The 143,534-nt window shown below is 42.2% G+C and overlaps 2 protein-coding genes and 2 long non-coding RNA genes across 11 annotated transcripts in view; 3 read left to right on the top strand and 1 right to left on the bottom strand.

Moving 5' to 3' along the window:
- Positions 1 to 33,713: 33,713 nt before the first annotated feature.
- Positions 33,714 to 54,609, top strand: SYNM (synemin). Its single transcript, XM_086849572.1, has 4 exons — positions 33,714 to 34,583; positions 39,889 to 40,013; positions 45,773 to 45,843; positions 47,346 to 54,609. The coding sequence occupies exons 1-4, from the start codon at positions 33,798 to 33,800 to the stop codon at positions 50,984 to 50,986; spliced, it is 4,623 nt and encodes a 1,540-aa protein (XP_086705698.1). The 5' UTR covers positions 33,714 to 33,797; the 3' UTR covers positions 50,987 to 54,609.
- Positions 54,610 to 62,366: 7,757 nt separating this feature from the next.
- LOC111934008 (uncharacterized) lies at positions 62,367 to 72,814 on the bottom strand. Its single transcript, XR_015275966.1, has 3 exons — positions 66,832 to 72,814; positions 65,302 to 65,501; positions 62,367 to 63,988 (listed from the first exon to the last, which is right to left on the bottom strand). It is a non-coding gene; the product is annotated as an uncharacterized LOC111934008 (long non-coding RNA).
- Positions 72,815 to 72,907: 93 nt separating this feature from the next.
- LRRC28 (leucine rich repeat containing 28) lies at positions 72,908 to 128,121 on the top strand. Of its 8 annotated transcripts, none has more exons than XR_015275962.1 (13): positions 72,933 to 73,056; positions 75,356 to 75,573; positions 79,316 to 79,356; positions 81,883 to 81,920; positions 82,683 to 82,820; positions 104,729 to 104,935; positions 111,136 to 111,238; positions 114,671 to 114,846; positions 117,024 to 117,183; positions 120,085 to 120,911; positions 121,118 to 121,194; positions 126,850 to 126,981; positions 127,712 to 128,121. XR_015275962.1 is itself a non-coding variant. In XM_086849587.1 (10 exons), the coding sequence occupies exons 2-10, from the start codon at positions 75,391 to 75,393 to the stop codon at positions 120,155 to 120,157; spliced, it is 1,119 nt and encodes a 372-aa protein (XP_086705713.1). In that variant the 5' UTR covers positions 72,908 to 73,056; positions 75,356 to 75,390; the 3' UTR covers positions 120,158 to 122,664. The 8 variants fall into 8 exon arrangements, 3 of the variants coding, with proteins under 3 accessions (XP_086705713.1, XP_086705714.1, XP_023789623.1); XR_015275964.1 differs by having other exon boundaries at positions 72,935 to 73,056; positions 120,085 to 120,222; XR_015275961.1 differs by lacking the exons at positions 126,850 to 126,981; positions 127,712 to 128,121 and having other exon boundaries at positions 72,918 to 73,056; positions 120,085 to 120,222; positions 120,787 to 120,911; positions 121,118 to 122,664.
- A 5,159-nt stretch (positions 128,122 to 133,280) lies between these two features.
- LOC147650654 (uncharacterized) overlaps positions 133,281 to 143,534 on the top strand; it is a 15,827-nt gene continuing 5,573 nt past the window's right edge. Inside the window, exons 1-2 of the long non-coding RNA XR_015275968.1 lie at positions 133,281 to 133,718; positions 134,342 to 134,506. This is a non-coding gene — a long non-coding RNA (uncharacterized LOC147650654). The remainder of the gene's footprint in view (positions 133,719 to 134,341; positions 134,507 to 143,534) is intronic.

Raw genomic sequence — 143,534 nt, 5'->3', positions numbered from 1 at the left:
ATGAAAAGGAGAGTATTGCAGGCAGCCACAGCAGAGCCTCATCCATCACACCCTGAGCCTCCCAGAACAGCATTTTCCTGTCTCCCCATCCCTCACCAACTCCTCCTTGCCGGGATGTGCAGCGACAGGAGCACTCCCAGTGTCCCTCAAGCAGCCCAGACATCCCATCTTCAGTTTAGTTTCTGCCCCAGCTCAGCAGAACACACTTCCAAAAGCAAGGAAAGCCGATGCATCATGGCTATAGAGGAAACATGGGTGAGGGTGGCTGTGCTTTCCCATCCTCCTTCATGCAGCCTTACAACCAAGCAGCCAAGGTAGGAAGGGACTGGTGGCACAGGGACACAAAATCCTCTGTCCCACCAGAGAATATTCACTGGGAATATGGCCTGGGCATGTTCAGGCTTCAGGGCAGCTCTCCCCATGATGGGATCCTGTTTTATTTCTGACAGCCTCTGCTAGAGAGCGTTCACTGACGCATCCAAAACCTTCTCCCGACAAACCTGCTGCTTCCCAAGGAAGGCAGAAACTCATTGTCTTTTGTTTTCATCCGTTTTCACAGTGTGCTTGTGCTGAGCTGACTGACATGTGAATAAGCCCCAGGAGAGTTATACCTAGGATGCTTCTACTAAATATTGCTGGTGTGGTAGGAGGGTGCAAACGCAAGGGAGGCATTTGGAACTGACTTGTAAACAGTTGCCTTGGTACTAATTAGAGTGTTACATTGTCTGGTGGGATCCACTCCCAGGAATGTGCACAGCCTGGATTAACTTTTCCAGAGCCAGGGTGGCAGACTGTAAGCAGGCAAGATCAGGAAATCGCTTGTAAGAGGAGCTGGGTTACTTTTGAATCTCTTTTCTTGAGGGGTTTTTTGCTGGTTGGCAGAAAAGATGTAGTTTTGCCCAATATCCCAACAGCTGCACCTGCATTATCATGGGGTCCAGGTTCTTTATATGAAAAATTGTCATTTATCCTCTGTATGTGGGGCTGCTCACATGAAAGCAGCGTGGTCCAAGGAACCATCTCCAGAGGAGGATTTCCAAGTCCTGGGGTTTGCTGCTAAGCTCCTTTTGGCAATCTCAGCCAAGACACTTCTCCTGTCCTTGCCCATACTCTCTAAACTTTATTTTCCTGCTGCTGGGGCTCTGCAGGTGCACTCACCTGTGGGGAGCCAGGCACACCGAGGTGCTGCTGCAGCTCAGGGAGTACAAGCACACGGAATCAAGCCTGAGGAGGTTTCAGGACCGTCTCATCTGGGAACAGTTTGAAGCATTCTCTTAACACTGCCATGAATTCTTCCACAGAACTTATGGTCAAAAGCATCTTGTGCATTTCATCTTTTTTTTTTTTTTAATATTCCTTTATTCACCTAATCTATCACACCTGCTTACTGTCAGCACCTGCTATTCCTGTGAATTTTCCAACATTTGGCTGTGGAAGAGCCATCAAGGGAGTGAGGATGTTCTGTTTCTTCAGTACCAGTCACTGGCTCGGGACTTGAACACAGAAATCACCTGCCCACCATTTATTCCATCAGGGAGTGTGGTAGTGCTTCATCCCTGAATGCTCTCAGGAATAAAAGGATCCAGATTTTCTCCTCAGTCAGAATTTGCAGGAACATTCTGGAAGTCTCTCCTAGAAAAAGGACTGCTGAGAATACAAATGCTGGCACTTGAGGCTGGATAGAAGATGTTGTGCACGTAGGAGATAGCCTGGAAAAGGAAAGGAAATGCTCTCATCCCTCAACAGAGAATCAACACACGAGGTGATCTTTCCTGTGCAAAGGATCAGACCCGATTTAGGATATATGGGAGATCTCATTAGCACAGTCTGGCCATTTATTGCACACACTAATCACTTACTTAATGGTATTGCTATTTGATTATTTAATGGCTGTAGCATCCCTTTTGATCCCTCCTTTGTACACGCTTAAGTGTAACAATTTCCAATTAATTAAATGGCTTTGGATCTCATATTACTCTTTTAAATAAAAAGAAGCGAGGTTAAAGATAGCTGCGTGAATTAATTCTGGGATTCCTGAGACTTTTTTCAGTCTGTTTGCTCAGTTACAGAGGATTATTTCCAGGTTCTGAATTTGGAATTCTTGAGTGTACAAAGGGGAAAAGTGCAGGGAACCAGCACAGCCCACAAAATCAAGAGATGAATTTCTGTAGGGTTTCTGGTAACCATCTTTGTGAAAAATTCTAGATGATGTGATTTCAGCAATTTTCCCTGTCGTGATTTTTTTCTTTTATAAGGACAGCTGAACTGCATGTATTTAAAGTGATTTAAAAAATTCAAAACGACTACCCCCCCCCCAAAAAAAAAAAAGTAGTCTAAATGTCATGCAAACCCGACACCACAGATCTGACCGTGAGCTCATCTAGCATAATGTCCACTGGAAATTTAATCAATTCCACAATAAATTCTTCTTTTATTAATGAGTAGCTGATTGGATTTGGTTTCTGTGACTTGACATGTGTGAGTCCACCTGCCGGTTTTTGTGGCTTTAACCACCAGGTTTAAAAGGCTTTTCCCTCTCTCTCCCTTTACATTACTATGAAGAAATAAAAAAAAAAAAAAAAGCAACCCAGACGAAGAACAAAAGGAAACTCCCCGAGTGACCGCACAGTGGAAACACTGAAACCAAACACCCTCTCCGCAAAGTGATACCGAATGAACCAAGTAAACAACCTGCAAAGAAAGAGATAAACCCATTCGTCTTATCTCTTCCAATTTTTGTAAACTTAGACACCAGTTTTGACCACAGCAAAAAATCAGGCAGAAAGGCGGTTTTAAGAAACTCTTCAAGAAATGGGAGAGGATCCGGAGGAGCCCGGGAGAGCCGGGTCGGGCTGGACCGGCCGGGGCTGTGTCCCTCGTCCCGCGGAGCCCCGGATGGCAAAACTGGGGATGTTGGCTTGCTCCGACTGAAACGGTGCCTTTCTATTGGTGTTGAGTGAGTCACTAGCCAGGAACTGCATCTCATGCGAACCATATGCAGGGAGCTGCAGAGATCTGACTCAGAGATGTAAATCTGTGTCGTGGGGAGGCACCGGGGGGGTTTCGCCACGCTTTATTCTTTCCGTCTTTTTTGTTGGTGTGGGGGAGGAAAAAAAAAATGAAGAAAAAAGAAAAAGAAAAGAAAAGAACCCCAGAAAACCCCTAAACACCTCTCTTTAGTGATTTTAGCGATGTTTACTTTGGGAGAATGAATTTGATCAGAAGCGCGTGGAAAGCCGGAGCCGGGATGCTCGGGGGTCAGCCTCCTCCAGAAGGATCCCAGCGCGGTGTCCCGCGAATCCCAGCGCTCGCATTCCCGGCCCCGGGACCACCCACATCCGATGGGAGCCGTGGAAGCATGGAAATCATTTTGCTCGCATGTGCGTGTGTGTGCCCGAGCGTGGCAGCCCAGCGCTGCGAGCCCTGCGGCACCACCAGCCCGGGCCGAGCCGCTGCTCGGGGGCTGCGAGAGGCGCCCGCAGCCGGCCGGGGAGGGGTCGCTGGGTGCCGGGGTGCTCCTGGGTGGCTCCCCCCGGTCCCTGCCCCAGGAGTGCCCCCGGCTGCTCCCGCCGGGTCCCGATCCCGCGGGCGAGATCCGCTCCGGGTTTTGGGGCGCCGCATACTTTGTCCATGACATAGGGCGGGGGCTCGCACCAAGACGCGGGGTGGATTCCATGGGAGAACCTGGAGCCTCACAGGGAAACCCATTCATCCCGAGCGGGGAGAAGGAAAAAACCCCAAGAACCCAGGCTCTGCTCCGCTGCAAAGAGGGGGTGCTTATCCTACACCCATTTATTGCAGCCGAGTCCCCTGGGGCGGGAGAGCTCTGCCCTGGGTGCTGATGCCATCGGGCTCTGCCTTGGTCCCTTTGTTTCACTTTGATTATTCATAAAATCTTCCAAGCTGGGATGCTGAGGGGGAATGAAATGAAAGGTGCGTGGTGTGAATTGTTTGGAGTTGTAAAGTCTTGAGACAGGACCACAGGCGAGCATCCTCTTGACAACATCTTCCTCAGCGTGAGCACAACTTTCTCCAGCGCCTTTCCCACACAAATCACCCTTGTGATCAGATGGAGAAGCTGCCACAGATTTCATCTGGACAGAAGGAACCTAAAGTATTGACAGCCTTTAAACAATTAAAATGGGCCTAGGGAGCAAAGAATTTTAAAAAGAAAATGGCATTTCTTTCCCTCTGTCTCCCCTCTGGGAGCTGGCAGAGAGGCTTGAGGCCGCTCACGCTGCCCAAGGTTGGGTCCCTGGGATTGCAGCCACTGCACAAACCTGGGCAAGAGCCGCTCGAGGCTGCACTGTTGCATCACAGCCCTGAACTGCAGAAGGATTTTGCATAACTCTCCACTTTTATTTCTGTCAGACCTCGCTCTGGGTGTCTGAGATGGCTCCTCCAAGGAGTGCATGAGCAGAAGCTTTCCAGAGGCTGGGGCAGACAGAAGATCCTAATCTGGGTGGTGAAGGGTTTGTGCTCTGGGGCTGTGCAGAAACTTGCTCGGGACCAACTGTGAGCTCAGAATTTCAGGACTGTCCTAATTAATTTTCTGCTTCTCCCTGATCCCCAAAAGCTGAGCAGACCCCAATGCAGGGAGGAGAGGCTGTGTGCTCTGCCAGGGGAGCCCTTTAGTGGGGAATACACTCCAGTGGCCTCATTCCATAAGTCATGGCAAGGAGGTGCCACTGCAAGGCTGAAAATCCAGTGGTGACTGCCAGCTCCAGAGGGTGAGAGGAGCAGGTACACCACGAGCAGGGCAACAGGAGCTTGCAAAGCCTGTGCACCTCCTTCCTCCCATCTCCTGCTGCTGGTCCTGCCAGGGAAATTTGGATTTCGTTGTGCCACTCTTGAGAAAAACAACTGGAGGCTGGGGGAGCTGGCAGGCAGTGAGGGCTGGGTGAGGCAGGAACGATGCGATGGCAGAAAGAGAGAGGATGGGGGGAAGAGCAGGAGCCACAGGTCTGGGCACAGTCATGCCTTCAGTAGGAATTTTGCAAGTCCCTGTCTGCAGAGTGTTGTTGTTGATTTTGCCATCTTTGATCCAGGTAAACAGGACTTGTGTGCACAATGAAAACAAACAAGCCAGGCTGGAAAATATCATGAGTCAATGAGGCTCTTTGGGTGCCTCCACCTTCCCTAACCCCAAGTCAGCAAATGCTCAAGTGCTTGGCAAATCCAGGGAAGAGCCTGGGACTCAGAGCCCGGGGCAGCCCAGCCTCCACACCGGGCTCCAGCACCCTCTCCTGCTTAATTAAAAGACCATCAATGAAATATTTAAATACTGGGCCATCAGCTGTGCCTGTGAATACTGTACTGGCAGCTCTGGGAAGCAGGTTCCCTCTGCATCTGAGCCTCCCAAATTAAACGTGGGGATCAGCAAGCCACCATTTATCACTGATTATCACTTGCTGCAGGTAGCAGCTGACTCCCTGTGCTCCTCCTCACCTCTTCCCTACTGATACCATCAGCCAGAGCTTGGGTACAGCCCAGATCTCCTTTCATCTGCAGCCATCTCTCGGGGTGACTCAAAGTTTGGTTCTTTCTTAAAGTTTTCTGCGCCAGGCTGAGGGGAAAAAAAAAAAAATCTAAAAACCATTCTCTCTTTTTGCATTTTACTTTGGCTGGATCCCTTCCTACATCAGACTGAAGGCTGGAATTGATGATTTGGAGGTCTTTTCCGACCCTAATGATTCAAAGATTCTGCTATTTTTATCATGTAGCACTCACATGTTCTGACATCAAGACAAATGCTGGCAAATTTCCAGGAGCCCCGGAGGTGCAGGGCATGTTCAAAGCCACCCTGGAAGTCTTCTGGTGTGAATGAGAGGAGGTTGGGGTGGAGGCAGCTTTGCCTGAACACCATCTCTGAGCTCTCTTAGCTGCTCTCTCAACTCCTCCCCTCGGTACATCACTCAACCCTGCAGCCTGAGATGCTCAGAAAATTAAATTTATGTTTTTAACAGACCACAGACCAGTCACACACCATGGGGTTGCTTTAAATTTTGCCCTTGCAGTCTTCACCCCCTTCTCAAAACGTGCTCACCCTCTCCCTGGTTTAGCCAGGGGGACCTGATATCTCTGAGCAGCATTTCTTCGTTGGACTTGATGAAATAAAGATCTTTTCTAAGCTACATAATTCTGTGATTCTGTAATTGCTCATAAACATTTTTTTTTTTTACTTTTCAATATATTTTTTAGCTCTGAGGACAGGAAGATCAGGCACACACTTCTCGTAATTAACTCTTTTCTGTCTGTCTGAACAGAAAATTGTGAATTGTGCTGCCCTTCCCCACTCCCTGGAGGGGCAGCAGGGAATTCTTGGTCCTGCTGAGAGGCACCGTAGGGGAGATCCAGGAAAAATGGGACTGCTGGGATGGGCATTCAAGATCCCAAGAGGAAAAAGAGACTGGAGATTGCCCCAGGGAATCAGGGGTGGTGTCACCCCAAAAGCTGCACCTTCCCTACAGGTGTGAAGAATTATTTCCCTCATAGGATGATTCTGAAATCCAAATGGCTTAATGGCAATTATTTATTATTATTATTGTTGTTGTTGTTGTTGTTGTTGTTATTGTTATTATTATTATTATTATTATTATTATTATTATTATTATTATTTACTTCAAAGTAATCATGGGTATTGGGTATTTGGGAACCTACAAAGAGAGCTCAGCCCCTGCATATATTTTAAATTATATTCTGTGTGAAATGAACACAAGACACTGAGCGATTTCTCATCTCTGGGTGGTTTTAAATAGACAATAAAAAACCCCAAGATAGTAGATAACATTTTATTGCAGAATATAAATTTATCTCTGTTTAGCTAAGCAGCGAGTATACCACTCGAAAATTAAATATTGGGCACCTAAAAAGCAATAGAATTATTAAATAGCATAACTAATAATAAGGATGTCCCACAGAATTATCTCTGTTTTCATCATATGTAGCTCTTTGATTATTCAACTGTTTTATTTTCTTGCTTGAAAAAAACCTAATATAATTTTATTTAGTTATTTCCATATTAAAACACCTTGCCCTCAAGTGAAATTAGGGGGTTTTTAATGAATTGCTGAAATTAAATTACACTGTTTCTACCCTAAAAGTACCATATGTAAGAGTAGAAAACTCCAGTGGAAAGAGACCAGTATAATTGGTATTTTATTTATGCTTCAGAACAGTTTTGCCATTTTCAATGGCAATATTTATCTGTTCATTTCATGAAGAGGCATTAATTGCAACTATTTCAACATTTATAATAATAGTAACTAATTTTAGTATTTTCTTTTTTAAATTAAATTGTTTTAAGCGAAGATTTAACATAAAACTTACAAAGACTACAATCAATTTCTATAGTGAAACCACTTTACAAAGGATGTACCAGTCAATTGACCAGAGAACTGTACTGATCATTCTTTTTTTTTTTACATTTTTCAGACTAACAGGATATTTTTGTTTTCTTTGTTTCCTTTAGAAAAATCCCGGGGTTTTCCAATTTAGGATTTTTCAGGGAACATCCAGTAAGCGGAATTAAACCTATTACATTTTCCAATAGGCTTCTGCAGAGGCTTTGTGAAAATCATGTACATGGATTGTTCACAAAGTTAATTTTCCTCTGAGTGTAACAGGGATTTAGCTGAAAACGGGCATCAGGCTTTGCCTTGAGAGAGATCCAATTTCCACCTCACGCTATGGGAGTAAATCAGGTGCAGCTGCTGGAGCTGTGTTTGTGTAAAGTCACTGTGAGTGCGTCAGAAATGCAGCTTTTCTTAACAGCAATCCAACTGGAAAACTGATTTTCTCTGATTTGCTCCCTGGAATTTGCACCCCTTTATTTTTAAAACCTCCCTGCTATTTGTAGCCTTCAAATTTTCAACCAGCTCCCACTCCTGGGATGTTCCCCATGGTGGCGCTGGGGTTGGTTTTAAAGGAAAAATTCTGACCCTCTGTGTCCTTCCCATGGGTAACCAGGGCCAGAGTAAAAAGCCCAGAGTGATTTGGGACATGTGGCACGAGGAAGAACCAAAACATGAGTTGTGCAGGAGCAGTGGTGGCAGGGTCTGTCCTATGCCCAGAGGAGCTGGTCCTGTGATCTGTGCCTGTTCCACTTAAAGAAAATTAAAGGAATATTTAAAAGAGGCAGACTTTGTATAGTTTTGTTAACCTACCTTATTTTTTCCCCCAGTTGCATAAATTGATTTGCAGATGGAAGTGAGGAGTCTGAAAATTTTTTTTAAGGTTTAAAGAGTGTCAAAAATTAAAAATACTTATTCAAAACTTCCCTTCTTTCCTCCTGATACCTGAGTACTGTCCTTACACAGCATTATCAGCCTTGATTAGGATTATGATATTTGGGATTAAAGATCTTAGAGGTCTTTTCCAACCTAAACCAGGCCCTGATTCGATGATTCTTAGAATAATGTCTGGAAAACCCAGCTATGAAATGTGATGCCAGTGTCCCAGGAGCTGGAGAGATTCAGAGCCAAAAAGATAATCCTTGAATTCCCCAACCTGATTAAGTCACAGTGGTTTTCAGGAACTGTTTGCAGGATTGGTAAGATATGCTTAAATTATTATTTTGATTTTAAATTTATAATGTCAAAACTACTGGCTCAAATAAAAGGAAAACAAAACCATACTTTTCTGTAGGATCAGGCAGCATTTTCCCATCAGAGTTTTATTTTATGTCTTTTATATATTGTCTGTATTCACAGAGTCACAGAATACCCTGAGTTGGGAGTGACCCACATTCAACTTAATATGGTATATTTCTTAGGTTCAGTATATCATATGGTAAATAAATATTTATATAATATAATAATAAATATATTACTTAGGGTTGCATCAAAAAAGGAAATACGAATTCCAACACTCTGCATTACAGAAATTTTCAATCACCTGAAAAAAATAAAAGTGTAAACATAATGGCTTTTAATTTGTTTTTTGTTTTGTTCTGGTTTGTTTGGGGTTTTTTGTTTTATTTTTGTAAGCAAATTGGTAACTTTTCAACCTGTTATATATTTTTCCCATTGACTCTTGTGTTTCCTGATTGCAGCCATGACCAGGGTCAGAAACAATAAAATTCAACGAGAAAGGACAATTCCCAGAGCTTTCTGAGCCAATGTTCTATGCCTCAGAGGTTGGGATCACTCAAATAAAGATCAGAACGATAACAGAACTTTCAGTTCTTTATCCAAACAGACGAGGCTTTTCCAGCTGCCCCATCACAGCTCCATAATCATATGGAGTTCTATCAGTGATGCTCATTCCTATTTCACAGGCTATAATAAACACAGCAAAAATTAGATGAGGTTCCATTTGAGGTTAAATGTTTCCATGAGAGAATATTTTCTGTTTATAACAAGAAAGAAGGAAAAAAAAAAAAAAAAAAAAAAGACCACTGCTCTATTTTTAAAACCTAATTTAGAGCTGATATCCAAAATATCAGCCAGAGCAGAACATGAATGAGGCAGGATTATGCTCCTTTCTCCATGGTTTTTCATGGAAATGAGGGCACCGGGAGCCCCACTGAGCAGGGCTGAGCAGAGGGAGCCACATTGCAGGTGGTTCCATTGTGTCATCCCACGGCAACAGATTCCCTGCCCAGGGACAGCCAGCCCTGCCTTCTGCTTTGGCCCAAAAAACTGCAGCTGGCCCACGGAACAGGCAGAGAGCATCCCTTCTGCTCCCTCCCAGGGGCCTTGGGCTCCAGCCCCAGCAGCTCCTGGCAGTGACAGGGGACGGTGAGGTGTCACTGCTGGGTGACACTGCTGGGTGACACTGCTGGGTGACACTGCTGGGTGACACTGCTGGGATTTCACTGCTGGGTGACACTGCTGGGTGTCACTGCTGGGTGTCACTGCTGGGTGACACTGCTGGGTGACACTGCTGGGATGTCACTGCTGGGTGACACTGCTGGGTGACACTGCTGGGTGACACTGCTGGGTGTCACTGCTGGGTGTCACTGCTGGGTGACACTGCTGGGTGACACTGCTGGGTGACACTGCTGGGATTTCACTGCTGGGTGACACTGCTGGGTGACACTGCTGGGTGCCACTGTTGGGTGACACTGCTGGGTGACACTGCTGGGTGTCACTGCTGGGTGTCACTGCACACAAGGGGAGGAGAGGAAGGACAGGGGAGGAAATGATAACACAAATGTTGGAAGGGATGAGTCTGCACTGCCAGGGACCTTCCCCAGGGCTGTGGGCACATGGGAATGAGCAACACCTGCCAAGGGCTGAAGGCTCCAACCCTAGGACTGCCTTGTGCAGCAGCGAATTTGGCCATTTGTCAGCTCAAACAAGTGCTCAGACACACATCCCACCAAGCTTGTGGCTGCTGGAGCAGGTCAGCAGGGCCCTGATGGGGAAAGCAGGGCCCAAGAGCTGTCATTAACTGTCCCTCACAGTGTGGCTGAGGCTTGGCCAGAGCCTGGGCTGGGAGATGAACAAAGGCAGCAGCCCACACCAGCCCTGCTGCACTCACCCTCCCAGGGACCCCGAAGGGTCCAAGGGAAATGCATTAGTCCTGTTCTGCAGCAGCAGCAGCAGCACATTGGCAGGTGATTCTCCCCAGGGTCCTACTAAAAGTCCAAGATAAAGGCTGAACAAACCTCTGGGGCCGTTCAGCACCGTGATCACCTGCTCTTCTCCCTGCCTTGAGCTGGCGGCTGCATTTCCTGCCCTCTCCATGACTTCAGTGGATTTTTAGGGCACTCAGGGAAGAAAACTTCCATAATTACAGGCACTGATGTGTTAAGAGCACTCCAAATGCTTTCCTCTGGTTTTGCATCAGAGCAAGCAGGCATGCTTAGTTTCTTTTTTTCCTAAATCATGTGGTTATTTGGAATTTAAGTATCTCTGCCTACGGAGCTGCTCATCCTGATTTTGTGCTGTGTTGTTTTCCAGCCATAGGCTGCAGTCTCTTGTCAGTAAGAAAACAATGGAATGACTTGCTTTTGTTTTTTTCAGACACAGAGCAAGATACTAGTGCACTACAAAGTGCCTTTTAGAAACATGGCTTTGCTTGTGGAAGAGGGTCACTAACAAATTTCAAGGCCAGGCTGGATGAGGCTTTAAACACCCTGGTCTAGGGGAAGGTGTCCCTGTGATAGGGGATTAGAGATGAGCTTTGGGGTCCCCTTCTAACACAAACCATTCTGGGATGCTCTGACTCTGTGGCTTAGACAAATCAAGCAAGACAGCGAGAGCTGATTTTAACATTCCTGGGATGGACAGAGAAGTGTCCTGGGCAACCCAGCAGGTCCCATCACAACGAGGGAGATCTGCTGCTGCCAGCACTTGCAGGACAGAGCCCAGGCCACAGCACAGACTCCCTTGCTGCTCTGCAGACAGCTCAGACACGAGGCTTAAATTCATCCTCTGCCCACATAAGTGCAGCTGGAAACCACCTTTTCATTGAGGAATGAAGAAATCTCAGACAACTCCAGCAACCTGCCCCTGCAAGAAGCTGCAGCAGAGGGTCCCGAGGGGGAGGTGGGGAGGAGGCCCCATCCCTCAAGCTGTGGCTCCTGGTCCCACGTGGTTTTGCCGATGGTTTTTGGGGAAAGCGCAGCGCCGGTTATCGAGCGCTCGCATTAAAGTCTCCAGTTCCGGAACTTTTGCTGTCGTGGAGCCAGATAAGCTCAGAAACATGAAGCCAAGGAGGCAGAATCAGCCAGCCAGTAAGTGCCTTTGAGAGCTGGCAACCTGGAAACCCTGGGGACAAGTGCTGAAGCTCCTTTCTGCTGAAGGGGAACTCGGGATTTTTCAGCCCAAAGGTAGCGCCACCAAGAAAATGAGTAAATTTAATATTCCCTGCAGTGTGTTGCCATTCCTCCTTCCAGAGAGATGTAGCTGGAAGAGACTAATTTATGTCAAAGCCTAAAAAAAAAATCAGGAATTACAGGTGTTAAGGCCTCCTTCTAGGAAAATAAAAGCCCATTTGGTACCCAGAAAGTTTCCAGACAGGATGTTGCTGCTAGTTCAAACAGGCTGAGGGAGGCAGGGAGGGATTTGGGACTTCTGAGCAGAATTTAAATGTCATTAGATGTGGCTTTGTTTTAAACAAGACAGGTAACTGGGAAAGTTACACCCAACCCAGTCTGGGACTGGAGAGATCCCATCTGTTCTGCAAAGCACTCCCACACTCTTCTGTGTTAGCTGAGGGCTCAGGCTCATTCCCCCCCCTAAAAAATTCCCATACACAAGCTCTTTCCCCTCTCACCTCCCAGTGCCCACCAGTACGTGCTGGGGCTGGAACCTGGTCCCACCAGGCCTGGCAGAACGGGAATCTTCTATGGACAGATTTTACACTTCCAGGTGAAAATGCTTGAAGAGGTGGGAAACAGAAAGATCCCCAGCAATTTCCTCAGTTTCACAACTTTTTAATTGGATGGCATTGATTATTTCAGTGATGAAGTGTATTTGGAATATGGAGACAACACAAAGGCATGAATGAAGATTAAGTCTTGCTTCCAACCCCAGAAAATGTTAAAAAGAGTTACCAGAGTATTTGAAAATATTTTTAATAGTTTGGAACAACTAAATTTAGCTAAGCTGCAGATAGGCCTCTCTTTATTACAGCCAGAGTTACTATGGCAACATGCTACAATTATTTATCGCCATGACGATCCACTGGAGATTTTTTAAATGCATTATCTATTTTTGTTTGCATTGTCATTCCTGCCAGGGGAGGGAAGACACCAATTTGGTGCTCTGTGAAATGGTCAACATTTCACCCCAGCCATGGCGGGGTGGAGGCTGGGGCAGATTTTAAATTGAGCGGCAGGAAAAGCCAAGGAACAACCTCTCTCAGGATTATTTTTTCCCCCTTTTTTAGTCTAAAATAGGTTACTGTTTCTAACTGACAAGTGAATAAGAGCTTGTTCTTTGCCAGTCTTCCTCCTGACTGCTCTTTGATAATCTGAGATACCAGAAACAAATGGGAATGAATGAGTTCTGCAACACCCAGGAACTGCTATTATCTCTGCCACGGAGAGAGGGAAATGCGGACGAGCTATATTAGGCAACTTCTCTAAGGTCACATCAGCAGGCAGCGATAAGGACGTGATTAGGACCTGCTTCCCTGGCCACATCCTCCAGTGTGGCGGCAGCATCACGATTCCAGCGCCGCTGTCACAAGTGCTCTGCATCTTTATTATATACACCGGGTCAGGGGAAATTGGAAAAGCCTGTCAATCGCTGGGTTGCAGGAACTAGGGAGGGATATCTGCAAAGTGCTGCCACTGCATTTGTTTGTGACAGCAGAGGAGCTCCACCAGCTCACCAATGCTTGGGGGGCGCTTTTTTGGTACAGGATGGGTTTTGCTGCCCTCACTCAGCTCATACCAGTGTTCCAGGTGCTCCAAGCTGGAGATGCCTTACCCTGGCAGAGGCACAGCAGGCCTCCCTCCATCCCAGGACACGGTGTGTGGGTAGCCCTGTCTCAAAGCACACCACCACGTCCCTGTACCCTCTGCGGGATGATGCTAGAGCGGAGCGGACGTGCTTGAGGAAAGGTTGGTGGATATTGTTCTGACACATCTGAATAACGCTCTGCTGGTCTTGTCCAGAGTGATGGTTAAGTAATCCTAAGGAGGACGTGGAAAGAGCTCCCTTTGTGACTCTCTGACTAATGAAAAGCCCTTTATATAATCCTGCAATCAACTGCATGGGGCTGCTGGGACGGGTAATTGGGCTACGAACGGCCTCCATTTATGGGACATTATGTAATTTACCGTTCTGTCATCGTCCGCTCCCAAAACTGTGACTCTTTCTCCAAGGCTCACATTTCCAGGGATCCAAGTAATCATCCAGACCTGGCCCTTCACATCTTAGATCATGAGCAGGATCTTTACAGGTGCAGCTGGTTTGGATTAAACTTGACTCTCCTGTGCACTACGGAGAGCAAGAGGCAGCTCCTGGTGGGACAGTCCAGATTTTGGCTCCTGTACAGCACAGGTAGATGCAAGATCCTTCTTCTTAGAGGGGGTTGTTGGTCCAAGCAACACATCCCATAAAAACAGCCATGGGACTTGCTGTGCCTGAGGGGAACCAAGTGGACATTCCCAGAAGGTACAGCTCTATTTATGAGATTATTTCCAACAGCCTTCAAGGGCTTTTGCTGTAGGTCAGCACTGCAAGACCAAAACCAGAACATAAAAAACAAGGGAGGCTTCCTTGCCAGACCTGCTCCTGAGGTGACAGATGCCCACCCTGGGCTGTGGCACAGACACTCTGCTCTGTCAGAGCCCTGCCTGGTCCTGCCTGCAGATCCCCACGTCACATCCCAAGGCAAATCAAGAGAGCTGCATGAGCTGGAGCAAACCCCAGAGCACTCCTGCTGTCATGTCAATAGTCCCTGAGCAAAGTGAGTTTGGGAACTGCTGCTTTAGACCAGAGACATTGACAGTCATTGATTTAATACTTTTCCTCCACCTTCCAAGGCTGAGCCGGTGCCGTGTAGATCCACTCTGTTGTTTCTTTCCCTTGACTAAATGAAGCACAGGTCCAAGTACAAAATCTCTGGTGTCTGCTGATAAAAGCCTCAGAGGTGTTTGCATAAAGCCTGAGCACAACCAGCAGGAATGGTTGGTGGGTAATGGCTGGGTTACACTGAAAACCAATCTGTTCTCCATCTGGCAGTGGGAATATCACTGGAAGGAAAAGGAGGCAGGACCAGAACTGTTAAGACCTCCAGAGTTCATTGCTGCTGCAAGAGTCCATGAACAGAGAGAACAGGAGCATCTGTCATTGAAGCCTGAGGATATGAGAGGTGAGCTGGAGAAATTGGGTTTTCCCTGATTCTGCAGGTTTGTAACCAGCATGGGGACAGGGTGAGCACCATCCCTCTGATGTTGATGCCCAGGGTGGCTTGAGGGCCCTTTTGTGATGCACATCACAAGCTGACAGCAGCAGCACAGCCCCGTGGAAATGGGGACTCAGCAAGTCCCTTGGCCCCCCAAGTTCCTGTGCTCCTCTATGGCAGCTGAAGATACAGGGAAATAATATTTGATGTGTTTTTTAGGACAAGAGAAAAGCTTTGAGGAATTAGACCCTTGTACTAAGCACTGCAAATATGCAAAGTAAAGGGCAATTTCTCTCCCCAGCTACAAAAATGGGTGGAATTGCAACAGGGAGGTGGAAACACGCATATATTCAGTGATTTTTCACAGGTCACACAGAGTGATTTCGTTGCTTAGACTATTTACTGACATGAAAAACAAAATCCTGATTGTCAAATCAGACACACACAGTGTGGAGAGGTGTTTTCTGAGAATTAAATCTGGCTGACATCCTGAGCCAGTCCTTGCAGAGACTACTGTATGGAATGCAGGAGGACAGATCTGGTTTTAGGCCAGGTCTGTGGGATTACAATGAGCTTCTGATGTTTCCCAAGTGATGAATTATTTCAAGGAAAACCTGGGCTATAGCAGCCCCTGTGTCATGGTGGCAGGGTGAGAGAGGAAGACTTTTAAATGTTAATTAGCAGGGAAGAGCTGTCTTGCCGACTAACCACAAAGATCTCCGGTGATGGCAGGAGGCAAAGGAGAGCAGCAGAGCATTTCATTTGTAATGCATGGTTTTATTTCACCTTGGAGATCCTCTCATTGATGGGTTTGGCAGGCAGATAATGAGACTGCATTGCTGTAGGGTCTCTGACTGCAAGGTGCTTAAGCACAAAAGGAAACCCCTAGGAAGCCTCCTGGCAGGGGGCAGAAAGCCTGGCACTGGGCAGGGATCATGCAGCAGGGAAAAGTTGTACCTGCAAGCAGGTGAGAAAGAGCAGAGGCTGAAGGTGCCCAGTCCCAGCTGGGCAAGGGGAGGATGAAGTGGCAGAGGGAGGATGAGGTGATCCTATAAAGGTAAGAAAAAGGTTGAGCTGGGTGATGGGGCCAGTTTGAGCTCAAGTGTTCCTTTCCATTCCTTCCTTGTGAACGTCTCCTAAGCAAATCCCACTCCTGTGCCAATGCCATCAAGCTGTGAGCGCTTTCCAGTCCTCCAGCCCTTCCCATCACCTTTTTTAAGTGGTCAGAGGTGTTGTGGCTCTCCCACACGGAAAAGGGATTTGGAAACGTGGCCAAACCAGGGGCACAGTTCCCCTCTGCCCAGCCCCAGCATCACACTGTGCTCTGAGAATGGATAGGGGCTTTAACTGGAATGGTGATGTGCCAAGTGCCACTGGCAACTGCTTGGAGCAGAGCTCCATCCCCTTGCTCTGATTTGGGTTCCTCCACTGGGTCGAGGGGGTCACCTCTGCCCAGGCTGCCCCATGAAAAACATCAGTGGGCTGTGGGATAGAGCCATCCTCCCTCCTGAGCCAGAGGAAACATCTCTGCTATTGCTTGGGTTGCAAAAAAACACCCATCTCCAGGCCCTCCTAAACTGGAGGAGTGACTCCACTCCATCACGAATTACTTCATTGACATTAGAAGGGCAAAACACAGTGTCAGACAAGAGTGAAGCCAAATGTTGATGCCTGAATCTTTCCCTCTAATTAATCTTAAATTAAAAAAAAAAAATAAAGTAAACCACAGGCAGAGGCACTGGCTGAAGGTGTATGCTGGTGCTGCAGAGACAGGTGACTGCAGCAGCTGAATTTTGCTCAGTTACACAGAGTTCTTTAAGTGTTTTTGATCCCAGGATGAAAAGTGCTGTATAACAGTAAGATTGCTTTGTACATTTGTCTGTCTGTCCATCTCCAGAGCACGGTCTGAGTGTGCTCATTCCTGCAGTTAAGGGGAGCTGCAGTTACAGCACTCCTGCGCATTTAACACTATTTCCAAGTCCTTCTTGACTTCCTTTTTCGTCCTTCTTCAGAGCTATGTTTAGATTCCAATTTCCAATCTCCTGGACTGAGATTGTTATTAAAATGCAGCACTGGTAATGCTCCATGCATCCCAGCCACAACAAACCACTGCAGGCGGGCGCAGCACTGGGGAGAGGAGGGCTCGGAGTGACCACAGAGTCCTTAGCCTTTAAAGACAGCCAGTTTTGCTTTGTACAGATCTAAAGGCTATTCCCATGTATTATAGACAAATATGGCAATGGGGAAGGGAAGGATAAGAGTGTGATCTGCAGAACCAAACAGAAGGGCTATAATTAATCAGGTAATTGCAGTATTTGCATGGAGTGTCTGTAAATATTACCTCTAGTTCTAAGTACGGTACTTTGGACCACGTATCTTATCGTGGAACAACCCGTCAAATAGCAAACACATCCACTTGACTGGAATATAATGAATATTAGGTCAGCCAAATGCAAACTGACTAAATTAATTTGTAGTTGTGTACCAAGTGATGTTGTGCGATAATTTAATGAAACCCTTCAAATAAATATCCGCTGGGGAACAATGCCGAGGAGCAAGCGGAGTGTGCAGGGAAGGATAGCTGGGGATGGAGTGGGTAGAGAGGAATGTCCTGGAGAGCAAAAAGGACTGAGGGGGGATCTCACAGAGCACAGGGGAGGATGTGAGGGCTGAGCAGGGACCATGATGATGGCTCTGCAGAGAGCTTTGGACCTCAGAGCTGCTCCTGAAGGAGCTTTGATGGGACACCCAGGGCTGGGCTCAGCCCTCTGGAGCCAGCCTGTGGCAGGCAGAGCTCTGTGGGTGGCCTTGGCCCCAGTGGGGTTGCCCCCACCCCGCTGCCTTGTGCTGCTCCCTGGGAGAGCTGCTGGCTGATGGGAGAGTGATTTGGAGCACTGTGACAAACCATGCCTCAGTCCTGTGAGAAATGCAGAGCCAAGCCAATGGGTTTGAGTCCTCCTTTAAATGTTTTGGTTCCTCCATCAGATCATCTGGGGACTCTGAAAAACAAAACGCTGTTTCTGCCTTTTTCATATCCCTCTGGTTCCTTTTTTGTCTGAGCAAGAGCAGAATAATCACTGAAATAGCTCATTTGAGGAGCCACAGTGTGTTGATCCCAATGGGAATGTGGGGGCAGAATGAGCCCCTTTTGAAGGGGCGTGTGTCTGATGTCTGGCACGGGAGGGATGCTGCCCACTGCTCCAGCACACACGGGCTTGGATGTTATTTCCACAGAAAAGCACAACTGAGGGACAGGGAGCTCAGAGTAGACCCTGAGCAGTGCAGTGGGGCTGGGGTCACCCTCTTGCAGCAGCAGAGCCCAGGCCATGCAGGGATCCTCCTGGGGAACCCCCAGAGCTCTTGAGGTCCCTGGGGGCTCAGCCACCTCAATGGCAGCACGGGAGCTCTGCAGGATGGAACCTCAGCAGTGGGGATGAGAAACCAGTGGGAAATGCTGGTCCCAACGGTGCCATTCCCCTGAACTGGCAGGTGGGGACCCTGGTGTCCCACGTGCTGCTGGGGTCTCAGCCTGGAGCCCTGCAGAAACCAGAACCCTGGGCTGGGACTGCTTTGTCCCTGAACTGTCCAATCTCCTAGCACAAACCTGACTCCCACAGCAGTCAGAGCTGCTGTTCTGTGGTCACAGCAGCAAGAGGGGGAATTCCTCTGACCAGAACAGTCCCAGTGCTGCATTCCCAGGGGAGCAGAGTAGCTAGCTTAGTGGTGTTGACATAAGAGATGTCCTTGAACTAGGATTATAGGACATATGCTGAATTTATTGGGAAGGGGTTTATTAATTTTCCCACATGATGTGTCACAGGACTGTCTGCTAAGTTTACATCAGCTATTCACAGTGATATCAGGTGCCCTTTATCAAATTCTGCATCAGTCACCTCAGAGTGAGACCACAGAGGAGCAACTGCTGAGGGCTAATAAAGACAGAGCTCCAGTGATAATGGCTGCCAGTAAATGAGAGTCGAGTTTGGGCTGTTCCATGTCAGCCCAAATCCAGGCAGAGAGGAGTCAGAGACACAAGTGGTGGAAAGGCCAGGCAGGGTCATGCCAGCGCAGATGGAGCAGGAGCTGCTCGGGGGATGCAGGTGACCACTCTGATGACCCAGAACGTGTCCCACCAGGACAGGCTGGAGCAGAGGCCACAGAGGGCCCTTGCTCCCACTGAGGAGGCTCCACGTCTCCTCTCCTCCTCTGGGATGTGGAGGATGTTTGTGCACAGGGATGCCAGAGGGGTTGTGTGGGTCCTTCCTGCAGCTCCAGGACTTGTTGCTAGAGCAGCCAGGGGGTGGCAGAGCAGGAGGCTGTGGGCAGAGGTGGGCTGAAGGTCGAGGAGGAATGGGCTCATCCCAGGTATGGGGATCCTGGCAGGATGGGCTGCAGCAGGGGCCAAGGGGTGGAGGGGAATGGCAAACACAAATACAGGGGCAGGCATTGCTGGAAGGCTGCACTAAATGCACCTTCTGTCATAAAGGAGGACCCAGTATTAATTCTCAAACTCATTTTGGAGAGAAACACCCTCCCGTATCACTTTGGGATGAGATAAGCATCAGCACAGGATGAAAGAAAAAAATAGAAATTAAGCACATAAGGATAGAGAAGGAACTGAGGAGCTTTTTCAGCATGAATGCACTCACCCCACGCAATGGGGGTGTCCCTGTCCCCACACAACCCAAGGCTCCACCATCACCAGAGCTGCTGCATTTTGGCTGGTGGCTGTGGATATCCTTGGCAGCTCCAGCCTCTACATTTACCCACTTGGCAGGAGGATTTGTCGGGTAAGGCTGTAGCCACGTTCCTGGGGTGGCCCTGGGAGGCTCTCCTCCTCCTCCCCTCCACCTCCTCCTCCTTGCCTTGCTGCTCAACTGCTGTGGAAGGCTCTCCAAAAAGTGCCCTGGGGGCAGAGAGAACCACCTCTGTGCAAAGCCTGCCCGTGCCAGTCTGGGCAGAGCCCTCATGACATCAGCTCTCAACCAGCTGCACAACACTCTGAGGAGATCCTGCTGTGCCATGGACGGAACCTGCTCCTCTCTGCTGGATCCTCACTGCAAAACAGACAGCCTGGAACCTCAGAGGAACCCTCTGCTCTGTCCTCAGAGCCTCTGGGACCTTGCCTGACGCCCAGATCCCTGCCAGGGCACAGGAGATGCTGCTCTACACATGAAGGTGATCCTCACCTCAAGCAGTACTGGCCTAACAAAGACTAAGATCACCCCAGGATGGCACTTTTGATAACTGGGAATTTTTTACCAATTTAACCATTCCCTCATCCCCTGATGAACCTGCCCTTCTGTGTGCACCTGATTTACACCACAGCATCCATGACCAGAGCTGGTCCCCACCCTGGGAACCAGTTTAGTACCAGGTCTGCTGTGCTGATGCTGATCTGGGGCAGCCCCAAGGCTCTCAGGAGCACTGCTGGGGTTCACACCTGCGCTGTTCCTCAGGCTTGCTCGGGAAGGAGCAATCCCAGGAAAGTTGTTTTGATTCCCTTGCTTCCATAAATCCTCCAAACCTTGTGTTTAAGCCTGCCACCAAGCTGACTATGAAATGGCATCGAATGAACCTGGCTGTGAGCACCTGTTTGCAAACGTGACCGTGCTGACTCTGCTTTGGGGTGTTTCCTAAAGGCAGGTGGGAGAGTCCAGACTCCCAGCCCATCACCCCAGTGTGGCAGCAGGCTTTGCTGGGAGCCTCCTGCCACGGAGCAAGCCCTGCCTGGCTATGGGCAAGGACCTGCAAGCCCACAGGAGCCCAGGACAGGTGTTCCTGCTGCTCCCGCTTGTGAAGGCATTGCAAAATGTGGGAGGGTGCTGGAGACTCTGTAATTATAGCCTGTGAATTTAAATCCCACAGTTTGCAGGAGTTCTGGGATATTTCATGCAGCTTAAGCTCAGCAACACCTTCATGACAACATGAAGACTCATAAGTTTTTGCCTCACTGTAGCAAGGTGTGAGCATTCATTAACCCTCACACCACCGATGATGCTTTCTGTAAATGATGGGCAAAAGGCCAGGAAAAAATGAGGAAAAGGCGAAGGAAAACACTCAGAGGTGCCTTTGGTAGCTGCAGAGCTCAAGGGAGGCCTTTGAATCATGGAATTCTAGACTGGTTTGGGATGGGAGGGACCTTAAGGATTATCTCCTTCCACACCCCTGCCATGGGCAGGATCACATTCCACTGGACCAAAGTGCCCCAAGTCCCGTCCAACCTGGCCTTGGCTTGGCTGTTCCTGATTCCCTGCTTGGGTTTGTTTCTGCCTCTAAGCATGAAAGCGGTAAATAAAGGGAAAGATTCATGTTATCACTTCAAAATGTCTTCATACAAATTAATCCCTGCTGCAAATACAGAGACACAGCTCCTGTCACCCTGTATTAACCCCTCATTCTCATCTCCCTTGTTCAAAGCATTCCCTTTACTTTAGAGGGGCTCATATTGGGCTCCCAAACTGAGGGACATCATCAGGGAATGGAATCCTTCACCCTCTGGATCTCAGTTTGCCTCCCACTGGGGAGGGCAGCAGTGCTCCACAGGTAGCTCACTAATATGTGCCAAGTGCTTGGAGAGGTTGATGATTTTCAAGACATGAGTATTAGTTATGCACATCGTTTCAGCATTGCCTGTTACCTCAGCATATTCATTTAATAAATATATCATTCCGCACTGCTTCAGAGGCCACACTGCCCTGTTTACCCCCCTGCAGCCTCAGCAATGCTTTCCTTCCCCCTCCTGCCTGGGACACAGGCACAGCCTCACCACCCCTCCACACCCCTGGGTGATGCTCATCACCAGCAGTGTTCCTGGGCTCTTTGGAATGTAATGGGACCCTTGCTGGAGTTAATTCCCACTGCCTTGTGTCAGGTACTACTGAATTCTGCCTTCAGCCACCTGAGATTTCCTTGCTGAACCTGAAACAGGCTGAGACTCAGGCTGACCCAAGTTTGATAGTCCTTCCTTCACTCTCTTATCATAACTCATAGAGCCAACAGGCTGTTTCCTCTGGAATAATAAATACGCCTTGAAACAGAGGTTAAAATAGGGCCAGAGAGTGCTGGGAGCACTGGGGCAGGCAGTGACACGTTCATGTTGCTCCTTCTCCACTCTGTATCAGAGGCAGCTCTTCCTGCTCGAGTGCTGCCCCAGGCCTCGGATGGGGATGTGGGGACTGGCATTTTTGGCCCCTCCTGGGTGAGGGAAGCAGGAGGTAGGGCAGGAACACCTTGGTGAGGTCTTTCCCAAACTCATAAAGAAACAAAGACTATAACTAAGTAACAGCATTGCACAACGCTTTGTCTTAAGCATTTTGCTCTCCCTGTCCTCAAAGGATGGGGGTGACCAGCAGATGGAAAGCCTCACTGAGGAGGGACCCTTCCCCATTCCCAAAACTGCCTGTGACTGGGTTTTAGATTCCTAAGTGACAGTGGAAAATGTTTGTGAATAAGATACCCAAGTGACAGTGATAATTTACATGTACCAAAGCATCAGATTCTCACATAGCTATGGGTTTTCTAAGAACTGGAAAAATTTAGTGTCCTCACATCTCTGTCCATCTGTCAAAAATCACTGTGAAGTTCAAGAATGACTGTGGGGTATAGACAAACTTTCCATCCATGACCACAGAAAGAAGCAACAGCCTACAAGAGGCAGGTGAAATGCTGGGTGAGTGATGCCTTTGTGTGAGCACATCCTTCTGTGAGAGTTGTTATTACACCCAGGAGACGCCAAAAAAATAACATTTGAGCTTGAACTTCTCCTCAGCCCAGACACAAGCACTTCAGACTGGTTAGTCTTTAGAAATAGCAGGAAAGTTGGGAGACATTGGGAGGTTTTCTAGTGTAGCTTGATTTTACTCAGAACTTAGACAAGGTTGTGTCATAGATAAACTGATGTTTTTTCCCCATCATGGCTTTGCCTTTCACTGCATTCATGAGAGCAGAATAGCAGGTCTGAGCCTCCTGCCTGGGTGAAACTCCACTGACAGCAGTTGTGAGACTTGCACAAATGAGAGCAGAGTTCGACCTCTGGCTTTGAAGTATCCTTGTCCCAACAGATTTATCACCAGGGCCACACGAAGGCCTTGAAAGAGAGGAAGCAGTTCTGTTTCGCAGCCCTTTCTTCTCGAAAGTTTGTTTGCAGTTGTCCTTTTATTATTATCTTAGCTCCAGTGATTACACATGTGGGGCCCCTCATGCTTTGAGGGCTTTTTGCTCTGACAGAATCCCAGGGCTGTTAATGAAAAGATTATTTTAAAATAAAAATCACTTGTTTAGGGGGTTTAGCTGGTTGTGGCCCTGGTATCAGATTTTAGTTGACGATTCATAATTAGTCACTGCAGAAGGATGGGTGAGTGGGAGGCAAAGGGTTAGGAGGGAAGGCTGGAGAAAGGAAAGATACGTATCATTAAATAAAAATGTGACCACCCATGATTACAAGTGTTTTAGTCCTCCTTTTAACAAGCACACACCGTTCTTTCATTAACCCGGGCCTGCCTGAATACCAGCCTGTCTGGCCGGGCAGTGATTTTGTAAAAGCTGGCCCTAATGACAAAGACAGGCCACCTACCCTGAACTTTTCTCTATGACTTTATTCTTCAGCAGTGCTCAAGTGTAAATAAACTTGTTTACTCCCATCAGGATGGTAATGAGAATGAAGCCTTATTTGTTTCACCACAATGACAAAGTAATTTGTGCGTGGCCCGAGAGGGGAAAGGGGGGCTGGGGGGCAGCTCTGCTCCGTGGTCCCTCCATAGGCAAAGTTGCTGCAGTCAGTGCTTTCCTTTGCTCTCCATTGTTTGCCACGGGTCAGAGAGGGAGAACTTCCCTTCCTCAAGCTCACATAGAGCATGGGCTGAGGAGGGAAGAGCAAAGAAAACAGAGCAGTAAGTGAAGTGAGGAGTCAGACCAGCCTATCCGGGAGGGAGAGAGTGACTAAGTGAGAGGGAAGGGGAGTTACCTGGTCAGGCTTGTGAGTCACTATAGAAAATGTACAGAGCGGCACAACCTGGTGCTCGGTTGGGTTTTTTCCACTCAGACTGGTGTCTCTGAAGCGTTAATGAATCACAGCAACAGCGCAGAGAGGACGTATGGAAGGGGGAAGGGGAACTGAGGCAGGTCAGGCAGAGGGAGCAGCTGGCACCACTAGGGCCAGGAGCAAGGAGAGAGGCTGGAAGAGGCCAGGGCCTTTCCAGGAAAGATGAGAATGAAGTGAGGGTGTACTTGTGGGTGGCTGAAGCTGACTAAAGCTTGGTGTGACAGAAAGGGCCCCTTCTGGCTGCACTCACTCTCTGTGTGTCCCATGGCCTCTCCCTTCTGAGGGTTTGGGCAGCCTGGCAGGTGAGGACCTGGCAGATGGAAATCAATCCCTTCATTTTATGGTTCCATTTGTTTTCAGCTGATCACACTGAACTGGAAAGAGCAAGCATGGGAAAAGATTTGTTTTAAATGCTAAATGTTTTTTTTTAATGGTTGCTGGAACTAAGAGCAGAGATGGGGTAATGTGGGCCCAGATCACTATATCCTTAACAAGGCAGGCAGCGCAGATTCAGCTGGTGTTTCTTAATAATGTTGTTTTTCAGGAAGTTACAAATAATAAGTTTAGAAAAATAATTTAGGAAAACGCAAACAACCATCAATCCCACCCTAAAATATTACAAAACCAAACTAAAACAGAGTTGAAGGAGGGGATGAAAAAAGCAGCCCAGATACTCATTGGCAGGATCCTCAGGAACCCTTGTCATCAGCTCCAGGCTCCTCTTCCAGAGTTGGGAAGACCATTGTGCCTAGAAACTGGACAGGATTTTGCAGGTGATCCACCCTGTGGGCAGCAGATAGAGGAATGAGGGATGGGGAAAGTGGAGCCAAATTCATAGATGCAGAAGTAGCCAGAGCTGAGCAGTGATTCCCAAGTACAGATGTGTTTAGCAGAGTTTTGGTGTGTCTGGAGCCCAGCAGGTACTTGGAAGGTGCTGAGGCATTCGGTAGGGAATTGAAATGTAAAATCCCTTAGGCCCTAGCATGTTACATTCCTGAGTTCCAGACAAGTATGTGGTTTTACCCCACCGCAGCATCGGGGTGCAGCCTGCTCAGAGCGCTCTGGGAGTGCTCTGCACTCACAGACAGAGCAGGAACTGGCCTAACTCAGCTGCCTGGAGTGGATAAACACCCCTGACATGGGTATTTGAGCAGCATAAATAGTGTCTGCTAACAGAGCTTTGGGGGAGGCCTCACATCCAAGCCAGCACTGGATCCCCAGTTCCCCCTGCCGTGAGCTCCGGCCTGGCCTGCACTCCTGTTGCACCTGAAAGGTGTGGAGCCATTCCTTGTGGTGAATTCCCTCCATTTTGCCGGTGTAAATCAGGCCATTGAGCTTTCCAGCATGTATTCCCTGCCCAGCTGCAGCTGTGGAAGTTCTGCTCAGCCTTCCATTGGTGTCGAGGTGACTCTGCAGAAGAGCTGTTCTGAAGGCCATGGGTACACGGCAGCCTCACCCCCTTACCCTGCTTCCAGGGGCACAGCAACACTCACAGCTGTGACTCCAGGGCAAAGCAGAAACAGTTAATCCGGGTAATAACACTTTGCTTCTCTCTAGCACCTTCTTCAAGCACCTCAAAGTGCTTTTCAAACGTGAATGCGTTAAAGCTTTGCCACCCTCCTGATGGAAGTGAAAAGGAAGGCAAAACACAGCTCAGCGATGCTACACAAGCTGGAAAACTCTCCAAATTGTTTCCATGGGGACTGAAGCGCAGCCCTCTCCGCGAACAGCAGCAGGGATCAGCCCACCCCTCCGAAATGCCAAGGGAGCAGGAGCACAGCCTTGACTGCTGGGAGATGGAAACCAGCAAGAGCGTGAGGAAGTCTGGCTGTGGAAAGACCTCCCTTCAGAAAAACAGATTTGTATAACTCTCTGGTGAGAGATGTCTAAAAACCGAATCACTGAATCCTCCTGAGCAAGCACCTGATCCGACTCCTCTGGTAAATGAGGGTTTGCATGAAGCTCCTTAATCTGTAAGAACCAGAAAGCCCAGGCGAGGCTGTGGAGCTGTAAAACTTTCCCGGTGCTGCACAACAACCCCAGCCAGCACCACACGATGCCCTTCCCAACACCACCTCTGCTCTCTCAGAAATAACAAATGTCACCTATGAAACCTCTGGCACCACCTCACACGTTTGTCCCAGGGTTTCTACCCTATGCCTGTCTCGTTTGGATGTTGTCTAGCGAGGAAAACCTGACAGAACCCCAGCACAGGGAAATACAGGAACCACATTCCCTGCACAAGCCACCTCTGCTGCATGACTAAGGATGCAGATGCCCTCAGGCTGTAGAGGAACTGCATCAATGCCCAAAAATCACAGTATCTTTGTGCCTCTTTCCTGTCTGCTTATCCTCACACCTGCTGTTCACAGGGCTGAATTTTTGGGTTTCCAGTTCTGCACCCTCCAACCACAGAGCTGGAGCTTTCACCTGAGAGCTGAGGCTGTGTCCAGGGCACAGGAATGTTGAGAGCTTTGGTGTTATAAAAGATCTCAGAGCAGGAACCAGATCATTGTTTTGGTTCTGAATGTACCAAAAAAAGTGCTGCTTCAGAGGTGCTGGCAAAGGTGAGGTAAGGACCAGGTGAATTTTCTCTCTGAGACAGACTTAATAAGGAGCAAAATGGGGGAAAAAAAATAATGGGGACTGAAACACTGAACCCTGAAAAGACAAAATAACTGCATGTATTTGTTCCTCTGAATGACAGGAATTCATCACACTGACATGGCTAAATGTTACTTCCTAATTCAGATTTGTTTCATCCAGTGAATTGGAAAGATTAAAATGGTAGATCCAGCCTGGCTCACAGGCTCTCCAATACCAAACCAGAGCTAAATCTGACAAGCACCAGCAGGCAAATGAAAAGGCCAGAGAGATTATTAAAAATCAGTGTAACACCATAATAAGCACTGAGATAAATGAAAATAGCACGGTACAATTTAATGGTGGGGGTCTGTTATAAATTATTGAGTTATTTGTATTTTGGGATTGATTGCCACAATAACTGCCTTGCAGATGTTCCTGTTGTTAACCCTCAAGGCCTTCAGCAGGACAAATGGCTCAGACTATCATTTATAAAAATTACTCCTTTCAAGGCTTTTTGAGCTTGTGATTAAATATTGTCCTAAATTAGGATGGGTTAATGGTCAGTATGACTGGAATAACAAATTAAATTCATCCCCCTTAGCTGACCGTCAAAATGGGCAAGGGCATGGGAGGAGGAGCGTTAAGATTTGTCCTGTCAATCCAATTGCTTGAAGTTTAGACAAGTCTGAGGTAAAACTGGGATAAATTTGAAATGGTCTGTCCCACCACTGCTTTACAGAATGATTTACAGATTTTACACTGAAAATCATTGCATGGCTTGAAAAATTCATTTGTTTGTGCATGAAGAACCTTAAAATGTATCCCCTATGTGGAAACAGCCAGTGTGTTCCCAACCAGAGTGACAGGGAGGGTGGAATGGGGTGTGGAAAATTTGGGGAAGATGTTGTATCAGCACATGGGCTGGAAACTCCCATTTTGAAGATTTAACCCAAGCTACCAAGGCTAAGAGGAGATGAGAGACCAGCCTGGATCTTGTGAGCTGCCCTTTGCAGGCTCTCCTGTCCCTGTGCCACTGAAGCCACCTCAGAGCTACCACCCTTTCCCAAGAGTACAAGGGCTTTTAACCTTAAATAACAATTACAGCTAATGGTCAGGCATGGCCAAAAGATTGTGGGGACACAGGAAAACAGGATGATACAGCTGAAGTCAGAGGTGGTGCATCTGTGTGAGCAGATCTGCCACTTCTCCCTGCACAGACGCTCGGCTGACAGACAGCAGAAGAGCAGAGCTGTTGCTGAGGCTCCTCTGAATATTTTGGGACTGATTAAATTCCGAGTGCAAATGCTCTCAGCAGTTTCCTTGCAAACAACCTGCTGCTAAAAAAATGTGATCAACAGCCTCTCAGGTGTGTTTTCCAGAATCTAAAATAGCCCAGATGCGGTGCTGCCCTTCACCAACCCCCAAACTGGGGCAGCCAAAACATGGGTGGGAGGACAGGAGGAGGAGGCTGGAGGCCAAAACAGTGTAGAAGGCTAAAAAGGGGTGAGAGGATGAAAAACAGCTGAAAAAGGGTGCGAGGCTAAAAACAGGGTTGCAGGCAGAAAAAAAAAAAAAAAAAAAAAAAAAAAAAAAAAAAAAAAGGCCAGCAAAAGGAAAATAGGACTGCAGTCCCAGAAGGAAAGGGGAGGGAGGTTCAGAATGATGGGAGGTTCAAAAAGGGGTGTAAGAAGAGTGTCCAGCTATAAATGTCTGGCCAAAAATGAGGGTGTGAGGCCAAAAAGAGGAGTGGGAGTTTAGGAAGGGTTGTGATGCAGAAAAGGGGTTGGAGGCTGGTGGTGGGTGGGAGGCTGAACAGTGGGATGGGAGGCCAGAAAGGGACACCAGGGGACCAAAGATGGGTGGGAGGTCAAGAAACAGTGGGAGGCAGTGGAAGCTTGCAGAAGAACTGGAGACCAGGAGGGGTTGGGGTTCCAAGGACAGCGAATGGGAGACCCAAAAGAGGGGCAGGCTAGGAGGAGTGAGGCACTTGCAGAGAAGAAGACCAGAAGTCCAAGAAGAAGTGGGATGGGGACAGAGGTGTCCTCCAAGAAGGCTCCAAGTGCCATCTTTTCCCAATGGCTCCTCTGTTGTAGCAAAGGAATATCTGTCATCCATTCTGAAACTGGGGGATATAAATCAGAAAAATAAAAAACTCAAATGATGTAAGAATGCATCTCAACTCCCACCTCCAGCATCCAAAACCAGTGAAGGAGAGCATCACATCAGATCAGGACCCAACAACAGCCACGAGGCTGCTCAGCCCCGGTGACATCAAACAAAACCGGAGAGGGGCTGGCGGGAGAGGTGCTTCTGATGGCATTTATGGGCCTCCCGGCTATCGGGAGGAACAATCTCCTCGTAAAAGCCCAGCGAAACCCTGTAACAACACCCTGCGATAACCACATGAAAGCCCGGGTCCTGCCCGCTGGCCTTTTGTCGGGAGCTGCCGGGGCAGCGTGGAATGTCGCACGCAGCAGCCAAGCAGCCCAGGTTGTGTCCTCGCTCCTCCCCGGGCTGCTCCTGCAGAAAACAGGGTATTTAAGCAGGCGGAACAAAACTATTTATATCCTAAAGTGTTCTTTTACGCTTGGGAGCTGAGACTGTAGCCTCGGCATCAAAGATAACTTCATAATAGCCTTTTAGTGGAAATAACCCTTATTTACAAGAAAGTTCTGTCGCTAGGCTGAGATGTAAAATAGGAGCAGTAGATATTACTCGTAATGCACTGGAAGAGTTTATTCCATACATGGCCTTTCCATAAGCTTCTAAAAGCAGCGATTTCAGGTTAGAAATCACACGGAAAATCTTTGACCCATTGAAGAAGCACAAGCAATTTCCTTACCTGTGTTATGAAGAACATCTCAGCTTATGAAAGCCCAGCAGATTTTTTGATCTAATTTATTTTTTATCATTTATTCCATTCTTATTGCTGTCTGTAGAGCTGGACAGTGCAAGCAGGTTAGTGTGTTTTCTGCTTCTGGATAATTTAACTGTACCATTTCTATGCCTAAGAACACTGAAGACAACTACATGTTCTGTCAAATTCTTAAAAACAAAATAAAATAACCCACAAAAAAAGCAGCAAAACCAAATGCCCTTTATCCTCAGCCCCAAACTAGTGATATTAATTCTCTATGTCCTCCTCATGGCTTTTCTAAAGTGACCAAAACTGGAGCAATTAAATTATCTTGTGTTGCTCCTTCAAGCAGGGAAATGCTGTCCAGAGAAAAGAAGTATAAATACCATAGATAAAGTTATTGCAACATCACCATCATTTTATCTCTGTGTTATTACCCATCTTCATTCCTTCTCTCTTTCTTTGCATCCAAGTACAAGAGCAGAGTTTTGTATTTAAAAAAGAAAAAATTATATTCTGTTTTAATTTAATTAGCACAGGAATGAACCCAGAAGACAGTGAATGCCAGCAGTTATGTAGCTGATATGCCACATGGTAGCTACCTCACAGGTCCAACCAAATGTGCCACATAATACACCTTTTTGAAGTATCTAAGGCATATATTTTTATCATTTGTACACTACTGCAGCCAGGTTCTCAAGTTAAGAAAACAAGGAAATACTAATATCTGTGTGGTTTGGTTGGAGAGTGTTTGCAACCTCAGACAAGGGAGCAAAAGTTATATAAAGGGCCGGGCACAAAGTTCTCCTGGGTAAAACACACCATCTAGAGGTGGCCACCGCTTCTGCAAGTGCTCCTCAGCAAAATGCAGGCAGAAGCGACTAAACCACTCACCGAGAAGGAGAATCACCTTGATACAGGCAACAAAGTGCCTTAATCACAGCCTTTGCATTCTTTGAAATGAATATTTCCGAGGGAGTTTCTAAAAAAAGGCCCTTCTGCACCAAGTCAAATAAGGCTCCTATTTTCAAAGGCCTTTCAAAAAGAGAACCAGGTCACTGCTCGTGCCTCGAACATCTGAAGGTCACAGGAGGATGTGCTTTGCTCTGGGGGCTGTGGCAGGTAGGGATGCACAAATGACTCTGCCGACACGCTTTCAGGTTATAGTTCTGCAAAGATTTATCCAAAAGGGTGCAAACATGATAGAGTGGCATACAGGGAATTGATCTTCTTTAAAATAAAGAATAAACCCATAAACTGTGAAACTCCCAGCGAAGTCAGAAAGGACGGTGTAGGTGCTGCAGGGATTGTAGGAGTGGAAAAGCATTCCCCTGGCCTGGAAGCAGAGAGGAGCCTCAGTTCTGGCCCATGGAGAAGCATTCCCTGCCCCAGCGACATTTTAGCCAGTTTTTGAGGGTCTCCAGGCGTTGTCGAGCCCCAGAAAGGCAATGCAGAGAGCTGAAACCTACGTTTTCCTGGTACTGGGGACATATCTGATATTCATTTAACAGAAAATGGCTGGTGTTTACTTTATGTTCTCTGTTAGAAAGCAGGGTAGCCATGAAAGCCAAAAGGTGAGGATGGGAAATACTGCACTTCACACTCCCTCCCACCCACCAAAGGGGAGTATTCTTCCACTGATCTAATTGCAGGGACTGACTGTAAACAAAAACCTGTTTTGAAACTCCCATATAAATAGCAATCACAACATCTTGCACCATTTTAATGAACCCTGTTTTCTTCGCATCAATCTATCTCAGGAACGTCGGAATCAGAACATTTCCCCAGTGACAGCTTCATCCTTTAAACTCTGCAGATGAGAGAGCACGCGGAACAAGCTGTGCTGAGGCAGGATTAAGAGTTACCAGGGTGACACTTTGTAGTTTGGAGGATGCTGACAAGGAGCCTCTCAAAAGCACAAGACCTTCACTGGAGCTGAAGCAACACAGAGACCCAATTTGCCTCAGCTGTCACTGCAGTGGCAAAGAAGATTGTAAATCCCCCCTCCCTGGGTCTTTGATTCTATTACCTGTGCATTACAGCTGAATTCCTAGGGGCAGGATGTGGCCTCTGGCAGCAGGGATTTACCTTGGGAAGAAGGATGCTCCACGCCTCCACCTTGGAAATGCTGAAAGTCTTCACTTTCCCTTCTATCAAGGTCTCCAACATGTGTCTTCCCAAAAATATCTACCCAGAATTCCCAGAGAAATAACTGTGGCAGCAAGAGCCTTTAGCAGTTTTTTAATTTGCCCGCTTTGGTTGACTATGTCTGGTTTCTTTCCCTTTTTCTGCAGGTGCAAATGAATTCATTCAAATTTTCAGGGAGAGGGACCCCGGTGATTCACTGGGCATTTCAGGTGTCAACATATTTGCACCAATCAGGCAATTCTCAATGGTCCACTGAATGCTGGAACCCCTTGAAGGGTCACAAAACTTCCAAGATCTGTCTCAGAAATTTCTTGCCCAAACTTTGCCCCTTTATTTATTCCCTGCCCTACCCCACAAATTCCTTGCTCAGTTGCTGATCCAGGCCCAGGATTAGCAGGAAATGGAGAAGTAGATGCCCCCAGCCTGGAAAGCTGGCCCACATCTAGAGAGATTTACTTATGGTGTTTTTTCAAGAAGCCAGAGATTTTTCATAAAAACAGAGATTCAGCATCCACTATTTTCAGTGACAAATTAATAAAAATTTATGAATACAGTTGCAGCAAGAAAGCAGTCAAATTGTCAGTAAGAGATGAAAAGGTGCTGAGAGCTGGACATTTGGCTGGATACCCACAGTGGACCCCTGGGAGCTTGTTCAGTCCGGCCGCCCGGCTCCATCCGGTACAGTGGCACTGCTCTGTGTGGACGTCAATGTCACTCGGGGTTTTTGGGACAACGGTGACATCAGAGGGAGAAAAAGCCTGGTAAACCACAGGAAAGTACCTCTTCCCAGAAGCATAGTGGTTTCCCTCATAAAAGAGCAGCAGGTGTTAGAGTGTCACTGAGGGACTTGACTGACCACAAAGCCAAGAAAATGCAAGTGCCTTTAGTAAATCTCAGCTTCTCAGCGACCTCTGAGGGAGCAAATCTGCCAAAGCTAAATTGGCTGACTTTTAGGCCAAAGCCAACGATTTATCTGTGTTGGTTAGGCTCAAATCCTGGAGGCTTTATTGAGATTAGAAGAAAACTTACTCAGCAGAGAGCAAAGCAGCAGCCAAAATTTGGCCTTTCTGAGGGCAGGGAGGTGTAAGTGCTGTGGGAAGGCTTTGGGAAGGCTGAGACAAGAGCAGCGAAGGAGTTGCAGTGTCCAGAGCAGGTCAGTGTGGTACATCTGTGCCCTGATCCCAGCTTTGTGGGGCTTGTGTCAAATTCCTTTCCATGCGAGAGCTTTGGTTGGGAGCAGTCCTGAGGGGCAAACACAGAGGTAAGAGCTGTGCTGCCTTATGTGAAACAGCAAATCTCTTCGAAACTCCCAGTGCTGCAGCACTCGGTGAAATATAAATGTGTGTGTCAGGGAGGGAGAGGGAGAGAAGAATGCCTGGGGAGATGAGAAAGGCTGAAATGAGTCACTCCTCGTCTTTTTTGTCTAATTTGGTAGATAATACAGGGTGTGATGCTTCACTGCCTCCTCGCTGAGTTCCAGGCAGTCAATGAAAGGATCCAGCTGGATCCAGCCCTTATATGGTGCAAAATGAGGCCGGGAGAAGCGGGCACAGGGACAGGCAGGCTGCAGGCGCCTCAGCCCTGAGGGGAGACGTTCTTCTGCTGGGGAAAGCCTTATGGTTGTGATACGAGGTCAAAATTGGAGGTGTTCCACTTAAAAGTAGTGTTATGAAGTGGCATTTGACACTTTATATGAACATAAGCTCAGCCACGGTGCAGTAACAGCAGCAGGTGATGGCAAACAGGGTAAATGCAGAAATCCCTCACGGGGAGCCGAGCCCCCGGGGCTGTGCTGGGAGAGCAGGATGGGCCCAGGGCGGCCCCAGCCGGGAGGAGGATGAGAATGCCAAGGAAGAGGGATCAGGAGAGAAATGCTGGGAGCTCCCTTAGCACGGCTGGGCTCCTGACTAAACAGGGCTTTGTTCTCCGAGCAGGATTTGATTCCTTGAGCTTGACTTTACTTCCCAAGCCTGGCCTTGCGCCCTGAACAGAACTCAGCTCCCTGAGCTCGACTTCTCTTCCCGAGCCCGGCTTTGTTCCCTTAGCAGGGCTTTGCTCTCTGGACAAGGCTTTGCTCCCTGAGTGGGATTTGGCTCCTTAAACCGGGCTCTGCTCCCTGAGGCGGCCTCAGATTCCCGCGCAGGAATTTGGCGGGAGCCGCCAGGAGCCCGGCAGGGGGCGCCGGGGAGCAGAGGGGCGGGCCCCGGGGCGGGGCCGATGGGGCGGGGCCGGGGCGGAGCCGGTCTGGAGGGGCGGGGCCTGTCCGGTGCCGCGCACACCGCGCAGCACCCGCGGCAGCCGCGCAGCGCCCGCAGCCCCGGGGCCACCGCGCCCCGACCCCGCGGCACCGGCAAGATGTGGCGGCGCTGGGAAGCGGGATGGGACGAGAAGAGGGAGCTGCAGGAGCTCAACTCCCGCCTGCGGGTCTTCGTGACCCGCGTGCGGGAGCTGGAGGAAGAGAACCGCTTTCTGGCGCGGGAGCTGGCGGAGCTGCGGGAGCAGGAGCTGATCGGGCTCCGGGTGCCCGAGCAGGAGCTGGCCTGGCTGCGGATGCAGCTGGAGGAGCTGAGCCGGGCGAAGCTGGAAGCGGAGCTGGAGCGGGACGGGCTGCGGCGGGAGCTGGAGGAGCTGCGGGCGCTGGGCGCGGAGGTGCTGGGGATGCGGCGGCGCCTGGAGCCCGAGCTGGCCGGGCAGCGGGCGCTGCTGGAGCGGCTGCGGGGCGAGTGCGTGGCCCTGGAGGAGCTGCTGCTGGAGCTGCAGGCCGAGCACGGGCACATGGCAGAGCGGCAGCAGCGGGAGGCGGTGGAGATGCGGGAGCTGCGGCTGAACCTGGCCGCCTTGCCGCCCCCCTTGGCCGGGCTGAGCCTGGAGGAGCTGGAGGAGACCTACGAGATGCTGCTCAGCCAGAGCTGCCGGGAGACCCTGCTGCGCTACCAGGAGCAGATCCAGGTGCTGCAGGAGCAGGAGGCGCAGCGCAACCGGGAGAACCTGGAGCTGCTGCGGGAGGAGAGCCGGCAGTGCCGGCAGCACCTGGAGGATCTGCACCGCCAGGGCCAGGAGCTGTGCGCGCTGCGGGAGCGGCTGGAGCAGGAGATGCTGGCCCTGCAGGACCGCCACGGCGCCCAGCTGGAGGAGTACCAGGTGGGTGGCACATGGCTCTGGGTCCCGGGACTCTCCCTCTTCCTTCCCGCCCCTCGGTGCCTGTTTTGGGGCTCCCAAACACTCCTCCAGCCACTCGGGTTTTCCCTTCAGTTCGGTCCATGGCGCGATGTGAGCCCCAGTTTCCCATCCCTCCTCCTCGCTCTGCTCCGGGGGGTGCTAGAACCGCTCTGACTCGGTGTGGTCCAGGGCTTGCCCACCCCTCTTTGCCTCCTGGCAGTGGGTTTTTCTCCAGGCTGGAAGAAGAGGTGGCCCAGCAGGAGCCTTTTGCTGCTGAGCCCATCTCCGTGTGGGGCGAGGAGTCCCTTGGAGCCCCCCGGGGGGTTTGGGGAGAGCTGGGTGTGAATCAGAAGGAGACAGTGACCCTGAGGACATCATCCTGGTGACAGGTGCTCCCTTCCCAACCTGCCCTTGGCAAGTGCCCAAGAGCATGGAGCGGGCACACGGGCTTGCCAGGGATCCTGGCAGGGTTGGCAGGAGCGCTTGGGACGGGGAGCAGCCCCTGGGAGGCAGTGAACCTCAGGACACGGCCCTGAGGCTTGAGGATGGCCTGTCCCAGTCAGAGAAATAATCTGAAATTTCTTCCTGTATTACACCTATTCCAGTGTGCCTTGAGCCTCGGGAAAAGCTTGCGGTCTCCAGCGTAGTTAAGAAAACTTTTGAGTTGTGTAAAGGCAAGATGTTGGAGGTGGGTGTTGGTGCTGAGGGTGACAGCATCTGCAGCTGAGAATTTGTTTGCTGTCAGGATGATGTTTGGTGCAATGTGCAATTCCCCTGTGCGTGGGAAGGAGTCAGCTCCTGCCGGAACAGGGGAGTATCCGCTCATCCAGCTCGGAGTGGAGAGCACATATTAGATCATGCAGCCCATCGATCCATTTCCTGAGGGCAACATTTCTTTTGTTCATTGTTAGACCCTTTATTAACACCCTGCTGCAGCTCGGTGTGTGCCTGAACCCCGTGTGCTTTGTCCAGCTTTGTGTCCAGCAGCCCTGCTAGATTATGGAGATTTTGGCAACTGGGAAGGGGCTGGGACCTGTTGCTGTGTGCGTGTCTGGTTTTTGTACTCTGCTAGATTGTTTGGAAGTTGCATAGTTTGCAGATGCTGTGAACTGAGACAGATTAGGTATGTAAGAAGTATTCGGAAAAGCTCTTGACTTTTAATTTATTTTCTTTTTCCATTTTTGACAGGACAATTCATTCTCACAATCACATATGTAAACATTCCCAAAGCTGCAGAAGATGACATATGTAAATCCCTCGTTAATTAAATCTATCTAACAGTCAACACCAGTAAAGAAGAAAGAAACCTCTTCATTTTTTACATTTTATATTTACAGTTTCTTAGATTTACAAAACACAGCCTTCTTGCTATGTATATTTTTATTAGGGGTTTATAATGAAAGTCATCATTGCTCAAACTGAAAACCTCTAAATATGGAGTAAAGGGAATATTTTGTATAGCTCGCTGTCCGTGCCACAAGTTTTTCTTCTAAAGCCAGTGAGAATGGCTTTTATTCAACCTTTTCAGTTCAGCAAGGTGTTTTTAAACCAGTTATCTCTGTATCTGGTTGTATTTTTAAAGAACTTTCTTTGAAAGAGCAACTGGAGAAACCCAGTCATAGATGACAGCAATCTATTGCAGAAGTCAAATAATCAAAATCAATGGATGCCCTTGAATGGTTCTGATGCAGTGCTCCAAAACAGATTGTTATTTTGATACCAACATTGCAGACTTCTCTGTTACTCTTATGAACATTTGGTATCCTTAAAAATAGTTTTAAATCTTAGTAATGCAAGAAGAAAAAAGTGTGTTGAAAATATCTGACAATTTTTGCCAGAAATTTAATATTATCTAGATGTATATTCAAATATGTCATAAGGTTTATTAATTCTGAATGGTCTTATGTTTGGGTTTTAGTGAGAAAGGCCTTTTTGCAGTTGTCAGTCTCCTGTACATGAGAAATAAAATATTTTGCTCACATCCAGGAAGAAAAATGATAGAATGCATAGGAGCAGCTGTTTCAGGTTTCGTTCTTGGGATCAAAGTGGTTTTTTTTTCTCATCTTTTACTGGTTGAAGTATGTTCAGCATGGGTTTTAAACTACTCTTTAAAGAGCATCAATTCCATGCTTATTTATTGTAGAGTGTCATGTAGAAATGATATGTATGTACAGATTAAAGTCAAGTTATTATTGTTCATTGCAGCTGCAATGGCAATTAGATTTATTCATATTTTCCATATATCATCCAGTTGCCTTATATGTTCATCTTTGCCTCCTGAACTGCCCTTACCCTCACTGAAGCTTTCAGCAGTGTTAAATAGAAATAAGTATTTGGAGTTATAATGTAGCTGAACCAGGCAGGCAGTAAGTCACACACTGGAAAATTTTCACATCCCAAGTGCTAAAGGGATGAACTCAGTAGGTCTCTTACTTCCATCATTTTAGCTGTGTGCTATGAGAATACTGATGCAAAAACTGGTGGTTTGAAAACCCTGAATTATTTGGATGTAAAACCCTCCATGGCCCATCCTGGGGCTCTGAAACGAGGCAGGTATTTCCCACTGATAAGAATGGGTTTAGGATCAGTTCCTGTGTCAGTGTTGTGAGCTCAAGAGGAGAAAACATCTTGTCAAATGCACATTTATTGTCAATATGTCATGTGCCTTTTTCTGTGTACCGGTTTTGAGCCAGCCAAGTGCAGTGTGAGTTCCTCCCCTGCTGAGCCACTGAATGAGCTATGGGATCAGTAAATAGTACCAGATGGCAAGGGCTGGGGCCTGGAATCCTCTATTCCCTCAGTAGGTACAGCTTGGACAACCCAAGTAAATTCTTTCTCCCCTTCTGCCCTTCTAAAATTTCCAAGTGCTGCCTGGAAAGGAACATCTGAAGGGTGAGGAAACAGTTTCTATTCTGTTCCTTAGTCCTAGCAGGACATCACTGGGCTTTGGGGGCTGTGATTGATGTGGCTGGGAAACAGACTCTTCCAAGTGAGTCCTGTGTGAAGAAAACACAAGATCTGCCAAGTAGAGGTTACCTTTTGCAAAATGGGTTTGTTGGCTCGCAATCTCCTGAATTCTGATGGATTGGTTTCTGTGCTTTTTGGCATGCTTGGAGACAGGACTTGAGACCAGTTGTCTTCTGCTTTATGTTTGAGCATCAGTGATGGAGGGCTGGGGGACTGGATGTCTGCCATGCAGTCTATAGAGTGTCTGCTCCCGCTGGAATTAATTCCTTTGGAACTACTGCACAGCTGGCTGAGTTATGTGGCCCCTTATGGTAATCATTAACTCCAGCTCTTGGATCTCCAGTGCTCTCCAAACCCAGTGGGGAGAATCCAGGTGGGCTTCAAGCCCAGACTGGAGAACTTGGGGGTGAGGGGTTGAAGCTCCAGTGTTTCTAGATAGGTTTGAACAGCCCCCATCTTTCAGAGCTCCCCACACTCTGTAGTCTAGTGTAGAAATTTCCTGAATGGATTTTTCTGGGACTGCAGCATTTTAAAGCTCTTTTAAAAGAATGCATACCCCTGTATAGGTTATTCTGTGTTTAACTGTGGAGGCAAGAAACATCTCAATCATTTCACTTTTGTATCAGAGCTCTCAGGGATTCTTCTGCTCTGTTTGCTGACTCCTGGTTCTGTTGCACCCTGGCTATTCTTGCTGGGTAGCCTTTTCCTTTTTAAAAGCAGGGCCTCATCCTTTTCTTCCCTTCTCACCTCAGGATTTTCCATGTGTCTGTGCTGTTCTTGAACAGGATTGTTACCTCAGAGCTGCTAAAGATCTGCATGGCCATGAGATGGTGCCTCCACTGGCGTCTGCAGGAGGCTGTTGGGGGGTTTGTGGTGCTCTTTCAGATTTGATTTGTCCCCTGCTATAAACAGGGAATTTTAGCTACACTGAAGACTGTAGGCAAGGGTTGTCACATCAAGGCAAACATCAGTGCATTCATTTAGCAAGAGCTGCAAAGGCAAATGAAGAAAGAGATTAATGTGTTATATAGAGAACTGAACCCACATGTATAGGCAATTATAGGCAGCTTCCTTCACAGAGATTTCTTTTTAGTTTTACTTTAAAAACCCCAAAACTATTAATGTTTGACATGCCAGCACTTTATATTCTTAGTTCTTACTTCTGCCTAGCACATCATGCTGGCACTAACAGCAGAGTCCCCTGCTGTATCTTCATTTTTATGCCATTGTTCATACTGTGATACTGGAGTACTTATTGCCTATAACTGATATATTGTGATTTTTTTTAAAACTAAACCATCAGTGCCTTGATATTCCAGTTTGGTTGCAAAGCAGTTGTCAGGATGAAATCTAAAATATACTGTTGTGAATTCCTATTTAGTGTTGTACATGTGTTTGAGGTTTTGCTCTGTAAATGACATTTCAGAGTTTCTTCGTAGTGCAGAGTGAAGTGAACAAAACAGAATTGGGCCTTTGTTGATATTTAGTTTCTGTCTTCCCAGCCCCCAGAACAAAGTGCAGTCTATAGCATATTAGTTAGCAAGGTTAGATTTGGTACACATATATATAGAAATGACAATTCACCCTTCACGTGAGAGGATGATTAAAGCACTTGCTACTCGTTTATTTTCTTCCTCCTGCCATTTAATGTAAATATATATAACCTTATATATCTAGTTGTGTTATATAAGGTCATATATAATTATTGAGATGAAAATGAGCAATCTTTTATCCTTATGAGCAGCAGTTAGGACAGAGCTGGGTGGACCTCAAAGCAGGTATCCAGATGCTGTAGAAAACTTGAAGGAAGCCCTGGAGTTTCATCTTTTACCTTGTGAGCACTGTGGTAACTTCAGATGCTCATATTCCAAAACTGGTTTAAACCCACACATCCAAAATACTGATAAGGTTCTCATGGCAAAGCAATTGCTAAAATTTCTGATCTCAAGTGTGATTTAAGCATGTCTTAAAATGACCAAATGAGTCACATACAAGTCTTATAAAGAAGTGTATTTTCCTTGCTATGTGTGTTTAATAATTTTTGTACAGGGCATCTGACTGGGTTTTGCTGAAATCTTTAACCAGCTCAGTAAGGCATAAAATGAATTTAGCATAAAACTTGTTTCAGGAGCAATGTATTTCAGTTTGTATATGGGGAGGTCATAGAGCTGATTTCTTCTGGTTTTTGAAGTGATAGAATATTGATGTATTTTTATATCAGTTGTTTTTTTTTTTAAATTAAAAATTTTATGTTTTAAGGCATTCAAGAGTACAGACTTTGGTGTTCTTTCAAAACTAAAAGTAATTTGTTTCTCTTTAGAGAATAATTGATGCCCTGGAAGAAGAAAAGCAGTTCCTGACCATGTCAATCACGGATTACCTGAGGGACTACCAAGAACTCCTGCAGGTGAAAGCAGGCCTCATCCTTGAAATTGAAACCTACAGGTGAGATTTGTGGTCACACTCTATTGTCTAGACAGAGGATAATTTAAATCCCTTTTTATAGATACAGGAGCCCCATTCATCTTCTTTCCAGCATTTAAAATATAAACAGAGACTTTGGGAGACTCAAGGCTCTAAAGCCAATATAATCCATAGGAATCCTATTAACTTGGTACAAATATAGTGGTATGTAAGAAACCTTCTTAGTCTTGGTCAAATGGATATCAGATGGATGGCAATTTTTGGGGCAACATTTGGTTACCAGCTGAGGAGACAGTATCCCTAAATTGCAATCAATAAAACTCGAGGTTATGTTGTTGCCATCAACTTACATGGCACGTTTCAGTGTTTAAATATGTGACCACCTGCAGCACTGATGGAAGCAGTGAGTTCCCCATCCTTGTTGCAGTTGTAGGATAGTAGGTAGATAACAGAAAAATCTGTTTGATTAAGCCCTGGCTTTCTCCGTCCTTGATTTGTTATAAAAAACATGTTTAGATCAAGTGTGAGATCAGAGCTAACAACATCTCTGCTAATGAATCTTTAGGACTGTACCTCTCTCTAGACACTTAAGTAGTTGTGGGGTTGAAAAGCCAGAGTAATTCTCTTGTCTGGATAATCATGATATACATGGCACAAAACTGATTTGGAATGAAAAAAATCCTAAATAACCCTAAATGAATTGAAAGAAGATCCTCCCTTCTTATAAAGAATGTGTTTTTTTCTACAAATAGCACAATATTTTTAACAAATTTCATTGAGATACTGATCTTCAAATACAGAGAGATGGACTATTCTTATTGAGCAGAGGGTTAATTTGCAAAAATTTAATGTCAGGCTACTTCTGTTTGTTTTTGTTTTTTTTTAAGGAGACTGCCTCTGTCACTACCTTGTCTGCATTGGGTGCATTATTAGTATTCAACCTGTGTAAATAGACTGGGTATTTCCAGTTAAATATAATATATGCTTCTGTGTCCTAAAGCATTAATGCTGTGTCCTGAATGTGAACCAGTAAGCCTGGATAAAGATAGCACCCAGCTATTATGAGTGAGGTGTGTGGACTGTCAATCCACTGATGCATATGAGATTTAATTTCCATTGCATAACTGAAAATATGAGAAACTTGAAATAACTTCTGAGTAGCTTTATAAAGAGTAGTGAGCAGAGAATGTCTTTCTTCATGAAAGAGCACCAACAGTCTGTTCATGGTGCCTTGAGAATGTCTGCAAGGAGGCACAGACCAAGGCTGGTTTCTGGATGAGATAAAATCACAGTGTGGGACAAGTAATCTGCAGTCACTTGATAAGTGACAGTGCCTTGATGTTTGTTGGTGGAGTGGGATCCCTGTGATCCTTGGAAAGCCAATAGTGTCTGGAGAATTACTGTGGAAGTGGTAGCCAGTTGTGATCCTTATCTGTGTGTGTTAATTCTGTTAACTTTGCTAAAAAAACTTCAGATTCTTCTGAATTTAATCCCAGCTCTGTTGTTGACTTTCACTGTCGTCGTTAAACTTTCTCCCTTGGTTTATTCATCTGTATAACAGGATTAGCACTGTCACAATAACAGAATTATCAGAGTTGTTTTGATGATTAGTATTCATCCAGAACTAGGAATGATAATGCCCAGATATTCAGTTGTTTGAAAACCTTTTAAGCCCATGAAATTCTGGAACTTCTCCAGAGTTGTATCACTGATTATCTGAGCATTATTGGTTTGTCTAAGGATTCCCTGCCCTGGTTAATGAAAGGAGAACAATTCAGCATCACTTGCAGTGTGTTTGTTGTCCAGTTAAGAAGCTCTTTAATCTGTAGGGTTTCTTCATCTGATGGATCTGAATGCATCTTGTCTCGCTGATGGCCTTGGCAAGGCAGATGTCAGTGGAAGAATGAGCATCTGCCCACTAAAGATGATCTGCAGATGAAAACAAGAGAATGGGCCTTTCTACAGATAAAAAAACCCACGTGAACACCAGCAAACAAAATTCTTTTAAAATATCAAAAGCTGAAAAATTATTGTTTTGTGTTTTTACATTTATGCAGTTTTACTTATTCCTCTTTTCTTCCTTTATTCGAGAAAATAGTTCCTTCTTTCTTGTGTGTTTCTATCAACCCTGCTGTGAGAGGGGAGCCAGTCAGTAAGATTAAGCAGGAGAAATCTGGACTGCTCACTCATGTACTTTTTCAAATCCTGTTCCTCTCCCAGGTCTTTTTACCTGCAAAAAAAGGGCATGTGAACGCAGCTTCAGTTGGTTTTCACAGAGCTTGCTGGCATATACCCTTGCATATGCATACTGGAAACAAAAGGCCCCTATTCACACTCAGTCCAACATCCTGAACTTTCCATGGAGAGGTTCCCACGAAGGCCCTGGCATTTCTTTTCCTTCTGGCCTTATAGGTTAAGGGTGTGGTAGCTGGTCTTGGAGCCTTCTTTGTGCCTCCCACCCTGTGTTTTCTCTCTTTTACAACTCCTACAGTTCTGTTACAAGTCAGGTCTTTCCATTAGTCATCATTGCCCCTGGAGTGGGAAGAAGGATCACTGTTGCAAGGAACACCCTTCCTGAAGGTCCAAGTGTATTTCCTCTCTGACTCTGCTCACCCTTCCTGCTCTGGGAGCCGAGATTCACTCAGGATGTGGAATATGTGTCTTATATGGCTTTGTGAAGTTACACCACACAGGAATCTTCATTCCTACACCCTCTTCTCACTGTTGAAGTAAATATTTAACAAGTGTCTCACAGTTTTGTTCTGTGTTCTTGGAACCTTGCAAAACCACAGCTACTTAGAGCTATGCTTAAGTTTTATTTCCAGAAAGAAGTGGTGAAGTGAGTGGTTTATTCACCCTGTAAAACTCTTGATTTTAAAAGGAGATAGAAAACCTGCCTGGAATCTGAATTACTCTCAGGCCTTTCTCCTTAGCTAGCAGAAACTTCTCTTCACACAGCAGAGGCTGCCCAGAGCCTGTACCAATAGGTTCAGGAGGTTTTCTGGCATCTCTAAAGTATTTTGTTGTTGAAGGGTAAAATGTTTCACTTTGAGATTCCAGTGCCATGCAGTTGTTCTGTTCAAGTACCACTCTGCATTCTGAAGCAACAAAAGCTACACAACTTTTTTCTTATTTCCATATCATTGTTAGGATCTCTGAACACACTTGTCAGGTGGACTTTCCAGTTGTGTTCTTCCATCAACACTTCTGACCCTTTCCATGCTTTCCTCTCACAAAATCATCACCAGCATTGAGGTCCTCTGAGCTACTCACCACAGCTTTTCCAGTCAGTCTCATTACTTCCCCTTCGTAACTTATACCATCTAATAGGTTCTACTCCTGCATGGGTTTTATTTTGAGAATTTGCTAAGTTTTCAACACCTGAGGAGTTTAACCTGCTGTTCTTCACACTCCTCATCCTTCCATCCTGTGGTGGAAAAGGGTTGTGGAATGACCTTGACCCCCTCCCTTCCTGGAGATACGGGGTTTTTGTAACTCCTTAGCAAATATCCAGGATAGAGAGGATGAATTTTTATGGCCTGCTGCCCAACTGCCCCATCTGAGATTTTGGGGTTCTGTAGCTGAAACAAAATCATTACTGTCTTGAATGACCATAATAAAATTTGCACTAGTTCCTTTTGTTCTCTCTCCCCAGCCCAACCACTTTATCTCCTCCTTCTTTCATGGACCGGTTGTTTCTGCTGTCATCCAGCACAGGCTGATGAGCATGTCCCTGCTAACTTTAGATAAATGACATTAATAAGGAGATGAGCTAATGGTGCAGTTGGATTATTTTCTGGTAACACTTAAATTTAAGTGTTAACAAAATGGGAGTATATGTCATTTGGGACCTGATTTCCAGGAAGTAGCTGACATGGTTATTTTTTTAGAAGAGTGCTGCTTGGAGCAATGTTTTTTTTTAAATTATTACTACTATGAGTACTTAAAAGTTCATACAGTTGAAATTAGTTCCTCAGGCAGTTTAAGTTTAAAAGCAGACCTTACCACCAAGAGGTTATTAGTAGGAAAGGATACAGAGGAATAGAGAAGCAAAATGTCTTGATAAACTCAAGCTATGGTCAGGCTTAGAAACACAACCTGAGTTTGCTGGCTCAGTACAGTACACTGCCCTTTCTCGTGCCAGTTTAGTAAGTCTAGCCAGTTTAACATTTTCTTGGTTTTCTGATAAGCATGAGGTCATACACATTATGAAGTGTCCAGTAAAATACTGATTTTCTGTCCAGTTTTACAGAGGTTTCAGGAAGCTTTGCCTTTCACTTTCAGTAGTAATACTTCAGATCCAGCTTTTCTGTGGGCTGCTGCCCTTTGCCATATACAGTTACCTCCTGGAACTTATTTTTAGTGACTTCATACGTTGCTGCAGCAACTGAACAACTGTTGTTTTAACAGCAGCCAGAAATCCTTAGCCAAACTCCCCACATTCCTGCTTTCCTTCGTCACGGTTAACGCTTTCACTGCCAGCTCCTGGATGTGTTTCTGCAGCGTCACCACAAGCTTCTCTGGCGTGTCTGTCAGAGCAATTTGTTTGGCACTCACTGCCTTCATCGGATCAGATGTTTGGTCTTGGGAACATTATATGTGTTGAAGGGATCTAATTCCTATGAAGCTCTTCTCAGCATGGAGAAAGATAGATTGCTTTTACTGCGGGTTTTTTCGACTCACAAAATAGAAGGAAAGATGCCCATCTGAGCTTGTCTTAAGTAGTTCTGACCTGGCTTTTCTTCTGGATCTAGACAAATCCATGATGGCAAAGAAAACCTTGCTAATATAATAATAATGATTACCTGTAGTATATTATATATAATAATAATACTTTGCTGATGTAAAAGGGATCAGTCATGGGAAATGTGAAATACAGGTGATGCTTAAAACACCTGCTTTGTTAGTTTTGACATAAATGTCCAGCAGAGGTGTTTATACTCCAATCCTAAACAGCTTTCATCTCCTGCCCCAGGGAGTCAGAAGCCTTGGCTATCACAGTTCTCCAGCCTTACTCTTGCCAGCTTTGCTGTTGCAGCTGTGTCTTATCAGTGCAGAACATCTGGCATTCCCAAACCCAGAAATGCTGTAACTGGCTGGTAGAAGCACATAAACCCACCCAAGTTACTGTGCTGCTTGTAACATTCCCTTGCTCAGGGAGAGAACCTGACCTAGCATTTCCAGGCTGCTGCACCAGCATTTCCTGGAAGTATGGGAGCTGCTGGAGAGTCACTGCCAAGAAGGAGGGAGGCTGAGGAACAAGGACAGACAAAGATGTTGTTAAAGGAAACCAAGCAGTTTCTGTCACAGAGAATTTTCCTACTCCTTTTTTGTGAAATATGTTATGCTGATTTCCAATGGAATAGGAGCTAAGAATAGTTAATTTAACACTATAAATTGTTTCCTCAACCACTGTGTTTGACAGTAGAATTTACTTTCCTTCATTTTGCATTTGATAATGATAGAAGTTGTAAATCCTGCTGTAACAGTTCCCTTGTATCACACTGCAACACCACCTTTACTATTCTGTTACAAGCAGGAAGGTTGCTGCAAATATTTTTCATTTTTGCCTTTTCTTTATAAAACATCTTGCCCAGGGAAGCTTTGGCTGCCCCATCCCTGGAAGTGTTCTAGGCCAGGTTGGATGGGGCTTGAAGCAATCTGGTCTAGTAGAATGTGGCAATTACAGGATAATTATTTCAATTTCTAAGACTTATAAGTGTAAAATACTATGCTTATTGTTCCCAGTATTTTAATGAAATGCCCTTTGTGTTTTTCAGAGCTTTGTTAGAAGGGGAGAGCAAGCAGTGGATTATATGGAGAGAAGAGCATGCAGGGAAATTGCCTCAAGGTAAAATATGAATATTAAAAAATGAATTTTGAATGAAATTAAATATAACTGGAAATTATTATGTTATAGTGTTCCTGAAGTATATTTTTATGGGTGTATTGCAAAGTGAATATTGAATTAGTTTTGAGTGTTAATATTTTAAATCAACATATTGCTCTTCTATATGAGATACCTTATAAAATCATGGCTTGAGTGGAGAACATAGGGAGTGATGTTCCATAGCTCTAAAGAGCCTTTGGAAACCCATAGGTCTTCAGAGAGTTTTGAAATATAGAGCAAGAGATGTTTAACAGAACATGTAGTTAAAACCATGGAGTTCATCATCCTGAGGCATTGTGAGTGTTAAAAAGTTCACGTGGGTTTAGAGATATTTTAGCAGAGTAATGAAAGAGAAATCAAAGACTTACTAAACATAAAGATACCATTTCTATCTTAGGAGCTGCAAATCTCTGGAGGCTGTGAGAGTATACAAGGGAAGTATCACTGTTTACTTGCCCTGTTCTTATACTCTTCCCTATGTATCTACTCTTAGTCCATGCAAACAGGATTTTAGATAAGATGGACCTTCATTGTGACCATTTAAATTAATAATAGAATTAATCTGGTTAATACTCATGAGTTTAACCATGTGGAGTCATTATTGTAGTCCCAGAAGACATTTGAAGGTTGTGTGTGTAGCAGGAAATTCAGCAGGCTCAGGCCTAGGCTGCAATGCTCATGCAGATCTGCCTGTGCTGTTAAATTGTGAGCACTGTGCCTGGATCTGGACAGCTCAGTTTGGATCTGGACTAGCCAGTACTTCTACAGACAGCACTCAGACATATACACAGAATAGGAAAGGAATTACAGAAATAATACAGGAGACACTACCAAAAGTCAGGGGAGATGTGGTAGCTTTTCAGGAGTGAGAGATGTGAGTGGTGCAGTTCTGGTTGGTCTGTCAGATATTCCTGGCACATTGTATTAATTTCTATAGATAGAGCCTAAAAAGTTCTTTATTTCTCTCCCTTGTTGTGCTTTATTGTGTGGCTATGAAGGGTTGTATTTGTGTTTGCAGTTTCTAGTATGTGGTGGCAGATGTGCCATTGAATATCAATAGGAACTAAGAAACTTCAGGCCACTTAGGCTAACAAAGCAAAAAACCCAGCCTATGATATTAGCATACATTATTTAATAAGAAGTTGTAAATTAACATCAGTATAAATACAAAAAGCGTAGTTCCTCAATTAATGCCACAATGCCCAGTAGTGCACAAAAGGCAAAATCAGCAAGATCTTGCAACTCAAGGAAAAGCTTTGCTTTCAGCTTTAATGAATTTTATGCATAGACTTAATTAACAAGTAAAACCTAGAGGAATGCCTTTACAAAGCTCCACTGAAAATGAAGACATTATTTCTTTCAAAAAACATACTGCATGTTTTCTTAGTTCGTGCCCTCTATTTGATAGTATTTTAGATACAAACCATTATTTTAATGCTTGGTCACCTGTGCTCTCTTTGCAGATATTATTAATACTTCATATAACTACACTGATATTTACTCTTCTTATCAAGAAAGAAATAGAAATAAAGCTTTGCCTGCTGCCAGGATCACTGACACGAGGCACAGAATGCCAGTGACGAATATGAGCAGTTCTGCACGTTACTCAGCTCACTCCACACAGGCTGGATCACACACAACAACAGGGGGAAGAACTTTCAGAAGGGACCTACTTGGTTCAACATATCGCCCTTCAACGACTGTCACAAAGGATGAAAGGATTGTAACAGACCACAAAGAACTAAGAACATTTACTCCAGACTACAGTAGCTGGAGAAGCACTGAAATGCAGCAAAAGAGGATTCCGGAAAGAAAGAAAACAGAAGTTACAACTTCATCCACTGCATCTTTTTCAAAAGAATCGGCACATGCTGAAAGATCAGACAAGGACCACAAGCCTGATGCTGAAAATACAAGAACTAAACCAGGCTTCACTAGATTTCCAGCTTATGAGCTGATTACTAATGCAAAACCATCTAAATATGAAGAAACTATAATTGAAACTCGGACCATACTAAAAGACAAAAGAGGAGACAGCAAACCAACTGATGAGAAGACATCTCTGCTGAAGGAAAAAGATAAGCTGGAGAAACAAACAAAGGATGAGAAAAAGAAAACAGATGAGAAATCTTTTATAGAAGAAAGTGTTGATTTTGGGAGGAAGACTGAGCAGAAAAAATATATCCGTGAAGAAGTTAGCCAGAAGGTAACAGGGAGTGATATTTCTACTCCAAGAACTTTGAAAAGTGAATCAACCAAAAAAGATGCAACTGTGACCTCAGAATCAAGAAGCAAAGATGTCATTGAGGTCCCAATCAGTATTGAAAGGCATGCTCCTGACAAAGGACCTCAGAGACATAAAGAAATAAGGGTACACGGTGTTAAAACTTCTACAGGAAGAGAAACAGATGACCACGTAACTCAGTCTGCTGAAACTCATCAAGTGAGGATTTCAGAAGCAGAGTCCAATCTGGAAGGTCAAGAGCAAATTAGGGATGGAAGCCATAAAATAGGAACTCTGCCAACTGAAAACATCGCAGAGAATATTGTTGCTGACATTCTTAAAAGTTTCACACAGTCTTCTAGTTCACAAATGTCAACAGACACCAAAGTGACCTATTTTGATAAGAAAGAACAAGAAGATGAAGGGAAAATAAAGACTGAGTTCACAGTGCAGTCTCAAGTTCAAGAAGACATAAATATTTCTGATGAAGGTGACTTAGGACATCTATCAAACCAGGATGTTAGAAAAGTGATTCGAGAGGGCGTTGAGGGAACTCCTTCCAAAGAGGAGATAGAAGATATTGTCCATCACGGCCTGAAAGGAAGCGAGAGTGGAAAGAACGTGTCTGTGAATGTGGAGATTGTAGAGGAGCCACTGGATTACACCACCGATGAAAGGAGTGATTTTTCAACACCTTTCCAGGTTGAAGAAGTGGAGGATTCATTCCCTGAGAGGGAGAGGCGTTATGGTGAGGAGGAACAAAACATCACTGTCACCTATGAAGATGTCAAAAAGAAGAAACCACGCCATGAGAGCTTCACTCATGTGGAAGAAGTAACCGAGGAAGATGACTCACCTGTTGAACAGAAATATTTTGTATCTGTTCCTGATGATCATCCTATTATTAATGAAAAAGATGATGACTCAGTATATGGGCAAATTCATATTGAAGAAGAATCTACTATTAAATATTCTTGGCAAGATGAATTTTTGCAAGGCACACAAAGTAAGAGAGAGGAAGGTGTGAGCTCTCCAGAAGAAACCTATAAAGTGGTGGGGGAGGAAGCGAGCGCCCATATTTTAAAAGAGCATCCTGAAGGTGAAAGATCCCATGTTGAATCCATTGTTATTGAAAAAGAAATTAAAATTCCTCACGAGTTTCAGACTTCAATAAAAGGGCTTTTATCCAAGGAAACAAAGGACCCTAAACATCAATTGAAGGAAGCTTTGGAGCAGTTGGAGGGCAGTCTCCCAGAAAGTGTGAAAGAGGAGCTCTCTGCCTTAACAAAAGACAACAAAGTTGACGCTAGCAACTTGGCATTTGATATCAAAAAAGTTGATCAGGAGGAGGGGGGCTCAGTGACAATTGTTGCTGAAGTCAATCTGTCCCAGACCCTTAATACTGATGAATTTAATGTAGATCAGCTTGGTGAAACAATCTCAAGTGAGGAGAAGGCAACAATACACTCCCTGAAGAAAGAGAGCTCAGATAGGAGCAATATAGATATTTCTTCCCCCAGTGACAAATACACTCCTTTTGCTGACCAAGAGATCTACAGCTCATCCACGACAAGGCGGACTGGTGGCACTGGCTATCACACCACTGAAAGGGTTGTTTATGACGGTTCGGTTTTGGAAACCGCCGATTATTCAGAGGCCTCTCACTCATCACAATCAGCTGATCACACCAAGTCCCAGAGCAGTGTCAGGGTTGGCCCAGCAGAAGTCCAGAGGTTTGAGCAGGTCCTGTATGAAAGGCCTGGTTCTGAAACACTGGAGCTCAGTGCTACAGAAGATCTTGTTCAGAGAGAGGGACCATCAGAATTCAGCCAATCTGTGAAGCACTTTAAACTGGGCCCCAAGGAAATCCAAACCACAGAACAAGTAATTTTTACAGGCCCTGTTACTACAATTGTAGAAGAGATGGATTCTGGAAATCTTTCTCAGAAGGTTTCAACAGACTTCAGCAGGGCCACGAGACGTGTCACGGTAGGATCAAGGCAAGTGACTGAAGAAGTCTCTTTTGAGGGGTCAGGTTCAGACTCTCTGGCACTCAATAGCTCAGATGGACTTTCCCAGGCTGAAGGGGCTGTGGATGTCAGCAGATCCATGAGGCACTTCAGGCTGGGCCCAAAAGAGGTTCATACTGAGCACGTTATCTTTGAAGGACCCATCTCTGGTAAAGTGGAGGTCAGCAGCACGAGGGACTTCTCACAGGCAGAAAGTTCAGTCAGACAAATCCAGCTGGGTCCCCAGGGCTTTATGACAGCTGAAGAAATCATTTACCAGGGGCCTGTCTCCCAGCACACAGAAATCACTGAACTGGAAGACCAGACTCTTTCAGGAGGCTCAAGAGCTTTCAGGCACGTTAAAATAAGTCCTGCGGGAGCTCATACTGAGGAAATAATCTTCTCAGGACCCATAGCTGGGGTGGTGGAAGATCTTTCACAAATAGCAGAGTCATCTGAGAGCAGCAGCTCTGTGAAGCATATTAAAGTAGGCTCTAGGGAAACAGCTTACACTTTCCAAATGGATGTTTCCAATCTGGGTGGAATATCTGCAGTGAAGAGTGGGGAACAGCAAGTGGCAACGCTGGTGTCCAACAAGCAAGACCCTTCTGCTGGTCAGCCACAGGTCATCGTTGAAAGTGACCAGCTTGCAGGAAATGAAAGCACAAGAGGTGGCTATGTTCTCTCCAGTTTTTCCCAAGATCAGGGTGAAAAGGTGGTGGAACAGTCATTTTTTGATCAGACTGTGCAATTGCAAAGAACGGTCGACCAAAAGTCAGATACTTCTGAAGGGAAGAAAGTCGCTTTTGTCTACCTGGACCATGAGGAGGAAGATGATGAGGATAATGATAATGATGGACAGTGGTTCTGAAAGGACTCTGTGGTGAAGCCTACATAGCAATTTGTTTATACGTATTTTTTATTATCCTTTTTTTTAAAGAGAAAAAAGGGATGGGGAAATACTCAAGCTATTTGGATTATTAATGGTGGACTGAGACGTATTGAATTTAAGCCTTTATTCAGCACATTTTATTTTATTGCAAATTTTATTTTTGGGAGAGATCATGCTATTAATATTTTTTCCTCAGAATTCTGTGTCTAATATTTTCAGATTTTTCCACCCATAGAAACAGGAATTTGCTACTGAGGAATTCAAAGGAGTCTATTTTTTTTGTTTGTTTTATAGCACATCAACTATTAAATGTGTGCTTGAATAGGACTTTTCAAATTATTGTTTTCTTAATACTGTATTGTACTTGGTTACTACAATATTACTATGCAATTCTATTTAAATCTCAAGCTACTAACCACAAATTTAACAGAATATGAGACTAACAAGTGGTAGTAGCTGATTTTCAGTTCCATTTCTGTGTACTTATATGCAATACCTAATTAATACATTATAAGAGACAGTTACTATTACAACTATGAAATTAAATATGATCCTGTAGGATCAAACTAAGCATAGCAAGAATTGACAAAAGTGACATTATTTATATAGCTTGAATGCAGTGCAAAAAAGAAAGAGGTAACACTGAGGTAAGAATTTCTCACAGTATTCCAGGTGAGAAATAGTGAATTTTATGGTTAGACAGTAATATATTTAATATCTCTAAAAAGAAAACAAATTTAAAAACTAGACTGGATAGCGTTCCCACTGAGGTAAGGAGAATTCCTTACAGATTCAGTGGCTGTGTACATTAGAAACCTCAACTTATTTTGCAGTTTATGGGTTACCTGATACTAGGTATTGCTAAAGGTAAGTGTGAAGTGTCAAACATGATTACATAGTGCCTAATTTCCTAACACAGTGAAATTAGCTGATATGTGTCCTGTTAGAAGGAAACTTTTACAAATGACATCGATGACACTTATGATCATTGTGTGTCAGCTCATTCCCAGATAATCCTTTGTTTACAAACAAGATGTCCTTTTCAATCACTCCCCCTGCAAACCCAACCTGAGATTTGAATTTATGTTTTTCTTCCTTTTTTTCTTTTTCTCTGAATGTAACACGTGCCTCAGGCCAAAGTTGCCTTCTACTTAAATAGTTTGCAAATAAGCTAATTTCACTTGGATTGCACATTGGTTGAATGAAGGACATAATTTCACTTTATAATTCAGTGACTTTATAAGTTCAGCTTGGAAGCCAGCACAGCACCACTGGCTGGCCTGACCTGGGCAGTGCTGGCAGGAGCAAAAAATAGCAGCCAAAATATTGTCACTGGAGTAAGAAATACCGTACTGGACACGTATGGAAGTAACAAACAGAGGTGAGAAGCTGCTATTTCTGCACACACACACTCACAAACACAAGCACACACTCGCTCACTGTGTCCCACCTCTGCAGAGCAGACACACACCTGGCTCGGGGTGGCTGAGCAGCTCCCAGATTTTTTTCCTGTGGTTATGTAAGCCTAGTTTTGTGTGTGCTGATCCATATTAGAATCCAGTTAGACTATCTTAGTCTGGCATGACTAGTCACTTTGCAGATTCCTTACTATTAACAGAAGTAGATTTCTCAAAGCTGACTGCTGCTTTATACTATGAACATAAATGCAAAGCTGAGAAGCTCCGTGCTGACTGACATATCCTGCTCTTTCAGATATAGGACAGTTTAATCCATGTGTGCCTTAGTTACTAAGTTTGAAACTGTACAAAGCTATTAATGTTCCACAGATTAACTCATGAGGTTTGTCTGCACTGCAAAATTTTCTGAATGTTTTCCTCATTTTGTCTGGAACCATTTGTTGAAATTGGAAGTTCCACCAACAGTTGGAAAATGAATAGGAAACTGAGTTGTGTAGAAGCACTAAAGGCATGTAATCTAAGTTTATTTATACCGTTCACTGTGTAATAGATAATATTTTTTTCAAAATTAATCCAGTATGCTCAGAAGAGATCTCGTGCTTCCATTTATAAATAGGATGTTAATTGTTGATCTCATCCTATACTTTTGTTTCCTCAGCTGACTGTATGATTTTAAAGGTGGCAACATCTCTGTGTTTAATAATCATGTATTAGCCAGAATTTTCCAGCTAGATGCCAGTAATCAGATTCTGTACTTCAAGTATCAAATAACTACATGAAGGAAGAAGTCAGGTCTGTAGTAAGCAACAGAGGTAAAAATAATGAGTGTAAGTTTTCTTGAAATTTTATTCAAGACTTACCATTCTCTGTAAAACAGACCCAAGAATATCTGCAGAAAATATATTTAGGAACCAACAAAAAGCTACTTAGGATGTCAAGCCCATTTATTGATACATTGTGGAACCTTCGACAGAGGCGCTCCGTAGGAACACTGATGCCAAAACTGTTTATCTTCACCTGATAAGCTGAGAGGATTATATTGTCAGGTGAGGGAATAAAATGAGGAGCAAGTGACTCATAAAATGTAGGTGCCCTCAGCACTGAAGGATTTAAAAAAAAATTAAAAATCAGTATTGTTTCCACTGAGGCAACAACAGCTCTTCAGAAATTCCTTTACACGTCACTGTCAGATGCAGCAGGTTATGCCAAGATACATTTCTGTTTTGATAGTCTGAAGCAAAAAAAATCTGTTCAGTGTACTTTATTTAAGAGCAGGATTTTAATCAGTTATTGGGAAGCTAGGTTATTGTAGACAACTGGAAATGTGCATTTTTTTAGCGTGATGTTAAAAAGGGTTTAACATTTCAGGCACAGTTCCTTTTCATGAAGAAAGGCTGTGAAAACAAAGTTGCCTCACATATAAAGGTTTAACTTTCAAAAAGATTTTAATATGAGCAACCCATTTTCCACTTAGTTCTTATTAACCTGAGACATTTAGACATAATGATAACTTTTGGATAATTCTACTTTCGGACAACAAAGTGTATTTAGGTGGACAATCATATCCAGCAGGCCATGGCTGCATGTGCAGAATTGGGGCTGTAGGTACAGGAATTAACTAGAGAAAGCAAACATAACCTACTCCCTGGTGTACTAACTCACCCAGGGTGATCACTTTCTGCATAAAAATCATATCCTGTGGCTGAGCAGATTGGTGACATACCCTCAGTCAGCATGCACTTCTGAAGCTTACTCATATTACGCTTTTAATTAAATAGAAATAAAAACTTTACCGCTGTGTTTGGATTAAACAAAACGCTTTTCAAATATAATTAGTATTTTGTGGCGGGTAAAAACTACTTATTTCTATGCTGATATAGATCAGAAGTGGGGCACTGTTTTTTCAAATGTGTAAACCACTGGTCTAGGAAGCAAATAGAGCATAGAACATAAAGGAAGATGTGTGAGATAGCGAGAGCTCAGTGCTGGCTGATGTTTGTGAACAGCAGGTGTTTCAAAAGACGGTAAGAATGTTGAACCTGGGTTTGTTGATGTCAGATGTGTGAAACTTTGCAGGCAGCTTGTGTTCTGGTCATTTGCAATGAAACTGCGTTTTTTTTGTGGTGGTATAAGCTTTGTGATTTTACACTTTTTCACTCTTGAGTATTAAACAATGAAAATCAATGCAGATGTTTCTCTTTCTTCCTGTCTGATGTTTTTAAGGCTGCACTGTCCAAGAAAAAGGACTTAATGTCTGTGAATACCTTGCTCTCAGGCTGGGCTAATTTTGGTTCACAGAATGAACCTAATTTTTCATTCCAGCAGAGATTCACCTCTTTCAGGCTGATAATAGAAATGATGGCAGAACGTGGCATATTCCTTATTCCAATCACACACAGCACGTGTGGACCAGCAGTGGTTGTGAAGTGCCACAGGTAATGGGAGAGGCAGAGTATAAAGCAACACAGAAGGTGGAATTCCCTGAATTCCCTAAATATCAGCATCATAATTGTCCTTGGAGCCTGGAACTTGATCAAGGTATGTGTCAACTTCAACCTTTTTCTAGCAAAGAAAACTTTTATACACCTTAAATCTTTGATGGAAAAGAATGTGTATATATGTACATATACATATATATACTTAAATGGTACTCATCAGTGTACTATAAAGTTAGTTTTTCTCTTTAACCACACACTTGAGTTGTAATGAAAACATCATAGCTTTAACCCAGTTTTCTCTTAATTAAAGAAATGGGTCAGAATGAGTTTTTTATGTGAAAGAGACTTTTTGAAGAGATCCTCCATTTTAATACACTGAGAAAAAGCACACAGTTCTCCATATCTTGCAAAACAGGGAAGAAAGTATCTGGAAGTACTGTCTAAATGACAGCATAATCTGGTTAAGTGATCAGCAAAATAGTTTCCACTGAAAATGGCCTCTGTCAGAAAAAGTATGTTTTCAGGCTCTATTAAGTGAAGCAGCATTGCTGTTAAAACTCTCAGTGATGAAGATCTGATTTCTCTGAAACTTGAAGTGTTTGAGTAGTGAGCAATGTGACTCAAAATAGGTTGGTTTTCAGTACATCAAAATTTTCGTTTCCTGGTTTTGACACACTTGTCAGTTGTGATAACTTTTTAAAGATGCACTGAAAATATGGGGGTGTTTAATATTAAATTCTAAAAAGGAGAGTTTAAAATTAAATGGAAATAAAAGGTGTTTGTTCATACTCCAAATTTAAATCATTTAAAAGGTACAACTCTTTTCCCTGATGTATCTCTGCAACCAACAAAATAACAAGCAACCTGCCTAATGAACAAAGTTTTTCTTCAGCAAGGAAAAACTCTGGGTTTTGAAAAATGTTATCTTCAGCTATTGGGTTATCCCAAACCACTGTTATTGGTTTTGATTTCCATTTCCAAATCATAACGTGAGATTGGTGTGGCACTGCTGGAATCAAACCTGCTTGTTAAAGTTTATCCAGGTGAGAAAGTTCAGAGATGCTGAAGCCTGACACTAGGTAGGATTTGCTTCACATTTTATAAACCTGATGGGAAAAGCAATACACAGTAACCAAAATGCTCCTGACATGCTGAAATGTCTTTTCCTCTTCTTTGTATTTGTCATGATGTGATTTGAGTCAATAGAGGGAGACTCAAGGTGGTTGATGTTTCAGTGTATTGTGGTCTGTCTTATTGGACCTCTGCCATGTCAGCCTTTTTGTGGCCCTGCAAAACAGGCAGGGAGGTACAGGCTGTTGATTATTATCAGCTCAAGGTTGTTTCCCACTTCAGTTTAGTTTTGTAGAGTGCCTCTAAGAGGCCCAGCTACTTGATGCAAATTTTTAAAAAGACAACTTCTCTGTATAATTGGAAACTGCTGCTTTAGATTGGTTGAATTTTCTCTAAATTTTGGCTTTACCTTCACTTAATGGCATTGCTTCATCCTGTGAAAAGACAGAGATGCTCTATGAGCACCTCTGCCACTATTTGCTCTTATCACTTAAGCAGAGGAATTAACCAAGAAAATCAGTGATGGCAATGGTGGCACATAATCAAATCTCTTCAGGCAGTGGCTGCTAAATCGGTGACACATCTGACATTTAGTGGAGGAAAAAGCCTGAGGAGTGAGTGAGCAATCTGAGCTGCTGCCCGGGGAACTTTCCAACAGTTTGACTCATCTGTCTTTTCCATCAGGCATTTGTGTGACTCCCTGTGCCTAAATATCTCTGAGAAGTGCAAAGGAATAGAGATTCTAACAGGGTGCAAGAAGATGCTCAGCCAAGAAGGGATCTAATTAAAACCTCGCTCTGAATATGTCAGCGGTTTCTTGAGTTGCTGTCAGTCCTTTTTTTGTTGGGGATGCCAAATGAGATTTGGCAGTGAAGGTAATACAATGTACAATTCTATGATACAGATTTCTTAGACTCTCACTGGGGTAAACTGATAGAGAAAATTAAAATATATGTATTTCCCACAAATAGTAATACAGTAGTATTACTATTTATAAGTAGTAAATACAGATGAAAAATAGTGTTACTCTGAGTAACACAGCCCTGTAATTTTACAGTAATGCCTTGACATCAGTCTTTGCTAAACATCTGTTTCTTTGAAGAGGGGAAGGGTTAAAGTTTGGAATCCTACAACCTAAGAACACCTTAAAGATGCTTTTATGCTAGGTAAGCTGCACCTTTGCAGGATTTATTCCATAAGATCCCATCTCATTGCATGGTAAATAATTTGGTGGGTTGGATAGCTGGCAGCCTATTCTGTCCTTGTGTGTGAGAGTAATTACATATAATGTACAGTATTAGGTACTTTTTCTGTATTATGGGTATTAAATAATTTTTCTGAAGCCTTAATAAAATCACTCTATGCAGATTATTAGACAATTTGTATACAGGGAGGGGGAGAAAGAAAAACCTGAGAAAGAGGGGTAGGAAGACTTTGCCACATTTTAGTGCCACTCCAAACTGAGCCCTGGGCACTCAGGGCAGTGTTTCAGAGCAGGTTCTTGGAGCTGGGCACTGCCTGAAGCTGCTCTCAGCTCAAGCCCCAGGGTGAGCTCCCAGTTTGCTTTTTACATTGAAGAGCCAGAGCGTTTGGCATGCTCACGCCTACATCTGGAAAAACTTCCATTGAAATGGTTTCCAAAGAGCTCTGCTGGAAACTACCCCAGCAGCTGCTGGTACAAAGCAGAATAGGCTGTTCCAGCAGCCACAAAAGCAGCCCATGCTGAGAGACCAGCCTCGCTTTTTGAGTCCTGAATTGGGCAACTTTTGGGGCGTGCACTCGGCTTTGCAAGTTCTGTCTCTTTGTTAGATGCTGCTGCTCAGCATCAGATGAGTTACTGCACAATTCTCATTGAAAAATCTCTCTCTAAAAATTGGTCAGAGTTGGACCAGTAACAGCACGTTGTTGTGTAGGATAGTAGAAAGTTCCTGCAGAAGGAAAAGAGCAGCTGCTGAGCTATGTAATGGGGAAAAAAATAAAATTATTACACGGTTTTGTGTACACATAAAAAATGAAGTAAGCCATAACATCTCTTAGACTGCTCTGGATGCTTCTATTTTGAAGATAAAGGCTGCACTTCCATAAAATCCATCAAGCTATTTAATATTTGTAACAAGTGATTGCTACTTTGCACACTGTATTTAGCAAAGAGGGAAGGACTAGCAGGATAATTGCTTTGTTTTAAAGGAAGAACATCACCAAAATATAAAGCATTATGTTAATTCTTTAAAGGGAAATGTAACACCACCCAGTTTTTCTTTAGTAACTGTCTGTCTTGCACTGTGGTTCAACTAAAATGAAATAGCATGACAGTAAGTCACTTGTGTTATAAAATCTGCATTGGAGATCTGCTGTTTATTCTTATTCTTTGTGACCCCAAGTGTGGCTTTGCTTACTTGTAGCTGAAAATAGATTCATCTCATCTGAAGCATGGGAGTTCACTTTAAGTGTACATTAATGCTGGAGGGGAAAAAAAGGCAGTAAAACTGTGCTAGCATTCCTGAGTGGATCTAGCTGTCTGTCAGAAGAAAGCCATAAGGCTCTGTAGTGAATACATTAGTTTTTTCTTTTTCTGGAAATTTACGAAGGACGTGCTTATTATTGCAATCAATCCTCTGAGTCGCTAAATTTAAGCACAATGTTACATGTAAAGCAGTTGCTGGCAGTCCAATCCATGTATTGATGACTTACTGATCCCTCCTATCCTGACACAAATACCTTTCTGCTTGGGAAAAAAGGCAAAGATGTTTCTTTGTTTTAATAGGGTGTGACTAGTAAAGAATGGCTCGTATTTGGGCGCTGGTCTCATGTCATTAAAATAAATAAGTGGGACATTAACTTCATACAGGAGATGGTCAAACACATCAACAGGGAACCCAGCAACTCCCTTTTAGGTCTTGAGTAAGATTGCAAAGATTATTTTTGGGAAGCAAGCAGAGACATTCCCTCTCCGTTTATCTTGAAACAGAGCAAGTATTTTGTGATATCACAAATAAAGCCCTTTCTGCTGGCAAGAGGGCAGGAGAGAAATCCCCCATTATTGGTGCTGTGAGCCACCAGGAGAGCCATAGAACAGGCTGAGTTGGAAGGGAAATTCCAGGAGTGTAAGAGACCCTGACACATGGGCCCTGTCACCAGAGCAGGGTGCCCTCAGTGATGTACCAACAGCTCTCCTGCATCAAGGACACCAGAAGGGGACAAATGCAGCTCCTTCAGCTTCTGCAGGTCAATCACAAGGGTCAGTATGAGCTTAGAGTGACCCAGGGAATGGCTGAATTCCTGTTCAAGCAATAGAGCTGGCTGGGAGTCCTGGATCCCAGTGGATGGACACCTTCCCTACTGCTCCAGTCCTGGGCACTGAGACTCTGCTGGTGGCAGAGCCCCAAGTCACAGCAGTGTCCCTCTGGGTGAGGAGCAGCTGCCTCCCATCATGGCAGAGCCTTCCCAAGTGCTGATGGAATAGGAAATAAGCTGCACACAGGTTAATATCAGGTGGCAGAGCTGAAAAGCATAACTTTTTCCATGAGTTATGGCCTGCAGATGCCAGCATTGGATCCTCCAGCAGAGTCAGCAGCAGCTACAAATATGGGATTTATCCTCACTGCCTGCTTTTGCACTTCCCTGGTTCTGTGGCTGACTCAGATGAGCCAAGTTCCTGTTACTGAGATGAAGGACCCTGGCTCATTACAGAGGCAGCCAGAGCAAGATGTGCCAGGGTATAAAATGCCTATCTGAAAAGCATCTTTCGAGCACTGCCAGCTCTCCAGCTAATGGTTGTACCTGCTTGGGTTTCATGTGTGCTCTATTTGTGTGCCCCTGCAGCCACTCCCTCGCTCCCCTCCCCGGCGCCCCTCTGTCCTGGGTACTGCTGGGCTGAGATCCCTGCATGGAGCCTGCCTAATTCCCTTCTTTCAGCAGCACAGTTGCTTTTTGTGAGAGAAACAGTGAGCAAAACATTTAAGTGGTGGTCAGAGAGGAGAGGGAAAAATGCCAGCTCTTACTTCAGCTCTTTAGTTTCAATTTTTGTTGTGAAAGAAACTGAAAATAAATTCTACTTATTACAGAATCCAGGTCTTCCCTGCCTCTTAAATGATCTAAGTTAAGGCAGGATATGAGTATCTAAAAGAGAGGTGCAGGACAACATCAGGTGTTGGCACCTCAATTTCTTCGTTTTAATACAGGAACTATTAAGAAAACCTCACAAAACCAAGAAAACAACTGAACAAACAAACAAAAAACCCCAACAAAAAACCCTTAAAGTTTACTTCCTGTGATTTAACTTGGATAGGTAATAGTTTCCAGTGTTTCTGCCAACTTGCTTTTGAAAAATGCCTCATCCAAAACTGGCTGAGCAGAGTGAAGAGCTTGCCATTGTCTTCTGAGTTCCAGTTTGGGACTGTCATTATTATCCTTAAACATAATTCAAATATATTCACCAGAGTTTTTGTATTTAAATTTTCTGTGCTAATATTGTCAAAATACAGAATGGGAGAGAATGCAACTAAAGTCTCTGTTAGGAACGAGAGAAGCAAACTGGGACTGACAAAGCAAATGTCTAAATGTGAAACTTTCCTGCTGTGGAAGGGCTCTCTCAAATTCAGTGTGAGCAAAAAGAACAAATTATTGCCAAAGTTTGGCCTGTTTTTTCTTGCTGTTCATGGTAAGCTGAGTAGAAAGAGAGTCCTATGGAAAAAATATAACCAAAAAAATGGATAGAGATAGCTGGTTCAATTATTGAATTATATAAAAAGCATCCATTAGGAATTCATTAAATATCAGGTAGCAATCTTTAATGATAAAAGTTGGTTTTTTTCCCTCAGGTACATTTTTTAACAAACCTATAGTAAAAAAAAAGAATTTTATTTCAATAATCTGTTTTCTAATTTTACTTTGGGTTGTTTTAATTTTATTTTAATTGAATTGAATTGTACATTTATACCTGAATTGTTGTTTACAAGCAGCTTTGCTAGGAATCAGAGTGAAATATAGTGTAGCTCTTCATAGCAGTGAAAAATAAATAATTTGCTGTACTTCAGTATAAATGGTATGAATTACTTATTGCAAAGGAAAAAAAAAGTCCAGAGTTTTAGCTTTTCATAACAGATCTATAATTAAATACGATGAGCAGGTTTAAAATACATTTAAGAACTTCTGAATATTTAACAATTTCATTAGATCAAGTTGATAATGCTGAATTCTTTGTTTCTACTAGAACATTTTTGTCATGCTGCTTTAAAATGACCTCAGGATGACAAACACTGAGTTACTGATTTCCTTCTGTTAAGTGAAAAAAAGACATTTCCCATATAAATTCTTTGGGATTTTTCTCAGCAATTTCCCATTAAAGAACGTGTCTGAGGGTTTTTCCTTTCTGCTGTGTGCTGGCCCTGTGCCCTCAAAATTGTGGCTATGTTATGTTTTTTCTCGAATGTCAAATGCTTTATTTACCTTTCAGCACCTTTCAGATCAGCTTTTCCTTCCAGGAGAGTTTAAGGGCAGCAGATAATTAACAACTGATCTTTGAAAGTTTGTAAATTCTGTGCTTCATTTGCTGAAACACAAACAAAATTAAATTGTTTGTGGATTTACCTCTGATATCCTGTTCTTCTAATGGAAAATGAAGGTGAGAAACATTTAACTTTGTCCTGTTCAAAAGCAAGTCACGGGATGGTTGCTGCTTTCTGTGTTCATGTTACTGGGGAGCATTAAATTCTGTTCTTGACTCATAAGTCACCCAAGATCCAGAGTCCTGTTTAGAGCATTAGCTCACCTTGCAAAGCCTTGGCATTTGGGCCAGCCTGTAACTGGTACCTCGGGGGCAGCTGTTTTAACCTTTCCTGTGATCACTGCTCGCCACCTGGTGAAGTCAAGGAGCTCCTTCCCTCATTTTAGGGAGGTGCTGTGCAGGTGGAAGGAACTCCTGCAGCTCCTGGGAGCTCTCTGAGCGTGCCAGTTCAGATCTGTAGGAAGGGGTCAGTTCCAGCACTCTGTGACATTTGGACATATAAATACATACATCACAAGTGCCTTTCTCGTTTGTTCTACTCGGGCACAAGCTATTTTAGGCTGACATTTTCCAGCCAGGCCTGAGGGAGTTAGATGTCTGAATTAAATCCAGTTTGACTGATTTGGACATTGAACATCTCTGAACTGAAATCCTGCTGATAGGCAGTGGGGCTGTGCTAAAACAACATTATTAGCTCTTCAGTTATATAGAAATGTACATCTTGATCTCTTTTTTTTTCCAACAAAATGGCCAAATAATTGAATCATGAGTGCAAATACAGGAATTGAACCTTGGAATAATATTTTTTTAATTGAGCATGCAAGATGTACATGCACTGAAAGTGAAGCTGCTGTAGAATTAAAACCCCTCAGCTGTTTTAATGTGGAGATGATACAAGCACTTCCCATGAAAACACTATGCTCTTGTTGATTTAAATGTGTGTATTTTATTGAGTAACAAGTAATTCATTGCAGCTGCTTCTCTCATGAAAAGGAATCTTTTTAAATCATGATATCAAAAACTGTAATACCCTAATTTATACAACAGCTTTTAAGGAAAGTACTAATGTGTTTAGCATAGCATAAGGGATGATATAAATTGGGAGAGTTTGCAGCAAATAGAACTGAATTCAAAAGGAGTGTGCCCATGGGCCAAAATCTCCTGTGGAAATTCAGCCTTGTGCTAACCTGGGACAAGGATAACCTGGGGAAGAACAGCAGAGTCAAAGAACTCTCTGCCTTGTGCAGACTCTGTGTGCAAATGCTCTTTAAAGAACACAGTCTGGAAGTGGCTCAAGCACTGAAAAGCAAAGAGGCAAACAATTCCTAACAAGGCTGCCTGTGTGCAGCTCTGCTGCTGGTATCACCCTCAGAAGGTTTACACTGAAGTGCTCTGCCTCACAGGCTCTACTTCAGATTAGTATCATTTATGGGAAGAGCTGTAAACAAAAGGGAAATGTCTTGAATGTTTTTCAGTGCTGGGGGGAATAGTTATTATAGAACTCTGACACCAGCTGCCACCCTGGTAAGGCCAGTCTGCCTCAGGTTATCATTTTGCCACCCAGCACAGTAGAAAATAACAAGAATGCAATCCATAGACTTTCTCTCTCCAAATTGCTTGTGCAGAGTTGAAATGAAAAAACAAAACAAAAAAACAAAACAAAAAACCACCAAAATTTGTCTGTCATAGCTGTTTCTGCAGTCATCTAAACCATTACCCAGTACAGCCTATAAAGATTGGAACTGGGAGAAAATGTCCTTATTCTAAAGGCTTTGGGGAGATGATTGATCGTGGTCTGGGTGTCTTTGGAGTGTTAGGAAGTCTAATAAAAAGTCATAAAATGAGAACCTTGATCTGTGACCTCAGAAGGGACATCTGTGCCCTTCCTTGAAATGAACTGCAATTGAGGATGGATGAAGTTGCCAACATCTTCTACCTTAATGTGCTCTATCAGTTTGCCTTCAGTACAATTCAATTGAAATTTCTAAAGCCCTAAATGTCCTGAGGGCTGGTTTACCTGTGTGATCCCCTCTTATCAACAATGTTACAAAAGTTAGGACATTTCTTTAATGTCATCTACAACTGACTGTCTTTTAGAAGTGATGATAAAAATCTTTGCAAAACTTCTCATCTCTGGGAATGATTTTCCAAAATTTTTTTTTTTTTTATGCTCTTCCTTCAATCAGCCCAGGAACAGAAGGATAATCTGTTTGTAAGAACTCTTCTGGCTGCAGAAGAGCAGTGGCTTTTCTTACCCTTTTAAGGAAGTTCTCCCCGTTGTCTCCAAGATGTGTAAAGAGCTCCAGGAAATTAAAGCACTTGAGTTTTTTAATTGGACAATTTACATGTACAGTTGCAGTTTGCTGGGAAAAGAGCTGTTTAGTAATCTGTAGCTGGAATTTATATGGTATTGCAGTCAGCAGTGTTGTTCACCTTATCAGCTGCACTGGTGAGTTTGGCTTTGTGTTGTTTGCCATTGTCAAGTGTTCATCAGTGTCATCCCACTGGAGATTCAGTGCAGCTGTACAGACCCAGTTTGAATCCAGAGCTGCAAACAAGGAGCACAAGGGAAATCAAATGGTTTATTGGCTTAAATACTGATACTATTCATGTAAACTTAGATATGAGAGTAGGTTTGCTTTTCTGATTAGTACATATTTCTATTTCTGTAATTTCACTAGAGTTTATATCTAAGCCTTTTGAAGATAACTTATCTCTTCATTGAGTGATGGGAAAGAAGAAAAGTCCAAGGGATCTGAGAACAGTGGGGAACATTGCTAAGTGTCAGGAATGAAATGAGAAGTTCTCTTATGTCTATCACATGGGTTAGAAAAGCCAAACACTGGAAAGGGATTTTATTTCCCTTCCATTTGTTTTCTTTTATAAATTTGCTATCCACAAGTCTTTCATGGCCTTCTTGTCTCTGGTCAATTGAAACAGCCTTTTAAAATATTCATGAAACCACTTTTCTAGCAGTGTTTTTATACACCAGTGAAATACCGAGCACTCAAATCATTGAGTGGAAATGTCATTTTCTCCCCACACATTGCATTTAACTGATCTGCCTGTCCTGGCTGCTTGGTGCAGGTAGGGAGGTTAAAGAACATGGGTCTACCTTCGTCTTTGAGTGACCCTCTTTCTGCAGCAAATATATTAGAAATATTTTTAAATCATTTACTCAGCTCTGCAAGAGCTCTGTTCTACCTTGGATCTTCCTTGATACCCATTTCTAGAAACAAGCTTTGTTTCTTCCTTGCTCTAACATTCACTGGAGTTTGCTGTCATTGAATTTCCCAAGATGAGAATCTGTACAACCCCTTGGACATTTCATATTATTGCACTTAGAGCTATAATGTGGAATCTAATATTATGAACAAATTGCAGGGTTCACATTGAGCTGAATTTCAGCTTTACTAAGTAGTATCTGATTTTGCAAAAAAGATCCTCTCCTATTCTAGCTTTATGTAAATAAAGACATAGAGAAATACCATGAGCTTTTGAGATGTATTGCAATGTTCTTGCAATATTTTCATATTGCTGAGTTCTGTGCCACAGGTAGAACTTGAGGAGGAAAGATAAAATTGAAAAATCCCAATAAATCAAACAGGACAACATGCTGTAGCTAATTTAGTAGAGCACCCTACGACAAACACTCACTGTGTCTGAATATCAAGGCATAACTTCTGAACCTACCGAACAAGCAAAGTCCCCTTTGCATGGTTCATCTTCTGTGGGTTTTGGACTCTTTTCCTATCAGGGATTGAACAAACTCAAAGACTTTGTGACAGCAGAGGTCAGAACACTGCAAGTCTTCTAAGCCCTTATCTTGTGATGCTTTTATCTACTTAACTTTGCTGTTACCTTTCCCTGCTCTTGTTGTGCAACTTTGTCTTTCAGCCAGGAAAAGTATCTTTAGTAGTTGTTTCATGTGGTTTCAGTACAGTCCTTCCCTTAAGAAACCAAAGCAAAAGGACAGTTTTTCAAACATAAAAGATTTGCTATTCACCCTGAATTGCTCTGGAAGTCAGACATGTGTGGTGAAGAGGTCAGGGAGGAAACACCTGCAAATGGAAGCAGGAAAAAGTTACTTGCTTCACTGCCATAGTTTTCTCTGCATCAGGAATGGCCAAAGTCACTGAGAGCTGAGCCCTCTCATCAGCAGAATAGAACATACCTTGTCATCAACCTCTACAAAGTTGACATATGCTGTTAAAGGCTGGCATACTCTACCACATAAATCTGCCAGGGAAGTGGGCTTCTCCATTTCCTAATATCAGTTTTCTCTCTCTCCACTTATTTAGGGGTATATCAAGAGTATTTAGACCGATTTTTTTAAAACATAGAGGCCAAATCATGGTGCACTTATCCCCACATGGTTTTCCAAATCCAGATTGATCCATTTGTCAGGAGTCACATTACAGATTAGCCACCTCTAAGGACTGGATAGACACAGAAAATGCCCATTTTTTTCAAAAATACAAACCACACAAAAGAGCTCTGGTATAAATTTCTCCTTTGGTTTTAGATGTTTGGTTTCAAACATCTAAATAAAATTAAGTGATTTCCTGATAGCAGCGTATCTATCCATAGTCCTACCCAGCATGGGACCAGAGTACAGCACTGGAATGCTCACAGGGATTTATTTCTCAGCAGGCAAATTTTGTGTTTTTATGTGGCTGGTTGGCTGGCTTCTATTTTATGAAAGAAACATTAATTTACAGATTGTCCTGAAGTTGTAGCTGTATTGGTGGAGCTATCTGTAATTTGTAGCAATGTGAGTCTCTGGCTTAGTCTTATGAAGGTGCCATCACTCATAGAGGAGAGCTGTTTTAAGTATATAATGTGTATTTGAGAAGCTTGAGTTCATTGACCATGATTTCAGTGCTAAAAGCACAAAAAGGGTTTAACAGACCCAATTATTTCACTGGCCCAAAATTACAGGGCATTAATCTCTGGAAGAGTTTACAAGGCACATGGCTCTTTTGCCTATGCCTTTAGTGAAAAATGAAAAAATAGTTTCAGTGAAATAGTTTCAGCAGAAATGACTCTGAGTGTTCATTTTTACTTTTGAACAAGGCTGAATTATCTCCTTTGGTCAGACAGAAGATGTTACCCTGCTACAGATGTATGGCCTGGAACAGCTCCCTGGGAGCAGAGCTGCTGCCAGACACAAAGGTATTTTGTTCCAAGCACTCCTTACACCGAGGAAAGAGGGAGTTGGTAACAAATGTTGTGCCATGACTTTATAATGTGGAAAGATCTTTATCAGTGTTGTGGTACAAATGTGACAAAGGCAGGAAGGAGGTGTGGACTTGGAAAAAAATACCCACAGGCAGCAGTTGGTGCTGCAGGACCTTGACCAGTACCCAAGGGCTCCCCAGCCGAGCGTACCTGGACTGTGTTTGCCTGACTCGGAGCTCTCAGTACAAAGTGCTCCTGAATTCCCATGAAAGACTTCTGAGAGGAAACACAGAGCATTAACAAGAAAAGAAAGATCTCTGGCTTTTCTGGTTTGCTCTTCAAAACTATAAATTTTGTTTTTGACAGGAAACAGCCTCTTGAGTGTCTCCCCAACACGTGGAACATCCTGGTGTATATTTAAGCTATTCCTAGAGTGTTCAGTAAAAAGAAAGGTCAGATCCCAACTGTAGCCAGATGGATGGTTGACATGAAAAGGAGAAACCCAGCAAGGTCTCTAAAAGCAAATCTCCCACTGGTCTCAGGAACAGAAGATTTCTATATCTGACTTCCCTCAAACAAGTTCCACAATATGCTTGCATAAATCAAAGAGTTGTGTATACACCATGCTGCCCCCCTTCACTATTTATATTCCCTTGGAATGAAAAATAGCTTACCACCTGCCTCACTTCTATCATAATGTAACAGGTCACAGAGTTAACACCCTTCTGAAATGAATGGCAGAATAAAATTACAAAACCGGTCACCTTACACAACCAAGACATTTGGCACCGCACTTGAAACTTTTCCATAAGAAATACAAACATCTCTTAAATAGATAAAAATGTTATTTCATGTGTGTATATTGTCACTAAAATACTTTCATTTCAAGCCTATATGTGCTAAAATTATGAAATTGTGTGGGTGAGAGTATAGGGATTTAATATTTTATCAAAGTTTTAAAGTAAATTTATGGGAACAGTGGAGCTTTGCTGATGATATGGAGTCTCTCTACATGATATGAATTTGTTTCAACACCAGATCATGAGACTTCTCAGAAGAATAAATGGCTAAGAGAAAAAAGAAAATAACATTAGGCAGCAATACATACAGATAAAAGAATTGGAGTAGGTTTGGTATCTGGAAGAAGGAACAACTTCAGAATAATTAATGCTTACTGTTAAAACTACTGATTTCAGTTGAATTAATAACAACTTTTGGTCAAATTAGACCTAATGAATCATTAGAAATACTCAGGAATCTTTTGACAGTTACTGTGTGAACTCAGCAGATCTGTCAGCTGGACTGAAGGGAAATGCAGTGAAGATGAAAAGGAAGGAAACCTGGGGCAGGCAGAAGGATGGAGAAATCACCACCACAGAGCTTTGATGGCAGCTGAGGGCGGTAGTAAAAAATATTATTGAGGACACATAAAAATAGACCAAAGAACATTTCATGCTAATTGTTGCTTGAAATTAATAAGTGTCCATGTGCTGTCTAAATTTGCTATTTAAGTTTTACTGCTTTATTGGTTTGAATGAAGCAAAACTGGAGATATTTTAAGTCACTTTAACCAAATCAGTCAAGTTTAAAGAGTTTCATAAAGTGAATTACAAACAATAAACAAAATTTTATTCATTAATGCATTTGTGACATACAGCAACATGGCAAAGTTAGAAAATAATATTTGGTTAATTGAAATAAATTTGAAAGCCGTGATTATCTTGTCAACAAGAGGTAACACAAAATACCTCCGCATCAGCCTCATGCTCCTTTCAGAGTCTTTAAAGGACTAACAACTGGAATGCCATGAAGGGCTGGCTGGTTTGGTACCTTTGCAGTGATCCCACATTGAGATTTCCCAATGGAGCAGAGGCAGAAATGTTGATTCTGCCTATTGTTATATTTGCTTAACACATTAACAGAGGAATTTGGTTTCTGGGGCAGTCAGTGAGGCATTGTTCTTTTTCCAATTGAGATTAATTAGATTAGTGGGAATTTAGAATGAGCAGAAACTGCACGATCAGGGACAGAATCCACTGCTTGCATATTCTGTATTAGGGTTGTTCCATTCAAAATGCAGCCTGTCCAAATGACCAGTGCTTTCCATTACTTCTTACGGAGTCTGTTACACAACATAATCAATGTGATTACCAGGAAATTTCCCTCAAAAATTAGTTCAGCCCAAATTAGCAATAAACTGTTTTAAAAGCTTCCATTTTGAGCGATGCTGATTTGAACCATTCCAGGCAGTGCAAATAACTTCCTTTGAAATTAGGTTTTTCATTAGCATTACTGTGCCATTGAAAAATGAGTCAGTTTGAATTTAACAAATACAATAATGAATAAACTGAAAATAAAAAGACTTGAGCCAAAGGTGGATGCTGTCTAAACGTTAAATACTGGCATGCTGGCACTTGGTGTGCAGGAGCTCCATCTGCCTTCCCACTTTTGTACTGCTGCAGAAGCCAGAGTTAAAACATTTAAGGAATCAAAGTTAGCAGTACTACGATGAGTCACTGTAACTTTATTCCACTCCAATAAGAGAGCTTTGTCCCTAAACCAAAATTGCTAACTGGAAGTTACAAAAGACCTCCTAAGAAGAACAAGGACTTTCTGGAGAATGGATTCTTTCTCCATTAGTAAAGACCGAACATTTTACAGAGCTTATTTCTTTCTGATATAAGAGACAAATCAACAAATGATGCATGATGCAAAATAAACCTCCTGTGGAAAGAATAGATCCAAAATTCTTGACATTTATACCAACAGAATCTTGTGCCATTATGTATATGAAAGCTGGATTGACTGAAAACATCTTATGTAAGATAGTGTAAAGTGAAAACAAGGGTAAGAAGAATTAAGATTTGAAATTCTGCAAGAAAGGATGCAAACTGGAAATGTTCTGTTTGCTTCTTCAAGTCTTTGCAGAACCTGGTGATGACATGAGGACCTCAGATCTTGTTTGAAGAGAAATGGAAGTTATTAGTCCTCAGATGAGGGAGAAAACCACCCCTTAGCATCTGTAAGAGCAGAAAAATGAAATTGCATATTCAACTGCATAAGTGCTTTCAAAATTCTAGCCAATGCTCATTTTAAGAGCTTTCAAAATTCCAGGCAATGTCCATTTTCTAGGGATAAGCAGAAGACAGTAGGACAGCACAAATCATTCAGACCCTGTGCTGGAACCCTGCCATGTAAAGGAGAGCTGTGCCATTTTCCTAGACCACTCCAAATGCCCCAAGCATGTGTTAAGCAGATTCTTCTCCAGTCTGAGCATGGAAAAGATGTTCACTGGCTGTGAGACCTGGCAGATACACCAGGCAGTCCACTGCTTCACACACTTGTGCTAACATTTGTACACACCAGAACCTAAACCCCATCTGTTGATCACTGGATTGATCTGTGCCTAGAAGATTCCTCCAGCCCTCTCTGCACCTAGCATAGCTGCATGAGCTCAGTGTTTACTGATGGATTTTTGCCTCACCATAATTCTCAGAACACAGTGATGTCCAAAGAAAGCCTGTTTTGTACTGCTACTTGACACACTGAAGAGCAGAGAATAAAAATACTTGGTAATTACCCGACCTTAAAGGAGAAACACTCTCTTGCTGTCATTCATCAATCACACTGAATTTTTCTGCTGCTAAAAACTGACCTTTAATTGCGAAGTGGGTATTTTTATCATATTCCAAATTTACAAAGTCTAATTTAATGCACATGATTCAATATAAGTGGTATCCATAGCACTGGGTGGAAAAGACTCATGCAGGATTATTAGGGAGGCAGAACCTCACAGTGTTCAGGATTCAAATTCAGAAGTTCACTGAGATACTTTGGATCTTGTAGGTCTGTGATGTTGAGAGCTAGGAAACTTGTCATAAAAACCTCAATAATTTCTTCATGTTTCATTTGGCAAAACAAAAGAAAAAGTTTGCATAAAGTTTTACTATGCAAAGGTATTTCCACCTGCATCTCCCCTAAGTTGTCGGTCTCAATTAGTCACCTTGTGTAATAAATCTGATATAGAATTGTCTCTTCTTGTTCACACTATCTTCATTTGACTTGTGTGATTTCGGCACACACAAGAGATCACCAGTGAAGCTGTGCCCATTTGCTTCAGCTACTGGATTTGTTCCAGTAAACCAGTGAATGATGGTGGATTTTCAAATCACTGAAAACTGCAAAGTACTTGAATAGATCTACTTTAAACTGGCATTTCAAGGCAAGTTTTATTAGTTTCTTTAGGTAGGCAGAGATAAGATCAGCCATCCTTCTTAGCAAGATGGAAAAGTTAAGCCCTCTGTGCTCTCAGAAGCACAAAAATAAGAATTAAATTAGGGTAAAAAAACCAGCAAAATTTACTTGGCAGAGAGATCACATTAGTCTGACATGTTAGATGAGAATGACTTGGCAACCATGAGGCAAACGCTCTCCTTACCAGAAGATCAGATTCCAGTATCCCTACTCTGCTCATCATTTTTAGCGTTGTGACTACACAAGCGAGACTGGACACCTGTGCTGCGCAGGATCGGAGCTTCAGGGATCAGCTTTCGGATCTGAGAGCAGCGCTTTGCAGAGATCACCATGGCATTGGTTGAGGGGGAAAAAACAGAATGAACGAGTGTCATGAGAACCCTGAGTGAGCTTTCAGAGGGCAAGACACAAGAAAAAGTGATGTGTGTTGGTGTGAGCAGAAATGGACAAAATCTGCTCTCAACAATATCAGAGTACAGTAATCTTATCTCCTACCTGTTAGTCTCAAAAAATCTCCAACCAAAAAAACCCCAAACCATTACAACATATGTGTAAATAAACACATTAAATATCCTGGCTCTGTTAAGAGCAGGTCTCCCAGGAAAAAAAGCTTCATCTTTCTTTTTCTATTTCAGTAAAAAAAGACAGAAACACAGTTTTCGTACTGATCAATGACTCAATATCCTGGAGAATTCTCTCTGAGGAATGTGTTGCTAAAAGCCCTCAAATTCAGCTTCTACTTCGGTCTGAAACAAGCATAACTTTTAATTTCTCAGACATTATAGTGTGAGATGAAAATGACATTAAGAAGTGTGATGTATTTGCTGTTTTTAAAACCATGGTGGTCTACAAGCAGGCCACTTTGTAAAATCAGCTGAAAAAAACAGACAAGTGCTATCAACCACAATAAGAAATCATGTGTATGGAGTGATATGATAAATATGGAGGATGGTGAATTTTGAAGGGTAAATTATTTCAGCAAAACACAATTTATTTTTTTCTTAAAAAAAAAACCTTCAAAAAGACTGCAATTGCAAAGTAAGATGGAGCAAGTGTAGTTGTCACAATCAATTATTGCCTTTCAAGTGCAGGAAAATGACAAATGAGCCATTAAGGGCTGCTGTTCTTTATTTAGAACTGAAAAAGAGAGAAATGAGTCTGCAAGGGAAAAGATCTTAAGCTTTTCTGCATGTTGATTTATTTCAAGTGAAAGTTATGTGAATATATGGAAGAAATGTCTTCTGCAAGGTGTTAATCTTGGTAACCCTGCAGACCTGATGTGTAAATCTTGTTAGGACCAGTTTATATTAATTAATCTTTGGAAACTAGAAAGAGGATTTCTGTAGCTGAGATTCTTTTTTTATCCAGCTGTAGAGGTGATCTTCAGCAAAAAGCAACTTTTTAATACCCGGTGATGTTAAATACCCTGAGGATGAGGGAATTTGCTGTCAGCAAAGAACTGACAAGACACAAACAAGCCTTTATGTGTCATCCTAGTTTGTGTGAATACACATACAATCAAAACATTTCCACAGGGCAACAACTATCATGGATAAAAATGGTCGCGATGGGCAGGTTGTGGGCGCAGGCAGGATCCCCTGAGCGTCTCCATTCTGCTGTTAACACAGAAATAACAGGCAGCGGCAACTGCACCGAAGGTAGAGGGTGGTCCCTGACCACAGCTTTTATAAGCAAATTATGTTCTCCTTTATCAGTGATTAAGCAGGGGCGACTTGTTAGCACCGGGGGCTGCGTGAACGCGCGGCGAGGCAAGTGGAGCCCACATATCCGCTCATGGAGGAAACCGAGAATGACCGGGAACACCCGAACACCGGCGATGACCGGGACACGGGGAACACCTGAACACCAGCAAAGACCGGAACACCGGGAACACCTGAACACCAGCAAAGACCGGAACACCGGGAACACACAAACACTGGGAACGCCCGCCGCCCCTCAGCCCACAGCGAGGGGCGGGCGTGGTGCTGAGGGGCGGCGCGCTCCAATTGGCTGGCGGAGGGAGGCGGGAGACATAGAGCCTTGTGATTGGCTGCTGTGCGCAGCGGGGCGGGGGGGTGTCTCGCGAGAGCCGAGCGGCGGCCGCGGTCTCGCGCGGCCCGGCTCGTCCCGCCCCCGGGTCCCTTGGCCGGCGGCGGTGCCGCTCTCGCTGCGGTGGCCCCGGTGAGTGGCAATGACCCGGCAGGGCCGAGGGGGGGACGGTGTCGGGGCCAGGGCAATCGGGTCCTGACGGTGGGAGGTTGTCTGCGGTACTCTGTCCCTGCTGTTTGCTCGCCGGACCACGCGGGCACGGCGCCCTCTCAGTGAGGGGGTACGCGCTATGGCTGGACCCGATCTCCCTGTCTCTCTCATCCCCCCTTGTCTCCCCGTTTTTCTTTCTCTTCCCTGTGTCCCCCTTGCTCGGTGCCACTCTCTCCCCCTTCTTTCCCTCCTTCCCATCTCTTTTCCCCCTCCCCCCATTCACTCCCTCTCCTCTGTGCCCCCGTCCCCTTCCTCCTCGCCCTTCCCTGAAGGACCCGGCCCCTCACAGGTCACTGGGTGCTATCAGCCCTCCTCCTTCTGTTTTACTCCTCTTAAAGACCATGGTTGTGGCTGTTCCTTTTTGGTAAGGCTGCGCCTCTTCCTTGGTGAAAGATAATTGAGGGAGGAAAAGTTTAGCTGGTGGTGGAAGGGAGTAGGAGGAGGTTCCTCTGAAGTAAGAGCCAGATTGTGACTGGACTTTGCATCTGTGGCGTTTCATGTCTGTGTGTCCGTGTGTGCCATGGATAAATGTGCGGTTGTTGTATGGAGTCACAACTGTGAAGAGAAGCCTCCAAGTGCGGGACACCTGAAAACCGTCCCTGGACAAATCGAAAGGCTACTGGATATTTATGCTTATGTTTTGTCATTTCTCAGCTTCTGATTAAAAAAAAAAAAAAATCAGAGAAAGATGAGCTTTCCTTTACCTTATGTTGTAGAGGTTAATAATAAATACTCAGACTATGCCCGGTAAAAATTTTAATGCTTTTCCAGGAGTTATTTTAATACTGATCACAGAAGTAGAGTTGGGAATTATAATGGCTTCATTTCCTTGATCTTCTGGACTAATAGAGTTTTAATGTTATGAGTGCCAAGAACCAGTGTGTGTGCCCTGTTCCCTAAAACAGCTAATGACGGCAATGGTTAAGAACCTCTTAAAAACCCCACAAAAGTGTATTGCTCCAGAAGGACACAGATCACTGCTAGGAACTGTTATCTGCAAACCAAGGAATTACTCAAACTAATGAAATAGTTTGATTTATATGTATGTTTGGGTTATCAGTCTTCAGCTGGAGTTTTGTTTACTGGGCCTATCATCAGATGGGATTTGTAAGTCAGGGCCTTCACTTCCAATCAATATCTGTTACGATTAGAAACCCCTCCTTTAGAGAAGGATTGAACTAAAATAGAAAATGTTATTGGTGGGAAGCAGTTCTAAGTTCTTGCCTTTTGTTAATGTGGGAATTAATTTATGTACACAAGTCTGTAGTAAAATTGTAACCTTAAATTAATGAATAGTCTGGCTTTATTATGTTTTTCATGAGATGGTCAAAAAGATAAAGCATTGCTGTTGTTTAAATCTAGACAGCATAGTAATTATTTGAATTTTGGTTATATGTGAAAAACAAGTTGAATAAAGTCAGGTTTCATATACGAGTTAATTTTTAATTGTCTTCCTGCTTTTGTTTTTTGGTTTTGAAATTGTCAGTTAAAGCTCAACACTTTGTTCTTTCTGGTTTTATTTTTAGTAGAGCAAGCTGAAAACTGCTGTCTTATCTAACCCTTTATAAATTTTCCCACTGCAAGTTTCAGATTTCTCATATATTAGTGTATTATTTTTAAATTACTTTACTGGCTATCTATCCCAATTATCTCTTCCAACTGGTGATTTATTCCACTAGTTTCATATGGGAAAGCACTTCAGACTTCCATTGCATTTTGTCTTACTGCCTTAAAAGATAACAGTGTCTCAATAATCTGAGACTAAAATCCTCTATTAATTGTGTGTTTTTCTTATCTATGAAAAGCTTTTTTTTTTTAGCACATGTGACAGGATAGATGTAGGACATCAGTAATGGTTAATAAAAGTTGCTTTTTTTTTTTTCTTCTTGTGGCAATTTTGACAAAATAATCCAAAAGGTACATCAAACATGGGTGAAACTAAACACATTAAATATACCCACATTAAATATAAATATTAAATATAACAAAAAGATTTTGTTATTTCAGGTCCTGTAAAGAACTAAAGCTTAATCTAGAAAATAGTCAAAGACTTGCTTCTAACATTGCTTATGGTGTGGATGTTCTGGGGACTTTGTATACTAACTGGAACAAGTGTGTTTAGACAAATTATCAGATAATCTGTAATCAGGAGCTCTTCCTTCAAAAGAAGGCATGGCTACACCTTGGTAATACTAGGCTTTTTCTTCTTTTTGTCTCCTAGAAATGGGTCTGCTCTCAGAAGATGTGATGCAGTAGATGTGGTGCTTAGTCATGGCATCAGAACTGTATAAAACAATCTCTGAGGCAAAGCTTGAAAGACACAAGAACTTGTTCTTAAATTACCGAAATCTTCGTCACTTCCCTCTGGAGTTACTGAAGGATGAAGGGCTGCAGTACTTGGAGAGACTTTACATGAAAAGAAATTCTCTGACCACATTGGTATGACTGTCTCTTTATGAATTCTGAATTTTGAAACAGGAAAAAAATATTATAGATAATCTAATCCTGATCGATTAAATCAGCTGTAAGATATGAGTATTTGAACTTGCATAGGTAATGTAGTGAATAATAAATGGAAGTTCATGATGTTTTATGGTTATCCTTTCGAAGCTCTCAAGACCTTCTCAGGCTTTTCTTGTTAGGCTTGTTTGGGTTGTTTTTTAACCTATACATTTTAGTCACATCAGTGGGCAGTTTCTCCTGCTAGGTGATGCTATGCAGTCTATTCTACGTTTCTTCCTTAGGCTGAATGACTTTTCCCTTGGTGTGTGCCTAATTTCAAAGGCAGTATCAATCCTAGGGTCTAATTCTGAACCTGCTGTTAAGGTGCCAGTAAAAGCTTCTGTCTATGGGCTGCTGTTGATAGAACATAATTATATGTCAGCTGATGTCACAGTTAATGTGGGATTTTCTTTTGAGATTTCTTCTTGTTTTGTTGTTTTTCCCTGAACTGAAGAAATTCTCATCCTGAGTGGGTGTTGCGACCTCAAAATTCAGTGTGGGGCAGTTAAATAACTGTGAGAGATGTTCTGGGCTGGTAAGACTTTATATGATAGAGTCAGAACTTGCCACAGTCAATAGACTCAAGTCTCCAAATTTTCATTTTTGGTTGCTTGATTGGTTTGGATTTGTTGGGTTTTTTTGGTGGGCCCTTCCAAGGTATGAGAGGTAAGAGTAGCAACTCTAGAGGAACTGTAGGGCATGACTACTTAAAATTCACCAAAATCATACTGTTATCAGGGTTTCCTAGAACAAGTCCAGTACTCCACTTTAAGGGCCAAAAGCTGAAAGGATGCTGAAGATTTTTTGCCTTTTCTTCATCTTGAATGAGTCACTTAAGTTGACATGTACTGTAGAGAATTATTTTAGCACTCTGGTTTTGGGCAGTAATTTAATAATGTGTCATAATTTAGCAGGAGGATAGGATTTATGGTTACAAATCAAAACTGCTATAAAATTAACCAAAGACTGTAAACAGCTGTGCCTTGACACTTTGTGAAATTCAGTGATGATTAAGTGCAGTAAGGTTCACAAACTTTGCACTGCTCAAAAGATGAAACAATAAGAAGGGTTTTGTATGTAAGTGTTAAGACCTGGATAAAGAACTGAAACAAAAGTTAAAATGTAGGTCATACTTAGGCAAAATTGCTTTCAAACAGCATGAAGCAGAGCATGATTAGATTCACAGCAATCAGGATAACTTGCTCATAATGTGCCTTGTTGGGATCTCATTCAAGTGCTCAGCACTATTGTTGGAACAAGGCAAACAAATTTGGGTGTCATTCACTGAGCATCTGTTCCGCAGAAGAGATGTTGGAAGTTGTAGTGGACCAAAATAGATCAAGTCAGCAGCACATTACAAAAAAAGGCAGATGTCTTTTTGGAACATGGAAAGTTTCACAATCTCCATTAAAAGCAGAAGGAAGTAATTATTGGATACTGTTAAAGCACAAGCTGCAGCAGAGAGTTTTATACTGAGCCTGGGTGAATTGGAGAGAACCTAGAGAGCGACAGTGAGGGACCTTTAGAGAGCATGCCCTGAGAAAAAAGGTTGAGAGATTGGAGAGGAAAAACCAGGAGGAACTGGGGGGGAACAGAAATAATTGCTATTTTTAAAAAGCAGAGTTTCATAATGAGGTTTTTCAATGTCCACTAGTAGTAGAAGTAGTGCTCTCAATTTTAGTAAAGTCATACTATGTCAGGTACACTGGGGCAGTCGGGGGATTGGAAATCCCATCTGAGAATAGCTGGAAACAAATTAGTGAAGGAAGATGTGTCTTCCTTATACTTCTCTAATGCAAGGTGATGAGCAATAGCTCATCAATAAACACTTTAAATTGCATAAACATAATTGAAAACCATCAAGATGGAACCTGTACCATATTTCTCTAAAATTAGGGGGTACTTTTGTCCCACTGGTTCGTTCTTTCAGAATTCTGAAAATAAATGACTAAATCAGCTTTTTTTCTTTACTCTTCTCAAAATGACTCCTGTCCTTGACAGATGACTCCTATGAAATGTCTGGGATAGTTAAACTGACAGAATTTACCTTGGCTAAGAATAATTTCATTTTTGTCTTCATTGGCAAGATGGAAGTGATGGAGTGCTGTGACATAATGAATGGATCAAGGAGCCATAGAGCACACCTGTATCCCAGCATCAAATCTTCCCACTTCTCAGTTAATCTTTGATAACACGATCCTTCCAGTACCCAATTTACCCATCTATTAAAAGGAAATAGGTGGTTGCCTTGTTAACTCTGTTGGAAGCAAGATCAAGAATAATTATTCTTAATTTACTACATCAGAATATGTGATGCTGTCCCATTCTGACAGAGCAGCAGGTGAAATAGTGACAGTAGCTCGTGATTCAGGTTAACATCCTTACCGTAATAAAGGCTGGCAGTGAAATTGTTTTTTCCACACCTTTTTTTCGGTTAAGGTTAGATATTTTTTTTTGTGCTTGAGCGTGTTTTGGCAGCTGAATCGCGGCGTTGGAGCCGCGGCCCGGGGCGGTGACTGCGCTGTGGCGGAGCCGCCGCCAGGGGGCAGCCCCGGATCAGCGACAGCGCGCGCCGCGGGTGACGTCACCGCCGCGGGGTCTTCACCTCAGCCGGCATTTCTCGACCTGACCCACAAATTGCTACTCGCGAGTTGAGCAATTTGGGCTTTGGACTCCGGTCTGGCATGGGGCATGTTTGCTACATGAAAATATTACCTTTTTCAGCACATTCCTTCATCATCGAGTTATGAACACAACGTTATATGTTTTAGGTAACACAGCTATTTAAGGTATCACACATCATGTTTATTCACATGAAAATTTCTAGTTTTAACAAGAGTTTAATTGTGTGATCAATCTGCTTTTAAAATTAAAATTTTAAAATTGCTTTTAAAATTAAAATTTAAAACACAGCCGTTTCTGCATATATCAGTATCGTTAATCCCTTTTTTTAAGTAAAACAAATCTATGTTAAAGCAGGTTTCTTAAGCAGTAAAACTGTCTTAACTTTGAACAGTTTTGAGTACAGTTTCCAACATGACATCTGAAAGTTGTGAAGCCAATTTTGTGATACGTGTTCTTGGTTACAAATGCCACCAAGGAAGAGAATTACAGCTAGGGATCAGTTGGCAGTTAGGAAATTATATGCATGTTAATATGTAAATATGAAAATCTAGTTTGATGGATTCAGCAGTTCTGTCTTGGTGGTAATTGATTAAGCTGCACAAAGATTGTAGGTCACTTCCCAGTTTAGCAGCATTATGAAATACATTCTGGTTAGACATCTTGTGTAGTTCTTTTTCTGTTTTAAGTCTGTGAAGGCTGCAACTTCTTAGCAATCTTTTGCCTTCAACTAACTCATTTATTTGAATATATTTTCAAAAGGAGATGAGGTAATCTGTCTTTTCAGTCTCAGAAATCTGACTCCCATTTTGCTGAAGACATGATAATGTCACTTCGAGGCTGTAGGTCTGTTCAGTAGTGAATTGCTCACCCTGGACACATCCAAGATTGCCCTAATGGATACTTGGGGGTATGGACTCAGGGTATTGTATAGACATTCCTGCTGCCATTTTTCCTGCTGACACATTGTAGTATTTGATTAAAATGACTTGGGTGCACCATGTTTGTGAGTCTGACTTTTGTTTCAAAACCTAAAAAGTCTCTAACTCTCTTTCAGCCCGAAAACCTTGCACAGAAGCTTCCAAACCTCGTGGAATTGTGAGTTTGCTTAGCAGTTCTAATACATTTTTATAATGCTTATCTGTCTCATCTTAAAATAATCTAGAATGTATTACTTGCAAATAATTTATATCTTAAGTGTGGAGGGCTTTCTTGGAGGGCAAGAAAGGGTAATTTTTTTGTTGTGTTTTTTTAATTTGTTTGTTATTACGCTTTTTTTCTGAAGGAGGCATATTAAGTCAAATTTTAATTTTTTCAAAATTCTTGTTTCTTTTACAAGAATAACCTGTATACCACTGTCTGTACTGCTCAGGGAAAAAAACCCCATAAATTCTGTGTAGACTTGTCACACTGATAAACCCCTGGAACCTCCCAGTGCAGTGGTCAGAGGGTTGTGACAGAGCCAGAGTAACAGGTTACAGCCTTCAGCCCATCCCTAGCTGCTCCTTCCCACCCCAGCTCCCAAGGCTTTTATGATCTCAGTCTTGCTGATTGTAGTAATCAGTTTCTGTCACAGGTTGTCAAATAGGAGCAGGGATGAGCATGTAGGGGTAGTAACTATGGAGTGATGATTGCTGTAGGCAAAGCAGTTTATCCAGTCTTATCCAAAAAATGGATGTCCCATGAACTGGTTTATTTTGACAATTAACTTAATTAAGCTCCCGAGACAATGTGTTCTTCCTTCCCCTTTTCTTATAAAGTTGTGATTAGCTTCTGTGGTGGAATTGGCAGTGGTGGGGTTAAAAGAGAGATCCTCTTTGCCCCTTTTAAGCCCTTTGTCTCAGTTTCAGATGAGTAAATAATGGAGCACTGATTGTGTTTATGGGAGGTGTTTTTCTGAGGAGTCAGTGTCCTCAGCTGTCTGATCTTGTCATCCTCATGTGGCCCTTTAACCCCACCTTTCTGGAGCCAGTGTCCACAGTGTAATTGTGAACTGGTTTGTAGGTCACTGCAGTCTCCGACTCACTCAAGAGCGAATCTTATCTCATCATGCCTCTGTCTTGAGTGTTTGCGCTCTGAAGCAGTAAAATAAATATTTTTATATTTGATATCATGATTTGTCACTGGGCATCAGGAAGCCTGTTTAAATTACAGCTTAAAATAATTTCATACAAACACTGATTTATATGAGTCAAGCCTAATTATTTGGTGTTCAGCAAGCTCAGTTGTCCCACCATTATCCCACACATTCTGGTGGTCCGGAGAGAGCTGCAATGGGCCTTTGGTTTGTATAGCTCAAATAGGACAAGTCAGTTCTTGATGAGACAATAAGAGGTGTTCTGTTGTGGGGGAAGAGATCACAAAGTAAGGATTTAATTAAATAATATTTTGTTACGGTAGCTTTCAATTTTGAGAGACAAATTATTTTTACTTTCCTAAAAGTTACATGTGTAGTTATTTCATTTGTGTGTTTTTCTTTGTATATCATGCCCCTGATGCTCGGCTATAAGGTGTAGCTCCTCATAATACAGGTTTTTTTTTAGCTGAAGTGAAATAGTTCACAAATATTTTCAGGAGCTGCAGCTGAAAAATGGGTAGGAGAATTCTCATCCTATGTTTCTACAAACATGTATGCTATTCTTCTGTTTGTTAAGTTTTTAGCAAGCTACAATTTTTAAGGAGAAAGAGAAGGTTTAGGTGCCCCATGCAGTTGAAATGTTCATATGTCTTTTCCCTTGTTCTGTCCCCCTGAAAAGAGAGGCTCCTACTTTAGGAAATGCTCTTGGAATACAGTAGGAAAAATGCCAGGAAAATAATTCCATGTGTGCCTAAGCAATTGAACACTGAGTACTCAATATTCCTTTACAGTTGGATATCAGTATTGGAAAATTTTGTTAGTTATTTTCTACGAGATCCAATTGTTCTTTTGCAGCAATGATGATTGAAATCTGAAATGTGTAAAATATAAGATTAGTTTTTATGTTACCAGAAGTACTGGAAGTGCTCCATCAGAGGGTGCTGAATATTCTTAGTGAGAGATCTGGCCACCCTCTGTAGCTGCATAAATAACCATGTGTAAGATTGGGTTTTTCATTTGAAAAATGAACTTTAAGTTTGAAAAACCCACTTTCAGTGAATAGATCATGTGCTTATTTCTTCACTGAAAGTGTGAGAGTTTATGCGCAGGGGAAAATGTTTGTAATTGTGTAACTTGTGTGGGTGTGGGCTTTTTTTCTTTCCTTGGCCAGCATTTAGTGTCAAATAACCTGGTGATCAAATATGATTTATTCTGCTTATTCTCTCTGCTTATTTTCTTCCCTTTTTGTTTTCCTCCATATGACTCGCAAAACTGAAGCCCATTATTATTGTAACTGTGAATGGTTTGTTTTACATAATTGTATGTAATTTTGTTATATTTTTATGCTAATCATTTAATAATACAAGTGAAACTTAAGTACCTGTCCATTGCCAGTTTATACAGTTTCCACAGGTTTTGTGGTCATAGGGAGGAATGTCTTTGAGGGTGCTCTTTCAGTCTGAAATTGGATATTTTGCAAACTGATTATGTAGCAGAAGTCCTTGAGGGTAACAGGTGGTGTCCTCTGCTTTTTCTCCTCCCCCCAGGTACCTTCATTCAAATAACATAGTTGTTGTACCTGAAGGTAAGTAATCTACCAGCTCACAATAAGTGGCAGGAGTCATAAAATATTCATTTTTCTTCTTTGAAGAGGCCTATTTTTCCTTTATTTTCCCATAAAACATTAAAGATTTTCATACAAAATATACCGGTGTAGCTTTTAGTTGATAATGTCCTTGTTTATGCTATGTTAAATTCTTTTAATGAATTCTCAAATGCACCTAGATGCTGTTTGCTCCAGTTCTAATTGCAGAAAGGGAAAAGGCTAAATGGCACTCATCTGCAGAACGTAAAAATCCAGAGTGTCTGCTGCTTTCAGGCAGTTACCACACTGAATACTCTGCTGGTTTAGATCATGACAGATTTGAAACCCAAAGGAGCAAGAACTTCAGCTAGTTTCTTTTCCTTGTCTTAATTGCAATTGTGCTCCCAACTTGAGGAATTTGTGTTCAGTTTATGCTCTTTCTGAATATAAATTGGATGGAGTCAAAGGAAGAGAATGGTGAAAGTGGTTTCAGAGCAGAATTGTCGGAGGAGAATCTGGAGGTAGGAGTATGCTGTCCATCACTGTATTTGTTACTCCCGTCTCGCTGCCAGCAGAGCTGTTTGTTAGCTAGAGCAGCATTTGCACAATTGATGTCACTGAGTTGTGAGACCGGCTTTAGCACCTCGAGATGTGCTCAGACACAGCTGTTGGGTACTGTGGTTTGTTCTCCTCTCACAGTCCTGTGAAAATTTTCATGTTACTCTTGGGTCACATTCATGTTTTAATCTGTTCTCTCACAAGCCATTGGCTCCCTGGTTAAGCTGCAGTTTCTGGACCTGAGTGACAATGCCCTGCAGATTGTGTGTCCAGAGATCGGCCGCCTGAGGTCCTTGCGGCACCTTCGCCTGGCAAACAACCAGCTGAAATATTTACCTGCAGGTGAGTGCCGTGTCTGAGGGGTCACAGCACTGACACAGCCTTGCAGCTTCACTTGCCAAGTGATCTGCTCTTGGTTTACTGACTGCTGCACCCTGCACTTGCTGGGATTGCTGTTTGTATTGCTCCCAGTGTGCTCTGTAGTTAGAGAAAAGCTGTGCTCTGTGTGCTTGCAGAGTCCAGAGAAATGCTGCTGAAGTGGGAAAAATGTATTTATTTAACAACGTCTGCCATCGTATCAAGAAAATATTGAACTTCTTTGAGAAGACACAAAATGCCAATGACAACTGTCATTATGATAAAATGATGTTTCTTCCAATTTTTCACAATAGAAAGGATTCCAGTCCTTCCTTCCTTTCTTTTCGCCCAACAGCCCCAATCTCATATTTTCTAAAAAGACACATGTCTAGTAGCTTTGCCTATGGCAGTTCTATCTCATTGTGACAGTAGATAACAAATGTTTGTCTTGCTAGTTTATAATAAAAAAGCAAAAATTATTCAAAGTAAATGTGACACAAAGTCAAAAAAAGTTGGCCATAGGCAGATTTTGAATTATTTTTTTGTCTTCTAAATACTTTGATAAGCAGATATAACATTATTATTCTTCCATCACCCTTCTATCTGTTCAGATAAGATGATGGTGATTTTATAATTTTCGTTTTTAATTTTTCCCTGGTGCATTTGCATTTTCTGATCTGCAGAGATGATAAAAATTTAAGGCTATGATTTCAAAAAATTGGTCTAACTTAATCTAACAGGATTAGCTCTTGGTTCTATTTTAACTAATTTCTCAATGTGACCTTCATATGTTTTAAGTTCACATTTTTTATTCTCAAGAAATGTATTGCAAATGCTCCTTGAAGTTTTGGGTGCAGAAGTCTCGCTGTCCTTTCCTTGCACTTTTCTAGACTGCTTAAAAAAAAGTCAAAGGATGGTTATGATTAGAAAGAAAAAAAAAATGTATATGACTATGTAAATGCTCTGGAATGGAATTAGATAAACCTGTTAAACATTATGACCCAGGGCCAATAAAATTTCCATCAATTTTCAGATGTCCTACATTCAAAAGAAAGGAGTGACTTGAGTGTGCTTTATGTTCCTCAAAGATAATTTACCTTATGGTGCTGTACCATGAAAGAAAGACTTGTTCAAAGAGAAAGTGACACATTTTCTGCAAAACTTCACACATTAACTTAAAAAGGTTCCAAAAAAGACTTTCAAAAGGATAATTTACATTACTGAAGAGTTGATTTGGAGTCTACCACATTTGATTAGGAACTGGTATCAGCTGAGACTTGCTGCATTAAATTTCTCCTGAAGTTTATAGAAAATTTGGTCCTGAGCATTGTCCCTGAACGTGTTTAGGTTTGTGTGCATGAAAAGTTGGCATGTTCAGGAATGCAACTGGTGTTGCCTGCTTGTGCATTGGAGAATGCAGTGCTGTGTGGTCTTTGTGGTGGTGTCCCTTGTGCCACTGCTGCTGCTGGCACTAATCCTGTCAGCGGGACTGGATGTCACACAAGTGTTACCAGCCCAAGCAGGATTAGCCTTTCACTCACACTACATAATTTGCCCACTGGAGAGTTAATCTATTGCACTGACTGTTTCCTAAACAGAACAATTCCCAAAGAGGGCTTCCAAGCATGTTTTCATAGATGTTCTCTGTAAAATTGTGAGGACTTCAAAGACTTAATTAAAAAAAAAATCTTAGAGTTTCAAAATAACACTTATGTTCAACAATTGAAAAAGGAGAGCAAAATAATAAATTTTGATTGTTTCATCCTTAATTATCCTGGTAGCATGAATCTTCATTATAGTGTCAGCTAGCATTCTGTTGGGAAATTTTGTTGGAAAACTGGCAAAGTTCCGCTGAACAAGGATAGGACATGATTTCACTGCAGTGCATCATTTTGCTGTGTGTTCACTGCTTTCTGCACAGCAGACACTGCACTGCTAGGGAAAGACAACTCTAAATTGCTTTAATTTATAATAAGGAACCATTTAAGATATAATTTAGCTTCTACCAGTGCAGCTTGTGCAGAATTGAAAGATCTGCTTTAGAAAAGTGCTTTTGGGTTTAGATGACAGTCATTTATGGAAATTTCTTCAGTGGTTGCCCTGGCATTCCTCTTGGGTCTCCATTCCCAGTGTCTGGTGTTAAAAGTACCCTCAGTTTTTTCAAAATTCCATGGATATCTAGGAAGATACTTTGGTAATATCCTAAATCAGTTGCTAAAAAATATCTTCTTTGCAGCTGCAGAACAGTTGGATGGTAAATGTTTGCTATTATATGTCTGAACACCCCCACTGTTCTATTGCATTTTAATTCTTAAGAATGATTCTTTGTTGTGTCTTCCTTAATTGTGATTAAGAGCTGGAAGAAACAATGCAATTAATAGCATATGTTGATTCATTATGCATTTTTAATGGTTTTGTTCCACAATTGTGCTCCTAATGTTCATTTTTAGTATTTAAGATTTGCCTTATAGAAATTAAATTTTGAACTAATTGAAGTAGTGTGCATTTAAGATCTAGATTTAAGCCTCTAGTCTGATTGTAGAGATTCTTCAGACTCTGATAGAGGTTGAGCCTGTGCTGTTGTTTATCTTCACTGGAATGGGCAAGGTTTTGATCTTTTAAGTACTTGTTGTAATAAAACATGGGAGAAATTAATAATGACAACAGCTCTGCTTTTCTCAGGTTTGGTCATGATTGTTCAGTGAGTTTTAAAAAAATATTTTAAGGGAGGAGATGGGGAAGAATGATACAAATACATGCAGACAGTGTGAAGACATAAGCTTTAGCTTCCTGAAGAAATCAGGCAATTCAAGGACTGATGAAGAGGAAAATGGGCATTAGGTGAAGCATGGAAATGGTGTCCCTTGGAGATGGGGAAGCACCTTCTGAGCAGTGGCACTCTGCTAGTGTGACTGATAGTCCTTCCTTTTGGCTCAGCAAACACTCCCAAATCGCTGCCACCCTCGGAGCAGATCCTGAGCTTTGGCCTCAAGGCTCTGTGCTTGATTTGCCACTGCTGAGGCAGCTTCCATCAGCATCCTTCAGCTGTTGGGAGAACTGCTCAGAGGTGACTCAGCTGAACTTGATGAGAATTAAAGGGAAAAATTTGTCCAGAATAAGCGTGTTGAAACTGAAATATAATAACAAATGGCTGGAAGAAAATGCTTTGTAAAATTACCTTAATGTTATATTTTGAATATACTTTAGATAAGATTAATAAGCGGACCAGCTTCTGCCTAATGCAGTCGTCAGTATCTACGTTCTGGGTAATCAGAATCCCTGAGAGGTTCTGCCTTTCAGAGATGAGCTGATTAAAACAGTTGAAGATAAGTAAAACGAGATTTAATGTTCTAAAGTTCTCTTGAGGACTTGTTTTCATTTAAATGCGCAACATTTTTTTTTGTTCTGCAAATTGTAAATCTTGTAGCTGCTGTCTTTAACAGTTTCTTGGTTGATTTGTTTGGCTCTGGTAAATGCAATTCTTGAACATCAAGTAAGTTTTGTGAAGTTTTCTGCTATTTAAATGTAGCACTGTAATAATCTGAATTCTTAAGGGCCATTTGGAAATGTGTGACACCAAAGATGTTACTGGAAAAAGTCAGCATAAACAAAAGATGGTTATTTCATATTATTACATTAGTTCATGTATGAGCTTGACTTAGACATGACATTGTGTTTTCACAGAAGAAGAACATTATTTTTTCCGAGATTCCTCTTATTCAGTGAATTGATATTTAATTTAAATTTGGAATTGTAGAATTAGATATATACGTGTATTGTCAGAAGGAAATTTTCTGATCTTCTCACTCACAAATGACCAATTAGAAAGTTCCCCTTTGTTTCTGATGGTTATAATGCATATGACACTTCAGTTCCTTTCATTCTTGAGAAATACTTATCTTTGTGTGAGTTACTGTGTCATTTGAAAACAAAATAAATCTGGTGAGATGCATTATAAAAATTATTCTTGATGAGTCCTGAAGTCAAGGTTCTCTGTTTTGCTGTTACCATTTAGATTTGGTTTGACTTTAGCCTTGGAATCTTTTGATGTGCAGTGCTGGCTCTTCAGGTTTACATTTTGGTCTTTTATCTGGAATGCATGTTTGGGGAACAGATGACTTAAAAGAGGGTGGGTTATACTCAAAGTTGGATTTGAGTTTCTTATTTGACGTGGATTTGATTTTTTTTTTCTTGCCCATTATTTGAGAGGTACTTCTCTTTAGAAACAGCAAGTTTTGTAGCATCTTGTTCTAAGATTTAATTAAAAGTGAGGTTATGTTTACTCAGCACATGCTGGAGTTAATTATAGATTTAGTGAAATGAAAAGCTTAATGTTTTGCCAAGTCAAGAGCAAAAGCTAAGTAATTAAAGAAGAGGGTATGGTTTATGATCCCAGCCCATCTTTTGGCAAAATTCCCTTTAAGAAGAGGGGAAAAAAAATCAGCAGTTGTCTTGACATGGGCTAGACCATGATTCCCTTTGTGTATGTTGTTCAGGAACTTTAAAAACCAAGAGCTGAGTGTGTTGACCAAGCAAAAGAAAAGAATGAAATGTGGCCAAATAATAGCAAATTTGTTGTCAAATGTGGGGTTTGTGTTTGTTTGAATGTTAAGGGAAGTGCAGGTGATGGAGCAGCCCTTGCTGGAGGGGTGCAGGTCTGTGCCAGAGTCCAGGGCAGGTTCCTGCCCCAGCAGAGGGAAAGTGTGGCTTCCATTGCAAATCCACACTTCTGTGTTGTCTCTGGAAGCTCCTGCAGCTTGCATCCACTTGTTGCCATTTTGCTTCCTTTAGACTCTGAAGGAAAATGAATTTGTGTCTTTGGTGTATTTAAAGTGCAAACTGCAGCAATGTTATGGGAGGTTAACAGCACAGAGACCCTTCCTTTCAGTTCTGTTCAAATCCTTTTTCTTTTTAGGGCAAATTGTTTTAGAAATATAATCAGTTTAAGACTCATTAAAATACATTTGTAGGCTTATAAAACTTTATCTTCAAAGCATTTGAGAAAGATCTTGTGAAGCTGATAAGGGAGTGTTATCCTCATTTTACAGAGTAGAAAAAAAGTGTTTTTAACAGAAGTGATTTGCTCCAGGCCACAGCAGGAGTCAGTGTTAGCCAGAAATAGAACTTGGGTGTTCCCATTGCATTTGTTAAGACCACACCTTTTTGAGGCTGATCATATTTAATGTTAGGGAGGATTGAGTCTTCCCACCCATTATTAGGAAATTAATAATTATCTCTCCATAATGAATAACCCTCTAAGTTAATAGGAAATTAATAGCGGTAAGATCAGTGAGTTTAAATTACTGAACCAACTTGTGCTTCCAGAAGGCTGGAAGAGTTAAGGCAGATGAATTTTGAAATACATAACTTTTATAGATAAATACTAGATAATTTCCTCTTGCATAGGTCACTTCAGTGTGATGACAAGGAGGGTTCAGTTGTTACTAAAATTATAAATCAAATGATAATTGTTGATTGCTTCTTTGTCTATTTATACAGTAACCCTTGGAATGTTGAGTGATTATTGCAAAGTCTGCTTTGCTTCAGAATTTGCTTTACTAATTGGGGGCAGGAGAAACTTCCAGATATGAAAACTGCATATTCATTTCTCTCACTTTTTTAATGTTGCTGTAAAGTACAATATCTGTATTTACTATTCATACCAGTATTTAACTGGTAAAGACTTCTTGTATACCCAGCTTAGAATTCTGAATAGAGCTCAATATAAGGCATTTCAGTAAATCTTAATTAAAGGCACATAAACACGACTTCTTCCCTCCCTTCTTTTCACAGTAGATTTCCACTGATGGGTACAGCTTGCCAGTAATTCTATTCTTACTCTAGACCCTGGCATGAAAATATGTGGTCCTAACTCATTTTTTTGAACTTGTGTTCCACATTTTGATTTAGAGGCTTCAAAATCAGGGGAATAAATTTGGCTTCTTACCTGCTCTCCCCAGATTTCCCTTCTGCTTTTATTACTGGTTATTCTCTGGTTAGGGCAGATTGCTTTGATACTTAATAAAGTTCAAATTTTTTTTTTATAATGGTTGTGAATTTAAAAGCAAAGGCACAAACTGATGCAGACCCTGTTCTTTTTTCCAAGTTGGCATAACCTTAGTCCACTCTGCTTTCCTAATTTAGTAACATGGATAAAAATATGCACGACGGGACAGGTTTGGTACGCCAGGCACCCATCCAGGAGCGTGGTGTTTTTAAGTAAATGGACTTGTGGGGATTTGAGGAAAACACAGATTAGGTTACATGAGCTTTGCACTCTGGAAGTATGTGACTATTTAAAGGAGCATGGCCTCCTAAATAAAAATGTGTTAATTATTATAATAATATGTTGTTTTCTGTGAAGGAATTAATGCCTAATTATTAAAAACAAGGTTTTCTTTGCACAGATCTGTAAATTATATGATCTGTTTAATAATTCAATTCTAGCTTCAGTTTGCTGTATAAAACCAGGGGTCAGCATACTAAGCTTTACATTACCTCTTAGGTTCATCAACAACTAATTACTTTTTTTCCTAAATCAATGCAAAACTTATCCACACTTGCCTGTTACTGTGTTGTGTTTTTCACATCGGGATTAGTAAGGCTTTGGTAATTATGCTGCATTAATCCAGAACTACAGTAAAAATACCTGATAGTATCTCTAAGTCATTCCTTAGATTTCTAGGCGGAAAAGATTAAATGTTTTGGTTTTGTATAAACTCCAGTACAGCCCTATCCAGGCAGACTGTAAGGACTGAATTTTTTTATTATGAAAAATTTCCCCTATGAAATTACAGCCGGGAGGAGTCAGGAACAAAATGGCAGCGTGGATGGGAAATGATTTGTGTTGGACTTTGAGACTGCCTAGAGGTGACCAAGGCACAGGGCAGTGTATTGTACAAGTGGTATTCCTTATGGATTAACTTCCATGCACGTCCAAGCACAGTGGTACCTATTTAATTAAAGGATGTTGGTTGCTTGAGATTTTATAACAGTCTGCCTTGCTCAAACATTTGGTTTGGGTTAAAATCTCAGGAGGACTACTAGTACTTTTGAGTGCTTGAAATTTATGGGGAGGGAAGTGAAGACAGAGAATAAAAGAATTCCCCTAAATTCCTGGAAATTTTCGTTGACTGAAGTTGTTCCTGTATACCCTCACCTGTATAGAATGTCAGAATGAGTCATCTGTGCATAGAGCTGCTCACTGTTCTCTCTTTGTCTGCTTGCCCCTTCTTAGTGTTATTTTCTTTTCCACTTCCCCCCTGTTGAGGGGCTTTTAAAAGCCTCTTTGTTACTATCATACAACATTTTTCAGTGTACCATGGAAGGTTCATAATGTCACTGGATGCTGGTAACAAAAATAGTATAAACATAGTCAGAAAAATTCCAGACCTATATTTTATGGTTAAAAATGTTTTTCCAATATAGGCTTTTGTTCCAACACTTCTTCCAGATGGGCTTCTACTGGGTGCACTGGAACTGAAATATTTCCTGTAGCTGTAGCAGAAATGACGTTAAGAAACAAAAAATCCAACAAAAGTATCTCTTTCAACAATGGCCTGCGGTATTCCTGGTATTCCTCATTCTGGTGATGCACAGCAGGTCCTCAGAAATGCATGTGCTGAGTGTGTATGTGCTGTAATTCAGTAATCTAAAAACTAATGGGAACCAGTTGGAGGAAGCCATCAGCGTCTCTCATTGTAACATTTAAATTATGGATTCAAATATTTCTTTGTGTACCAGGCTTATTGGACTAGAAAATTCCATCTTAATATTTGCTATTCTAATTTAGAGCAATCACTGGAAAAAGTATTTAGAAATTAGGCTCGTTTAGTGAGCATGGGCTTAGTTAAAAAAAGAAATTGTGATATGGTTCAGTGTGTTATATTTTCAAGTATCTGCAATTTTATGAAACAGATTTTAACTTCTATGGTCATTCTGTATCAGAGGAAAAGATCAGGCACAAACCGAATCTGGCACTGAGGCTTCATGTCAGTAACTGGAAGCCTAAAATCCTATTGTAGCACAAGGTAATGACCAAGTGTTTTGAGTTTTCTAATATTAGCTCTACTATATTTAAAGGTCACTCAAAATTGTAACATAACTTTATTGATTTTGATTTTTTTCTTCTTTCTTGCATATTTTAGCAAGATTATAATCATTTTGGCTCAATCACACTTGTTTTTGGCCTCTAGCTTTGGTGATGCTTTAACTTGAAAAAAAACCTGTGCCTGATGGAGTTTTGACTGTATTTAAACATGAGCAGTATGCTGATGTAATTACTGAGTTCATTAATAGATCCAGGAGTGTCTGGGAGCTGGATGCTGTACAGCAGTGTCTCAGACATCTTTGTTTTGTTGGACTTCCTTTGTTTGATCTGGGCAGACTGACCTGTAAATGTTCCTTTTTTATGTGGCAGTTCTTCCTGGCTGCCAGATTGTAGTGACAGTTATGGTGGCATCACCTGTCTGGACAGAGACATCTCAGAATGACACCACCTGAGTTCTGCTCACTAATTGCTTTGTTAATAGATTGTTGAACAAACCTGATTGTAGAGGGTAACACTGTGTCTGTGTGAGTTTGTGAGTTTATTGTCTGCCATATGAGGCTGCCTGTGACTTGCTGGTGCCCAATTTTTTTATTTTCAATTCTGATTTTATTCTCAATTCCAAATCTCAGATCCCCATGTTTTTCATTTTGAAACTGGATTCTGAGAATGGGCCAATGCTGCCATTTGTTCCCTTCTGTTCCATGTGAGATCCTAGTGAAATGTTTCCATGCACCAAACTCAACAGAATTATCCCCTCCAGCCCCTCCCTGTTCCTTCCCTCCTTTGAAGAGGAGCTCCTAAGAAACCTGATGAGGTGTAGGTGAAACAAGGATGGAGCAAGGAAGAGCCAAACTAATTATTGCCGGTGGTGCTCCCAAGCCTGTTGAGCTTCTGCCTTAGCAGTGCTCCTGAAAATCAGAATCCTTGCAGGGGCCTGTCTGTTGCTGAGCTCTGGGCCATGGGCTTTCCCCATAGCTGTTCCCCTCGAGGGCTCTCAGATAGGAGATAAAGGGCTTGGAGCTGCTTCTAATGGGGGTACTTGGATGATTCTTGCATTCCTGAGAGGATGGGAGCAGATTTAACTGGATTCTCTATTGTTCAGAGATTTGGTGCTGCCTCTCAAATCCTGGCTTGTTCTTCTACTCGGCAGTCCTTGATTTCTCAAGTGACTATAAGCCTCATTTCTCCAGGGGTTTTCCACTTGTTTGTGGGGGTAGACAGGAATTTTGAAGATGTTGAGAGTGCTTTAAGTAATCCTGACAACCATTCATCTGAAGCTCAAAACTCTGTGAAGATGTTGGAGGTCTTAATATGACTGTAGAAATGTGGTAGTTATGTTGCATGTTCTTATGCCTTTTTATTAAATAAGAAGTCTTAAGCACAACTCATTTCAACACAGTTCATTAAACATAAAATTGCATAACATTTTTCTAGTAAACTCAATTTGAGATTTCTCAGTGAATTGTTAAAATACAGTTGTTTTTTTTAAAAGGGAAAGACTTGCATGTCCAAGTAACTTCCAGACTTTGCTTTTAAAAGCTAGTTACATGGTATATGCAAAGCAATAAGTTGAAAGAAATTTAAGATTAAATATTGATTTTAATACTAGAGTGAGAAACAGTCTTGAGATGACAATAAAATGAGTAATAGGGTGATGTGGAAATACTGCTAGACAGACAGATAGTTGATACAGTAATATACCAAGTTGTCATTCAAACACCTGACAGAAGAAATGACAACCTGAAGTTTTAAGGGTACATGGGAACAGAGCCTTGATGGAATTCCTCTCCTCTCCACTTCTGCTATGGATAGAGCTGCCATTTAGGAACTGATGGCTTTGGAAAGAAAGTCTCCTGACCTTTGAATGTCCCCCCAATGTCATGCTGAGCCAGGGGCCACGAGACAAAAGTGGGAAGTTTATACTGCAATATATAACTTTGGAGAAAACTAAGTTGTCATTGCTGCTTTGATCAGTGATAGAATATACTTTGATAAAACTCAGATAAAGGGCTTCAGGCTGTAGCATCAAAACAATGTGTTGTGTTCCTTTTAGTTTGAAAAATGTATTTCTACAGTCTGTTTTTAAAAAGTGGAATGTGCTCATGAGAACTAATTAGACCTGGCACACAGACCTAAATAATGAAGGTCAAACAGAATTATTTGTTTTTTACATTTTGATTGTTTGAAAACTTGGGTTTGAAATTTATGGGGAGGACTCATTGTGACACAGTTATATACAGCAGAAAAAAATCAGTCTGGAAGTGACTACAGTTGTGTTTGAGTTCAGTCATTATTCCATCTGTGGTGTTTGTTTCATGTGAGTTTATTGTCTGCAGAGCAGATGAGAGGAAGAAGTAGAGGGTCTTTGGTTGCTTTTGGTCAATCTTACTCCTGTGGAGTTGAATCTAAAATGTGGGAAAACGGACTACTAGGAATTTCCTTTTTCAGGGATGTAATTCTGTGTGTTCTTGCTTGGAGTTTGAAGGTGTTAGTTACATAAATGCATCTAGAAATCCATAAAGACTATAAAACCTAACATTTCTAGTTGTTTTAATTTTATGGGTTATCAGAGTGGGCTCTAAAGCTTAATAGATCATTACTCTGTTCATAGCTCTGGCAAATTCCCCTCCACCCCCAAAATTCTTGGTGGCATCTCTGATAATCTTGGTAAATGAGAAAGTGATGGCTCATTGCTTGTCTGGCTGCTTTGCTGTGCAACTGTCATCAGGACTGGTGAAAATTCATGTAATCACTGTTGTGCTTATTATGATAAAATGTATTAAGGTATTGTCGGGGGGGTTAGTTTGCTTTTGTGCTTTAGAAAAAGCCCTACCTAACCAAAAAAGGAATCTTTAGGATCTTTTACCTTTATTCTTACATAAGAAAAAAATCTTCATCAAAAGAAAATTCATGTAAGTTACTGTAACTTTTTTTTAAGGTGTCATTCCTTTTGAAACTTCTTCCCTCAACATGCTGAACCCTCTACTGAGAGCACAGCAAAGCCTCTTTGGAATTTGATACCAGGTTTTTTCCATGTTAGGGCTGGCAGCAGTCAGGTTCTGTGCAGCACCCCCGGCGGGTTCTCCTCATTGCACAATGCGTGTGTCAGCCTGTCTCCATCGGGAGAGGAGCAGGATGGGACTCCTAGTGTTTTCCCTTTGACTGCTCTTACAGAAACCACTTGTTACTGAGGACATGCTCTGAGAAATGAACCTCAACTCAAGTAATCGTATAGTGCGTAATCCCGGACCTGCTTCCAAAAAGTTGGTTTGTAACTCATCTGTCATCAGTGAATTCTTCTGCTGATGATCTGATTGTAAAGATAAGCCTTTACTGATTGCCTGGCTCAAACACATGTGAGATATATGAACATCTCACTTCTGCAACTTCAAAACAGATGCTCTTTAAAATACTTGTAAAAGTCTTTGGGTTAGAGCTGTTACCCAAAAGTAAAACTGAACTTCAGGGGAGTTTTAAGGGCGTCTCTCGTAAACGTTTGCCAATAGCTGTTCACACGGGTGAAGACAGATGTGTATTGATAAGACTGAGACCAAACCTCAGAGGTGGAAATGTATTTTGAGAAAGATGTTTCCAATACAGATGGTGTTGGGCTTTTTGTAGTACGAGAACTTCTTTAATGTCAACAATCTGTTTAGTGGTGTTTAGTCAGGCCTTCAGAGAACCTCAGCTTTGAACGGATACTAAACTGCTGGTGTTTCTTCTCTGAAATTTTTCATCAGTTTGTAAATGTGTGAAAAAAGAAATGGTGGTAATGGCTTTGCAGTTTCCAGCTTTACCTCAGAAAGGCCTTAGTGATTTCAGTGTGCTGGACTGACAAGGAGCTCTAATTTCTTTTTGCTGCAGTGACTTGTTTTGGGAGGGTCCTAAGACAAGTTCAAGTAATCTGTACAAGCAAAATCAGCTTTTCAGGGGGATTATGTCCATGACTGCTACCTTTACTGACATTGTTTTAAAGTAAATTTATCTGCTAATTCTGAATCAACTAATATGCTAGTAATTTTTCATGTAATACCTCTTACTAAACCTCTTATTAATTTGCAATTTGTGAGATTTTTTTTATTTTGGTTGCACTAAATTAACATTTGTGACAGGAAAAAAAAATAGTTCTTGAAGGTTATTTTTTTATAGTTTCTAGGGCTGGGTGTTAACTTTTAACTTACTTAAACTTAAATTCTAAAGTCTTTATAAATAAAGTTATCTATGAATGTACTTTTGTCTCTTGGGTTCCCTTGTGGTTTTTTTCCTTTCTTTCCCCTAAGCTCTCCCTAACGTCTGTACAGTGATTAGCAGTATTAACAGGTAGTTGATTTTACTTGTGCATTAAGCAAATGCAATTTACTAGGATAGAGTGCTCAGGGAAGCTTGGAGAACAAAGTCATTCAGTCTTTGAAAGGGAATAAACACAACTGTTAATGCTGTGCAATAAAAGAATTTTATAATGTATCAATTTCCATGCTGACCTTATTGACCAAGTATAATTCAGTTTTCTGCATACCACTGTGAGAGAGTTAAAGTATTCCATGTTATTGACATCTTTGTTTTTACTCAGCTGCTCTATTAAATGAATTGAGGCAAAATAGAATGCATCATTTACTGACACTAAATCTAAATGGAAAAAGCCTGTAAAGAGAATGTGTAGAACTCGAGGTAGCTTGTGAGATTAACCTTCCCATGGTTCATATCACACACAGAGTTTGATACCTGTATTTCGGTTAACTTAATGTTATTGTTGGGGTATTTAAAATAAAGATCTGTTTTCCTTAGTATTGTCCAAATCTGCATTAAAATGCCATTCTAGATGGAAGGCTTTGATGCCAAGCAAGTGCAAGTGTACTCTAGTTGGTCATTATTTAACATTTAAGATCTTTATGAACTAAGACTATTTACTTGTGTAGGTAAAGCAATGCAATTCAGAACTACTTGAGTGGGGGGTTTGGAGTATAATTACCAAGCCTTGTCTACTTTGTGCTGATTTGAAACACTAAACAGCAGAAACTATCATTGATTAAGACAAGGCTTGCAGTTGCTCTCAGCATTTATGAAATCGGGACAATGCTAGTGTTGCTTGAAGTCAAATGTCTTCTTTCTTTACTGATAATCTTAGTTTAAAACTGTTAGTAGTTGGTCCATACCATTTTTCAAGTAGTAACCATGTCACTGTAGCAGTTCCTGCCTCCCCTTCTCTGCTGGTGAATTCTCCAGGCCGAGTTCAGCAGAGACAGCTGGGACAATGAGGAGGAGCAAGAGAATCTCCTGGTGCTGCTGCTAGAAAAGGACATCTGGATCTATAGTTTTCATCTATTATAGTGGGAATATTTCCTGCAAGGTTTAGCCAGTCCCTCCCCAGTAATTACTGTTGCAATTTGTAGTAACTGCCAGTGGCCTGGGAGAACTCTTATTTTTGTAGGACTTGAATTAAGTGAGTCCCATCCAGTAGCATTCATTTAAAAAACAAATAATGGTGACTCCACTGCTGTAAATGTGGCTCCAAGCTGAAGATCTCGCTTTGATTCTTCTCCTTATCGCACACAAATTTGTAGCTGCATATTTTTGTTATGAAGGCCAAATTTGACCCTCACGGAAGGGTGTTGTGTGGTGTCTTCCAGTAGTACAATGAGTGAGCTATAACTTGCTGTTTTACAACAGTAATTTCCACTGAAAGATGAAAATTGAACCTGGACCTATTGCTTTTGTTATGTATTTAGTGGAGAGGAAGAAAAAAAGCCCCTAACTAACCTCAAGAAGAAGAAAGATATGTCTGTTGTGAGTTGGTTGGAAACAGTTGATAGCAACAGTCACAACAGATTGGTCTTTGTGTGGATTATTTAGACACCAGTGCTGTAATGGGTTAGAAGCCACTCATCTGTGTTTGTCAGAGAGACCTCTCTGTTGTGCTGATCTCTGGTTGTTCTTTGGAAGAAGAAAGGAAAAAGCTGTCCTAGAATTTACAGCCAGGACTAGCCCTGTCTCTGTGGCTTCCTGAGCTGTCCTTAATCTCTCTTTAGGATGCTCCTTTTGTTTGCCTTGGTTTCAGTACTGGTTTGTTGTATTTAAGGAGCCATTTTCAGCTGTCTGGCACTGTGAGTTTAAATCATCAGCTCTGTATTTTATGCACAAAGTTTTTCTGGAAGGCTTTCTTCCCCGCCCCCCCCCCCCCCCTTCCATGTATTGATATTAGTGCACAGTGAATGGTGGACAATGTGCAGCAGTAAAGATAGTCAGACATAAACAAAACAAGAGAAATATAACAGGTCTCATGCTTTATTCATGTCACTTTTGTTTATGTTCATACCACCCAGGAAAAGGAAAACAGCTGCTTCTCAATGGAAAGACAACAGCAAAAAAACCTCTTTAAGTAAGAGGCTTTTTTTGTAGAGTGTTAGCAGAATTTTTCATGCAATATATTTGATACCATTCTGACTCTTTGTACTTAATTTTGGCTGTTGTATTCAAAATTTGAGATATCATTTAATAAAACCATAGAATAATAATAATACATTAATTTCACATCTCTAACTTGTTTGTGTAGCAACAGTACCTTGCTGTGGGGCAGTGAAATAGGCAGAGCACACTAGAGCAAAATGAAAGGGTAGGTTGTCTTCTGAAAAAACAAACCAACCAAACAAACAAAAAACCCCAAACCAAGAAAACAGCAAACCTGATCATTTCATGGCCTTGAGTTACCTTTGTGCATAAACAATTTTTTCCTCTCTCTGTTCCTCTTGCCCTTCCTCCCACCTTTTCCACTTTTCTCGTGTATGATAATTTCTGGTATTTTTATCATCTGGTTTATTCTAACTGTTCTCATTGAAACCATCAAATTGTGGACAGAAATGTAATTCCAGACCTGCACTGAGAGGAAATACAGACTAATAACCACTGTGGATATGTGCTCTGTGTGTGTGCTGAGGGAAGCACGGAGTGCTGGGCCCATGGCATTCAGACAGCTGCCAGTTGTGTTAACTGAAGTTTAATTGTGGTTATAAGATGGGGAACCATTGACCTTTAGAAGAATTTGACTTAATGAGACCCTCATACCTGATGTCTATTTTCAGCCATTTTTAACTGACCTAAAATTACTGTTTAGCAAGGTTGGACTTTATGGAGCCACTTTTCTCACCTTTGCTTGTGAATGATGGCACAAAATAAACGAGGATTGGTACTAAGTTTGCATGTGACATTTAGCAAGGTTGAGGCAAAAGAGATTCTATTTTGGTATGTTCAGTAGAAGTATGTATTTTTCACTTGGTTTTGGGCTTTGTCTACTTCTTAAGTGTCTTGGAGAAGAGTCAATGTAGTTTATGGCTGAAGTAGGTGAAACCAAGAATTGGGAACAGCTTTGAGGGGTGTTACATGACTGTGTTGATTCACAAGGACTATTATGCCCCAGAAAAATCCTTTCCCCTGTCCTGTGCAGCCAGGATATTTGTGTGAAATGAAGCCATAAGTATTGCTTTGAAATTAATAGACTGAAGTTTGATCAGCTGTGATAGAGGCTTTCTTCTTCCATAGGATTCTTGTGGGTTTGAATTCATTCAGCACCTTATTTAAAAGGGAGTTATTCATAAAACAGTTGCTGTAATATCACAAGATCTCTTCAAGTACCTCTTTTTTTCCCCTCCCTGTAAAAAACTAAACAAATGTTTCCCATCTATTTCCAAATATATGGGAAGAATATAAGGAAAATCATCTTCAGGTCTATTAGACTTGAGAAACAGAACACTTTCCAAGCTCTCTCACCGCCAATACAGAAAAAGAGCTGCGTGCAGCTGTGTCAAAATGTAAATGGGATTCAATTTGCCTGTCCCTTTCATTGTCTTTAAATCTATTTCAGTTATCATTAAACTTCCTTGTTTGAAGATGGCACAGGTCTACCTTAAGTGTCAATTTGTGCTACAAAATTTAATTTTTATAGGCTATGAAGTGTGAGCTGCATGGTAGGACAGTAAATGAAATGTAATATACGATAGGCTATTTAATTTGTTTTAACCATCTTAAAGTCTATTTAAGTCCTCCTGAGACATTCCAGAGCAGATCTAAAGGAGATCTTCTCCATCAAGCTCTCGGCAATTTAAACCCATACTTCCTGTCTGTTTTCAATTGGTAATAGTATCCACTTAAATTTATGGCATGTATAGACTTTTTTTTCTAGTGGGACAGGTAGTAAGTTCTGTTATGTGTGGAAGATGTCAAACGCTTTTCCTCACTGATGCCTGGTTTTACAAGTCTAATAAGGAAATGCATCTTATGCTTAGGTCCATAGAAGTTGATAAAAACTTTATTTCAAGGGTGAAGTAGGGTAGCCCCTCTCAGCACCTTTTGTTCCTTTTCTGGAGGAACCACCATTCATTTTAGAGCCTTGGATAGGGAGGGAAGGCTGAGCTTACATTCCTGGGCTCTGGGAGCTCACAATCACAGCAAGACTCACAGGGCTCAGTTTTGTAGCTGTTCATAAGACATTGTCCCTCTGGTACCAGAGGCTGGAAAACACCACTCCATGGGAAACAGCAGGAATTTGTTAGTCCTGAGCTGAAACCTTGGAACAAAGAGGATCCATCACCTCCTGTTAGAGCTCTTGGGTGACAGAGTGTTAAAGGATTGTATGATAATAGCAAGACCAGCATTACTGCCTACAATACAAAGGAATATTAACAAACTTCCCTTCTAAGAAAATGCTGGCTGTACATAGAAATTGCCCTGTTGCCCTTTGGGAGGGAACAAGTATAGCCCAGTCCCCCTCCTCCTTCACTGTTTCAATCAGAGCCCTGACTAGCAGCACCTTCTTAGCATGATTTTTGGTTCTTTTCTATTATGATTTTCTGTTCTTTTTCTTTCCATTTCTATCCCTTAAGTCTAGAAGTTCTTGCTTTTCCTCTGGTATGACAATTTGGTTTTCTACCACATTACTACTACTTTAAATACTTGGGTTGACAGCAACCCAAAACCCAGTATTATTTTTTACCCAGGTGCAAAATGGGAAGTCTAAACAAAGTAGACCCTTGAGGAACACCACCGCTAGTAATATTTTCTCCATCCCAGTAATTTGCTGTGAGGTGTGATCCTCAGGTGTTATCATTAACCAAGACATTTCATCAAAGAAAGATAAACCAGTATGACATGATTTACATTTGAGAGGATCTGGGCTGCATTTCCATTCTGCTTTCTATTTATGTTCCAGTCACTGGTTACTCTTGGGTGCTCTTTCCCCTTAGAACAGGTGTTATGAGATGCTGAGGAGCACTGAGCTCACATTAACAGGGCTTTTTTGAACACAGGTTTTACATTTCTTCTCCAACCCTAGGCTGCTATCCCAGAAAATGTCCTATTCATTGAGAATCCTCGTGCCTGAATCTGCAATTTTGATATATAACCCTTTTTTTTTTTTTTTTTTTTTTTTTTTCGGTATTCTGGGATGGAAATTTTTTTAAGCAGCCTCATTTCATTTAGTAATGGATGTGGTAATTTGCAGTGCTTTGTCCTTGTTCCCATGAGGTATTCTGTCTCTGTCCTCATACACAGCATTATTCTTACAGGAAAAAATGATGCAAAAAGCTAATTTAATATTTGGTTTGTCCTCCTAATTTCTACTCCTTGTTGATGTCAGTTCTTCATTTCTTGCTCTTAATTTCTTGTTGAGAAACCATTTGTTTGTCTATGCGTTCTCATTTTCCTGGCCTCCTGGCAGTTTGCATTTAACCTCTGCAGCCTGACCTCTAAGTGCCAGCTCTCTTTGCTGATCAGTCCCTTTTTCCATTCCTTGTAGGTTCTCTACTTTCCCTTAATATCCTGCTTTGAGGTGCATTCTCATGCAGGTAGGTCTGTAGCCCTTTCCTGTCCTTAACTTTACTGGGATGTAAGGACTCAGATTTAAAGTAAACCCTTCCCTCCCATGCACTCAAATCCAACTGTGTATGTGTTTCATTTATCTTTGGATGAAATTTTGGTTTATTGCCCGTCAGGGAAAGGTGGGATTACTCTTGAAACGTTAAGAAAAACTGTTGGTTATTTTTGGGTCATGCAGCTGGTGAGGCCTGTACCCCCAGAAAGATTAAGGAAGTTTGAATTGCCTTTGGCAATTATTCTGTGTTGTATAGGCTGCTTATTTCCAGATGGGTTTTTTTTGTTTCCTTCACTTGGGGAATTAATTTTAAAAACTGGCATTTAAACCATCTGAATCAGAATTAGATTTTTTTTTTCTTGATGTAGCATTATGTTGATACAAACACCCATTTTGTTATAAGGTAAATAATTTTGTACATTCCCTGAAATCCTTTCCAGGTTTCACTTATTTTAAGAAAAATATTAAAGTCATGTTAATGTTTCTTTTTTCATTGTGTTGTGGGACAGATCTATTGGCACCTTTTTGTTGAAAACTCCAACACACAAGAAGACAGTTCACTTTTCCATTTCTCCAACTAGTTGGGAGAGTTCTTACAACAGATGCAAAGGCTGCCTTTTGGAGCTGAGTGATCCCTTCTGAATCTGCATGTGATCAGGGGAGAAAAGGATAAAATTAATTCCCCAAGGCTGGCAGCTTTGGAACACAGCCTGTGTGGGTCTGTGTGGATCTGTGGCACTGCACGGCCCCGCAGAGGCTGGAGGAGGGCGCTGGATGCGGAGCCTGCGCTGAATTTCCGTGGGGTCAGGGAGTGTTGGATTCCCAGTCTGTCAGCCCCTCGTGCGTACTGCGAGCACATTGGGAGCAGATGGGATTGCCCAGCTCCGTGTGCCGGCAGCAATCCCCGCAGATGGACACGCATGAAACGCCCGAGTCCACGACCAGCACGGCAATGTCACGTTTGGGCTCTCTCTGTCTCCACAAATCTGTGTCCTCCTGTGCTGGGGGGTAGCAGAGCTACTGAGGAGTTTGAGTTTTTTCTGGCTTCTGATATCAGAATGGGGCTCAGTGCTCTGCTGCGTTGATTTTGATAGTGTTAGTCCTAGAGCTAATATAAATTTTAAATTAGACTTTTATGAATTTCATTTAAATGTAATTGGAACTCCTCAATGTGGTCTAATGGTGGTGTATAATGCTTGTCTCTTTATTACCCTTGGGGGTGCTGGGGGAATCTCTGGAAGTCCCACAGTCAGCTCTTTTTGTTTGGGAATAGTCCTTTTCTGGATCTGCTGTAAATTTCCAAAGTTCACCTCTGGCACATCCTAGTGCTTGATTAGCTGACAGCAAGAGACAGATTTGCAAGTCTTTCACTGTGTTTGTTAGACAAGGCTTCCTGCAGTACTTCTACTGCAAGACTTTAAAAGCAAGAATAATAGTATTTAGTAACTAAAAGCTTGAAAAACTTATTAATGGACTGTTTATATTTGTGTTATTCCTCTTAATTGTTTCCCTTTGCTTTAATGAGATGAAAACCAATTTAGTGTCATTAGTAAGTGTCTGAGCATGTTCTTCAAACTGAGCTTTGAGCCCTATGGTGGGGAGTCTGGGGATTAGAGCTTTTATATAAAGGTTATATCCTTACTATGATGGCACTTTGTTGTTTGGCTTAGTCTTAAACTTCATTGTGGGTCGGTGGGTGTTTGTGCAACATGTGGCACTAGATGTTGAAAGTGGATGTTTACATCTGGTATGCATTGGGAGATTAAGGTAGAGAGGATGAAGTTTTGGGTATGTGTTTTTTGGATGAAGGATAAAGTGAGAATACTTTTATTTCCTCTTAGATTTGAAACATATCATTCTAGCAATGCCTTTGAAACTCTGCCAGCTTTGCCAACCGTAACATTTATGGGATTTTGGACCTAAACTGAACTAGAGAACTGTTTTTAGTGGCAGAGAAAAAGGTTAGTGCATGAAAATAGCTGGGCCTATTATTGACTGCATGTGGTCAGTGGTTTGGCTGAATGTAGGTGGCTCTTTTCCTGTCACTGTTTTCAAGCATATGGCTTTGTGATGAATATAAAACTCTTTCGAAATGAGATCTGCTGCAGTTCTTTTTGCACAGTAGTCTTGTGCTATTTGGTAGTGATTATTTTGCTTTTGTCATTTATTTTCAATCCTGTAACAAAAAAAACCCTTTTCAAGTAAAGCTTAATCCTGTTGACATCAAAGCTAAGAGGTTTGAAGAATGTGATCATCTGTGTATAGCAGCTGCTTCTGTCAGTAATATTTCTAAAAGGATGCATAAAGGATGTTGTTGAGTCTTTATTGTAGTTGATGCTGGGATTGTTTGCAGTGGGCAGAAACTCCCTCTAAATGTGCACATGCATTTTGTTTAATGATTACTTGTGTGAAAATCTCTAATACTGAATTACAACTTCCCTTTCTTTGCTTTTCATGTTTCCAGTCTTGAAAGTAACATTTACAGCAGTTTCTCCAAAGGTGAACTTTTTTCCCATTGTGTAGAAGACAGCTTGGGTTAACCCAGTGTTTTGTTTCCTTCTTTGTGTGTAGTATGCAAGGTGCAACCTCAGAGCTCGGGGAACAGTGAATTTTCTAGTTCCTGGTGCAGAGAGCTTAAGGCCACAACAGGTTCTGTTTAACTTTAACTTAAACAGTGTTACCCTATTTATATCTCTGTAAAAAATCTGGGTGATAGAGCTGTAAATTGTACAGATTGTGGATTGTGTAGATTGTCTGGTGTTTTCAGTGTAGAAAATTCTAGTGAATCTTGTTTTAGCAGCTCTCAGATGTAAGAGCTGGTTTCATTCAGCTGAGAGCAAAGTACATTTGGGTGTGCAAGATGCTGAGAACTGCAGCAAGTTTTAGGGGCACCAAGCACTTCATGGGTTGGTTCCATTGCTGTGAAGTATTTAAAAACAAAGCAAAACTGTTCCCTGTGTTTGGGGGAAATGTTATAGTTTCCTCCTGTTTGAGGGAAATAATATATAGAATTATCCAGTTTTTAGAACAACTGTAAAAGAGTAAACTAAATAAACCTGCAGAGCTGCTTAACATGTTTTGAATGTACTTGTCAGTCAGTCCTGCATCCTCTTTCACAGGCCAGACACAAGGAAAAACTGTTGCACAAGTGAGGCTGCTTATGTGATCATGTCTTACACACTTCCAAGAATTTCATTTGTTACCGACCTTAAAAATTATACAATACTATTTGAAACACAAAATCTACTTTTAAATTCTTGGAATAAAAAAAAAACCAAACTTGTAGATACTGTAACTATTGCTACTGTAGATTAGAACTTAGTGAAATATCTTTCTGGAATATAACAATATCACTTACAATTTATTAAGAAATTTAATTTCTAATTTAAACTAGCCCTTCTGAACTGTATCATGAAGACAGAGCTCTTTTTCCCAAGCATGCTGGGTGAAAGACTGTCAAGCAAGAAGTGCTATGCATGTGTTTGTAACTCTTGTTGCAAGAGAATCTTAAGTAATCACTCACTCCATCCTCAATATTTAAAAAAAAAAAAAAAAATCATTTGAATTTTCCTGCGTTTGGGGTTGTACAAAACACCCTCAATATCAGCAAGCTTTGTAATGTGTTTTTGTTTGCATTTTGGTTTGGGTTTTTGTTTTTTTTTTCTCCTCATTCTGACTTGTGACTAGGTAAATGCTTGATATTCTGACAGTAGTAATTGTCACAATTCAGGAATGCTCTATGAAAGATCTCATACTTGAACATACTGATAAAGGTTCCTAACTGGTACTGATAATCTCCATCACCTCCATATTCCAAATCTTTCTGATACAGGAGGATGATTATCAGTTCTCAGCATGGACTGACAGAACAGTGTCTTGCAGAAAAGCAGCACCACTGATGAACTTTGATTTTAATTTATGTGAGGGGTTTTTTTGTGATGGTTTTTGTGCATGTAGTTATAACTCTCCTTGCCTGTTGTGCAGAGGTTGGAGACCTGCGGGAGCTGCGGACTCTGGACATCTCCACGAACCGCCTGATGACGTTACCCGAGAGGCTGCACATGTGCCTTTCGCTGCAGTACCTGACTGCAGACAGGAACCACCTGTGGTCTGTGCCCCGCCACCTGTGCCAGCTGCCCAGCCTCAACGAGCTCTCCATGGCTGGCAACCGCCTGGCATTCCTGCCCCTCGGTGAGTCCCCGCCTGGGGGGGGGTCAGACACAGCAAAACAAACTGCCTGCCCCCAGAAGTTAAAAACAAAGCAACAAGTGAGTTTCTTTGGTGGTCCCCACAGACTCTGTTTATGGAGCTGTCACAGGGATCATATTGTTGGAAAATATGTTAATAAAAAAAAAAATGCAGGTTAAGGTTTCATGGGTTTTTTTAAGGCAATAAGGCAGCTATCAAATTTGCTTTATTTTTAGCTAACCGAGGGGAAAAAGTTAAATGATGTGCTTAAATATAGTACTCTGTAATCTGAGTTCCACCACTTTGGGTAATGATCTGTTTCTGTTTGCTGGATCTGATGATTTAACTAAGATTCTTCAACTAGGGTTTAAAACTTGTTGTGGAGTCCCAGTAACTCCATATAAATTACTTTTCAGCATTAGGAGTGTCAGTACCACATAATCCACTGCAAAGTTTAGTCTGTGCTATGTACAGGCATCCATCAAAATTTCCACAGTAGTAGCCCAGGGAGGAATTGATGTGCCTTTTGCTCAACCTTTTGAAAGTTTAGAAGAGTGGAAGCAGGTCAGGAGTAGGAGGTGCAGTGAGTGTGTGGGGGTTTGTTGGGGGCAATCACTGTGTGTTCCCTTCGGGAAAAGCAAATCCTCTTCTCTGAACTTGTCACTTTTCAGCCCTGCCACGGGGTAATCTCAGCTGAGATACAGACACATATGCAGAGCTGCCCTGCCATCTGAATAACCATTAATAGTTTTTCTAGAATACAGAGTTTGGTGTTAATTAGGTGCAGATTAAGTTATGATAATCACATTGGAAAGAAGCTGGAAATGGAGATGGCTAAAAATGAGATCATAATTTCTAAATTAATTACATTGTATGGGTTTAACTTAATCTTTTCAGTGCTAGCAGTTCAGTTTTTAAAGAACTTAGAGTTCTTTCTGAATTTTTTATCACCTTAGTTTATATTACTGGAAAGTAAGTGCAAATAATGTCTCCAGACAAAGTGTTGCAGTTCAGTCCCAGCATATGTCATTATATAAATGAGAAAAGGAGTTCCAGGATGCATCATCCACATTCCACAGTACTAAAACAAGCAAATTGCTTTCCCTTATTTTGGCAAATATTTTTAACTCCCATGAGAGAGGAAGTTAAACAATTTTAATTTTGCAAAAATTCAGTAAGATGAGATGTGAAATTTTAAAGGATAAAAGTTTTTGCTACTTTTTGCACTAGTAGCTTATCTGTGAGCAAGCCATGACCTGGATGAGCCATAGATCCACTAAAGTGTTTTAAGTTCAAAAGGAGGAAATAAATCTCTAATATAATGACACACCTTCTTTTTTCTTTATTTTTAGACTCAAATTCAAAACATTCAAAAGGAACTTTTAAAATAACGGGAAACATCAAAGACTGTCAATTGACCTTGTTCAGTAGTTCTTAATAGTGACTCACTGGTGAACATTTGGAGATAATTTGCTATCTGTGGATATGAAACTGAATCATAAATCCTAGAGTTCAGAGGAAAAGCAGCACAGTATAAATGTAAATGTTTAATCCTTCCTCTGAAGAATCAGAAGGCTTCAGAGTGGTCAAGATGTGATGAAATAAAGTAGAAGAGAGTGTGCATTGAAAAGCAAAAAGATTAAATCTATCTTCTGTTGCTTGGGAAAATATTTTTCTTGGAGTATTGCTGAAGTTAAGGCATAATTGTAGCATTATTTCTGCTTGCTGCACATGTTGGCTGGTGGGGCTTTTGTGTGTATTCTTACATCCAACTTCACTTTTCCAGTTAATGACTGAGTAAGGATGCTAAATAATGGTGAAAAATATTGCAGAAGTATTTTCAAGTGATAGTCAAGCAAATATTGTCAAAACAATTTTTTGCAGTTAGGGAGCTGTGTTGAAAAGCAGAGAATTTATTCATCTCCTGACAGAATGGTTGAGGTTTTTTCTTTTTTTTTATTAGATGTGTCCGTGTTAAAATAAATAAATTTGAAACAAATTGCTTAATGCTTTTAAAGCCTTTTTTACTTCATTTATTTCACATGTTGGGTGACATCTACTGTGTCAACCAGGAATCCATTCTGCCTTGTCCAAGTTTGTCCCTTTTAGCTGTCAGCAGAGCCTCTCATTAAGCGTAGTGGAAATCTGATTTTCCTGTTGCTGGATTGATGGGTGCAATGTTTATTCCAGCAGCAGCACAGCCTTGCTGGACAGGGATCAGGAGGTTCTTTGCTCTGTACATTCTTTTAAGTTTGCAGGAAAGACAGTGTAACACTGTTAATCAGTTTTAAAATACAGTAAAAGTACCTGATCCAACTCCCTGACTTTCAGAACTGGTCCATAAGCAAGCAGATGGGTAAACAATAGTGAATTAGTAATCTGTTCTGCAGAATACACCTGAATCTTGGATATGCCAGTGTTTTATAAAAATAATTTTTCATCTGTGAGTATTTCAGTTTATACTGAAAGAAATGAGACACTGTGGTTCGCAGTCTTTGGGCCTTCCTAATAAACTATTTTTTAAGAACAATTCCAAAAATCATATGTATAAGTTGAACTGGAAGCTGCATCCTGAGCAGTTGTATTATTGTCACGGTAACTTCATGCTCCCTTAGTAAATGGTCTTAGAAATCTGCTGATCATTGTATATCAATCTACTTACAACATAACTTATCTTTTGACAGAAAATTAAATTTTTAGCATTAGTGAATGCTCGAGTGCCTGAAAACAAATTCCACTGCAAGCAGAAATGTGAATCCGATGACACTGCAAAAATAAAATTCATTTGTAATAAAGTACAAAAATAATTAAAATAGGCCATAAATTCTCAAGTGTACTGGCAGTACAGGGGATGTTATGACAGCAAATATTCAGTATTATATCACTTTATTTGAGGCTTTATGTGCACTTTTCCTTTAGAAAATGGGTCTAGTAATTATCAGTGCACAGTAAACAAAGGTCTTATTCTACCTCAGTATATGCTGCTTTTGTGTCCTTGCCCTCACAGTATGGTTAAAAGAGCATCAGTGCAGCCACACAAGAGCTTTTGTTCCATCTTCAGCCATGTGGAATGCATATGCCAGGGCCCTGAGGTTAAAAAAAAAAAGGAATAAAAAAAGAGGGAGAAAAAGAAAAAAAAATAGAATTGGGGTTTGTTCAGGACTCATGGCATTTGGTCATTTCTGGGAGAGAGGTCTTTGATCTGGGAGGCTGGAAGGAGGAAAGTGGAAATGTTTTAGACACAGTACAGTGCTTGCAAAAGCCACATGAAAACCTTCTTTGTAGCTTTAGCCTTTTCAGAGATGGGCAGCTTCCTTATTGCACAGAGTTCCTCAGAAGCATGGTTTTTAGAGAACTTTTAACAATATTTGTTGGCTGATATAAGACATAAAAATTAATGTGGATGGGATACAAAGAGCCTTTCAAAGTGATGATTTATTTAAATTTAAACTTTATGGATAATGTTTGAAACAGGGAAAAAATCTTTTGGAGTCTAGAAGATGCTTGGTTATTTAATGCAAAGAAACTCTATCAAAGGAACACTTATAGTTACAGGCTATTTGGCTTTGGGAATTGAATTTTTCCTACTGAGATATTTTGTCTAACATCCAAAAATTTGCTTTAATTACCTAGGAAATGCAGTCAACTCAGAACTTAGAATCTAAACATAGCATAAGATAAAGACAGAGGGAAGAGATGAGATGCAGCCTCACTCCCCCCTCTCAGTGCATATGAAAAGAACAGCTTTAGGGCTTTTTTTGACTTGCCTGATTTTCAGCCCATTTGCATACATCTGTGTAGAAACCAGCAAGATGAGCCTCTTTTAAAAATTTTCTGCCATTCTCTAAATTAATAAGTTAAACAGTAGCACATTCAAGCTACCCCAGCAACCCATAGTTTTCTGCTGTTTTTTAGTCTAAGTGGCTTCAGCAGCACAAGGGAACATTCTCTGAACATTACATGTCCCATCCACCTGCTACCTGCTTTAAATTGTGTTGGCTGATTCCCCACCAGCCTTACAATATTTTATGGTGTTACATTGCCTCCGTGTTGCAGTATTTTTATTCATTGTAGGATAACAATGGGGTTTTGTTTCATCTAAAAATATCCCAGAACTTTACTAAACTATTTTCAGCCCTGCGATACTGAGCACAAATAAATCATCTCATTGAGGTGATGCTCAGCAGCATCTCCAGCAGTGCCCATCAGTCAGCAGAGGGATTTGTGCTCCCATCCTGAGGCAGGACACTTGATGGATGCAGCAGATAGTTTTGTGAGCTGGAATGTCTCTGGGACAGGGTCAAAGCAGCATGTGATAGTTGATTGTGTCCCTTGATGTCCAGTGACTCTGCTTTGAACAAAGCCCAGATTATGGTCCCTGAAACCTCCACAGACTGTTGCAAATCAAGGGCCTGTGTTAAAGGGGAAAAAAACCCCAAAGTAATTTTTTCGCTGTTGACACTTTTATTTTAGAAAAGGAATCTCTCAATTTTCTCTTGGTATCATCACTAGTTCTTTATATCAAAGATTTGATAATGTGTCACTCCTCAGCACAAACTTTTAAGGTTTCTGGTGCTCACAGCTGCCATTCAAGTGGGTGACAGCTGAAGACATTCAGTATATTTTAAGATGGACACACGTTTGGGGAGGGATCACTCAAAATATCTGCACTAGGTGGTATTTAGAACTCTCGTGTACAATAAAACTATTCAGTAATAAAGAAGGGTTTGTATTGCTCATTGTTGTAGTAGGGAATGAGAAGAGATCAGTATTCCAAGTAGAATTTCTGAATAGAAATATCATGGAAATTATTTTAATTTTTATTCTGTAATCTGGTCAATATTACAAAGGGGACAGAAGCTGTGCCCATATCTGCAGTTACCCTTATATTTCTGCCAGCTAAGGTAACTGATAAAAATGGGAAGTCAGAATTAGTCAATATTAGTATTGTCTTGCTGTAGCTGATGCAGACAAATGCTTGTTTATCTTAGTCTCTCTAAAGTACTCATGAAAGTTTAACAAGTTGGGAGGCACACAGATTGTGTTTTTCATGGTGCAGTTTGTCTGGGTCGCAGCTCTCCCATCCTGGGCAGAGGCTTTCAGACTCTGTTCTCCTTCTTTGTGCTTTGCACTAAACACAGAAACCTTTTCCTGCCCTAGTGTCTCAAAGGGCACGGGAGTGACAGATGAGTTGGGCTGCCCAGCTGATCCTACACATCAGTTTTCTTGCTAGTCCAAAACTCAGACCTATTTAGTTTAGTTTGGTGTCTTTTGAAACGTCTCTCATTAGTATGTTTTTCACTTCATTTAATAGCAGACAGTTTTACCACTGACTAGACCTTGCTAATAAGCAAAATTCTAATTTCTGAGAATTCTTCCTAGAAACCTAAATTTTCCCTTTTAATTTTCTAAGCAAAGTAAAATAGTTCCATACTGATATGCTTCTATCTAGAGGTATCTTAATAGATTTCTAGTCCATGAAGGCATTACTTAATCATGCTGTACTTGCTTCTTTTGACTACCAGCCATGAATATTTCAAGAGCAATAATGCAAGCAGAACACCTCCAGATGTATTGATCATTTATTGCAGCCACAATTTTTGATGTCTAACATTCTGCAGTTTAATGCTTTGTGCTTTCCTGGGCTCTGTAATTCACTGCATCACACACACTCGTTGCTGAATGACTGCACTTGTATTTGGTTAAGGCTAATGAATCCCAGCAAGGATCCCCCCTTGGAAGAGAAAGAGGGGGACACAGCACATTCTTGTGCCTGTCTTGCGCACTTTCCCAAAGATAGAGAAGCTGTGATTTCACTGACACGAGGCCAGTTAATGAAAGCAGGTTTGACCTTATGAACTTGAAGTATGCACTGAGGATTTGAAATCAATTGTCCCTTTGCTTCTTCAAACTGACTTCAGAGTTTGTCAATGTTAAAATTTAATTATTTATAATGGGATTTTCAGGGCTTCTGAAAGGGGGCTTTGTTTTGATTTAGTAATTTGAAATGCTTGCTTCTAAACAGCCTTTCAGCTCATCCATAATAAAACCATCGGCTGAAATTTTACAACTGAGAAGTACTAATTTATGTTTGCTTACATTGAGTCTGATTAGCTTATTTATAATTAAAGAGAATTGCATTGCTTATAATTGTCACCATGTCATCCTTTCTCCTCTTGACTTTTCTTGTTTTCTAAATCCAGATTTAGGTCGTTCTCGAGAACTCCAATATGTTTATGTGGATAACAATATTCACCTGAAAGGCCTCCCATCTTATCTGTATAATAAAGTCATTGGTTGCAGTGGGTAAGTATGAGTTAATTCAGATATCTTATGTACCTGTCCTTGTGAAACTTCTCCTGTGTGATACAACTAGTTATTTTTTGTGTGTCTGTGATTGATTCAGAGCTGATGTTACTTGGAGGGGATTACTGCCGCTCCTAGCTCTGTTTTATTTTTGTAATAAATCTTCAGTGTTAATTGCTGACTTTTGACTATTTTAGTATTAAGGCATAACAGTGAAGCTACTCTGAAAGAATTTGTAATAATAATGTAAGGCCTAGAGCTGTATTTAAAAGTTGGCCAAAAGTGTAGGCTTCACAGGGTTTCCAGAACTAAAGAATGAACAAAATAATTTTTAATATATTGCAGCACCTCTTTGTTTTTAAGTGCTCACATTTGTGTAAATTGTGGGTCATATCTTGAAAAGTCATTTGCAGTTCCTTCGATCATTTTACATCCCAGTATCAGCTTCTTGTAGGTCTTGGTACCTACTAACTAAAGGGACTTTTTTTAGGAGTTATGGATTGACAGGTTTATTTTTACATGTGGATTTTAAAAATATCCTGGGCTGTCTCATGTTTGTGGTTAGAATGCAAGAAAAAAAGTGTCTGTGTAGGACACTGGCTTAATTCTTTCTGCCCTGACACTGGCATAAATTAGGATCAGCACCGCTGATGAATGGAGCCTTACTGGTGTAAAACTGATCAGAAGAGGATTGTCCCCATTACCATCTAATTATAAATTTCTGGTATGCTCACTCTCAGCAGATCTCGCATTAAATATAAATTCCCTCTCTACAGCCTGCACTCTGCTGCAGTATGGGAGATGCTGAGTCTTGGCATTTTAAGGTTTTTCTAATATTCCCGTGTCAGCTGGTTGGTGATATTTAAATACTTGCAGTTGGATTACAGTTCTGCTGAACTGTGTGACTTGCAAGCTTTTACTAATTTTGTTTTTCAGGAAAGATAAATTCTAGCTTTTTTTCTTTCAGAACTGATTGTAAATTGTTAGACAGACATTAAATTGACCTTAAATTTAACAGAATTGTATTGATTGTGACCAAAACCAGTAATGATAATGCAGGAGATGATCCTGCCTATTTCAGGTCGTTTTATACAACAACGTCCTTTTTTTGTTTGTTCTTGGTTTGTTGGATTTTTTTAAGTTTTCATCTTATACTCAGTTAAAATAATTTTATCTTTGCACTGACCTTTGTGAAGATCCTACCAGTTCTTTTTGCTGTTCTTACATGTACAGTGCTGGTGAGACCACCTGCTGGTATGATAAATCTAGTATAGAATTATGAAATTGAGTCTTAAAAATCTAGTATGGAACAGACTAAAGGAATTGCAAGTTTTGCAATGAAATTGATTCTTGTAATGCCTCTGTGGAATGAAAAGTGATTTTCTTCCTTAATAATGAATTGTAAAAAGAGAGAAATTTTAGTAAGAAAAATAATGTTTGTATTTGTACACCAAACAGAACCTTGTCTTTGTTGTAAAATTATCTTGAAAAATTACAGATTATTTTTAAGAAAAAATTTCAGTATGGGAAGAGCACATATATATTGTTAAGAAACCAAAGGTTTTATTTGATAATGTGCTGAGAGACTTTAAAATTGTGTAATAATGGTCATGTGAAGAATTTCTGTGTTCTTTCCAAGAAAGCATTAGTAACCAGGCTAAGGTTTTCATGGGTCAGGCAAGAGTTGAAGATCCAGGCTTTAGTGCTCTGTCTGGCCCTCCACTGGAGAATAAAATCTGACAAGCTGCTGTTACTGACATAAAGCTTGATTTCTGAAAATAGAATATAAATTGCCTTGTGTAAGTATTGAATCTCTGTCTGGGCATCCTGCAGTCAGACTGACTGAAAAAAGTCTTTTATATGAGAGGTGATGATCTCAGCACTCAAAATAAATTTTGATCTTATTTTTTGCAGATTGGATTTCATAGTCCCCACTTAGGGATCAGTCAGTCTTGTTGAAGGCAGCCAATAGGTGGTCTCAGTTTTTTTTTCCCCTGACTTATTTATCCACCAGGCTTCTTCTGCAGCTCCTGTTTTCCCCCAGCTGTTTAGACCATCCTCTATTCCAGTTTTTAACGTCCATGGATTTTGTGTGTGACGTTAACAGTCTCACCCTTTACATAAAGTAGACCAAATGTCCCAGCTCTGAACTGCAGAGGCTGTAGTGAGTTCATGGGTTTGTTCCTTAGTGAGGTTGGTAAGGGGTTATTCAGCTTGAAAATACAACATCATGGATTTATTTATTTATTGTGATAACTAACTCATTGGGAATGGATCGTTGGAATACTGGATCTCTGAATTCCCACTTATATTTTAGCCTCACTAATGGGTTGTGGGAAAGTATTAAATATTTAGCAAGAGACTTATTGACTTGCTTGCTGTTTGATGCTGTTCTCTTTTGGTTTCTCTGGGCTGTTTCTCCTTTAATCAGAAGAGATGAGATTCTTTGTTGTCAGAGGAGTACTATGAGATTTCTTTCACATCTGATAAGGTTGAGAGTAGTTACCTCCGTTTTAGGTTTAATATCTGGGAAGGCTGACAAATTTGTGTTTCTGTTCCATTTGTTAGGACTGGCCCTAACAAGTTGCTCTTGGCTTCAAATTTCAGTTGTCATAAACAATTCCAATTCCCTTGTTGACTTCCCCAACCTCTTAGTAGAATTTTCCTATGCGTGTCTCTCTGGTATGATCGCTTACAACAGGGATCACATAAAGAGTTATTATTTTTACTACAAGCTAAGTTTCTCTCCTTGGATCCAAATAACCTTCCCTTTCCATATATGATTTGGGAAGGGCAAGGCTAACAGACTTATTAGGATATCTTCCCACTACAGCATGGCTGTTGTTTTTATTTTTCCTTCATCTACCCACCCCAGTGCCCGCCAAGGGAACTCTGTGGGGAAAGTTGTAGTACAGAATCACCCAGTGGCACTTAAAATACTTTTTTGGGGGGCTGGAGTTTGCCTTGTGTGTTATGATTGAGAAATCCATGATTGTTTTCAGCTGCTTGATCCAAGACATAGAAAGCAAGCTGTTGGGTAGGAAACTGCTCCCCTCAGTAAAGCATTCACTAACAAGAGGCTAAAAGAGGTTGTCACATGGGAAGAGTGATGGGCACGTAGCATACTTGGTTCACCCCCTTGGGATTGTGTTCTCGTTTCTTTATGTTATTTGATGAGTAATTCCTCCAAATGTCCCATGTCTAGCACATCACAGAAGGTGGGAATCTAGAAATACAGAATCATAGAATAGTTTGGGAAGGGACCTTTAAAGGTCAACCCCACCATGCACTGCTCTCTGCAAGGAATCCTTGAGGGGTGCTGAAGTGAGAACAGTATCAGATTGACTTTGGGTTGGTCATCTGGGTTTCCCCTTAAAGTTATTTTTATTATTTTTTTTCTAACCGCTTTCTAAATGTCTTGTGTCCTTCTAGTTGTGGTTCTCCAATTCAAGTATCAGAGGTGAAACTGCTCTCTTTTTCATCAGGCCGGTTAACTGTGTTCCTGCCAGCAGAGGTGAAATCTATAGGGACAGAAACAGATCATGTGCTGCCTTTGCAAGAACTGGCCATGAGGACCCTCTATAACACCTACTACAGGTTTTTGAAAGGTACGAAATTTCTGCTTCCTTCAGATTACAGAAAGTGAGAGCATTTTCTGGCAGTGAGAGGGACATTTCTAATAGTTCTTCAAAGGCTTGGGCAAGGATTTATATTTTAAAAGATTTATTTAATCAAATTATGTTTGAAATGCTGCATTAGAACAAAAATGTCCAATATCAAAAACCAGAGTTCCAAAGACTATTTCTGAGGTCAAGTGGTGCTTGTAAATGGTTTCTTACTTGAAGCCTGTATGAAGAAGAATGCTTTTTTTTTCAGGAGAAACTCTTTAATGGAAGTAGGAGATGAGAAATACAGTTCCTGAGGCAAGATCAGATGCATCAGCCAACAATGCAGCTCCTTGCCAGGCTGCACACTCCTAAACTGGCAGACTTGTTATACATAAGGCAGAAGAAACGCGAGCAGCCCTCGGCCATTTCAGCACAGCGTGACAGCTGAGCTGCTTTAGTTCTGCCCCAATTCAGGCTCTCTGCTCTAAAGTGGCCCTTGGCTCATCTGGTTCTGCATCATGCAATCACATGAGTTAGCAATATCTGATGATAACCTGCAGATCCTCTCAGATCTGGATGTGTTGTGACTCCCCACTGTTGATGCTATCTTGGGAATTCTCAGCTTTAAAGGTCAGAGGAGAAAGCGGAAGAGTGGAGAGTTCCAGTGGGAAGATTAGAGGGGTTATGGAAAGAGTCTCTTGTGCCTTGGCCACTGGAGTAAATCCTCACTGCTTTGCCAGGGAAAGTGTACAAGGAGATCTGTCTTTTCTCACACACTTGTGATTTGCACAGTCATTTCTGGAATCCAGCTGTGTGGATGTGGTTCCTGAAGATGCCAGTGAAGTTTGGTTTGGGAATGGGAAGGTGATACTGCAGTCAGTTTAAGGACTGGTTTGCAAACAGTTTTGTGTAAGGCTGTGAGGATTACACCTATTTTCAGCCAAGATGCAGAAAAAGATGGGTTTATATATCCATATACACACACCCATAGATATATCCTATTCTGAGTGACCTTATTAAAGACTGTGGCCATTACCACTGCAACACTTGAGTTTCGGTGAGCAGGAGCAGTGCCTGTGTCAGACAGGTGTACGATAGTGCTGTGCTGGGGAAGCAGGTGGCACATCTGATTAAAGTAGCAGATTTCATCTGTCACTGCCTAAATTTGCAGTTTCAAGAGTGCTGTTAAATACTTGGCAGCTGCTGGGGAAGTGACAGGAGTGACTGGACTACTTTTCCTCAAAGTGTGACCTTTCCTTTCTGACGCAAGCGTCCTGTTTGTCCCCTCCTTGGGGCTGTTGTGGTACATTGTGTCTGGGCTTCAACCTTGCAGTGTTTGAAAGCTGAAACCAGTGTGATACCGTAAAACTGATTTATCAGGTACTGCATCTTGTCTTGATTACTCAGCACCTAAACTCACTCACCTGTCTTGGCTGTCTCTCAGTTTCTAGATGGAGATTAGTATGTGGGGTTTTATTTATAAAGCACCGTGTGGCTTGGGCCAGGCCTGGGAAAATGATGGCTCTTTCCCAGGAAATGACTCTGGAGTCCCTTTTGGTGAAAATTATGGCATTTTGTAGGCTGTGGGGGAACACTTAACAGATGAGGAATGTATTGATCTTTTTAGAGTGGTCTCTTTGGTTGGACCTGTGAGAATTATGCTGGGTTGGATTGAATTTCAAGTCATTCCAAATACTGCAAATCCCTTTTTGCTGATGGTGGAGTTTGGGCTTTGTAGTGAGGTTAGCTGTCCTGCTGACATATTGGTTGCTGAAATATTTTACTAAAATACTACTGATGTCCTTTTCATAATGTTGTATTGTTACTAGTTACTAAACATCTGTCTAGGTCATCTCTGTGTCTAAAAATCCTTCATGATCTTTTAATCCTTTCTGATGTTTGCTCAAGCTATAGTATTTTCACCTGGGTATTTTAGTCCAGTTAAACTTATGCCCACAGATGCTAAACTTGTCCATTTAACTTCAAGTTCTTGAATTTAGACATGGAAAGCACTATGTGCCTCACTGTAATTGTGGGAATTTGAATTACCTCATTGTTGTTTTGACAAAACCTTAAGAATGTGAGGCAGCTGTTTTCTGAATTGTTCATGGATCATGCTTGTGTTTGACTTTATAATGCAATCGTTTTATTATAAATATTTTTTGTTTCTTTTCTAGATTTAAACTTTCTGACTCCAATCTCACTACCCAAAAGCCTCTTGGAATTGCTGCACTGTCCCTTGGGACACTGCCACCGCTGCAGCCAGCCTATGTTTACCATTGTCTACCCAAAGCTCTTTCCCTTGAGGGAAACTCCAATGGCAGGATTGCATCGAGGGTAATTATACAGGAAATTACACTGGGGTTTCATTTAGGAAGAAGAACACTTTATGGAACAAAGCATATTCTTAACAATTTTTTTTTTAAAACTTAGTATTTCATATCCAAAGTCCCTGGCCTGTGATTGCATGTGTAAGTTGACAAATATTTTATTCATGAGTCAACCAAAATACTGCTGTTAGACTGTTAAAAGGGTCTTCAGATAAGCTTGTCTCAGCCTGGTGTAAGACAGGAAGGGGTTTGGATAGGATGGGATTGAGCTGTTTGTGGTAGTGCAGCACATGCCTGGCACTTCTGTGCCCTGGGAAGGAAGTGGTACCTAACACCAGTAATTGCCATGATGGTCTCAACCCTGACTTCAGATTGCCACCACCAAATGAAAAGTGCTTCAGGATCAAAAATGGAAAAAAGCTCTAAAGCTGCAGCTTAATTAAAATGTTCTGCAGTAAAATACTCTTGTTTTAATTTCCACGCTAATTAAGTTGAGATATGTTGTGGAAGCATTCTGCATAGGAGCATACATTTTGTAGCAATACATGTTTTTAATAATACTTCAGTTTTATGGTTATAGCAGTTGTGAAAGTGTCTGCAGGATTTGCCAGTACACAAGCCCACACAGATTTGCTGACCTACTGGACAGTACAGTCATAAGGGCCTCAAAATGGGAGTAAGGTTCAGGGAATGCTGCCTTCATGTAGGTAAAGCTATAAAATACCTTTAAGGTGAGCCCTGATTGCTTCACAGTGATTCTTTCCCTAATCCTTATTAGTCTGAGCGGATACTGTACCCTTCCAGGAGCCATAATAATAATAATAATAATAATAATTCCACTTTGTGCAATGGAAATGTATCATCTGAGAAATTTCAGCTTGTGCTGTTTGAAAAGTAATAATTGAGGTTTAAAGCTAAGTCACTTGGAGTTAAACAAGAAAAGGTGATGTTAGGTTCTTGTTAGAGAATTCAAGTCAAGCCATTAATTACAAAGGGTATACCTAAAGGTGGTGGGCAGAAAAGAAAGGTGCTCTAAAAAGGAATGTTTTTGGTATTCCTTGTTGGTGTCTGTGTAATGCAGGAACACCACTTAGTTCCTGGCCTGCTGAAATCCATTGATTTGATAGTTATCTTCCATAAAAACAAGAAACTGCTTTTCAGTAGGAAGATTTTTAATAAAAGAGAGGAGATTAATGGGTGATTTAAGTTGATGGTACCTGGTTTACACCGTTGTATCACAGCCTGTTTGCTGTGAGTTTGTAACATGAGAAGCATCTGATTTGTAAGCAATTCAGCCTTATGGAATGAAACAACTTAGGTATGCCAAATCTGGGCAGCAGCCAGAGGGCTGTATAAATGCTATTTTGGAAAAGCCATCTTTCTTAGAAAAATCTGATTGCAGAGATTGCACACTTCAATTTGCCACTCTGTTACACTTCAATCATATGTCGAAATTCAGTGGATTTCATGTTGAGTGAAATAATTTACTTCCATATTACAGTCATAATATTCTTAGTCATAAGACGTTATAATCATGCTATAAAGAATTTCTTTCAAACATTCAACAGTATAATTTTCTAAGAAATTGATGGAAAACTACTGGCTAGTCACTAAATCCATCTATTATCCTAAATAATTCAACAATGTGAGTAGTTTGGACTACTTTGTAATTAATTGCTAAGCGTTGCTCATTGTGGAAGTTACAGTTACAAGATGATAGACATTATCAGTAGACACCTTTAGGAATTACTAAAGTAAGACTCCACAAAAACATACTTTAGTGCTGTTTTGGAAGAACACTGTGTTAACATTTTAAAATGTAATAATTAAAATATTTATTTCTGTATGGTTTTCACTTGTTTCAAAAATAGTTATCATTCCTTCCCTTAGACAAGAATGTACTGTGTTCTGCAAAATGCCTTTAATGAATCCAGTCTTAAGTAGCTGACATTTGATGCAAATCCACAGAAAATGAGATCTAAACAGGGCAGCCTGTCATCCTTATCTCTATAGCTTGTGCACTTGACATGGTAAGATTATGTGGAATTGTGGAGGTGTGATAGCTGGTTTAGAAAGATGTGAAGGACGAGGTTTCTGTTCTAAAGAGCTTAAAGTGACCATGAAAACACACAGGGTAGGGATCCTGGGCATTTGAACAGCACTGATTAGCACATGCCACATCCATGCCAGTAACTCCTGCCTGGATTTCCGTATCACATTCTGTATCCTCTTAGAGGGAAGGAGAGTTAAGTGTTGGACTGGATTTCTGAATCTGAAAAAGCACAGATGCCATGAGCACTGGGTAAAGTGTGATTTCTGGGTTAGTGAAAAACAGATCTGAACATTTTTAAGGCAGATAGCTCGGTCCCTGCCAGGCTGGGGCAGGAGCAGGGTCACTGTGAGGCTGGGATCACACTTGCACAGTGCCATCCCTGCCGCGCTGTGTGACAGCACTGCCTGTCACTTATCCTTTCTGAAGATCTGCTTGTTCACTCTGCTAACCAGGGAGAACATGGTCTTCAGACATTTCATGCCTACAAGCAGTAATTTAGGAAACATACAAGCTAGGCCGAGGCTGACCAGCTATTTTCCTGTCAGCTGCTAAACCTGCTGGCTGTGACATTCAGCCACACCCTGCTCAGAGAGAAAAACCACACACTGCTGCTCTAAACCCAGAGCATAAGAAACCAGGGAGGTCTTGAGAACCCCTGCGGTGCTTCCCTGCCTTGGTGTCAGGCTCTCAGAGACAGCAAATGAACCTGTGCTTTTTCTGGGCTGTGGAGATGGGCTAATCCCGTATTTTACAAACCAGCACATTGTCTGTGTGGAATGGAGCCAGGAGCTTTAATCTTTACTGACAACTGTTCCCCCCCTCCCCTTTTCTTCTTTTATTTTTTTTCTCTCCTAGGAGGACAACTGTTAGTTTTGTGGCATACTGCTGCTCCACCCAGTGTCTGCAGACTTTTGACCTACTGAGTTGATAAACATTTCAACCTCCTGAGGAGTGCTGCCAGTGTAAAGCTGCATTCAATGCCGTGTCTCCTTGGTACTGGAATACCGTGTGTGTGTGTGCCAAAGCAGCAGAAGTGCCCAGTCAGGAACACTCCGAGGCACTTAAATTCTGCCCTATCAAATCTGGATGAACTGCAGGAACTTTTCAGAAGTATAAATACCGAGCTTTTAAAAGTATTAACTTCTCTCTCTCTCCTCTGAGGCAGCACACAAACCAAACACATTCATGAGCTCTGACTTCAGGATTTCCAGTATTTTTCGAATGTGCCTGATTTCAGGTTGACCCATTGCATCATTTGGGGCAGTTGCATTCCTCTAACAGGAAAAGAAAAAAAAAAAAAAGTTCAGTTATGGCAAACAAATTTTCACTTATTCATCCCTATCCTCTTTCCCCTCTACAGCTGCAATCAGGTGTATTGCTATAAGCCTGCAGAAACCTTTGATGGATCCCAGTGACTTTTCCATAGAATTCAGCCTTATTTTCTCCCTCTCACCTTAATGTTTACCCCAGCAGAGTTATCCCAGTTGTATACCAAGTCTTTGACAGTTCTCTGTGGTATTTAAATCCACGTTCTAAAAGCAGATCTTTTCTTCCTAGTATCATTAAATACTACAGTGATTTAATTGGAGTAACTAGGATATGTCTGGAGACTGAAGATCCTGTCTCAGTGAAGGCTGGTACTGATGCCTACACTAAGGGCTCTTGCTCCAGCATGTTTGAGGGTGTGTTTTCTTTATTTTCATTGCTTTATTTTTAGAAATAGTTCTCCTTTTGTTCCATTGAGTTCTTCAGGAAGAAGACAACTTTAAGTATCAATTTCCCTTGGAAAAAACCCAACTAGTAATATGATAGGAAATCTTTGTGTTTATTACATTTTTACAGTTGCAGGCTATAGATCTGCAAAGAGCTGGTCTTGATCTTTTTCTAGATTTAGCATTTGGCTGATTTATCCAAGTGTGTCAGTGGACGGTGTGCCCTTGGAGAAGGCTGGAAATCCAGGAGCAGGTGTGTATCTCCATCCACAGGTATATTTGCATACATGGATACCTGCACAGAAGGGCTGGGACATTTGTTTTCATACATTAATGGCAAATTTGGTGTAAATTGCCACTTACTATCCTATTTGTGGAAATAATTTTTTGTTACATCTTGTTCATTTTAAATAAAAAACAAAGGATGGAAAAAAGGCCCAAAATGCTTACATGACAAAACATTTTGATTTTGTACTGAAACAGTTTATTGTTAAGTGGTATAAACCACTTGTTGATTTAGCACAGTGTGCTGCTCTGTGCGGTAGGTAGTTACAAGTTGAAATAGATATGAATGAAACAGTTTGTTATAAAAATGGCAAGATAAAGAGACTTATTTGGTAGTGTATTAGCATATGTTGTGGTGAGGTGTGCGTACTTTGAAGGCAGGAGGCATTAAAATGTTTTCCTGTTGCCAAAGAAGCATTTGTTCCCTCTGCAGGCTTCCTGGCATCTCTTCAATAAATAGAGTATCTTAAGAGCTTAACAGAGTACCAAAAAGGCAGTTTTGAGGATGGAATTTTTAGGTTGTGCATGTTACTTGTAAAAATCTTTCCTGGTTTTATGGGGTTGGTTTTAGAGAGTTGAATTAGCATTAAGAAATGTAGAATTTAATCCTTCAGGAATGCAAGTATCATCTACTGCTTAAGAATTGTGAAACTTTCTAAAATAAATCCCATTTATTAAATCTGCTTTGCAGTAGGGGAAAGAGCCATGTCCAAGCAGCCTTGGTGCTTTTGGATTTCTGTCTGTGTCATTTCCCAGGTTTGTTTCTGTGTTGGAATCCCAGCAGGCTCAGCCACCCCACAGGGTTCATTGCTGAGGCAGCAAAATCCATCTTCAGCTTTATCCTTTTCCTTCAGTACCTCAGAGCTGAGATGTAAATTGCCCATGTACAATTATATCTGTATCAGAAATGTGCAAGTGTAGGACAGAATCCACTTTTTTAAAAAATAGATGATAAAAGCTATGGTAGTGTTACAGATATTAATTTTTATATGATACTCTGATCAAGAATTTTCAGTATTATTTTTACTGTGGCTTTCTCTGTCTTTGAAGGAGATGTTTTCTTGGAAGCTTTTGTCCTCTTTTTATAGCAAGTTGTAGACTTGAAATCACCGTTTATATCTGAATTCAGTCTGTAAACACTATTTTGGAGTTAAAACTGGTTGTGATCACCTAAAAGACATGAAAATTTGTTTCATCAGGAGTCAAGAAGAGTGAAGCTTGATTTTGTTATTATAATTATTTATTTATTATTTTCTTTCTTCTTCCCATAATCTAGTTATTTCTTATTGAGTCTGTATCAGTCTCTTTATTATTGTCTCCAAGTGCAGTTCAGAAGAAATTTAGCCTGTTCTATAAGCAGGATGAATCTTAACTAACACTTTAATAGATGATATTTCAAGAATGGAATGTTCAATAAATAAATGACTTAAACATGCAATTGAAGCTGAAATGTCATATCCTATTTTTATAAAACAAAGAATGGGAAAGCCAATATATAGACTGAGAATGCAGCTTAAATTAATGTTTGATGTTTTGGGGTTTTTTTAATATGAACAGTGTTTGTATTCATCTGTATCTTTGGGTGATATTCTTCTAGATAAAAATAACTCCATTTTCACTTGTCCAAGTTTTTCTAAAGTTGTTCTGCTGTAAGAGTATTTCATAACCAGCAAGTATGAGAGCCAGCTATGCAAATTGCAGAGGGGAGAGGGAGCTTGTTGTGATCAAACTGTGCATCACTGGTTTTTCAAGGTGCCACAATGCTTGGGCTTCTCTTTAATTGGTTTGTTTCTGGGTGATTTTTGATTTCTTCCTCTTTGTCAGGTTAGTTCCCACTGAGGTAATGTTTTGTATGTACTACAAAAAAATCAGGTTCCAGATGTTGAAAAAAAATGACCATTTAAAAAGTTTTTTTGTTGTAACAGTAGATCTTAATTCTTCACTTAGGGTTGGAGCAGGAAAAGTTTTTTGGTTTTTTTTCTCGAGGCATTACAAAGATAAAGGTGCAGAAGAAGAATGAGATAAATCTTTAACCAATTGATACCGCTATAAACTTTTTCTAAAATTAACCCCCATTATAATCAGGGATCACAGGCATAATTTTTGTTTAAGTTTTGATAACAGGCACCATGTTAATAAAATTTGAACCCTATATAGAAGTAGCTTTTTGTTCTGTCACGAAGGAAACGGAGGAATCTCTGGCTTTGTTTAAAAATCCTTTTGAATGGTTTTGTCATGGACACTGTTACGTTCGGAACACTGTTCTTGGAAACCTTCCTCATCATCCCTCAGAGGATCAGAAATGCCCTTTCCTGTGCAAAAAGCAAGGTCTAATATAAAGAAATGTGTATTTTTCTGTTTTGATGCTTCTCCTGGGCTCTCGCCACGGTTCATTACAAACCTTCTATTTACTTGGTTGTGGTGAGGTTGAGATGTTGCTCTGAGCAGAGCGGTGCTGTTTATTGCCAAGTTGGCTTCAATTCCTGCAGATTGAATTCTGCTGAATCCCTTCTTCTGGCATTGAAGGGAGCACAGGACTGTTCTGACACCCATGTGGGAGCAGTGTGTCAGGTTCTACTGACATCACAGCCCAGCTGAAGACTGGAGAGTGACAAACCTGTCACTAGAGAGGACAACTGGCTTTTGAAGGCCACTGTGGCCCCACCAGAGTCCCACTGATAACAGAACTTTTGCCCTGATGTCAGTGGAGGATGGGTCAAGTTTTAATTGATGAGAGGGAAGAATGTGTATTACCATCTTTGTGTTTCTTGCAAAAAGTGGGATGACACCAGAATCCATGGCTGCTGCTCTGTGTGCAGCTGCTCTTCTGTAATTCCAAGATCTAACTATCTTTGCCTCTTACCTCCCTCTTAACACTGCTCATGTTGTTGCAAAATGTTATAGTTGACTTGTGATGGAAGAGGCTGAATAAATTGAATCCAGAGTTTTTATTACTTTTTTGTATTACAGACCTATTTTGTAAGAGACCAAAGGTCTGGTGGAAAGAAACGGCAATGTTCATGTGAAGTCTTCATTGCTTTTGCTTTTATGTGCCCTTTTTTGGATTATGATTTGAACTTGGTTTGGAACTGAGTTCATTCTGTGTCTGTGGAAAGCACATGTGCATTGCTTTCTTGCTCTGTATTAACCAAATGTCACTTAGTGTGAAGGTGAGCTTGCTAGATGGTTTATTTAAAGTTAGTGGTGCAAATTATTGTATGTGCTTGTTAATAAATTATATTTTTGGATAGAATTACCGTTCATTAAAATTAACTAAATTCTTGCTCCTGGGACTATTAAGCTATGTTAGAATGTAGCACTTCATTTACATTTCAGTTCATTTGCATGGTAATTAGCTAATAAGTCTCTTGTCCCAAGGCTGAAGAGGTGGGGTGAAGACACTAAAAACACTCCCAAGCCCAAAACACCACTTCAATTAATTTAATCCCTTTGTTTCAGACAATGTAGTTCATCAGATCTTGCATAATAGGAACAAAACCCATATGGAAGTGTTACTTCAGACCCTTCCACTAATTGATCAAAAGGAAAATAAGTTTCAGTAGGGCTGTACTGCCATCCTGATAGTCCGTAGATGAGGCTGTGGTTCATGGATTCCTTACTCTAAGCAGCATTCAGCAGCCTTTTTTTCCTCATTTAAAAGATATCATAGGAACAAGGCTGCCAAAAATAAGTAGAAATTAAGCATCTGTTTTTCCAGTTGTTTCACTCCTTGCTATGCAGCATTTTGCTTCAGTCAAAGCTGCTGCTCTCCATGTTGTGATCAGTTCTTTGAGCTGGATGCTGTCTGGATTTCTGTGAGTGTATTGGGTGAATACTCAGTATCCATTCTCCAGTGAGACTTCTGGTGGCCAAGGTGACCCAGATGGCTTGTAAACCTTGCAGATTCAGGTGCTGTCCAGACTTCCCTGAAGCCTGTTTGGTAGTTAGTTTACAATGATTTGCCCTTTTTGTATTTTGCAAGTGACAAGGTGACTTTTCCTACCCTTGCAATGGAGGTAACCTCTGTTTGGCTGGCAGCAGGAGGAGGATGTGAGTCCCTTAATAAATGGAAGAACAACCCTTAACCTATAACTTTTACCAACCACTGATGTGTCCCTTATGAATTAGGAAGAAAGAAATGGGAGAGCTTAACATCCTTTTCCTTTTCAATTAAAAGTACTTGGCATAAATGCAAGCTAAGTGGAAACTTCAGTGACTGAATAATGCTATTGTATGCAGGAAATGAGAGGAGCTGAGATCTCACTTGGAAAAGCACTGGATGTTTTGTAACTTCTAAGCCAAGATTTAGGGCTTGTGTTCTGTGTGGTGACATTTTGGGAACTTGAGAGATGAGTTGAACCCACTGTATCTGTGTCCCCCAACTTCAGCAACAATTTAACATCACAGTAGAACCCTCTCTATCCTGCACTGAAGAGTTCCACCGTATTACCTGTAGCTGTCTCAGGACTATCAGATTTCTGCCTGCTGCTTCAGCAAGAAAGAAAGCAGGAGCTGACCATACACTTTTTTTTATCTTTTCACATTTTAAATAACAAGCCCCTCACATCAGGCTCTTTTGGCACCCGTTATGCCCTTCAGACATCTCCTGTTCCCAGGCAAAGACCTTGACACATCTGTGAGAGATCTCCAGTCTCAAGAATGAAAGCAGTTCTGTTGTTGGAGGTGCTGAAGTGATTTGACTTTCTGATGATGCCTTCCAAGTGGCAATCAAGGGCTAATTTCTCAAGTACCCTGATGCTCTTTTATATGTTCATGAGGAATGTAAATATTGACTGGCTCTTTCTGCCAGAGAAAGCTGCCACTCATGGAGCCCTATCCTGGTGCTAAATATGACTGTGGCCACGTGATGAGTACTGGCCATGAAATCACAGAATCTGCTGAGCTGGGAGGAACCCATCAGGATCATTCAAATCCTGGCCCTGCCACAGGACACCCCAAGGTGTTCTGCTGTCATTTGCTGTGAACCTCACAAAGTTATTAGGAGTTGCTTTTTTTCTCAAGATCAGTTGAGAAAGCTTTCTTGTAATGAAGAATGCAATACTGTGTTTGTTTATTGATCAGCACTATGAATGTTCTCCAAGTACACTATTATAACAGCAAATCAAGATATTTTATTAAGAAAGCAAAAAAGAAAAAAGCATTGTTAAATCCCATTTTGGTGCATGTAGAGTCCACTGGGAACACTAACATTTTGTTTAGGAATGAGAAAGAGAGCTCATAATTCATCATAAAATGCAGGTATGGTCTAAAGATACTGACAGCATTGCCTGGATCTCATGGAAAAATAAATTTAAGAAGATAACCAGTGTTTCTTCTAGGGGTAATATTAACTAATTGTATTAAATATGCCCAGTTTTGGTTTGTTGTGCTTTGAACTCCTAAGATTTTGCACTTGCAGCCATTATTTCAATCTTACTAGGTTTCCTTTATACTACAGAGTTCTAACCATTGATTTTTATAGTTAAAGCAATTAGAAGAATCAAGCTGAATATTTTTGGGTCAGTTTGTGATTGCTTTGCTGGCACTGAAGTTCCAAAGCAGCCTGAGCATGGACTTGAATTTGGCTGCCTTTGATTTTGCTGTGTCTCTGTTGGCTCTCCAGTTTCATTTTGCAAAAAGCTCAATCAATGGAGATGATACATGAAGAGAAGAATTACCAAGAAAAACAGTTTTAACTTTCTTCAGAATGCCTAGCTTGGAATAGGGTTGGCAAGGTCTCCGATATGAATTCCAGGTAAGTGCTCCTTTTAAAGCAGGATGAAAAACAGTGGGATGTCCAGGCAGTAGAGAGCCCCATGTCTAAAAGTACCAAGATTAATTATTCTCTGTATTCACACCTTACTGTTCTGAATCTTTGTTTCTATAAAAACTTAGTAACTGCCCAATAGGGAGTTTAGTTATATCTTACATCTTTGTAGAATTAAGATTGATTTTATACTTCTGACATGCTCATTACTCTTCACAGTGTAATGCCTCTTCTGTTTCTCTGCCTGTATAGTTGTAAATAGCCCTTGTTTCCTCCCTGAGTCCTCACTCCTGACCAGAAAATGTTCTGCTGTCTGGTTGGAAAACAGACCCTTGCTATGGTCCTGTTATGACCAGTATTAAAGCAGTTTGTTACCTGCACAGTGACACGGGTTTGTGCTCCATCAGAGACACCATCTAATCACAATTACCCGGATCACAAATAGATGTTCTGTTCTGGCTGCAGATAAACTGAGGGATATCTAATTTGAATTAATGAATTAATGTATGTTAAATCAGTACTTTGTATCAGGTTTTTAGATCTAGCAATATCTAATCCTGGCTCTTAAGCCTCCATTATGAAACACGGGAGCTCAAATTTCTCCAGTAGCTCAGTAAACTGTGGCCAAACTTCTGTCTGATCCCTATGAAGATACTTGGGAGAAGGTTCGAATTGAAAACCTCTATTTAATTATCTCCTTTTTCCCTCCTCCCTCCAGGAGGCTCAGGTGGTGCAGGAACTGATACCTACTAGTTAGAAATGTCTTTCCAGGTCAGTGCTGTGCCAGCTGCCCTCCCCGCCGTGCCGGTGTCGCGCTGGCTGCCAGCCCTGCCCAGCTCCTGCTCGCTGGCCCCGAGCTGCCAAGATGAAAAATATTGATTCCAGTCCATCTCATTGAAGTATTATCATGAGGTGTTCACAGACATGCTGGGACTGGTCTTTTACTTACAGGAACATTTATCCAGGGGGATCTGGTGTGTTATGTAGCAAGAAACTGCAAGAGGCAGAATGAATTTACTGTTTTCACTTACAGTCAGTAGCCTGAGACCTTACTGTGGCTTTAGCTATTCTTGATTAATTTCATATGTGGATGCTTCTATTCCAGAATAAAAGTGCCTTGTTACAAAAGAATTTAATTCCTTTAATTTCATTTGGGAATAAATATATCCAGACACCTGGTATTTAAATTACAGACGACTACTTCTTTATAAATTTACACCCGGTTCTGTTTTGGATCAGATCTTGTGTGTAGCTAGATCCTTGTATTTAACAAGATCTGATTTATTACTCAAAATTCTTTCTTTTGGGAAGTACCTGGTTGGAAAATAAAAATTCTTGCAAGGATAAGACTGGGTGGAGAGGGGACAAATGAAAAATTGTGGAAACGACTGGTTTGGAAGCACTGCATTGGCAAACATTGTTACATGTCAGGTCTTATTCTGCTGTTTTATTCTGAAACATCTGGCTTTTGACACTTTAAAAAAAACTATTTTGATGTTTTTCAAATTGAGAAATACAGCTTTGAAACATGGCATGGAGTATTTATGTTTCCTGCCATGAAAATGTCTTTTATGTCTCCATCATCCTATTTTCTGTTGCAAACACAGCTGGCAGAAATGGTTTGGACTGACTTTGCTCTGCCTGGGTGTTAAGGTAAGAAGCTGCCCTCAGAAGTCACTGTCTGACACAGCCCTCCTAGCTGGATGTGGTTTGAGTTCCATAGGCACAACCCAAGGTCTCGGCAGCTGCAGTTTGCTCCTTGTCCCGTGTGAAGCTGGTGAGGGAGGAATTGCTAAGGAGACATTTTTCTCTCTGACAGTGTCCTCAGGCCTGCTGAGTGGCATAGTGGTGATGGGGACATGTTCCCCTTGTCGTCTGTGTCCCAGTGTGACATTCTGCTCTGGTGCAGGGCTTTAAAGCTTTCTGTGTTGTAGCTGCTCAGATCTGGCTCAGCTGCCAGAGGGGTCCTGCTGTCATGGGAAGGATGTGCCTGTCCACATTGCAGCATGTGCACTCTGGATGTATAAGCACAGGGGAGAGCTTTCCTAAAGATGTATTACTAAGCTCTTTAAGATTTAATGCTTTCTCAAAGTTCAAACCGGTGTAAGGGAAGGCTTAAGCAGCTTAATGGGTTAAAATGATCCCTGACTGTGTCCTTCAGACAGTTTAAAGACCCTGCAGCAACCCAAGCGGGCCACCTGTTCCTCTCCCAGACAAACAGGTTCCCCCCTTGACCTTTATTCTGCCACCCTTCAGTTTTGCCTGGCCTGGCTCCATGTGTGGAGTGATTGTTCTGAAGTTTGTCATTGTTTAAAATGCCACTTGCCAGAGTTTAATGTGCACAGCTGCAACCTGAGCCATCGCCGTGTGTTAATAAGGCTAAAACCATTGGACTGACACCAAAAGATCTGCTTGCACTTGGCATGTCATAAATTAATATCATTCTTACCTGCCAGGGATGATTCACTGCTGGCTCAAAGCGTATTTAAACTTTGGAGGATGCCAACAAACTGGGCGGTGGTTTGACCTGCCACGTGGCCCGGGACTGCTGCTTTCCCTGCCTCCGCCTTGCCGCTGTTGCAGTGTGTCGGGAAACAGAAGCTCTTTATGCCCTTATGAGAGCTTGTGTTTGTGTGCCGCCCTGGCCCTCCTGCCCCCATCTGCCAAAGGGCTGGCCTGTTTGTGGGAACATCTCACTGCCTTTCAAATTCCTGGCTGGACTGTTGCTGCCGAGTTTGGGAGCGGTCCTGGGGGTTAATGCTTGACTGGACTGTGGCCTGTTTTTACAGCAGCTCCAGAAGGCTCTCATCCCACTGACCCTGCCTGTCCTAGGCAGGCAGGTTGTGTCAGCATCCCAGAAACTGCAGATAAATTCCATGTTAGAGGAGCACACTTGAGCAGCTAACAGCTCAGAGCAGGTGGGTTAAGCTGGTGCCCAGGGTAGGGAGCCTTGGAGGCGGGAAGGGATGGCCCACACGGGAGATCGGATTGCAGGGTTATATGCCAGAGGTTGAACGTGCTCCCCGGAGCCCAGACTCTGGGGCTCCAGTGTCACAGCAAGTGCCCGGCAGGGAGGTGCTGCTCTGTCCCCAGGGATGTGCTGAAAGCCAGCAGTGCTGCTCTGTTTGTGCAAGTGCTTCCCAGCTGCATCCAGGAAACTGCACTGCTCCCCTGGGCTGTTGCAGGACAGGGAGAAAGAGAAGATGGGAAGGGATGGGAGACAGTTCAAGACATTTTGCCCTTTCTCTTTAAAGGATGGGGAGAAGGTGGGTATCTCTGGTGGTCTGGGGAGCTGTTCAAGTATCTTTTATATAATGACTTGAGATTTATCTCCTCACACTTTTCCCTCAGGGCTAATGTGTTCCTCATAAAATACTGTGAAGGCATAACATGCTCCTTCAGCTAAAACTGCTCCTTTGTTTTCCATGGTGTCCCCATTGCCTATTTACTTTGGCTCATCCAAATAATTTGTTAAATACCAGGTTTGCATAAGCAGTCCTGTGTGGACTTGGGACCCCTTAAGCCTTGCTGTGGACATTAGGAGGAATAGAAACAGCCCCGGTATCTGCCTGAGATGTGTTTCAGTCTGGAAATCCCAAGTGTTGCAGGGAACAGGGTGTACCCATGATCTGGTTAGGAGTAATTACGGTTGGCAGTGCCAGCAGCAGCCTGCAGCCCTCCTCATGTTCCCCACCACAACTGCACACAGCCTGGCAGCCTAACCCTGATGGAACTATTGCATTATCCTCACCACTGAATCTACTGGCTTTTGTTTCCTTTCCAGCAGGGAAAAAAATAAATTATAAATGGCCTACTATGTGTAGGTAAATAATGAGGAATCCTGGAAAGGGGTCATCCTATCCAGCAGGACAGACAGGAGACCCAGTTTACCTAATGACATGGTTGTGGTCACCCCCTGAAGCACGTTCAGAGCCGGAGCAGAGGTTAGACAGTGTCTAGGACAAGGATCGCTGCTCTCCTCTGCTCAGCTTGCAGACACGTGGTGACTGAGCTGCATAAAGGCTCATGCTGTCTATATTTTATTTTGTGGGTAGTGCGGGCTGTTGGTTTTATTATTTTCTCTTTATGCGAGGCTGACAGGGAGCGTAGAGCTGGTTGCTGGGCAGTGGGGATTGCAGTTGGTAATAAAGGTCTGTTTTCTCACTTCCTCTATTTTTGTCTCTGGGCAGGATGAGGCACATCAGGGGAAAATCTGACTTGAAACAGAAGCTCAATTTTTAAGTTGGAGTTAGACAGTCCTGCTGAGAGAGGTTTGCTCACACCACAGCTGTCCGTCACCTTGGGGCACAGCAGCCCCGGGGCTGCCACGTCTCTCCTGGACAGATCTGGAGGGACACTCTTACTCCAAACCCCTCATTAGTTTGCCGAGTGACATTTTGGTGCCTGGGGCAGGATGTCTGCTTGGTTATCCCCCAGGACTTGTGAGCCTACTGAAAAAGTGACATACATCCTCCTGTAAGGAGGGAATGGTCTTTACCAGGCATGGAGTCAGGACTCCTGAGTCTTATACCTTTTCTTCCTCTTTCTGGCTCCTAGGGAAATTCTCTGTATCCTGTGAGCACAGAGATGTTTCTGTGCGTGAGACCCTGCTGGTGGTCTGTTATTTGCAGGAGGATTTTTTGCTTGCAAGGAGAATTTTGCAACCACCAAGTGCAAACTTTTCTGGAAGAGCTCTGGTTTTCATACAAATCTCTGAATCTCTCCAGGTGAGTCTGTTTTCAGCAAGGTCACCGGATATCCTCACATCTGCTCAGATGAAGAGATGAATGAATCCAGCTGAGCTGCATTTTGTGTGTGCCCTCTCTAAAATGAACTGCAGAGCTGATAAATTCTTCACCCCTTGCCCCTGCCAGCTCTGTGAATTGCAGCTTCTTTCAAAGCTGAAGTGAAAAGTGCCTGAGTGCCACGCCACCACTGCAAGTGTCACTTGAGGGACAGGCAGCAACAAGCCTGAACATGTACTAGATCCTCTATCCAGCCTGGAAGGTGGGGTGCCAGTCCCTCTACTCCAGGGACTGTGCTGGGATATGGTTTTTTTTCTTGTAAATTCAGTTGGAAGCAATGGAGAATCAGTGCTCAGCACTGTTGCAGGCAGGAGGGGAGGACTTGTCCCCCTTGGAATTGCTGCTCAGTAGATGTTGCAGCAAGAGCCTGTAGCTGATATTAGTGGATTTTGGGTTTTGTTGTATAAAGAAGATCAGAATCTGGCCTGGGGTGAGGGTGTTTGTGCTTTGGCAGTGGGTGTGAAAGGAGAAACTCCAGAGGGTTGGGCGGCAACACTGGTTCTGTTCTCTTCCGTAGATGGCCTTCCGGAGACACGCTGGGTGAGTGGAAAATGTAATGAAATTCCCAGAGCCTCCTGGTGCACTACCAAGGTATTCCTGCCAGCTTTCCAGCCCGAGATGTTGGTGCAGCTGTAGCAGCCCGGGCCACAGATAGAGGTGATTACAGATTAACCCCCACCAGAGCAGGATTACTGAGGGAGAGGTTTTCTTCACCTGGGCAGTAGCCCACAGGAGAGCCACACTTACCTGTGGGGTGAAATGAGCTGAACCAAGAGCTCACAGTAGATCAAGCTCTTTCCAAACTGCCTTTTTTAAAAAAAAGCTCACTTGTTTGTTCTGCTTCACAAACTGAGCAGTACAAGCAACAGTAAAAATGTGATGCATCCCAAATTCTCGCTGTGAGGATGGGTTTCGTGACCAGTCTGCACAAGGCCTTTAGATCCAAACCATCTGTGGGGCTCAGAGTATGCAAACTATTCATGTTGTCTTAAAGATTTAGCAGGGAGCAAGGCCTCAGTGTGCCAGAATCTGTAGGAAAACAGAGACCTGCACCACTTATGGTCCTGGGGGTCTTGTTTGAAGCTTCTATTGAATAGATTGATCATTGTCCTGCAGCATTTAGTGGTGGAAAAAGAAGCAGGGAGGGGGTTTAACAAGTGTCTCATATGGTTTGTGTTGTCTCTGCTGTGCTGAACCTTTCTTTCTGCTCACACAGCAGGGTTTTGCTTTGCCTCTGTTTCCTTTGTGCAGATGGCAGCAATAGGTTTCGTTTCCCCCCCAGCCGTCAAATTAACAGCCTTGGCAAGCTTTCCTTTGCTGGCTAGTTTTGGGTGGTGCTGGAGAATTGCTCCACTCAGTACATTTCCAAGTCTGGCTTTTTAAGCCAAGCTCTGTAAAAATAAACTTTTTTTTTTGTTGTTTATTTGTTTGAGAGAAGGGACCTTGGGAAAGCAGATATGAAATTTGCTCCGACTGTATTTTGTCCGCTGAAGGAGTTGGCTTTGAGTTGCATTAGAATAGCAGATTGGCTTCTTGCACAAATCTCCCACAAGCAACGGGCTGAATTGGGAAAAGCTGGTGGGCAGAGGTACTGGAAACAATCTTCTGAGTTACAGCATCCACGGGAGAGATTAATGAAAACTCTGGCCTCCTATCTCCAAACTCCACAGCGAAGCTGTTCGACCCACCCAGTTGCACTGATCAGCTTCAGAATACCATGATATCCTGAGCTGGTGAATTTGCAGCTTGATTTTCCTCTTTCCTCCAGTCACAGTAAGCCAAATCAATCTCAAGGAGCAGTAGCAGAATGGCAGCCCTACACCATGCAGTAATACCAACGTTTAGCTTACAGAGAAATGAGTGATCTGAACTGCTCCATCAATACCAATGCTGATGCAAGTGGATCTGAACCAGGAACAGGTGAAGGATTGACTTTTTCATTTTACAAATGTAACAACCCAACCTAGAGGAAGATGGGAGCAGAAGGTTTCCTAAACCTTTGCAGAAAGCCTGTGGGAGGGACATAAACTCAAACTGAGCCAAGTGCTCCTGAGCCCTTGTGCCTTTACTACATATAAATAAATTGTGTGTCTATTTATAGTAGATATAGTTTACATGCTAAGGGAACTTAGCACAAATCTGAAGTTCTCTCACTGCCTGCCTGTGTGCCTTTCTAACTCAAAAAGCTCTGCTCTTGGCACCTCTTTGTAGTACAGCAGCATGTGTGGGCACATCTAGGTTGGAAGCTTTGTGCATGCTTGGTGCATCTTCACCTTCTGAGTTTCAGTTCGCCACAGAGACCTGTCCTGTGCCAGAGACTGCAGGACACAGGTTTTTGGCTATCTCCTCTATCTTGAGGATGTAGCTTGAAATAGCCACTCATCAGGTGTTTCATTTAAATTTGGTCCTATATATCCAACATAGTGCCATGCCAGGAACAACAAAACTCCAGAGCCCCTGCTCTGCCTCCCATTTGTTTCTCACATGTGTTCCAGGACTGCTCTCCTCAAACCTCCTCACTGGTTGTTTTCCTCTGTTGCTAGAGCCGTATGTCTCCCAAGGAAGGCCCAGCTCTGCCATTTGAACAATCCTTCTCCATCTGCTGCTCCTGCTACAGGAGCTGTGTGTGGAGTGGCAGTGCGGTGACGCCAGGCCTGCAGACACTGCCTCTGTCACTCCTGTGTTTCCAGGGAGCCAGGCTGGGTGAGGTATGACCAACTTGCATTTTAGTGCTGGGCTTCAGTGGTTTCAGTTTGTCAGGAATAAAACCACTGCCATCAGCAATGAGAATAAAAATTTACTGGGCATTCAGACTTGCTGTTCCTGGGGAAACAGCAGATTGCTGCTGCTGCTGGGAATAGTTCCCAAATGTGGTCTTTACAAACCTGCCCTCACCACAAGTAACAAGACCATGGACAAAATTGAGTCAGATCTACTCCACAGTTTCAGTTCTCTGTAGGCTAAACCTATGCTCTGGACTTAATTCCTATCTCCTGCTCAGTTGCACTTTTATTTCAGTGGAAGCAATAGTCTCCACAGCAGGCCTCAGATTTCAGGGGGTTATGCAAAGAGGACTCAGAGATGCATCAGAAGTTTTCTATCCTTATCAATGTGCAATATTAAGAGTAAAACCAGGCCCTTCTCAGAGCACTGGAGGGGCCAGAAGGTCTCCTTTGCATGGTGTGAGGGTTTATGGACATAGATGTGGACTTCACTGCCTGGAACACAAGTTGTTTGTTTTAATTTGCAAATTAAAAACAAAACTATGTTTATTTGCATCACTTGAGGGGTCTTTTGCTCACAGCTGCTTAAAAAGTGAGCTCTGGCTGCCAAGTAAAATAAAGTTTAATGTTACAACAGGCACTGGGAAGGGCAGAACTGGAAATTACCCTGCCAGAAGCAGGACACTGTAGGTACAATATTTAGAAATTCTACAAAGTGCAGAACTTGGCTGTGGTTTGTGACAGATGTGGGGCTGAGGTGCAGGAAGGTGTTGCAAAATGTCAGGCACCTAGAGTGAGAAACCCCATGGCTGTGAAGGTGAGGGAGCCATGTCCTCAGGGAGGCCCAAAGGAGCAGCTCTCTCTTGCCACACACCAGCTGCCAGCCCTTGTCTGGCATTCCCATTATGGAAAACTGGTCGGGAAGTGGCTCGAATCCCTGGTTTCCTTTTAGTCCTGTCTTGTCAAGCTTTGTGCTCTGGTGAACACTGGAAAACATGCCTGTTATGTTGGGCAGTGGTTTGCTCCTAAAAATTGATGAGGAGAAAGCTCAACTCCCCAGGGTTGCTTTGTCCTCTGGCCGTGTGGATGTGTCCAGTGCCTGTGGGGTCTGCGTGGGCTGGAGCTGGGCACAGCTCTCGGCCTCCAGACACCCCCAGGGCTGCAGGCAGGACACTTGTCAGCCAGGGATCTGGGGTTTTCATCTCTCTTTGAGGCCAGTGAAGTGGTTTGTGGGGCAGTGATGGCTGGTGTGGTCTCAGCTGTGTTTCATCTGACTCATCTGATGCAGTGGAATAAATGAGCAGGGTCTAAATGTTGTTTTACTGTGGCTGAATCTGAAAGCTCAGCTATCAGTACTAGTATTGTGGGGTGAGGTACTTTATTTATTTGCAGGCTTCCCCTGCTTTTAGGGAACAAATGCAAGAATAAAAGAGAGGAGTCAAGGCAGAGGAGGCTGGGGGAGGCTGCTCTGTTTGACAGCTGCATGCAGAAGTCCAAGTCAGATCTTTTGACACCCATCAGAAAGACTCTTTCCTCTTGTTAGTGACAAGGAAACCTGGAGGAGTCTGGCTGAGGTAGCCCAGATCAGATGGAGGCAGTATCCTCCCGAGCACTGGGGGGCTCTGGCTGATGTGTTGCCTGCAGGGTGAAGAAGGTTTCCTGCAGAGCAGGTGCTGCCATTACCTGCCTCCTGTAGCGTGTGCCTGTTTTGTGTTGTGCAGCCTTTTGTTGCCGGCCCTTCTCAGCTCTGGATTGCTTTGTGACCATAATTTAACAAGGCAGTTTACAATGGCTCTGACACCATTTGGGTAGATGAAGTTGGCTCAAAAAGCATCCACCCACTTGCTAAACAATGCCTCAGGCTCCGAATGCATTAAACTTGCTCTGCTCTGCTGCCTACATGCAGCTTTCCAGGTGGAGTTTGTTTTTGATGTTATCCATCCCCCTTGATGGCTCGTGAGCTGGCCAACTCTCACTCCGCCTCCCATCTCTCCTGTCCATAATTTGTTGTCTAATTTTTGGGAGCCTGCTCATTGCAAAGTCTTACACAAGCAGGGAATGGTCTTTGCTTCAGGAAATGTCTCTGCCCGTTCAGCTGGGTGGAAAGTACAAGAGCAGGATTAAGATTTTAATAAAAAACCAAAGGACGCTGTGCATGTATTTGTTGGGAAACTCTGCCTCCAGTTATCTGGATTTATCTCACAGGGGTGTTAAGATGCCCTGGGTTAATGTAAATTCTATCCCTGTGTTTTTTTAAGAATTGGTGATTTGTTGCTGGATTTGACTTCCTGGAATTGCAGAGACATGAAATTGGAGAGAAACCTTGATTTAAGTTCAGTTTGATGTGATGGAGACTCCAATTCTGAGTCGAGCTCTAAAAAAACCCAGCAATCATCCCACCAACAACTACTTTCTTTTTTTAACCAGAAGCATATAATCTTCCTTGGAACTTTTCTTAAGCACCAGAAGGGTGAAGAGGTGGATGTTGTGAGCTAGAACACTTTTGGTGGCAAGGATTCTGCGTTTTTGGACTTTGCTAATGCAGATCAACGTGTGTATATGTTGAAACTCACAGTGAGTAAAGAACAAACAGCTGTCTGCCATCCTGACAGAGTTGGCTGGGAAATGGCCCAAACACAGAGAAGTCTTTTAAAAAAAAAAAAAAAAAAAGGAAAAAAGGGAGAGAGGAAAGTGTCTGTCTTCAAGTATGTTTGAAATAATGAAAAGAACTGATGTGCAAAGCGATTAAGAGATCTTTGAGGATCAAAAGCCTTGATTCAGTTTTGCCAATGGAACAAAACTTTTCATCTGTTCTTATGTGGACCTTAAAGTAGGGCAGAGGGTGTAGTTTTTAAATTATTTCATTTCAGGATTTACTTTGGGCAGGGGGAAAGGGTTCTTTCTGTTTGTTCTTGCTCTTGTTATTCAGTGTCCTTAACACAAAAGGCCAGCCTGGCTCTGAAATGAAGAGCAGGGTCGTTCTATGAACTGGTGGTTCATTAGTCTCCTTTTGATATGTCAGAACAGTAAGGGACCCTTTTATTTTTTTATTCCCTTTCTAGTAATGTCTGTGTTCTTAAATCAAGACATCTTCCCTCATCATGCTGCAGTGTCTGAATCTTTTTCAGAGGTTTCCTAAGTGGGTTGTACCAATAACGTTCATCTCGTGCACACAGAGCAGAGAGTCAAGAGTTTGATGCGTGAGGAAGCCAAGCCCAAAGATTTTCAATGCTCTGTGCAGTAAATCCTACTCCCAGCTTTGTGTTCAATTGGAGCTGGATGCCCCCCACAAGGTTATCTCTGAGCCTGTTTTCCCTGGTAGCCTCATGTCAGCAGGACCACAGAGCAAGCCTTGGGAAGGTGGATCAGGGAGGCTCAGAAGTGCAAATTGCTGGATTCCAGCACTGCCAGCTCCAAGGCAATGTGCCCTTTCTTGGGGAAGGGGTGGTGGAAGTAGCAGTGAAAGGAGATGAAGGGAATTGGGGCTGTGAGGGTGAAGACAAAAGATTGGGAAGGAGAGGACAAAACTCAGGAATGTCCTTGTGTTTGGATTTCTGCAGGGGACAGTGGAAGAGCTCCCTCTTCCTGTCCCAGCTGGCTCTAACTATTGTGGGAAAAGCCTTCCTTGCAGGCTGGAGTATCTCTGCAGTCCCGGCATCCCTGAGGCAGGGTGTTTCTTTCAGCATGGATTTGCAGCCTGTAGGATCCACAGGAGAGCATGGATTTGCTCTGTAGGGTCACCAGAGCAGCTCTGTGGCACCACACACCACCACCAATGGGGTGGGTTTCAGAGCCAAGGTGCAGGTCGGGTGGGTTTAATGACAGGGCTCACCTCAGTGGTGGAAGTTGTGTGCTGGCCCTGTCTTGTTGCAAAAGAGCTGCTGAGAGCAGAGATGTTCCCTATTCCTGTTGCCACTGCAGATAGTCAGGAGCAGCATCTGGTGCCACAGGTGCTTCCTGTGACCTGGAGCTGATGCACTTCTGGTATGTGGTTTCCTGCCCTGTCCTGACTGGGGTCAGGTGGTAGGTGTGCTCTAACCTCTACAGTGGGGCAGCTGTGATAAAAGCCTGTTCTCTGCTCCATAAACCTAATTAATACAAGTCATATTTTGTTACCACATGTGCAGCAGAGATGGCAACTCCCATTTCTGCTGCTGTGGGAACCACATCCGTGTGCTTCACAGACCCTGTCACGCTCTGGTGACAGCCCAGTAGCACTACTGGAAACCTGAAAACAACAGCAGCAGGAGCTGAAAACTGCATATGGCAGAGCAATATTGTGGGTTGCAGGGTGGAAAATTTCTGCTGGTAAAAATTTCTGGCAAGGTGTGGACTGCAGAATGAATTAATCTGCTTTCTTCTTTGAGTTGCTCCTAGATTAGCTCTTTCTGCCTGATCCAGCACTCCTATGTCCATATCCATGGCAGGAATGAAATGTCACCATTGATACAAGCCTGGTGTGTAAAAGTCTGTAATTACAAGCCATTTTGTGAGCAATATGATAGGTGAAAAAAATGACCTCCTATGGACTGGTAATCTCCACCCTCTTGGCCTTGAAAGCAGGCATACATTAATTTACTGCATACATTAATCTGCTGCATACATTAATTTACTGCATAATTTTTATACTGCTCTAACATCATCATAAGCATGTGTCATTTTGGCATATTATCAATTCTAATACAGCTGTGAGCAGCAAAATAGAGTGAAGAGAGTCTTCGTGCCTGCCTTCAGGGTTGAGGGTGGAGATGGGATTGTCCGTGTATTGTGTTTTGACAGTAGCTTCTCTCATGGTGTTCACGTAAATAGTTATTTTTAGGAGGATCATATATTCCCTAGTAATTGTTTTAAATGCATCAAAGAACTCACTGATATAAAGCCTGTGATTTATGGGTTCCCGCTACTTTTTAATAGCTGAACTTAAATCCTGGATTCACTGAAGCCATTTGGAAAATTGGGATTATTCCAAGCTGGAGCAAAGGGAGGGAGACTGGTATTTTGCCAAGATCAGCAGTGATTCATTCCTACATTTGTGCTCAGCATCCAGTGAAGGGCAGGAGTTGGGAATGCTGTAAGGAGAGCTAGCAGGAGATTATCATGTTGAAGGTGAATCTGCCCTCCTCGCTCCCTCTGCTGCTAGATAAGGGCTTTTGAATGAGAAGGACCAAATTCTGTCACGTTTTTCTTTCATCCCCTCTAAAAGCTGATTTATTCATACAAGCTCCAAGCCAACTAACTTGCCTCCTGACTCTGAGGCATAGAGAGAACTGAATTTTGGCTGTTCCAAGAATGTCCCCATAGGGGTGAAGGACTGGAGAAGACCTCGTGATAAATATACTTTGGAAATCCCTTACAAAGAGATGTTTTAGTGACTGCTTGGAATGAAGAAATGTCTGTATCAGGTTAGGCCAGCAGGCTCTGGCAGCGTGAGTAGGGGCCCTCAGGGACCTGTAAGGGGACAGGGTGGACCCAGGACTCATTGCTGGCACATTCTGTCACGCTCCAGTGGTATTTGTCCTCTGGACCAAGTGAGAGGTGATCACAGAATAAATCATATTGGTGCTGGTATCATTTAGATTAGGTGATAAATGTTGAAGTCATAGAAAAAGTGGAAACTTCTTGTGGTCTAAGAGTTTTGTTTAGCCTGAGGACATTTATGCTTTTGGTGCCTGCACCAGGGTTCCAACTCCATCTCTAGGATGTACAGCCAGACAAATGGTCACTAACCCTGGGATGTGAGGAATGAAAGGGGCTGTCTGTCCATCCTTGTCCGTGCAGCTCACAGGGGCTGAGCTCCAGCTGCACGTCCAGTAGCCATGGCTGTAGTGACGGGGAGAGCAAAGCTTTTACAGCTGAAATACTTCTTAGTTGTGAGCCCCTGGGGAACTGCCTTCCCCCAGAGGGTTCTGTCCTTCTTGTCCTCGGGCCAGCTGACGTTGGAGTAAAGTTTCTCATAATTTTGATCTCCCAGCCCTGGGAGAAAAGCTCAGGGAGTTGCTAAAGTAAAAGGGACCAAATATCCCAGCATAGTTCAGTCCCCACAGAAAGGAAAGGACTTTGTCTTTCCTCTCTTGCAGAGCAGAGGCACAGCCAAAACTGTGTTTTCTTCTTTTCCTGACCTATCTTTCCCGTTGCTTATTTTTAAAATATATTAGTACTGAGAGCACTGCTGTTGTGATCAGGAGGCAAAAATAGCCAAATTTATATTTGTGGATAAAAGGCAGTAATAAACCCCCAAATTTCCAAACACATAGAGGAGCATTGACATCTAAATACCAGAAATTCTAAGCCCTTACCTTGCTAATTCATGTGGCATTTGGAGGGGCTGTGGATTTTTATTTCATCCTGGTATTTGTGGTATTTCCTGCCATTAGTATAGGAAAACCCTTGTGTGGTAAATGCTGGCTTTTTCCTCCGTTGGTGGCAGCCACGGAGACTTGAGTTCATGAAAGGCAAACCATCCTTTTCAATACTGAAGGATCTCTGAGGTACCTGGGAAGGAAAAATCTCATCGGGGTTGAATGAGGCTGTTGGCACCGTGACCGCTGCCAGCTGAACCGCTCCGAGCAGAGTCCCATCTTGTCTCCAGATCCAGGAGTCTGGGGCTCAGAATCCATTGGGTGGCTTCAAAAGCTGTAGCTTGGAAATAGCACTGATAGTCATTTTATCACAACCTCTTAAAAGTGAGCTGCGGATAAAGGTTTTGGGTACAAGTGTTGGCCTCAAGTCAGTGACCCAGCTTTCAGAAATTGCTGTTTTTATTGCAGATTAAACTGTAGATTGGGTCGTTTAGATTTGTAATGGAAAAATATTAGCCAATGTACTTTCCTCCCCTCCACCCTCTATCATCAGGGCATATATCAAGTTGCACTATCTGGCAGGGAGTTCCAAATGTTATTTGAGAAGAGGGAGGAATGCAAGCGATGTCAGCAGAAAACAGCTGAGTAGCGGTTAAATTTCTTTGGCCTGAACCTGCTCCACAGGGAAAAAGAAACGCAACAACTGGACTTGTTTCATTTCACCCCAGCACAAGCCATCCTTTGGAAACAGATGATGTTTGTGAGCAGATTCTCCTCAGAAGCTGGGCTTTTGGGATGCTGCTGGGCGGGCAAATCCTGCCGCAAATGTGGCAGGGCCAGCTCTGGCTGGGATCCCTCGGTGAAAGCATCGAGGCATGGGCTATTGCTGCTCCCTCATCTGGAGCCTGCCACTTTAGAGGGGCAGCTTGAGGTTGCATCTCCGTGGCCTCCTGAACTTTTTATCTACGTTGGCTTTAAAGATAAAAGCCTTAAGAGCTGGCTCAAGTGAACTTGCGCGGAGCTGCCAAAGAGCAGTGGAGGTGCGTGCAAGGATACTGTTAGCTGAGAAGCTGGGCTGAGTTAAATGGTACCCTTAATCCCCTTGATACGGGCAGAGTCAAGTTAAAAGGTCTTCCCCACTTGGAGGGAAGGCTTTGCACGTGTAGCTGCTGGTTCACTTAAGGGCAGTGCTGCCTCTGCAGCAGGAACCCCTTCTCAGCTGGCATTTGCTTTGTTGCTGAGGGAAGAAGTTACTTCTGCAGGGGTTCTGTCACAAATGTGGAATTTCTGGTCCGTGGGGGCTTTTAAAATAAACAACAATGGAGACAGCAAACAGAAACAGAATGGTTGAACAGGAGAAGAACACAAAAGTAAATATAGACCTTCATTCTGCAGTGGCTTCTTTGCCTTGCACTCCCCATTTTAGCAGGATTTTGTCTGGGGTATTCACATAGCAGAGATCCATATTTTGCTTCTCATCCTTACAGCTGTTGCAGGCAACAGGAGGTTACAGTCTCCTGCCATGGTCCTGCTTGGGTTCTTTCTTGTCTGACTGCTGTTTAGGGCCCCTTCCCTTGCTGGATTCTTTAGTTTGTCCCATGTCTCTGATGGGACAGCTTGGTCTTCTCTATGATGAAAATCCAAGTAAGAAAGGGAACAGGAGATGACTTTTCTTGGATCTGTCCCCAGCTTTGCTACAGCTTCCAGAGGGAGACTTCCAGCAAGAGCTACACAAGAGTCCTACTTAGATACTTGAGTCAGATTCTTTCCTAGTCCCTGATCCCTAGGGTTGTCTTTAGCCCAAGCCAGTGTCTGCGCTTCACAAATGTTTCATATTGAAATATTTTCCAGGTGTAGTGCCCAAAATGCATTGGGTACTTGTGCCGAATTCCCACTGACTTCGGTATGAGTTCTGCCTCTCTCATTGCAGGAAGTGTGGACAAATGTCAAGGTCAGTTTTGGGAGCTTTTGTAATGGAATGCAAGAGGAGCAAAACAGACCTAAGGAAGACAAGGATTTTACAATCCATCTGCTGTTGCAGTCAAAGGACTCCCCATTAATTTCAGTAAAAGGAGAAATAAAGTATGAACCAGGAAATCAGATGAAACTGAGAGAACTTGCCCATGAGTTTATTTTTCTTAGCAATATAGAATAATTTCTTAAACTGAGGAAATGTTCCTGATAGCTGAGATCTTCATTCTAGAAATAGTGTGGCTAAGTATTTTTGTATGTGGATTTAAATTATTCAAAAAAATAAATTTTATGAATATTTTTCATTAGGGACTGCAGAAATGACACTGATGTATGAAATGAAACAGTATATCCAAGATCTTAAACCAAATCCTGCTCTGAAGCTTTTGTCTTTGAATGTACTTCCTCTGTTCCTCACTCCCGTTGTTGGAGCCTGGTTATATTGCCTAGAATGGCCTGTTAAAACAGATATATTTTTATTTACATGCAAATTGGTAGGAGGCAGCTTGGCTGTAAATACTGTGCTAATCATTCCAGGTTCATCAGAACCCTAATTGGCTGCGGGATTGCCTGTAACTCTCAGTACCCTGAGTCAGAGCAATGGGGATTGTTGAATCTACATAATAAAGTGAGTGTGATGGAAGGTGAGCTCACACCTACTTGAGATGTGTGTTATCATTCCCATCAAGGTCAAAGACATTTTTTTTCCTTCCAGATATACATATTCATAGAGCCTATGCACA

Source organism: Cyanistes caeruleus, chromosome 13, assembly GCF_971803275.1.
Source record: "Cyanistes caeruleus chromosome 13, bCyaCae1.hap1.1, whole genome shotgun sequence".
NCBI classification, from domain to species: Eukaryota; Metazoa; Chordata; class Aves; order Passeriformes; family Paridae; genus Cyanistes; species Cyanistes caeruleus.
This window is presented reverse-complemented; position numbering and strand designations above follow the sequence as displayed.

Coding starts and splice junctions, on each gene's coding strand:
- LRRC28 (XM_086849587.1), top strand. CDS start 75,391: ATGTGGTGCTTAGTCATGGCATCAGAACTGTATAAAACAATCTCTGAG. Junction 75,574..79,315: donor GAAATTCTCTGACCACATTG/GTATGACTGTCT, acceptor ACTCTCTTTCAG/CCCGAAAACCTTGCACAGAA. Junction 81,921..82,682: donor CATAGTTGTTGTACCTGAAG/GTAAGTAATCTA, acceptor TTCTCTCACAAG/CCATTGGCTCCCTGGTTAAG.
- SYNM (XM_086849572.1), top strand. CDS start 33,798: ATGTGGCGGCGCTGGGAAGCGGGATGGGACGAGAAGAGGGAGCTGCAG. Junction 34,584..39,888: donor CCCAGCTGGAGGAGTACCAG/GTGGGTGGCACA, acceptor GTTTCTCTTTAG/AGAATAATTGATGCCCTGGA. Junction 45,844..47,345: donor TGCAGGGAAATTGCCTCAAG/GTAAAATATGAA, acceptor CTCTCTTTGCAG/ATATTATTAATACTTCATAT.